General features: G+C 36.9%; 17 protein-coding genes, 1 long non-coding RNA gene, 1 other non-coding gene and 1 pseudogene across 30 annotated transcripts; 8 read left to right on the top strand and 12 right to left on the bottom strand.

Moving 5' to 3' along the window:
* Positions 1-18164: 18164 nt before the first annotated feature.
* LOC110855745 lies at positions 18165-19604 on the bottom strand. The gene is made up of 3 exons (XM_022104150.2): positions 19526-19604; positions 18777-19053; positions 18165-18443 (listed from the first exon to the last, which is right to left on the bottom strand). Exons 1-3 carry the CDS (start codon positions 19583-19585, stop codon positions 18343-18345), a joined length of 438 nt encoding a protein of 145 aa, XP_021959842.1. The 5' UTR covers positions 19586-19604; the 3' UTR covers positions 18165-18342.
* Positions 19605-40150: 20546 nt separating this feature from the next.
* On the top strand, positions 40151-47823 carry LOC110855741. Its single transcript, XM_022104148.2, has 6 exons — positions 40151-40919; positions 41551-41793; positions 42245-42610; positions 44449-44686; positions 45629-45927; positions 46355-47823. Exons 1-6 carry the CDS (start codon positions 40733-40735, stop codon positions 46543-46545), a joined length of 1524 nt encoding a protein of 507 aa, XP_021959840.2. The 5' UTR covers positions 40151-40732; the 3' UTR covers positions 46546-47823.
* Positions 47824-48088: 265 nt separating this feature from the next.
* LOC110855572 (GTP-binding protein Rheb-like) lies at positions 48089-49599 on the bottom strand. The gene is made up of 3 exons (XM_022103978.2): positions 49539-49599; positions 49170-49425; positions 48089-48773 (listed from the first exon to the last, which is right to left on the bottom strand). Exons 2-3 carry the CDS (start codon positions 49361-49363, stop codon positions 48410-48412), a joined length of 558 nt encoding a protein of 185 aa, XP_021959670.1. The 5' UTR covers positions 49364-49425; positions 49539-49599; the 3' UTR covers positions 48089-48409.
* A 1993-nt stretch (positions 49600-51592) lies between these two features.
* On the bottom strand, positions 51593-53919 carry LOC118437303. Its single transcript, XM_035856242.1, has 5 exons — positions 53785-53919; positions 53583-53661; positions 52215-53485; positions 51954-52111; positions 51593-51853 (listed from the first exon to the last, which is right to left on the bottom strand). The coding sequence occupies exons 3-4, from the start codon at positions 53235-53237 to the stop codon at positions 52106-52108; spliced, it is 1029 nt and encodes a 342-aa protein (XP_035712135.1). The 5' UTR covers positions 53238-53485; positions 53583-53661; positions 53785-53919; the 3' UTR covers positions 51593-51853; positions 51954-52105.
* A 2492-nt stretch (positions 53920-56411) lies between these two features.
* LOC110855571 lies at positions 56412-58473 on the top strand. The gene is made up of 3 exons (XM_022103977.1): positions 56412-57013; positions 57080-57135; positions 57200-58473. Exons 1-3 carry the CDS (start codon positions 56412-56414, stop codon positions 58471-58473), a joined length of 1932 nt encoding a protein of 643 aa, XP_021959669.1.
* A 1494-nt stretch (positions 58474-59967) lies between these two features.
* On the top strand, positions 59968-62029 carry LOC110855569. The gene is made up of 3 exons (XM_022103976.1): positions 59968-60569; positions 60636-60691; positions 60756-62029. Exons 1-3 carry the CDS (start codon positions 59968-59970, stop codon positions 62027-62029), a joined length of 1932 nt encoding a protein of 643 aa, XP_021959668.1.
* Positions 62030-63523: 1494 nt separating this feature from the next.
* Positions 63524-65585, top strand: LOC110855568. Its single transcript, XM_022103975.1, has 3 exons — positions 63524-64125; positions 64192-64247; positions 64312-65585. Exons 1-3 carry the CDS (start codon positions 63524-63526, stop codon positions 65583-65585), a joined length of 1932 nt encoding a protein of 643 aa, XP_021959667.1.
* A 2977-nt stretch (positions 65586-68562) lies between these two features.
* Positions 68563-69078, top strand: LOC110855567. The gene is made up of 3 exons (XR_004836083.1): positions 68563-68599; positions 68658-68711; positions 68779-69078. It is a non-coding gene; the product is annotated as an uncharacterized LOC110855567 (transcript).
* An 83-nt stretch (positions 69079-69161) lies between these two features.
* LOC110855566 (probable myosin light chain kinase DDB_G0275057) lies at positions 69162-74271 on the bottom strand. Its single transcript, XM_022103973.2, has 4 exons — positions 73933-74271; positions 73759-73869; positions 73376-73693; positions 69162-72705 (listed from the first exon to the last, which is right to left on the bottom strand). Exons 1-4 carry the CDS (start codon positions 74207-74209, stop codon positions 71963-71965), a joined length of 1449 nt encoding a protein of 482 aa, XP_021959665.1. The 5' UTR covers positions 74210-74271; the 3' UTR covers positions 69162-71962.
* A 7726-nt stretch (positions 74272-81997) lies between these two features.
* LOC118437497 lies at positions 81998-83534 on the bottom strand. Its single transcript, XM_035856529.1, has 3 exons — positions 82523-83534; positions 82289-82425; positions 81998-82213 (listed from the first exon to the last, which is right to left on the bottom strand). The coding sequence occupies exons 1-3, from the start codon at positions 83532-83534 to the stop codon at positions 82106-82108; spliced, it is 1257 nt and encodes a 418-aa protein (XP_035712422.1). The 3' UTR covers positions 81998-82105.
* Positions 83535-83555: 21 nt separating this feature from the next.
* Positions 83556-84605, bottom strand: LOC118437440. The gene is made up of 3 exons (XR_004836111.1): positions 84092-84605; positions 83889-84000; positions 83556-83825 (listed from the first exon to the last, which is right to left on the bottom strand). It is a non-coding gene; the product is annotated as an uncharacterized LOC118437440 (long non-coding RNA).
* Positions 84606-91556: 6951 nt separating this feature from the next.
* Positions 91557-92682, bottom strand: LOC118437462. The gene is made up of 2 exons (XM_035856480.1): positions 92421-92682; positions 91557-91851 (listed from the first exon to the last, which is right to left on the bottom strand). Exons 1-2 carry the CDS (start codon positions 92595-92597, stop codon positions 91618-91620), a joined length of 411 nt encoding a protein of 136 aa, XP_035712373.1. The 5' UTR covers positions 92598-92682; the 3' UTR covers positions 91557-91617.
* Positions 92683-94800: 2118 nt separating this feature from the next.
* Positions 94801-95915, bottom strand: LOC110855646 (platelet-activating factor acetylhydrolase IB subunit gamma). Its single transcript, XM_022104058.2, has 2 exons — positions 95756-95915; positions 94801-95542 (listed from the first exon to the last, which is right to left on the bottom strand). Exons 1-2 carry the CDS (start codon positions 95805-95807, stop codon positions 94956-94958), a joined length of 639 nt encoding a protein of 212 aa, XP_021959750.1. The 5' UTR covers positions 95808-95915; the 3' UTR covers positions 94801-94955.
* A 1641-nt stretch (positions 95916-97556) lies between these two features.
* LOC110855565 (trypsin-7) lies at positions 97557-98980 on the top strand. 2 transcript variants are annotated; one of them, XM_035856567.1, is made up of 6 exons: positions 97557-97712; positions 97790-97946; positions 98148-98250; positions 98468-98619; positions 98685-98763; positions 98864-98980. In XM_035856567.1, the coding sequence occupies exons 1-6, from the start codon at positions 97573-97575 to the stop codon at positions 98944-98946; spliced, it is 714 nt and encodes a 237-aa protein (XP_035712460.1). In that variant the 5' UTR covers positions 97557-97572; the 3' UTR covers positions 98947-98980. The 2 variants fall into 2 exon arrangements, with proteins under 2 accessions (XP_035712460.1, XP_035712459.1); XM_035856566.1 differs by having other exon boundaries at positions 98685-98955.
* LOC118437516 lies at positions 98954-101784 on the bottom strand. Of its 5 annotated transcripts, XR_004836145.1 has the most exons (6): positions 100838-101781; positions 100359-100591; positions 100037-100048; positions 99616-99699; positions 99478-99516; positions 98954-99396 (listed from the first exon to the last, which is right to left on the bottom strand). XR_004836145.1 is itself a non-coding variant. In XM_035856568.1 (5 exons), the coding sequence occupies exons 2-5, from the start codon at positions 100588-100590 to the stop codon at positions 99263-99265; spliced, it is 507 nt and encodes a 168-aa protein (XP_035712461.1). In that variant the 5' UTR covers position 100591; positions 100838-101784; the 3' UTR covers positions 98954-99262. The 5 variants fall into 5 exon arrangements, 2 of the variants coding, with proteins under 2 accessions (XP_035712461.1, XP_035712462.1); XR_004836143.1 differs by having other exon boundaries at positions 99616-100048; positions 100838-101780; XM_035856568.1 differs by lacking the exon at positions 100037-100048 and having other exon boundaries at positions 98954-99414; positions 100838-101784.
* A 2288-nt stretch (positions 101785-104072) lies between these two features.
* LOC110855738 (cytochrome P450 2C13, male-specific-like) lies at positions 104073-111832 on the bottom strand. 6 transcript variants are annotated; one of them, XM_035856400.1, is made up of 9 exons: positions 111558-111832; positions 111337-111471; positions 110767-110984; positions 110177-110485; positions 107382-110033; positions 106662-106779; positions 106240-106411; positions 106027-106158; positions 104073-104362 (listed from the first exon to the last, which is right to left on the bottom strand). In XM_035856400.1, exons 1-5 carry the CDS (start codon positions 111643-111645, stop codon positions 109878-109880), a joined length of 906 nt encoding a protein of 301 aa, XP_035712293.1. In that variant the 5' UTR covers positions 111646-111832; the 3' UTR covers positions 104073-104362; positions 106027-106158; positions 106240-106411; positions 106662-106779; positions 107382-109877. The 6 variants fall into 6 exon arrangements, 4 of the variants coding, with proteins under 4 accessions (XP_035712293.1, XP_035712294.1, XP_035712295.1 ...); XM_035856401.1 differs by having other exon boundaries at positions 106027-106411; positions 107382-107562; positions 107638-110033; XM_035856402.1 differs by having other exon boundaries at positions 106027-106411; positions 107382-107562; positions 109935-110033.
* Positions 111833-112997: 1165 nt separating this feature from the next.
* On the bottom strand, positions 112998-128389 carry LOC110855564 (annotated as a pseudogene).
* A 921-nt stretch (positions 128390-129310) lies between these two features.
* Positions 129311-131573, top strand: LOC118437392. The gene is made up of 2 exons (XM_035856361.1): positions 129311-129654; positions 129737-131573. The coding sequence occupies exons 1-2, from the start codon at positions 129612-129614 to the stop codon at positions 131542-131544; spliced, it is 1851 nt and encodes a 616-aa protein (XP_035712254.1). The 5' UTR covers positions 129311-129611; the 3' UTR covers positions 131545-131573.
* Positions 131525-133396, top strand: LOC110855563. Of its 2 annotated transcripts, none has more exons than XM_035856362.1 (7): positions 131525-131761; positions 131851-132054; positions 132130-132363; positions 132420-132631; positions 132778-132946; positions 133030-133135; positions 133205-133396. In XM_035856362.1, the coding sequence occupies exons 1-7, from the start codon at positions 131554-131556 to the stop codon at positions 133269-133271; spliced, it is 1200 nt and encodes a 399-aa protein (XP_035712255.1). In that variant the 5' UTR covers positions 131525-131553; the 3' UTR covers positions 133272-133396. The 2 variants fall into 2 exon arrangements, with proteins under 2 accessions (XP_035712255.1, XP_021959661.1); XM_022103969.2 differs by having other exon boundaries at positions 131836-132054.
* Positions 133397-133902: 506 nt separating this feature from the next.
* Positions 133903-136725, bottom strand: LOC110855713. The gene is made up of 3 exons (XM_022104122.2): positions 136651-136725; positions 135956-136578; positions 133903-135523 (listed from the first exon to the last, which is right to left on the bottom strand). The coding sequence occupies exons 2-3, from the start codon at positions 136569-136571 to the stop codon at positions 135018-135020; spliced, it is 1122 nt and encodes a 373-aa protein (XP_021959814.1). The 5' UTR covers positions 136572-136578; positions 136651-136725; the 3' UTR covers positions 133903-135017.
* Between the last annotated feature and the right edge of the window lie 4696 nt (positions 136726-141421).

Raw genomic sequence — 141421 nt, 5'->3', positions numbered from 1 at the left:
TGGTTGATTAAAGTTTAGTTTTTATGCTGATTAAACTACAATCTTTAGCCTCTTAAAACGTCCTCTATATTTATTAGAATTTATACTCATTATACATTTTATAAAGTCTGCATTATTAAAACCAATAATTTTAAAGATACCTTGATATATTACTTACGCAAATACTAAATACAGAAAATTATAATTTTTAGACACCTTTCTAGCTACGGTCCTTAATTTAAAGGGTTAAATTTAATGCACCACCGAATAAGCTGAAATCTACCACAAATTTTAGCTGAATTCGCCACCGGATGAATTTTTTCCAACATTAGCCTTTTTAGCCACCGATTTAGATGGTGGTTACCACAAATTTAGATGAGCTGCCATTACCATATTTAATGAGCATAGGATTATAAAAGCAATATAATTTACAATGATATGATTCATTTATTTGTATAATACGTCTATATACACGTCTTTTTTAAAAATACACCTGAAATTAAATAACAATGAGCGCTTTTTTAGCTTTCGAAACCCTATTTCGCAACCCCATTCTTACGCTTTTGACCAAATGGAACGGTTTTGGGTTCCGGTCTAACATCATAAAGCGTATACTGAATTTCTAAACCAATTATTTCCTTGCGTCCCCTTTCAAGGCCCTCCAACAGAAATTTAAAATTGCTAGATGTCTCTCCAGCCGTAACGGCAATACTGATTGGGTGAAAAGTTCGGTTTTTTAAAAGACCCCCAATACTATCACAGGAAACCAGAGTGTAGGCGGATCGATGTTTTTCAAAACATCCGATTCGATTCGACTTGGTTGGATCCTTACAAAATCCAATCCGATCCAATCTGACCTGGTCGGATCCTAAAATAATCCGACCCAATCCGAGTCTATTCTGATTCGGATTGGACTGGATTAATCGGATTAACTACGATATCCTACTGTCTATAGTGTAGTCGGATTGATGTTTTTTCAAATACGATCTGATCTGATCAGACTTGGTCGGATCATAAAAAATCCGATCCGATCCAACTTTATTGGGTCAGAAAAAAATCAAGCCAGTTCTACCCTGTCGGATTCGGATTGGATTAAGGGTTATTTTTAATCCACCAGACTTTTAATTGAAATCACATAACTAAATATATTGAAATCGCATAACTTGAATTTCCAGTGCTTTAATTCAATTTAAAAACTGTAAAATTGAAATCTGCCAGACTTTTCTGAATCATACATTTTATTCAATTTGGAAGATTTGCCTTTAGAAATCTTAGAAAAACATGAGCTATTTCTTTGAATTTTTGTATAAACAAATTCTGTCAACAAGTAGGCGGCCTACCGGCCTTACCAGGGCAGACCCTGAAGGCTCAATATCCCAACAGGAACGGTCACGGCTTCCTCTCTCTCTGACGTTGAAACCATTCCAAATTATTGCAATTCCTAGACCGTAGGAAACAACGGTCCCCAGCACCCCTTCTCACTTTTAAAGGAACTAGTTTCCGGTTAACACTCCAGTTAACCTACATAGTTTGTTTAAAGTTGGAACGAGGTCATATGTCGGTGTAGAGCATTATTTTGGAATCTAACGAGAATCTCATATGCTTGAGGCTTACCATTATGTAGCTCACCAGTGGACTCGTTTTCTAAAAGTATTTTCATTTTTCATTGATTGATTCAACTACATATGTACATTATTTGTACTTGGGAATCCTGGAGCTTAGGCCCCATACTTTTGGTTAACAAATTTTGTTTCGAACATTCTTAGAAATCCAATATCCAAATAAAATCAAGTATTCATTACCAGGCTATCATAAATGTATGATTCTACCAAAGTGGTATTGATAAATAATACGGTGTAACACATAACAGTTCGTTATTAAAGTTTTACCATGTCGGTAGGAAATTATCACAGACCGGTATGATTTTAATACCAAGCGGTAGCAACTTTATAATACCGAGAAATCAATACCAGCACAAGTATACCAGATTTCTGACAGTGAAGTGGTTGCAAAATTCCTTGGTGTCTCCGATTTCTACTACTGTGCACTCCTAGATTATGATTGTATGGTTTACCACTGATTAGAAGAGCAAGGGATACCTGAACAGTAACTATTTTGATAGATTTTTACATATAAATGAATTCATAAGTTATGAAATTCCGTGTCTGATGGATTCAGTTATAGAGGTTGTTTTAAGGCATATAAAGTACTGGAAATTCAAGTTATGGAATTTCAATATATTTAGTTATGTGATTTCAATTAAAAGTCTGGCCCATTAAATGAGACCCTTGGATTAATCCGGTTAAGTTTATATTCTACTACTCTCTAAAAGAATATTAGACGCTTGGGCTTGAGTTTCTAAAATTTGGGAGAATTTCCCTAAGAAGAGAGGAAACGGTAGGTTCCTTAGTTTTCGCTCCTTGGAGGAAAAAGCAAGGAAAAATTTGATCAAAGATTGAACACGTGATTGAACACGTGAAGATTGCACACGTGTCACGTGTGCTAATTTTTGGCCTGATTTTTTGACATTTTTCGCTAGTCAATCCCGGTGTAGCTTGAGAAAAGGTTCCATTGTAAGATATTCCTCCATGTTTGCTCACCTGGTGACGTTCCATCTTTCCCTTTTGGACAAAACTCCTCCCACACGTGGCACAATTGTACGGCTTCTCCGTCGTGTGGGTAGAAATATGGTCTTTAAGGCCACCCGTCGTTTTGCATTCCTTTCCGCAAAGTGTGCACGGAAATCGGACCGGATTCTTCACATGTTCAAGGTTTACATGTTTCCCAAGATCACCCTTGTTTAAGTAGGTTTTCTCACAGCCGGGAAACGTACATGGTAAACGGGGTCGTTCCTTCGTGCTGTGAGCGATGTCGACATGTTTCCCTAAATAGGTAAGATCGAAAAAGAACCGATGACACGTGTCACAACTTGGTCGCTTCCGGTTATTGCTTGGCAAGGTTGGTTCGTGTGGATGGAAAAAAAGGGTTGCATTTTGCAATTCGAGTGACAATCTGGCACATTCCTGGATAAAAATAGCCAACCCTTCCTCGGGGACCTTGCATAAATCATAGGTTAATTTTAAACTTTGTGGCTGGAGTTTGCCACGCGGAAAGATTACATCACGACGTGAATACATATGCAGGGTAATTAATTTTGCGTATAATATATTTGAAAAAATACTAACGGGCACACAATTATGTAGAGGAATTTCTAGGAATACAAATATGTAGAAGTATTTTATTTTTGTCCTATCCATCACCACGACATACACTGGAGAGCAAATGTGAACGCCCAAAACCACACGCACAATTTAAATCATAGTTTCTCAGTAAGTACGGGGAATTTTTGAAAGGTCGTTATCTCATTTTGAAGACAAATTAGTACACAAACATTCACCAAAGAAAATTTGTTGTAAGATTTTTTTCACTCCGTACGGACCCATAGCGTGAAGTTAAGAAATGAGCACCGGTGCAAAAGTCATCGCCACAAACAATTAAAATGATAGCACTTTTAAAATTACTAAAGTAGGATAACAACTTTTTTAATTTTTAAGTACACCTACTATTGATGTATATATAAAATAATTCCACTTCAATTAAAAAAATATATCCCAGAAGAAAATGCCCAATAATGAAACAACAGTCGCTATTCAAGATTTGGTCATTCATCACTACGAAAATGGGGGGAAGACGCAACAAGAAATTGCTGAGTTGGTCAAAAAATCTCGTCAACTGTCCGTGACATGATTTCACGTTACAAATTAACGGGATCAATTGAAAATAGGCGACGAGCAGGACGTCCACCAAGTTTCATCACAGGCGAGTAGAAAATATTTGCTCGAAAAGTGACCAATAATCCAAAACTTTCGTCTCCCAAAATTTCTGGTGAAGTAGAAAATGATGTTAGAAAAGTATCAAGTGGTTGGGCAAGCTGGGGAATATCGAAACTCAGTGCTCAAAAAAATTATAGAGCCAGGAGGAAGCCTACATATCAAAAACGCACCAATAGAAAATATTAAAATTTGCAAGGCAACACACAAATAAAGATTAAAATTTTTGCGAATCACTCTCCTGTGTGTTTAGAGTAAATTTAGTGTTTTATGGTCGGATGGAAGGGTTTGAGTATGGAGAGAAGTCGGAGAATCTGTCAAACTAAAAAATCTCAACACCATCTTAAATTATGGCGGAGGACGCGTCATGATATCTGGGTGTTCAGCTTCGCGGGGGCTGGTACGCACGAATTCATCAATTCTACCAAGCACCAAATTTTGTACCAGAACCTACTAAAGAGAAATGTTTAACAATCAGCAGCAAAACTTCCCTTTGCAGGGTGCTACACCTTTCAGCAGGAGCGCGAACATAAACGGACGGCCAAGTCCACCTGTGAATTCTTGTGACCAACAAGATTAATGTTCTCGAATCGCATCAGGAAAGACTGAATCTCAATCCTACTGAGCAGAGGTGGGGAGCACATATATTTAGACATCCGAAAACGCTCAATTTCGAGCATAGCTGACGTGAAAGCAGAAATCTAAGCCCCCTTGAGTGACGTCGACCCTGATATCCCTCAGACATTGGTTGCGTCCATGTAACGTCGCTGATAGGCTGTCATATTTTCAAATAGAGGTCCAACAACGTACTAAGTGTTAATGCTTTCATTTAAAACTTAAAATTGTAGAAATATTAAATGTTTTATTCGTTTTGGCGATCACTTTTGCACCTGCCGTTTTTACTTTTTATCTAATCTACTCACTTGTGATGAAAACTATAAACTTTTAAGAAGACTCTTTGATACTTAGTTATTGGATATTAAATTGTCTACAAAACGCAGAAAAAAATTCTGGAAAATCTGTTATTTTCAAAAAGTTATGAGAAATCAAACGGCAAACTTTCTCTTGGGCGATGACATCTGCTCTCCAGTGTACATACTGTCGACTTTAACCTTGTCTCATTTTTCAGATGCATATGTATCGTCACTAAATTGTGGCACAAATACAATTAAATTCTACTCAGTTATTGAGCAAGTTACTGATATGCCTACATATTACGTGCATGAGTAGTTTAACTCTTCCATAGTATGAACTCCACAATGTCTAACTAATTCTGCAAAAGTGACGAATTTCTTCCCGCAGAAGTAACACCCATGCTTTATTCCATTGTGGCGCCTTCTATTAGCAGCCAAATTTCCTTTCGAGTGGCTCCTGTACTCGCACGTGTCGCAGGAATGGATCCGCTCTTTATTCGCGGCGTGTCTCGCCTCCACGTGGCGCTTCAAATTTGATGAGGTGGAGAAACTCTTGTCACAAAATGTGCAAGGATTCCTCTGATTTTCATGCATAGTTCGGATGTGGCGTTGCAGCACACGTCTATTGAAGAAGGTCCGAGGACACACATGACACTTGGACACGTGTCGGGTAGATTTGTTCAAATGGGTCGTCTGGAACAAGAATAATCTGTTACCTAGTGTTCTCCCAAACATGATTAAATATTTACCTCGTGACTTTTCATGCCTCCCACATGTAGCACAACGGTACGGTTTTTCCGTCGTATGGGTGGAAATGTGATGCTCAAGATGTTTCGTGGTTTTGAATCACTTTTCGCAAAGTGTGCACGTAAATCGGACCGGGTTCTGGGCATGTTCAGTTTTCACGTGTTTCGCCACGTCGCCCTTGTTCAGGTAGGTTTTCTCACAACCGAGAAACGCATGGAGACGAGGTCGGTCCCTCGTGCTGTGGACGGCGTCAATATGTCTCCTCAAAGCAGCATTGCCTGAAAATATCTGGTGGCACTCGTTGCAACTTGGGCGCTTCCGGTTGCTGTGAAGTCGCCAAGTATGTGCAGATAGGGCGACTTTATTTTTAGAAATTATGCCGCAAATCTAGACAAGACAGAAGTAAGAAAATTCAGATTGTGAAATTTGTCTGACTTTTGCTAGGTTACTCGCTCACCTCGCATTTGACCATGGCGTCGGGATCGTGCGTGACCATGTGTGTCGCCAAGTCGCACTTGGTTTTAAACGGTTTCGAGCACTTTGCACATTCCCATTTCTTCAAGGGTTAAATTTAATGCACCACCGAATTAGTTGAAACTTGCCACAATTTTTAGCCGAATTTGCCACTGGATGAAATTTTTCCAACTTTGGCCTTTTTAGCCACCAACTACAAGGGTTGCAGGTGGTTACCACAAAATTAGATGAGCTGCCATTAAGATATTTGATGACGTTAAATATGGATATAGGATACAAAAACAATGCACAATTTACAGTAATATGATTTACTTATTTATAATTATTTGCCTATATCGTTTAAAAATGCAACTGAAATGACAATGAGCGCTTTTTTAGTTTTACAACTTTTTCCCAATGGAACGGTTTTAGCTTCCGGTCGACCAACATTTGAAGCGTATTCTGGATTGCTAAGCCAATTATATGCCAAAAGGCACGTGTTCTTTTAAATACACGTGGGACGTGAACATGTAGAATTTACTCCATTGATTGATGTGAAATTTAACCATCCATAATCTTGTGACGCTGGCGACGCAGGAATCGAAAATTGTTGAAGACCTGTTCGTATTCACCGCAATTTAATCCGGAATTTGTAAATTTTCTTCTTATACCATACTCTTTCAAAGGAGGTTGGCGTACAACAGAGACAAAATAATGCCTAACGTTTGGTTCATCTTTAGATGTGTTATACCTGGTGCTTGGTTTTGAATGATTCCAATTGATCGCATCGGTCTCAAGTCTGAGGGAAACATTTGGAAATTGTACAAATATTTTGTGGTTTTTATATGCAGAGTTGACACTAGTACACCAAAGCGTTTGTGCTTATAATTAAACATTGAGTAAACTACAGATTTATCAATGATACTTGGGATCTGTGAATTGTTGTTTGCCAGTGCCTGGAGGGCTCCAAGGGAAACAATTGGTGTATGGTCTGTGAGCGATTATAGGCTAAAAGGTTTTTTAGTTGAGTTGTTGAGCTGTTGAGACAATTTTGCGTAACTCGGTCAGAATCATTCTTGTTTTAGTAATCCCCACACCACTAATTTAACAATTTCGTCTTTCATATTTTGGCTGATGCCTAAGATAATATCATAGGTAATATGTACATCAGCTCATATGTATGGGTTGTATATGCTGTGCAAATATATGTACACATATCCCGATAATTAAATTATCATAATTATTTAGAGATTATTGTAAATTGTGCATTGTATTTGTATCCTACATATATCCATATTTAACGTCATCAAATATCTTAATGGCAGCTCATCTAATTTTGTGGTAACCACCATCTAAGTTGGTGGCTAAAAAGGCCAAAGTTGGAAAAATTTCATCCATTGGCAAATTCGGTTAAAAATTGTGGCAAGTTTCAACTAATTCGGTGGTGCATTAAATTTAACCCTTTCTTCAATTGCTTCAGATCCATGTGTTCGATGAGTTTGTAGATTTATTTATGTATAGGTGTATTCGAAAAAAGTAAATACCTATGCTTAACCGAATATATTTCTGAATAGGTAAGTACTTATCTGTATATCTGTTAGAAAAAAATTGCTATATTCACACAATCTTTCAGAAATTTTGTACAAACATATTTTAAAAATGATTGAACAGCATGAAACACATTCCCAGCAATTTGTACCGATAACAATTTTGAGTATAACAAAAAAATTAATTTTGTATTATGTATGTACTTACAATGGAGGCGCAAACCATGTTCAGCCCAGATAATTTTTTGACCTCATTAGCAGGGTTACAAGTGATATATATCACCTAGTGAGATTTAGTGAGATTTAATGATTTATATCATTTATCTCACTTGGGGCTCAGTGAGAAATATGAGAAATAATGAGATAAATATGTAGTTAATGACCCCGTCCGCTAGGTGGCGCTAGTGCATGGCTCATAAATCTCACTAAATCTCATATTTCTCATATCTCACTATTTCTCATTATATCTCAGTGAGATGAGATTTGTGAAGGTGAGATGAGATTTCTGCAACCCTGCCATTAGTTTGAAAGAACAAGTCTTTACACACAACATTTGGTTCACCACTTGCGCAGATGCGCAAAATTCAGCAAGTTATGGGCGCCACAAGTTCGCAAAAATGCATGATTTTTGATGCAAGGTCCAGCGCGAGCTCACTCTCGATCACTTTTTGCGAACTTGTGACGCCCATAAAGTGCTGAATTTTGCGTATCTGCGCAAGTGGTAAAATAAATGTTGTTTCTAGAGACTTGCTCTTCCAAACTAACATGGTCAAAAAATAATCTGGGCTGAACATGGTTTGCGCCTCCATTGTTAGTTAATAATTTACCGTAAATTTTGTAATATTTCGCTTCTTACCGTGCGTGGTTAGGAGAACGTACATACACAAACGAACACGTGAAGGGAATGTTGATTTGAAAAAAAGGTTGCATTTTATCATTCTGTTTGCTATGGTTTTTACATACCCGTGGCAACGGTTGAAAACTTGGCACATTCCTGGATAAAAATAACCAACCATGCCCAGAGCTGGGTGATTATTGGTTTTTTAGGGTGGATTAAGGATTATGGATTAACCACAAAATAATGTGGATTGTGATTAAATTATTTTCGTGAGATTAATTCATGTCAGGATTAATCCGGATTAATCCATAAATTCTGGAAATTTCAGGATTATGGATTATGGATTAATAATCCGGATTAATTTGGTCATTAATGATTTTTACACTATATCTAGCGCAAAAACTTCACTATGTGGTTTCACATAAAATATTTAAAAAGCCAGTTTCAATTGATATATGTAGCATAAGGCAGCGAGAACATGTTGATTCTTCAAATGGTAGCTGACAGAACAAAGTTGTGAGAACTTTAGACTTCAAACTACACACTGGGATGAAATGGAACTATGGGAATTGAACTGAGTAATCCAGATTGAGAATTAATCATGAATAGGTAATCATGATTAGTAATCATGAGTTGGATTAATCTGGATTAATAATCATGATTAGTAATCATGATTGGGATTAAACAGGATTAGTAATCCGTAATCACGATTATGGATTAATGAAATCAAATGGGATTATTCCCGGATTAATTCTAATTCCTGAAAAATCGGGATTATGGATTGGGATTAATCTACAAAAAACTCTCATTGCCGGATTAGGGATTATGGATTAATAATCCATAATCCGGGATTAAAATCCATAATCCTTAATCAGGATTATCCCAGCTCTGACCATGCCTCAGGTACATACCGTACATAAATCATGCGGATAATTGTACTTTTTAAGGGGTGTTTCACCCCCAAGAAAATTCAAGCTCGAGGTGAATATGCTTCCTTATACTTATACATATTTATCTGGAGACCTATCGATATATGTATATGCATAATATGCATAAAGTACGCATATGCACATATGCAATGCATATTTTCGTAAGTATGCGTACTTTAATAATAAATATCCTTAGATACCACAAATCATGATTACTATAGAAATTTTATTAACTCACAATTTATTTTCCTAAATGAACTTTGCAAAACAAAATTGCCAACCAAGTTATTTACACATGTAATCATACATGCATAATTGGTTGTAAATATTTTGTAACGTCAGATGAGTTTTGCACGAAAATACATAAAATGAGAAACATTAAATAAGCACTAATTTTGTAACCAATTGATCTAATAAAAAAATGTAAATTTCCTCCTTGCTGAAAAGACGTGAAGAAATTCTTAACTTTTAGTTTTTCTCGTACATATTTCATACATTTGCATACATACGTTTATTTAAAATAATAAGAGTAAATTGGCCATTTGAATGATGCAAAACTGCTGTAAGACCAGAGGAGTCAAGCCATCCACAAAATTCTGACCGAACCTGAATTTCAACGGGGTCAGAGAGGCTAGCAATTTTCTGTTCACCTTGCAATTTTCTCCCACTTTACAATCCCGCAACCAGGACACGCTGCCCGTGTAAATCTTCCCCGCTCCGGAAAAGAAGACCAACGTGAATCCTGTAACGAGCCCGGTTTCCATCAGTATGAAGGCAACCTCGAAAGAGTTCATGCCCAAGTGAAGACGGACGCAGGCGAATCCTCCCAGAATTTCTACGACGGGGCAGACTGTGACAAAGATGGGGAAGATGCGACCCTGGATGCAGGAATTGAACAGTTTCTCGAACACTTGGAGCTCTCTATAGGACATGTACATGGCGTCACCCAGCTTTGATAAGCCCAGCCACAAGTGGACAATTCCGGCGAATAGGAGACCTATCGGATACACGCCCGCCGCGAGGGTGAAACAGTGTAGCGGGACAAATTCAAATGTTGCTAGACCTATGCGTTCATGTAAGCGGGGAGCTTGGCAGGAAGTCGGCTGGAGTATGATGGACCCAAGGAATGGCTGTTGACACGGGATGAAGAAAACTAGGGCGGCAATGACCGCGGGAAATGCGAAGTATCCAACGTCCAGGGCGAGAAAGAGGAGGCGGGCGATGTTCCGAAGTATTCTATGGGACGAATCTAGACGAGATTTAGGTAATAATATTTTATGAAAGTTTGATTGTCTATTACTCCGCTAAAGTATTAAATAGTGTTGATAGATCCGACAGGACCGGATGTTTTTATAGCTGTCTGCTATATATATATAACTTCGATCCGATTCGTCGGATCGCATATGTCGGATCCATTTTTCGTTAAAGCGCCAGTTAATCCGGTCGGATCGGATAATCCCAGATTACCAACACTAAATTCAAATATTACCTTTTTTCTCTTCGTGGATGGTTCGCTTATTAGTCATGATATTCAGCACTACCGGGATTCCAGGGTCGGCTTTCCAGTACAGCATAACAAATACCGCGGCGACGTGGGGTAAGACGAAAAGAGTAGAATTTAGCTTCGTCACACGAGTTGAACTGCGATTATGCCACAAAATTCCGTACACTTGCGTCACAATGTAGATCACGTATGCGCAGTAAGTAAGACGCTCCAACAACGCGGAACGACCCCTTCTGCAAGTTACCAGTTGCTCATTCTTATCAAAGGTGAACGATAACCAGGAAAATCGATCGGCATGGGAGAAAACTCGTTTTAAAAATGGGAGCAAGATTTCTCGCAACATTTGGAAGATTTTAAGAAATTTATTCTATGCGCGACGGTTCTCCTCCATAAATTATTATGTTGTCCAGTTTATGCATTTATATATGTAAATATGTACATAATAAGTTTCTAGAAATGTGAGAAAATTTTTAAATTTTTAAAATTCTGGTATAAATTATAAATTGTATAAGAAATATAATTTCCACGCAGACCTTTTCGTATGTATCTGGTTTGATAAGCTGAGCATTATATAAATAAATACTTTACCGACTACAATTTATAATTGATCTCAAAATCATGAATGCCTACATAGGTGATTAAATATTTATTTTGCTTATATAATGGCATGAAAAGGGTTGAGAGTTAGGTAAAATTGGCAATCAGTGGGGATAATTATTTATTTAAGAGTTATTCGAACAAGTGAATATGCATTTATTTAATTAAATACATTAGTATATTCCTACTAGTGTAAGTATTGGTACGTATTAACCAATATATATATATATATGTATAATAGCAGGTTGAGCATTTGCATAAGTATATATAGTTTACTACCACGCAGTGATACATTCAACTGTTGGAAATCTGGTATAGTCACGCAGGTATTGATTTCCCGGTATTAAAGTTGCCACCATTTAGTATAGTAAAAATTATACTGGTCCGTAAAAACTTGTTACCGGTTTGCCAAAACTTTAATATCGAGCTATTATTATACGGTGTTACTTATCAATATTATACCATTCTGGTAGATTGTCAGACAGTTTGGCGAAAGCCGATTTGGCGAAAATAAATTTTCGCCAAAGTGGTAAAAAAATTATGATGAAAGTCCCGGATGGCGAAATTTTTGTCACATATGGCGAAAATGAAAAACTCGTAAAAGCACATTTGGCGAAACATAAATTCCGCATGTATTCATGTCAAACGCCTTAAAATTAACACAATTGCATATATAAATTATTAGATAAGGGGACGTTCATAAACTTCATAACGCAAATTTTCGGTTTTTTGGACACCCACCCACCCCGTTTAACATGTGTCACATAGGCACGATATCATTGGGCCCTGACCACCCACCCACCCCCCTTTGCGTTATGAAGTTTGTGAACGTCCCCTAATTCAAATTCCAGAAAATTTGGACTGGAGAGCTTCTGACAAGTTTGGATAACCAAGTTACAAATTTTTCATGATTAGCTCCAGTCCTATACTAACTCATTACTTCGCGAAAAAGTGATTCAATCTCCTATATTTCCTTATTTTGTAACTTGGGTAGGACCGTTATCAATTTTATAAGAATAGGTATTTATTAAGAATATCCTCGATAGCATTTTGATCGCGCTGTATTTAGACAATACATAAATTTCTAGATGGGTGGTTTATGAGAGCTAATTCTTTTTTGGAACTTATTGTGCCAGCCTTCTACAAAATAAGATGTACGAGGAATTCCTGCCTTCGAACGTTCATGGACGTTCCACAAGGCTATTGGAAGAATTGCTTTTTTACATGTAGTACCCATATAAACACACCAAAGTATTCAGCAAGTGGCATCGCATTGGATCTAAGTTTGCAACAACGTGAGAAAATACATTAAGATATTAAAATATGCAAATTCTTGTAGTACCCTTGTAGGTATTATTTTTATTATTTAACAAACTCATAAAATCTTCATTTTCGCCAAATGTGACAATTTTTTCGCCAAAAGGTACTTTGAAACTGTTATTATAAAAATGCAGAAAAGTGGGTGAAATTTTTTTTCGCCAAACGGGACTTTTTTTGGCGATTTTTTTTCGCCAAAAAGGTTTTCGCCAAACTGCCCGACTTCCTTCTGGTAGAGTCATACATGCATGAATACTGCTTGGTATTACTTTAATACTGCATTTCTAAGAGCGTAGCTTTAGTAATAAATATTTAAATTAATCTGTATAACCATGATTCATCCAAAGGCGTTATAATCTGCCCTATGAAAAGCTATCTAGTGAACTTAATTATGTATGTTTGGTAATCACAAATCAAAATATGTAAGCAATATCATTACGCTAATATGTACCTTGGTAGCTCCTTGGCTGGATTTTAACCGTTTAAATGATGTCACCAATACATACTGATAATGTTCACGGTGGGGATAAATATAGTACATACAGTACATATACTAACAAGGGAAACCTCCGAGGTTCCGGTTGAATCCAGGGTTCCCACCTATACCAAAATGACCACAATATGCGATTTATGACGTAAAGTGAAGGAATTTACGTGCAAAAATCATTTTTCGTCAATCTGTGACGATATTTGTGACGAGCGTGTGAGCACAGATAGCATAGAGTTTCGTCCTGAGACATCCGGCGGAGATGCTGGCTGAACACATGATCGTGTTTATAAATATTTCATTTTTATTGCAAACCACAATTTTCATTTATGTAATTTTTAAAATTCTTATTCATAATGGCAAGCTTAATTATAATTTTTGAGACTGTTTGGCAAAATGGTGAATTTTGAATCGACGGTAGACCAACAAATAAATCGTCCCAAATTTAAACATTGCAAAAAGTGTTTTCATGGAATAAATTGTCAAATTCTGGGACCGATTTTGAAACGATAAGCACATTAAAATGTGACATATGTAGATGGTTACTTAAATACATATAAAGATGTACATAAAGATGCATTTTAAAATGTGCACGAATTGTTATTCCTATCAACATATTAAAGTGCGAAATGGATTTATGTATTTCCAATGGAAAGTTTTTGTGCAATTGTAATCTATTTTGTATTTAATTTGCAACTCTGTTTCGACCACTTTTTTGTTGAATACCACCACCACCCACTAACTAATGACGACACTAATTCACGTCCACACGATTTTGTTCACAGTTATTAATAAGATGAGAATTAAAATTATATTAATTGAGAATTTGAATTATGCGAGAACTCTTTGCAATCTCCGAGTCGCACGCTTCGTCCCTTGAATCCACTCTCAACCGTGCTCACACGCCCGTTACAAATATCGTCACAGATTGACGAAAACTGATTTTTGCACGTAAATTCCTTCACTTTACGTCATAAATCGCATATTGTGGTCATTTTGGTATAGGTGGGAACCCTGGATTCAACCGGCACCTCGGAGGTTTCCCTTGTAAGAGTAATTTCTTCATTCTAAAGGCAGGAAATTCCTGCCTTTAGAATAAAGAATGGTTACATTGAATGGACTTGGATAATATGTATCAGCTAAAAAATTGCATGAAAAAATAATAGAGGGTGTCCTAAAAGTTTCTCCCGATGACTTTTCCGCTCGATTTTTGTTGCTAGTTTTTACATCTGTGATTTTTTATCGTGCAATTTTTTTTGCAATACGATACCAAAGGTAAAGTGGTCTCACCGGCATACGGGCTTGGGTATATTAGCATTATTCAGTGCAAGATGTGGTTTTAAGTGAAAATAGGTAAATCTGAAAGAAGCTAGGATTGCGGAGCAATAAAAAATATTTCAAACCCAAATGCAGTTAAAATAGTTCGAGGACACTCTCTCCATAAAAAAATGCTAATCTGCGTATAAAATTGCAAGGAAATCGGTTAGTTCTGCAATAAAAACTAGAGGAGCCTAAATTTTGCATTACGGCATTTTGGGAAGAATTGAAATACTTTGATAATTACTTCGAGCACCATCTCACAGTGACAAAGGAAGGTAGCCCGACATACAGGGGTCAGCATAAAATGCTTTTGAACCCACGTGATATAGGTTAAACTGCGCAAAACCGGTTAAAAACAAGGATTTTCGGCTATTTTGACCCCCTGCGGAAGGCGTCGATAAGTTCATGTACACAGATAAGAGCCTTATTTAATAGCCTTGATAATTCAATCCACAACATTTGAGATCTAGGAAAACAAATTTGAAGGATGCCACATCCATGACAAGACCGAAACATGACTTGGAAGTCTAGGTCACAGGTTGGTTTCGTAAAGCCGACACATTTTGCATCACAGTTTTAAGGCATGAATGCAAGAAATGGTGAATAAGGCCGGATTCGGCACATCATATTACGGTACTTTAAAAAATATAGCAGTTTGAACAATTCGACCTCCTTGTAGTTGTAAGATAATAAAATTCATTATGGTGCATCTTAAAAGTATTGAGCATCGGCCAATGTTAATAAATCCAAAAGGCTAAATGGCCGACCATTCCATAAGATATAACATGTAAAGTTTCGAAATTAATTGCACGGTCATTTCGTGATGGATTTTCAAAATGGCGCCCGTTTTGGACACCCTGGACCTGGGGGAGAAATATACATTTTCAGATTTTTCAAATTCGGCCCCACCCCCTCGAAATCCAGGTCACAAGGTCAAAAAACAAGTAACACTTCTTTATCGGATTTTAAAATTTTACGACTGGATTCGACGGACCTGGGGGTAAATTCTTAACGGCAATGGTCAGGTCATCATACTCAGCGACTAGTAGGCCGCACCCCCTGCTTTGGAGTCATTGTGGGGGTGGTCAAATGTCAAATCACCACACTTAATGTAGTAAAAAATTTCCCCCCCACCGTAGTTTCCGAAATTCAACGTCGATAATACACGTAATCTTACCAAGGCCCCTATGTGAAAGACATTCCATTATCGTAGACCCCATGGCGACAGGGGGTGTGGTTATCGGCGCTTCTGCCAATACCTTACCAGTGCACGCCATGCGACATATCATTTTTCTCAGGCCGGTAAGGAGATTTCAGTGGCATATTTAAAATTTTAATATGCCACACCCCCTGTGGGTGTGGCTATTGGTATCCAATGGATAAATTTAAACCTGGTCATGTGACATACCAATTTTCCCAGCTCGCCAAGGGGATTTCAATGACGTAGTTATAATTTAGTGAACCACGCCCCCTGTGGGTGTGGCCATCGCTATTCAGTGAATCAACCTACACCTGGTCATGCGACATATCAATCTTCTTAGGACGTTAAGCGGGCTTCATTGACGTAGTAAAATTTAAAAAGCCACACCCCGTGTGGGTGTGGTTATAAGTATTCGGTGAATCTAACTAAACCTGGTCATGTGACATATCAATCTTCTCAGCTCGCCGGGGGGAATTCACTGGCATTGTGAAAATTTAGTAAACCACACCCCCTGTGGGTGTGGCCGTTGGTATGAAGTGAATCTAACTAAACCTGGTCATGCGACATATCAATCTTCTTAGGACGTTAGCTAGATGTCATTGACGTAGTTAAAATTAAAAACGCCACACCCTCTATGGGCGTGGCTATCGTTATCCATGGATAACGATAGCCACGCCCAGAGCTTTATGGACGGGGTGACAAATGTGCAAAGACAAATTTGCAAACGACAAATGTGCAAAGACATTTGTGCAAACGATAAATGTGCAGCCCGACAAATGTGCAGCACGATAAATGTGCAAATGACAAATGTGCAACCGATAAATGTGCAGGAAATTTTCTACAAATTATTACAATATATCTCTAATTTAATCAGTCAAATGAAACAATAATATCTCATCAAAAATTCAAAATTCCTCAAAAATTTATCTTGCCGTGACATGTTTGATGTCTGTCGTCTGTTGCAGCTGTAGATGCAATGAACATTGTTAATTTAATATCAATTTAATTAATAATTGACTAAAGTACCTATACATCTCTTGTGCACACATAAATTTCGCCATATATACAGAGAGTGGAGCACTTATACTGAGAAGAATTCAAACGCTCGCGCGAAAAAACTGGCACAACTTAAACAAAAGCGGTTAACAGTGTTTGATAGACAAACCAATTAAGTAAGACTCTGATTTTTTTCTACTCAAAATTCTGAAAAATGACTCCTTCCTGGCCAAATTAAGAGGGGGTACTAGTTACAGAGTTTTCCAGTCAGATTTGTACCAGAATTTTGATAATAAAGGCTTAATTCACGTGGACAAGAAATTTCGTTTGGCTTAATTTATAGAATAATAAATATTGAAGCTGTTAGAACACAAGAAATTAATCAGGGACTACCTCCTCTCCCTAAAAACCACTCTCTATCTGAAGGCTCTAAAAAGCTCAAAACGAAGCTAAACCGTTTGATCAAGCCGGAAATCCCAAACAGCTTCCCAGTATGGCGAAACGACTAAAATCGAATCCCATACCTATTCAAAGCTTCATTAAAAGAGATTTGGACAAATTCAAACGGTTGAAGACAAAACTGCATGCGTTGAACGAGCGTCACATCGCAAATTTTCACTTTTTTGCGAAAAGAGCTGTACGACAACCAACTTGTTGGAGGTATTAACTAACCTGTGGTCACAATCGATGAAGCTTTGTTCAGGGTAGATGACTGTGCCGGGAGAAGTTCAATTTTCTGTGCGTCATGGAGAAAACATGCAAATTAGCTACGACTTAAGATGGACTTTGGAAACGTTTTAAGGGCGAGTGGTTAAAAATAAGCCTTAAAAAGTGTCGGGAAGCGTTTCCAGTAAGGAAAAAGCGTTGCAAACTTGTAGCTGAGAATAAGGGGCATCGCATCAAGCAAGTTAATTACCCGAGAAAAACCGCATGTAGCTAAGAAAAATTGTTGAACTCTTCTCAGTATGAGTGCCCCACTCTCTGTATTGTGTACAGAATTTCAGCTTATGAGTTTTTTGAAAACTAATGTGGGTCGTATTGGTCACCTTGTTGGGTTCTACTGGCAAAAAATCTAATTTACTTTGGACATGTAAATTTAATATAACTCTGAAGCTTTATGCAAAATTTCAGCATTCCACGACCTATGGGGGTCACCCTATTGGGTCCCTGGAATCAAAGGTTTGGTCCTGGTGACATTACTTACCTAGGTATATGTTAGGTTTAGTATACAAAAATGACAAATTTATTAAATTAAATTAAGTGTTAAATTAATTGTTAGAAAATTTCCTGCACATTTGTCGTTTGCACATTTATCGGTTGCACATTTGTCGTTTACACATTTATCGGGCTGCAAGTTTGTCGGGATGCACATTTATCGTTTGCACAAATGTCTTTGCACATTTATCGTTTGCAAATTTGTCTTTGCACATCTGTCGGGCCACCGCATTACTGTATGTAAGCTATATTTATTTATTAAAGTACCTTTCCCACTTAATCATTTGATACAATGTTTTAATCAGTATATTTATTATCATTGTATACACATTACACAAATTACACATCACAAAAGCTGACTACAAAGGAGTCGTACATTAAAATTGTTTTAATTATATTAATCGACGTATAACTCTTGTGATTAGTGAATCAGCATAAATTGTGGATAATAGAATCATGATCCCTTCCTCATTCTATGCACAGCTTATTAAAAAAGGAGTCCCAGCATTCGTAAACTCCATCCCATCCAGCACAAGCTTTCCCAACGGATTCAAACTTGCCGGTTGGAGCTAAATTTTTTTATACAAAATTGCATATTTGAACCATGTTTAAAATGGAATATTCAAATAAATAATTTGTTAGTTTAATACAAAGGATCTCTGCTACTTAGCAACTGTTACCCAAGCGACACACTGCACTCTAAAAAATAATGTTACCCTCTTTGAAAAGTAAATTCAGCGTCAATTCCATATTAAGTAGACTGTAAATCCAGCGTAAACTTTGCTCATTATCAAGTTAACGCTATAGTATTCTGGATTTGGTACAGTTTACTTAATATAGAATACCAAATGCCTTCAAGAGGGTCACCTTATTTTTAAAAGTGTGTTAAAGTTCCGAATTACCCTTTTCCATGCAGCCCGATTTCACTACTTTGTCCTTGATCCCGACATCGTACCAACGATCGGTGAATTCCTTCCAGACGGTCTTATCCAAATGGAAGTTTTTGTCAATCACGCCGACCCCGTGGTACCAGCAAAATCGGGCACACTTGGTATTCTCCGCTTTCGTAAGGTTGCCCCAACATGCGTCCACCTTTTCCCAAATCATATTTGGGTCCTCGGTAGCATTTCCGAGTTGGAATTTCCCTCCGACGCATTTGAATTGTCCGTAATCTCCGTTCTACATAAATTGGAACGGGGTAATGAGACCTGTTGCAATTATTATGCAAAATTATTTCGAATGTAGACTAACTAAATACAAGTTACTTTAAAACCATTCACAATCATTAACGCGTTTCACGTCGATATGTGTAAATTAATAAACTTCGTAATAAGCAGGTAAATAGTAACCGAATTTTCAGCTTAAATTAGTGAGGAATAATTATACATATTTTCGCTTTTTTAATAAAATTTTCTGTACTTCACCAAGTACTTTGTAACCCAGTAACTAAATAATAAACTCAAATGTGTAGCCACTCATGGCATCTGCATCTCAATGTGAAAACATACGGGTAAAATTATACTGGAAACTTGTACTTATTAACGTAAAATAGAGGACTTTATGCATACAAAATTATTTGTAGCAAACTAACCCAGGTCACTACGACCAGCGTGAATTTCTTTATAAATGCAATTTTTCCTTAATAACTTACCACTAGACTTAAAAGTATTCCTGCTAATACGCAAATCCCCAAATATTTAAAATAGTCCATTTTACACCACGAATTAAAGAATTTCGCAAACGATTAAAAAATATATCGAATTACGGAACGAATTTACGTTTTTGTCGTGACATGCTTCAAAAAATTTCAATGTCACGCGTCAACTTATGTGCGACGTTTCAAACACGAAATATGTATGTAATTCTATAATTGTATGGAAAACACCATGTTCAAAAATAGTGGAGTGGAATTTATTTAATAAATACATGACATATCCATTGCATTGTTAGTAAAATAGCGTTGTACTTGTGTCAGACAGATGTCCAGTGTTTACGATGCATTCTAGGTTAATCTTAGGCCACCTTTTAGTGTAATAAATGTCGACAGAATTTATTTCGTGTTCCAAATTCACTAAATGCGAATGATGTAAATTTACATACAAATATTGCGCATTGCACAACTCTATTAATGATTATGTGTGTTATATTACATATTTATTGTTCATATTTGTCCTATTTATCAAATTTTGACTATCTAATTGTGTAAAATGCATGATTTTGTGTCACTTCAAAATTATTCTGTAAGTTCAAAGCTCATGTTCGGCCGTGAACGATTAACAGGTAGACGAATTTTTAAATAATTGTACACCACTAAATACAAATTGAATTAGTAACATTACAAATGTATCTGGTAAATGTTTGGCACAGCTTTCTGGAGGAGAAGGTTTCTACAGTATGAATAAGTGCGTATGAACAAACTTATTTATGTGCAGAAAACGTAATTTTGGAATGATTCCTTTTATTGTGAGTAATTATGTCATGTCAGCCCATTTAATTAAAACTTTGTTCCCAAAGCTATTTAGGGTTCAAGAAATATTTGGTTCGATTAAAACATTTCATAATAAGATTTAGGAAACGAACCTTTTCCTAAAGCAGGATCAGTACAAAATCATACGAACACATTGAATGCACGCTTTTTCATATGTATGTGCATACATGTTCCATGTATTCACTGGGGGCCTTACAAGAATTACATCGTAAAAATGACAAAAATCAGGTTTTTGAGTCCGTATCCTTAATATGCTAGATGCAAAGTTAACAGCGAAAAGCACTTTGGTACATAGCTACTTATGCAAATTCAACACGTCAAACTTGCACGGTCCCATGTGCATTTACATGCAGATCAAGATTTATCAATGCGACCACTTCTTCTCTTCGTCCACTGCAATCAATCTAGATCACTTTTGACTCAACAATGCCAGTAAAGGCACGCCCAACTAAATGTTGTTTATTATTGACTATACAACTTTCGATTTTAAACTCAATCACACTTCTTACATCGTTTAAAGATAAATGTTACTTGTTTGATTAGGCTTATCAAGAAGGGCCCGTAGCTCAGATGGTAGAGCGCTCGCTTAGCATGTGAGAGGTACAGAGATCGATACTCTGCCGGTCCAAAATCACTTTTTGACCACATTATTACTGTATTTTTTTCATCTTTACTGGCAAGATATCGTCACGACAGCGTCAGGTATTGTTAGAAATTGTATTTAATAATTATTTTTACACGATTAAAGCTCTTACATATCTTTCTGAGACATGTAATTATTTCATATTTGATTCCGGACAAATCAAGTCGTGCAAAAACTGAGTTTATTTCTCATATTAGAGACCGTTAATGTGTACATACCGTAAATACTCTATTTATGGCCGGGGCTAAAATCCAAAACTGAGGGTCACGGACCCGGCTACAATTAGAGACCAGCTATAATTAGAGACCCGGCTAAATTTTGTTCCGCCCAAAATTTGCACTTCAAATCTACATCTTTAAACCAAGTTTAGCAGTTTTTTTTAAATTTTCTGTCATTATTACATCCATTATTGACTTGAAATTAATCGGGAAAAATTATCAATTCAGCTTATTTGTTGATTAGCATCGTGTACAACGTTTTCCTTGCATGGGCTATGAACGTGGATACAGTGGACAAGACAGGCCATAATTAGAGACCCGGCTATAATTGGGTACCCGGCTATAATTAGAGACCCGGCTAAAATTTTGAAATCTTGGTCTCTAGACCCGGCTATATTTGGAGACCGGCCATAATTAGAATAGGGCTATAAATAGAGGTTTTACGGTATTTAAATATGAACGTTAATACGGATTTCAGGAAAAATTGTGAAAAATTGAATACAAATTAATTAATGTAAATTAACAGGAATCCAGCAATTACGGGTATTTACATAGAACCATTCTTCCCCATCAATTCGGCGACAATTTTTGTGCACGGTCCCAGTAATGTATCCTTATTATTAAAAATCCGGGCTAAATGGGGACTTGTAATCTGTCTTGCAACCTTTGGAACACTGATGCAAATGTGACATCAGCATTTCAAAGGTCAAGGGATTCAAAATACATAGATTTAGTTTTCATATGTATCTCGCCTCTCATGTGTGTCCAAACCATATTGTGTGCAGGAGGAGATCATGAAGGGGAAGAGAGGATAGGAATGAGGAGCACAGAATGATGCCTACGTCATCATGATCATCATGATCATGAGGGCGTAGTTTGTGCATATGTAGCGTAAGTAAAGGTAGTGATCAAGAAGGCGTGGCTTATGTGATCACGTATATATAGAGTAAGCAGAGAGAAGAAAAAAGAAGAGTGTAGTTTTAGATTCAGGATCAGCAGGTTTAGTTTAGTGATCATCAAGATCAAGTTCAAGGTTTTTAGATCTTCGAAAACTTAATAATAAGTTCCTGTCTAGATAATTAGTTAAAATATAAAGTATAGCATTAGCTCTCCCACGTATTAATAATACGAGCATTTCTGTAAAGTCAATATTTTTCAGTCGGTATTGATGTAAATAAATATATTCATAATTCTTATAAAAAAGTGAGTTTCTACTACAAATTTCTTGCACAACGTCACAAAGAAAAGGGGCATCAGCGAAAGTGGATGTGAATCAGGACACGCAATCCCATAATAGAATAGGGAGCGTTACAGTCTGCATATTTATTTTTTTACATGTATTTCAACCACTTATTTCTATTTCAAAGACTTAAGGGACGTCGTGAATATAAAATATATCTTCCACATATGCACCTGAACCCTTCTTCGAAATCACTCCGTCCACTCCACATCTGCTACGAAAGAAGAAAGATCAGGATTTTCTAGGTTATCTACTCAAGAAAACACAGCACGCACTGACCCATCCAAAATCTTGTCGTTATCATCCATCATCCCATCTTCATGGGGGGACGTGCATAACGTACATAGATATTTCAGAAATATTTTTACTTGGCTGAACCCCTCCAAAAGGTCGAATGTGATGCATATACATGAGTCATGTAACATGATGCCTATTTCCAGATATCTATCAAAATCTTAATGCACGGTCTCTCAGAAAGCAAGAAGATCATTACACACATGTAGTAAAGATAAGATCTGACTTCACTAAAAAAAGGTTGGACTACCCTAACCCGATGTATTTACATATTTTTATTCCACATCCCTTGATTATTCTCACCTCAAGCACTTTTCTTAAACTGGAGTCATCTTTCTCTAGGAGGAAAGAATACAACCCTTTTTCCTCGATCCTATCGTTCCTCCACTTCAAGTCTTTGTTGCCATGGAAACCTAGTGATCTCTGGCAAGAAGTGACGGTTACTTTCTTCACATTTCTATTCCAGTCTGGCGTCTCCTCGGAGACTGCCAGAATTGGACGGAGTCTGAATTTCTTAAATTCATATTTATTTTCACAAAAATTGGTAACTTAATAAAGTCCAGTGCATTCATGAGTGATAAGTGCGAAAATTATGGATTAATTTGCTGGATAAAAATGGATTCGTAGCTGGTAAGTATTTGTCCATATAGGTACATATTTATTTTTTGTCAGAATCCAGGAAAAGCAGGACCAATGTTTAACTAAGAGATGGGCTAAACTTTTCATGTTTTTACGAAAACTTGTACAACCAAACCGTCAGTACATACAGGGTGGTTTAAATGTCACGCAACAATGGAAAATTTTCTAATGGGAAAAACCCCTAAATCTCCATTAGTTACAAGATTTTGGATCAAGATTTTTGTAATTATTATCAAAACTAATGGAACATTGATGACGAAATTTTAAAAATATTGAATTTTAGCGACAAAATTTCGGTAACTAATGGAAATTTACGAATTTTTCCCATCGAAAAAATTTTCCATTGTGGCGTGACATTTTAACCACCCTGTACATATGTATAAATATGTGTGTAAATATTTTCTGTCACGAATTTTCAATTATCTTCAACCGCATTTACAGAAAATTGCCATGCCAAAAGAGACGTCATTAGTCGACCAGAGAGGGATGACATCTTTCCAAAACTTATGGAAATCTGAAAAAATCTTCTCTGCCAATGGGTAAGAAAATTGTAATCTCGCATTTATGTACAAAATAGCGAGTTATTTAGTTCACGCGTTCCTCGACAATATTCGTGAATTCAATAAGCGTATAAGCTTTTACAAAATTTTACAAATATTTCGAAAAAAATAGGGCTTCTGTATGTATTTATGTACATACATGCTGGTGAAGTTGTTCAGATCATTAGCATCTTTAATTTTTTGCATGAAAGTTAACTTTCATGCATAGAACATTATCTATAGATAATGTTCTTTATGCATCTGTATTCTCATACGTCAGTATTTAATAACATCATTTTATATTTGCAGATTGGCTGAAACTTGCTCTTGACGATTACATATGCATCGATGGATAAGAGGAGGCTTTCACTTTGGCAGAATTATACAATTTTTAACTCCTCTTTCTCCAACAGGACCAATACAGCCGATACTTTTAAGACGTAATTTTCAACTTTTATCAAAATTTCGCCCATCCACCTAAAAATTCTCAAGTAACTTAGTTATATAATTCTTAGTTTATTTCGCTTAGGTTACTCACACAATTATTTTAGTTTATTTAACTTACAGAAATCACCCAATCTCGAGCAGAGAATAATTTTGGTTTTTAATTAATTTTAAATCGAATGCATTTAATCATTTCAAACTGTTGTACTCATTTTGAAATTTTTGAAATGTTAATGTTTTCAAAAATTATGGGTTGAATATTAATCTAAACGTTTTCCCGATGGAAATATTACATAATATATAATTATACATAGGAATAATTATGGATTATCCAGTCAAATGGTTTTAATTCGGCTGCATAATTAAGCGCGGTGAGAAATCCGTCCTGAATTTTTTTAGGTTACTGTATACTGGGAAAGAATGCAGCCTATTGATCCTGAGTATAATTTGCCAACAGGAAATATCCTTGTAGAAGATATTAGAGCAACTGATATTTACGGAAAATGATGCTCGCAATTTTGTATGGTAATTCGCGTTAAAGAGATATTTAAAGTGACAAATTTGATTTTTATTAATTTCGTTAAGGTTATAAATATTAGAATACATTTTTAATCCTCATACAACTTGAAAATTTCTTATGGTTGACCATACTTTTATGTTTCGCCTATAGTGACGAAAGGGTAAAGGTAAACGGGCAAACGATGGGACGTATAAAAGGTAATTAATCGTTCCAAAGGTAGGCAAAAGAAATTTATTGGCACGCATAAATTTTGGAAAGGGGGGCGCAGAAGTGCCAGGAAATCGGTTAAGAACAAGGCGAAGCCGTTCGCTAACCATTTCCTGCGTGGCCAGTTCTTCGTTTAAAGAGAAGATGGTCTAGGGGATGGCTGCTGTGTTTTTTCAGGATAGTGGTGAAGATCGTAGATAGACATGAGATCTAAAGCTTAGTTTTCCATTTTGTCTGAAGTCAAATTAAGACTGACGTGTCAGGACTGGACGACGAGAGGAAACGCTTCGAATGAATTCAACGAATTAATAAATGGTTGAATCTCACAATGCGATGACGCCAGCGGTCTCGCTCCGATTTTGATGAAACCATGATAATTATGTAGCCTTACATAAATAATTGAACACATGTTTCGGGATTTTTCATAATGCTTAGTTTAAACAAAGTTATGATGGCATAAGTGGCCGAAAATGCGCATTTTTGTGATGAAGTTTTTCTTTTTTTCTTTTTGATGGAGATACATTATGCAATGCGTCTAACTAGTATAGAATGAAAGATGAGGACACAAAATGGGACGATAAAAATCAATATGCATAGGTATGCATCTCAAAATGCCTCAACCACTTGAGTTTTAACAAGAACCGAATTTATTAAGATCATGTATTTCGCAGCACCACGTATTGCTTACGTAAATTAATAATAGCTTGTTTAAGTATATTAAAATCTCACGCAGATAATGTTTTTAGTCTTTAATTAATTTTAGCGAAATGTGTAGAAAGAATTTAGTTAGCTACACATGTTCTGTCTTACGGGTTAAATATGTAGGTTACACTCTAAGAAACCCAGTAACTAAGTTATTACCAGGCGGAGTATCTATGTGACTTTACGGCATGGTAATTTATTTATTACTGAGTGGTAGACATTTTGTTACCAAACCTGTAATAACCCTGGTCGCAAAATTTGAAAATATTACCAGTTGGTAACTAATTTTCTACCACTCAATAATAAATTAATTACCATGCGGCAGAGTCACATAGATACTCCGCCTGGTAATAACTTAGTTACCGGATTTCTTAGAGTGTAGGTGTTACGCATTAGATGATGATAAATGAAGAAAGCAACGCATTCATTTTATATTTTATGTAGTTGCATTTATTAAAACATTTACCTAGCTCAAGTTCCAGAGGTAGAAACCGTGTGCTAGTAAGTACAAATCTCATCTGCCTCTCACACATATTTTGGAGGCGTATTTATACCTAAAGGCTAGGATCATAAAACTAGGGTATCTCTAATGCCATAAATCAACCTAGATAGGTATAGACGCTATTGTAACAGTAGGTTTTAGTCATCTTGAAATTTTTAATTTAATATTTTCAAAAAAATGAATTTTATTCTTAGAAAATAGTTTGCATACTATGCATGTAGTTAAATACATATACCTACATATGCATTTGGCAAATCACAACTATTACCATTTAGGACACCTTTATTTTATGTAAGCCTGTCATATTAAATATAAAGAGGTCTTGACGTCAACCAACATATTTAAAGAGCGGTGGCAACTATAGAATTTTAATTAGATGTCCTGAGTAATTTACATTAGACGCGAGCCATTACAAAGTTCAACGTGCAGGTTCGTACTGATAAATCAGATGGAGATTTTGGATTTTACGTTAAAATTTTAAGAAAGAATAATTTTGCCCTGATTTGTGTAAATATGAATTCATGCAATTATGTGGTGGTATTGGACGGCGTATGCATGCCGAAATTCCGTTGCACATTATGCAGAATAGCAGGGGTGGGCAAGATACTTTGATTGCAAGATACAAGATACAAAATAAGATACTCTCCCTGGTAAGATATAAGATAGAAGATACAAGATACTTCTGATTCACTTACACAAGATACAAGATACAAGATACTTTCCCACAAATTATTTATTCAAGATACAAGATACAAAATATGTATCTTAAGATACTTTTTATATTAGATAAGATACTTTTTCAACTTTATTTTGCTTTAATTATTACAGTTTTGTATTCAAGACCAATAGTATAAAAAATGATATTCAGCAGTCCAGCTTAATAAATATTTACTTTAAGTAAAGTCGCTTTTTCAAAATTTTCGTCGGTCATTCTTCGACGTTGCAGACACATTACCATTTTAGCATAATTGAACAACCTTTCGGCAGGAGCTGAGGACGGAAGAGGAGTGTTATACTTCATAAAAGCCATTTTTATAGTAGGAAAATTGTGCAGCATTTCAATTTTGTCGGAAGGAGAACGAAAATATGCCTCACATTCTTCTTTTATTTTAGTCTCGTGAGACTTTTCTTCCTCACTGGGACCATCGAATTCTTCGAATTGGAAAAAGTTGTCATCAATTGCGTTTTCCTTCCTAGCATCTTGGATTCTCGTTGGCAAGCCATCTTTTGGAGGGATTTCAGTATTTACAATAGTGTTAGTGGGGGTTTCACTGCACAGTGTTTCAATAAAAAACAATTTTGTCTCATTCATTTTCTCCCGCGGAATCCAACGCAATTTGAAATATGGATGGCAAATAGATGCTAGTATGGCGTCCTTATGTACATCAGAAAACCCCAAGTACATTTGAAACCGCTTTCTGAATTCATCAAGTAGGTATGTAGGAAGACTTTCGCACAAATTTGGCTTGGATTCTAGTTGTTTCAATAATTGTTTCTCAATATTTAACAATGTTGGTAGTAATTCCCCGTAGAAAGTGTTATTTTCGCCTTGAAGTCGATCCAACGCTATTGCGATGGGTGCGACGCACATCTTATACTGTTTAATGAACTCAATTTCTGTACCTTTGAGTTCGGGAATATCAGCTGCTTTACAGATTTCCGTAAGTTTGTCTTCAAATCTCAAAAGACATGAAATGGAATCGTAGAAAGAATTCCACCTTGTGGCAACTGGGGTGACCAGTGATATCCCACAAACCTCCTTTATTTTCTCTGCTGATTGTGTGGATCTCGAGGATTTGTTCCAAATTCCTTGACACTTCCCAAAGGTAGACCGTTGAAGTCTGGACGTATTTTTTGTCATATCCGATGAACATATTAAGTTAAATTGATGACTAGCGCATCTTTGGTGGGGTGGTAATTTGATAGCCTGATCTTTTGAATCTTTGGAAGTTTCTAAAATTGTTGACAAATCTAGAAATTCGCAGGAATTCAAATCACTTGAATTTTCGTCACCATCATTTTCATGGGTTGAATTTTCTTCTGGGTCGTATGCAAATTCTTTGAATGCTTTGAGAAAGTTTGAGCCTCCGTCGGTAACAGCTTTCACAACTATTTCTACTGGAATTTTGTATTCAGCTAAAATATTCCAAATAATATCTGCTATTTTATCATAGGTATGACTTCCTTTAAATCGTCGACACGCAAGTGCGACAGATTGGCGGGTAAGTTTTTCGGTAATCTACGCAATAAATTAAAACGACACCAGTAAATAAAAATAATGACAAAAATCCATATAAATATTCTCTACTGCTTATAATCTTATAAGAATATTCTTATTCAGTGAACCGTCATTCCTAAATAGCTGCGCTTTTTACCTTCACATGACCAAGCGTCTGTTGTTACGCATAAATATTTTATGCCGTCAAGTCTCGATACCACAGATGCTCTCATAAAATTGTATCTGTCGTCGATCCTTCGAATAAGGGTTCGACGCGACATCGGCTTTACTTCAGAATTTAAGCCTATAAAGATAAGTATATATTGTGTGGGGTGAAGCTTCCTTGCAAATTGGTATTATCATTAATTAAATTACCTTGAACTAAATTACGGAACCCTTCTTCCTCTACTGTCGAAAAGGCGTGAAGTCCTTTGACAATAAAGTCGATAATTAACTTTTCGTGCTTAGGTGGGGCTTTCTGAGTGCTGACTGGGAGAATTTTGGTAATTTGTGGCTGAGTTTTATCATCCGGCTTTCTTGGTAAACATCTTTTTTTCTTCACACATTCTTTTACGTCTTCGTCATACTGCCGAGTAAGTTCTTTGTGAGATCGCTAGAAAAAAATGCTGGTAAAATGTTTGCAAATTTTCAATCTATTAATTATTAACATTAATACAAAAAAACTTTATGCATACTTTTAAATGGTTGAGGAAGTTGGTAGTTGATGACAGCCCTCCTTTGAACTCTGCTTTTTTACTTTGCGGGGGACAATTTTTACATTTTGCAACAACAGATTTTCCATCTTTATCTTGACTTATAATTTCAAAATATTTTCCCGACAAGATAAACGGAATATTCGCACTGTCCTCAGCCATTTTACAATTGGAAATACTGTTGCCACAATGAAAAATGAAATGCTTATTACTTGTTAGACTAACGATAATAATTAAATACTAATTCACTAAAACATGCGTAAGTGCGAAAAGGCACGACAATGGGCATAATTTCATTGGCCGCGAGGTGGAATGCTCGATGCTTAAACGGAGTTGCGGAGACAGATGTCAGAATATGTAAAGTATCTTGTATCTTGTGTAAAAGTATCTTAAATACTTTTCACCCGTACACCAGGTAGATAAGATACATGCACAAGATACTACTTGATTGCCTAAAAGATACAAGATACAAGATACTAGATACTCTGCTAGTTAGGTGATGAAGATACAAGATAAAGATACTATCTTGTATCTTTTATCTTTTATCTTGTATCTTAACAAAGTATCTTTCCCACCCCTGCAGAATAGTGTAAATAAGATACATATGCAATTGTATTTTTAATTTGCATGCAAACGCTAGTGAATTCACTTAGGTTCACGAACCTCAATTTCGAAACCTCTGAATCTATCGCATGCATAGAATATTTGTTCATCTTGTTATAGTCGGTTAGTTTCAAAATGAACTTGATTGACAGAATTGCGCATTATTAAAATGGGGAAAATTGTCTGATATTTGGGATAGTGTCCTATATCCTAAATATGTTGACCTTGGCGACAAGTTTTTAGAACATGTGAGAGAAGTGAGCAGAGCTATGAAGGGAATTTATCATAGTAATTCGGAGTGCATTCCGCTCTTTCTGGTTGTGACAAATCATCACAGCGAACTCGTTCATCCTCTACAAATAATTTGAGACGTCATTTGTGCCTAAAAAAATTCAATTATTTACCTAACACGTGATCCTGCAACACATTGAGAATTCCAGAATTTTTTAGTTGCCTTCATATTTTTCATTCGGCTGTTTCTTCATGTCTCACTGCCTACTCACATAGGGTATTAATCTTTGTGATGGCACTCCGCAGCATCACTAATGGGTTTCATATTATATGAGCTGAAATAACAATGATTAGAATATATTAGAAAATTGTGACGGAGTTTTGAGAACTTGCATTTCACAAAATTGTTTGAAATTCACATAAAAATTGACACAACAACGAACAAGGCACCATGTCCCATCAGAGTCACCATTTATTGTAGCAGTTATTTTTTCCTTGTTATCATAAATCAATTGAGAAATACGTGAACTTGATATGTATTTGTGTGGTGAAAATGAGAGCCTATAGTATTAAATAAGAAAGAATTAAATATGAATTATGCGTCAATAAAACTACTTCTTTCCTATCCCTTAAGCAAGTTCCATTAATCATGTCACACTGGTTAATATTGACAAGATAGGGGATTTTTCCCCATCCCGCCCATGTTAAGCGTGACAAGTCCTGTAATTAACAAGTCGTTCATAAAATAATTTTACTGAGCCTGCACACAAAAGGGCAAACGGTTTTACATGTGTAACGAAAAGTTGTGATTCCAGAGCTCTTCACTGCTGAGAATTTGGTTAGTAGTGCGAACTCAGGATAGTTTATGGAAGAATATTTATATTCAGTCTCTAACATTATAAAAATTATGCTTGATCGTTGGTATGATTTAAAGCGACTATTTGCAAACTCATCATCCACCACAGTAGATAGGTCAGTGAATTACGCAGAATAATTTTTACCTAAAACTCTAAAATATAAAAAGTGGATGGATGACCCCGGGAAAGCGAGACAAGGAACCGTGCTAAATCATGCTTAACAGCGTGATAAGCACTCGTACATGCCAGATTTATGGTTGTGATGCTATCATGCAATATTTATATGCGACTTTAGGATATGAAAAAATTATGTCCTTAAATATGCAGGGCCCCTAAAATGATACAAATAAATTGTTTGTGGTTTCTTGTTTTTAGGTATTGTAACCTTGTTATTCAAAAAAATATTCAAATTGAAAAAATAGAAGAATTTGAAATTTTGTTATATAATAAATGTGGGGCAAAATGAGACACATGGTCAACCAGCTCTGGCGAATTTATTGGGAGGGGGAGCGACGCCCAGCTCTAACTATATGTACCTTATCTGGTTCGTATTGGGTGAAATGTTGAACAAATTGTGTTGCAAAGTGCCTCCACCACTTGGATTGCAGCAACGATCCCAAATATTTGAGAAGGTTCATGTATTAAGCTCACACTCCAAACACCGATTGGTGAATCTTTAACAAGTGGAACTAGGTAAGGCTAAAAGATTGATTAATTTAAAGTTACATGGCATGATGAGTATTGATCCCCTCTGTATAAAAACAAACTCTCAATCTAGCAGAAGTATCAGCGGTGGTTGAAATTTCATAACGCTGGTCACACTCACCATTAAAACGATATTCAACCAATGGAAGAGGGACTTGTTTGTCTTATAAAAACAGTTTTAGTTATCTAAAATTGTGGAAGGGTTGTTCCCTAAATCTCTTACAGTTACCCTTCCTTATTTCAAAACTCTGTTTCACAATTGGTGATGTGCGATTCCCATTCTCTCAGATAATCAAAAGTTTGCGGCTCATCCTAATGGTTGAATATTAATATTTCATTATACTAGACTGGAACAATGAGCCTTTATTCTGGAATGGTATCCGGGTAAGGCTAAACATTTTAAATTCCCATAAACTGGGTTTTAAAATTAAGTTGATGATTTTTGTGTCATAAAATTAGTCATGCAAATCTAAGTGCAATTTTAAAAATTTCATGAAATGAAGTTGATTAGAGAGATGAGCTGAGAGAAAGCAAAAAATGTATCATCCAAGGATCTATGTCATTTCTTATTTGAGGTATTGCAACCTTGCTATTTAAATTTATCCAAAATTATCGAACATGCCGAACTAAAAGCAGGGTTCGGAAAAACCCGGGGTTTTACTCTGAAAACAACTACCCCGGGGTTTTACTGGGTTTGGGGTTTTACTGGGTTTGGGGTTTTACTCAATGTTCGGGGTGAAGTAATAAAACTTACAATGTTACGTCAATTCGTTAATTTAATGAATTTTATCAAGATTTCTCAAAAAACTTCAATTCAAAATACCAGTAACACAGGAAAAATACGAATTTGATCGAACTTCAAGTTAAGCTGTAAAATATGTTTTTTAGATAATAAACAAAAATTCGAAATAAATAGAGAAATTTACGAAATATTAATTAGAGTACTTAATTCGAGCTAGATATGCACCTTCAAACTGATTCTATTGATTTATCTATTTGAATTTTAGATAAAACTTAGTAAAACCCGAGTAATACCCAGTAAAACCCCAGTAAAACCCCTTTAACATAGTAAAAACCCGCTGGGTTTTATTAATTTACGACCCAGTAAAACCCAGTAAAACCCTAAAACCCCAACCCAGTAAAACCCGGGGTCGGAATACCCTGGCTAAAAGCAAAACGAGCTACTACAGGAATACGGTTACACTTTGAATAGGTCAAAGTGTAACCATTACTTTGATTTTAGGGAAGGGTTGTTCGTTGGGAGCAATTGTCCCCTCTATAATGCAGCTTAACGACGAAGTCGGTGGCAGTTATAAAATAAGCACGAAATAAATAAAAAATGAATACATAGCTTCCAATTAGGCAAACAATTTACAAAATTAAAAATCATATGCATCTCTCATTACCAATTCAGTCGGGACACAATTGCCTTAACTATGTTTCCTATTTGTTAACTTTGTAAGAAAACTTGCAACAAGGTAACAATTATATGTATGTATTTGCAATTGTACAATGTAAATCCATTTCGATATAGCTTATGATTCTATGGCGTTGTCCGCAGAACCCGATTGCAAACTTCGAAATTTATTTTTGAACAAACTTGAAAACTTCCTACAAGGAAAAGGGAAAGAAGTCAAAGATTATTATTTGTGAGATCTTATCGCACACTTGGTTAGCAGGCATGTACTGGAGGGATAAAAGAGGTTTTATTTTGGGCAAACGCTTATTTGCTAAACTTTAAATTTTTTGACAAGGTGGTATTCAGAACATCGAACAGGTATAGAAAGAATCTCAAATTCCCTGCTCTCGCGGGCACAAATATATATTCAAGGCAATATAGTATATTAAATTATACCAGTAAATTAATAAAAACTTGCCCTTTAAAATTCCTATACGAAATGTCCATGACATCTACGAGTAAAGTAACACGATATGATGAGTATTGACCCCTTCTTCATAAAAACAAAGGCTCAATCTAGTAAAAGTACCTGCGTGGTTCAAATTTCATAAGGCCGGTCATATTCACCATTAAAATACGATATGCAACCAATGGAAGAGTGACTAGCTTGTCTTATGAAAACAGACTTAGTTTTCTAAGATTGTGTAAGGGTTCTTCCCTAAATCTCTTACCGCAATTCATCCTTCTTTCTAATGGAATGGGAAGGGATAAAGTTTCTAATTCTTCCCTTTTTCTTTGGCCCGATCAACCATAGTGGTTGGATGGTATCGAACCCAATGGTCCAGTAAGCATTTTATTAGTTCAATTGGCTGCAAGAATCTTAATTGCGTTTTACGCTTCAGCATTATTGAGCATGTCACGTAATTGTCTTCTTTAAATACTGCCCTACGAATTCCTAACCACTGAGCTATCCTGGCTTATATTGAAAGTATTGGTCAAATAGTCTTACAAATTTAGCTTGGCAAATGTGATGATTCGTGAGAATCGTCGTTAAATAAATTTGGTCACTTGTGCCAACAAAAGTAACCCGCAATATGTGCAAACTTTATAATATGTGCAAACTTTACAATGTGTAACTTTCTTTCTCCTGGTTGAATATGTTGGTTATTTGTGAGATTATATGTATGTATTAACTTAGAAAGTGAATGAGAGAAAGATTGAGCAAAAAAGTGGTTTCGGTAAATGCTTCGTTAGAAAGTAACCCTATAGCAAGGGTCAACTTGTCCAGATTCCATTCTTTTGTCCAGAGAGGTAAATATAGATATTGTTACGACCCATGATGCACTGGTTCGTTCGTGATTGAATTCGGTTGATTTTGGAGAAGTGACGAGGACAATTGCAGCTCCCACATTTGAGGATCAGATTAATTTATTTATTACGGACGAACAAGTATTACGTACACGCTCCAAGTCACGACTAGTCGGGTCATAAGGCCATCCGGCTCTATTAAACTACAACGATTTAATTTTCTAACTAAAGCTGGATTTACATACATCTTACATTATGGTATTGTACGAATTATTACTGGAATAAGGCGTGGGTCAAACGAAGGAGAGCGACATTTGGGCGTCTTAATAAATCTCAACCTTAATCGTGTTACCATAAAGAGCAAGTTTCAGCAATAATGCTTAGTCTGCAGAACAACAGGACGCTGTTATATTTATCTGTGTATTGAAATTGTAAATGAATAGCGTATAAAATGAATGAAATTAGCATTACGCATAAACTTTTTTATCCGTATTTTTAGATTTTTAGTAGTTTAACAGGAAGATGGGAATGGGATACATCTAAGCCTAAGTTATTTTGTTTGTTCATAACTTACTTCTTTTCTCTATATACCCTGACATTACATGCTTGGTGGTGTTGGTGATTACGGGGTGCCTTTCACGGTAATGAAGGTAACGAAGCTAACGAACCAGCAAAACTATTTGTTAAATTCAAATTTGCTTCGATTGGGTCAGCAATTGATCACATAGAATGTTATTTTAGAATCATTTCTAAACCAAATTAAACGTCTTACTACAGTATGTGGAATCGAACTTCTCGTGTGATAAATTTTTTAAATTGTTAGCCAAGCACAGAATAATAAAAACAAATATCTCATCGGAAACGCATTTTTCTCGTACTTAATTTAAATAAACTTCAACATTCTACCTCGTACTCTAATTTAACAAAACTACGCTGATTGTTGGTATGATTTCAAGCCACTGTTTGAAAATTAAACTCATCATCGCACATGGAATTTCGACAAGTAAAATCTGTTTATTGATCACCAGGGCAAATTAAGTCTAAATATGAGGTTTATCTCTAAGTACACAAAGTAAAATAAATCCGCGTTAAATTCCGAATTTCTTCTAAAAGTCTAACTGCCGTAAGCCATTAACTCCGCACAGTTAATGTTACTTTATAATTGGCTACTTAATTCGAAGTATCAATCTATGTGAAATCTTTCTAAACAACCCATAACTTGCACATACATACATACAAGTGTGTACCATTGTACTATACATTTTTTCTGACATCTGAATTACTTATTACTATAATATTTAAATATGTAATTAAAAAAAATATTTCTATTATTAAATAGTTATCCTAACCATTCCAGTTATTCAAGCAATACCATATAGGTTATTTTAAATAAGGCTACAATTTGTTTCGAAAGCTTATACTTCATACAAATAAAATTTTATAGTAAAATAATGTCTTCGTTCAGAACGTTTTGACATATGTATGCTATTTGTTATCTATTTATATTTATGTTTAGTAGTTCCTTAATTGTATCCCTCAGAGAAGGAAGAATATATACTGATAATTTGGCTAAGGAACGTAAATGTACATACATATGTACATAAGGAATAATTAACCCATGTGCATGACATTTTACATAATTTAGTGATGTGTATATATTTACTTTGCACACATGGATATGAACATATTAAATTCATTTTTATCAAATTTTGGCTAATTAATTTGACAAACTAGATAATTAACTCTTTATGTATGCATGTTTTTTTGCATTCGTATGTAAAACTTGAGCAAAATATTGATGTATGTACATCTTGTTATCATGACTTTTATAGCGGGGTAATGCGATTCATATCCTTATTTAGTATACCTATATTTATCCATGTTTTTATTAAGGTTATATTAATTAAGGGCGATGCAATGTAGAATAAATCACAAACGAGATTACTGCATGTGTAGATTTTGCTGCAATTTTGAGTATTTACAATTTTACTATTAAATTTGCAACAAAGCTTTAACCGTGTAATCGATAATGGCCTGATTATATATGCACACAAATTCTTTGCTAATCTTCATCTGAATCTCTCTCCCAAATCCGACATATATTTCGACAGGTCGCATGGCTCTTAACCGTTTCCGGTATATTTTTCCTGCCACGGTCCCCATTTTTGAGTCGACATCGCTCACCCAAAATTTCACCATGCGTTCGCTCAATTCCGTACATTCAGCAACAAAGGTCAAGACACTGTTTAATATTATCGTGATAATCACCATGGCAACGAGAAACATTGGGTAGACATTGAGCGGAAAATGAGACCTCATTGTAATGGTGACCACGTTGCAGAAGATGATTGCTGACCCGCACACGATGAGAAGGAATGCCGCAATGACGGCGAGGTAAGGTCCGAGTCGGGCGAATCCAATGATAATCGTGTTATACAGAATTATGTAAATCCTGGGAAAATTAAGAAATGTAAGTATGTAAATTTGGCTACTCAAGAAATGTGTGAAATAAATATTCTTTGGAACAATAAATTAACAAAACAGTAAATTTGTCTGCAGTTATGTCAACTTAACAAATTGAAATACTTGATCCGAGGGAATTTTGAGAGAAATGTTATATAATATCTTTCTGTATTAAGTAAAAATTTGACTTTGATTTGTACAAAATTTCGCCGGTGTGAATCATGCATGATATTCAAATGCACTCTTACAAATAATATTACCTTTTTTGAAATCAAGTGCACTCAGAACGCCATATGAAATAATCTATACTGAATCCAGAGTAAAGTCTACTGCTTATCAAGTCAACGTTACTGTGGATTTTGTACACTCAAAACAAAAATGTGTCAAATCAACACCGCCGGTGTCAATATATGACTTAACTGCGTTAAAATGTTGATTGGGAGTTATGATGATTTTGACACCGGTAGCTATAATGTTATCACCGGACGGAAAAATTTCATTACTACCCGGAATCACTATTGTAACCAAGGCGGTTAAGTCATATATTGACACCGGCGGTGTTGATTTGACAAATTTTTATTTTCAGTGTATAGTTTACTTCACATAAAATTCAAAGTGCGATTACTTGGGTAACATTATTTTTACTCCAAATTTCTAACTATGTAGAGTACATATGTATGTATGTATATAAGTGCGTAAAACACATCGCAATATAGATAAATCACCGACCTGAACTGCTGTTCCTCCGATTTTCTCATGGCGTCATAATCCTTCCCCAAAAGCCGAATATCATGCCTCAACAACCACGCCGGACACACGAAGATACACCCGGCCGCGAGAAATACCCGCCCCGATGAGAGCGTTGCCAGCGCTACCATGACAACGGAAAAGACCTTAAAGCCCAAGTACCACAGGAGGGAATAGCTCTTCCAGTCCGGTTGTAGGAATCGCTCCACCACAAAAGTTAGTGGATCCATGCCTTCAATTACCCCAAAAATTCCAACCGTTGGCGCCCAGTAGGCCCAAAGTAGGGGGACATAACTGAATATTTTTACCAACCGGGTTTCCCTCGGGGTCAATTTACCCCGATAAATTTCAGCCCGGCTAACGAGCAGCTCTTCCATGTCGAACAAGGAATTTATCGTGGAAACGGCTTCATCCTGACAAATCAGTGCGAAACAGGACAAGCAGATGGCGCCACCGCAGGTCAAAATTGATATCGCCACGGACAACATTTGCATCGGGGTGGCAAAAACGTCTTGATTCGGATAATGGCCGAGTTCCATGTATTTTCTAAAGACATAGTCAAGTTGGGCTAATTTTGGTAGGAGGACGCATATCCCCATGGTAACCAGGCAGTCGAGACCCCATCCTGCCAATTCTTTAGGGTTATGCACGGCAACAACTCGGTGAGACTTTCTACTCCAGATTATGGGAAGTTTGGAGAATTTTTCGATTTTTAGGTAATAGGAATCTAAAATTTGGTAAATTACTTGAGCCATTTCGTACCCCAAGAAAGAGGAGCAATTGATGTGTGTCTGCCCTGTTTTTTACTAGACGGGTTGTCTGGTAAAAAAATAAAGGTAATTCTAATAAATTGGTAAATTTGGTATTTTATATAATGAAGTGGTATATATATTTATGTATATTTCATTGGAAATATATTTCAGACGCATTTTTAACGAGTGTTAAGTACATAGCTCAATTTTTGGTAAAGTCAACTATTTTCATTACATAACAATTTATGTAGTTAAAGAATAAATGTATAATTCGTCATTCAAAATATTTAATGGAGGGCTGGTACGTTTCTACATATGTGTCTTTACATAAAGGTTTATATTGGGGGCACGTGCTTACGTACATAAACCCAAAGGTCGTATGTATGTACATACATACGTATTTAGTTTACACATAAAGTTACATATTATGTAACTTTTCGGTTTAATTTTGGATAAATTTGTATAATGTGTATAATTTGCATACATATATGCATATTACGAATGTTTGCAAATTATGTAAACGATTTAAAAATTGCACTTAATTACAATCCGCTATTAGACTAAAAACACATATTACCTAATTAATAATGAAAATGATTAAGGGTTTCGTTTTTGTAAATTATTGTAATTTTTTAACAAGACAATTAAATATTTACTGATTTGAGGAGTTCATCTCATACAAACCTGCTAATTACATACATATTTACCTGCTTTATAAAATCCGTCGGTTTTTCCGTATATCTGTAACAAACTCATTACCGACCGATCCAATAATTTTTTTAAACTTTGTAATCAACCACATTTAAGGAAATATTTCATAAATAAGACGATACGTGTTTACATAAGTTGAAATTTGTGCCAGGAAATATGTTTACCTACAAAAAAATACATGTGTAAATTACGTCTGATAATACGAGCTAAATTAACTTAATTACTTCAAAAGCAACCAACGAGGATCATCATTTCAATTAATGTTACCCATACAAATATTTTACATAATCATTTTGCATGAAGGTATGCATAAATTATCTTGCATGCATTTAAAAGAGTAATTTTTAAATTCATGCACTAAATACGAGTTCTAACATTTATGTTTATGTAATTTCCTGATGATGATGACGCATCTGCACTGCCTTTCTACGTGTTTACACACACGTACGCACTTGATTTTGCTCTTGATTTTGCAGGTATGCAGTTATCATACCTGCAAAACTTTTAACCCTTTAACGTGTATGATTAACGACAAGAAAATGCATTAAATCGGGGACACTATAAGTATGTTGTGGTCATGGCGCGGGAGGAGAAATTCAGGAGTTTTTAATAAAACTCGAAAAACTGAAAAATCAAAAATTTAACATTGCGTTGTATAGGGAAATATCCAAATTTTTGGGAAGAAAATCTTCAAATTTAGCATTGTGTTGGCATAGGAGAAATCCCTCAAAATTGCAACAAATTTTAGGTCGCGGAGAGAAAATGGTGAAAATCAATGACCTCATAGAAACGACAATTGTCGTCCTTCCGCGCCATGACCACGATTTTTCAGGACGACTTTAGTCGTACTCCCGAATTAAACCATTTATTATAAAACGACAATTGTCGTCGTTACAGTTTAAAGGGTTAAGTACATAAGTACCTGGTCCTCTCAACAAAATAATGAATCAGAAATCCAACCAGAACCAGAACCGGTTACATTCATAATCCATACACTTCTATCCTAAAAGATGAAGGAGGACAAGTTTACTAAACAAGTTTTCAGATCTTTTCCTGAACTGACATGGTCATCACTCGAACTTCATCTTTCAATTCTTATGTAGTTGGACTTGCATAAACACCAGAAGTACCATTAGGATAACTGCGGTGTACTGTACACATACAATCACAACAGACACATACATATTTATCTAAATAAATATCTATGAACAATTTAAAAAATAATGTTATCATTTTGAAATTTCAATTTTATTTGAAGTAAACTATACTAAATCCAGAGTATCGTTAACTTGGCAATGAGCAAAATTTACTCTAGATTTACTTTAGAATTTAAAGTACATTTACATTTTAAAGTGGTGGCATTATTTTTAAGAGTGTTCATATGTATCTAAATCTGCATAAATGTAGATAGGTCAATTTTATTTTTGTCCCATCCAATGCAGGTATACATACACATAGTTAAATATTTAAATAAATTTTTACCCAATGAGTCAATCATGACTGGTATAAGGACATACTTGTTAATTCGCAAATCATAAAAATCTCTCTTTATTGTCCATCTCTAAATAAAACGAGTCTATAAAATCTCTAATGTGAAAATTCAGGTTTTTTTAATTTTCTCGTGTCAATACACAATATTGAAACCAGTCCTCAGTGTATGGATTGATGTCAGTGAGAAACAATCTTCCCAGTACAAGTGTCAATAGTTTTACAAAATGGCACAAGTTTTGCACAGTTTAATTATTTTCGTACAATCCGTCCTCGCATATTTTTTTCTGCCGTTATTCGCACTTTTCATAGGGATAATGATTGTTTGGAGAAAGTGTGTAAATATTGTGGTGCAAATTATCAAAGCACGTGACGAAACGTGGATCATGCTACCGGCGAGTGCGACGGTGATGGGTGAGTTAAAAATTACATACAAATTCATAAGGGACTAATCATAATTTGTTCATAAGAATAATTTTTAATTATTGAAATTTTCGCGAATATTACAACATGTCGGATTTTGTAAATGTTTTTCGGCCGAATAAGTTGTTGGAATTTTACAAATTTTGGAAATTCTAATAATTTGAAAATAAGCAATATTTAGCCTTTAACGTGCTACCGCTGCTGGTGGTTTGCTATTTATTATGTGAGTTATCTGGTCACCCAAAGAAAGGCTTACAATTTCATGCTTGACATTTCATGATTAAGCATTATATTCAAGTTTGTAAAAAATTTTCATGTTGCAATTTTTCAAAATGTGAAAATATGTAAAAGCTTAAAAATTCGAGCACAAAACCAAAATATATTTATATGAAGGTTCGAGAACGTATGGACATTGGGGATTTTGAGTATTATTAATTATGTCTAATTTCAAAAATGTCCTGGAAAACCTGAGAATATTTAAAGTTATTCATTACGAAAAATATTTAAATTAAGAGCTGCAGATTTTTGCGCATGGACAAATTGAAATTATTTTTTTCGATTACACACTGCTGCGGACACAAAAATCACAGAAATTACATAATTGTGTACATACTATTTTCAGTTTCCACCTCGCCATACGGGCCTCATTCATGGTCAGTCTTCGTTACCATGAAGGTTACTCGGGAAGCGGTGAACTTAGAAAAATTACGGACAGATTTTTACCACAATGTTGTACAAAGATTGGCGAGAAATTCGGAATCAAAGCTTTATCCAGAATTAACCTCTTGTCTCACGGAACGGTTCGGGTACTATTTTTGGAAACACTGTCCAACATTTAGTATTGAAGAACAGATACATTATTTAGGTACGTCTTAAGGTTACATTAGCTGACACGGTTTCGTGTGGCATAGATTTTTAATCTCATGCTCCCCCTGTCCTTAAATGCAAATTTCTAAAATGGCGTCAATTTCATGAGTTTTAAAACAAATGAAGTTTTGATACTTTAATGTAAAGTTATTTTTTTGGTACAAAAACCAAAAATTTGGATTAAAAAAATAATTGCACATTGTTTCACAAGGAATTTTTTCGAAAATGAATTTAATTTTTTTTGGAATTGATAGTTTCGAAGTAACCAAAACTTAACTTTACATTAAAGCATCGAAACTTGCATTTGTCTTCAAACTCATGGAAGTGACGCCATTCTAGAAATTTGCATTACAAATATTTAACAGGGGTAGTTTAAGATTTAAAATCTATCATGCAGTTATTCCACCTTAATCTGCATTTTTATGTAAATTTTAAGTTTTGTTCCCCAGATTTCCCGGAAATTCAAAATGTTGAAGATCCCCACGACATGAACAAACTTTCAAACTATTTACTTCGAGGGAGGCGGTGGAAAGAGGGGAAACCGTTGTGGGAAGTGCTCCTCCTGCGAAATAAGGGTGTCAAGAGTCTCGTAATTTTCCGCATTCATCACGTGATCGGGGACGGGCATAGTATTTTGAACATGTGGGACAAAGTATTCACGACGAAGGATGCCCGCCCAGTGTTGCAGGGTGCCCCAGTCCAACAAAAGCGGGATGAGTCGAGCCTGGACAAAATTTGTTCTGTAATTTTGGCACCGTATCATCTTGTCAAGTTGTTCAGGTCATTGAGCATGAATCGTGATAAGCTTCCTTGCAGTAAGTTTTTCATAAATAGTTTCCAAAGGGATATGTATGTAGCATCCAAATTAAATATATTTCTGAAGTTCAATGAGCCCCCAAACCATAAACTAGGGCACACAAAATCGAAAGATTTAAAAAATCAGTTTTCGATTTTTCTAATTTTGGTAAGCCTTCTTAAAATGGTTTTCAATATTTCCTATTTTGGGAACGCATCTTGAAAATGGTTTTACGATTTTCCCAGTTTATTGTTAATTCTCGAAGTAAACGGGATAGATTTGATTTGAATTTCAGCCCTCATCCAATATTAATCCGGCGGGTACGTGATTTCGCCACGTGATTAAAAAATCCATCCCATTTACTTCCAGATATCAGAATAGGCAAACCTTCGTATGAACGGTTTTCGATTTTTCAGATTTTTGAAATTTTAGTAAAACCGGTTTTCAATTCTTTCCCCCTAATCGGTTTTAAACCGGTTTAACCATTACCTATTTACATATCCTGGTAATATTTAAGGTAGAACAGAACGTTGGTGTTAAGCAAAAAAATAAATTAATTCATACATGAAAAACAGGAAATGGCAAATTGCTACCAGCTCCAAAATAATTTTACTTATAGTAATTCGAAAACCGGTTTTATAAAAATATTTCATACTAGCCTATAAGCCCGTCTTAAAGACGGTCCACATCAAGTTTTAAAACAACACAACAAAATCATTCGATGAAACCACCACATAACTGCGGCGATGTACCAATTATGTACAACACAACCAAATTAGAATTTAATAGTAAAACAGCATCCACATATATTAAAACATCGAAAAGGCTGTTCCGTTAAACTTTCCAGGACATTCCTTCATTCTGATTGATTTCAGCTTCCTTAGGAAATTTTTTAACTTTGCTAAGGAATTTTTTCAACGTTACTAAGGCATTCTTTTAACTTTGCTAGGGAATTTGTTTAACGTTGCTAAGGAAATTTTTTAATTTCGCCAAATAATTTGTTTAACATTGCTAGGGGATTTTTTCAACGTTGCTAAGCCAGTTTTTTAACTTTGCTAAGGAAATTTTATAACGTTTCTAAAGCAATTTTTTAACGTTGCCAAAGCAATTCTTTAACGTTGCTAGGGAAATTTTTTAATGCTGCTAAGGAATTTTTTGAGGTTATTAAGCCGAATTTTTGACGTTGCTCAGGAAATTTTTTTATATTGCTAAGGGAATTTTTTAGCGTTAATAAGGAATTTTTTTAACGTTGCTAAGGACTCTTTTTTGACGTTGCTAAGGATTTTGTTAAATTTGTTAAGAATTATTTTCTGGTTGACCATTATCGAAATCATAACCAAAATCATAATCGAAACCATAACCGAAATCATAACTGAAATCATAACCGAAATCATAACCGAAATCATAACCGAAATCATAACCGAAATCATAACCGAAATCATAACCGAAATCATAACCGAAATCATAACCAAAATCATAACCGAAATCATAACCGAAATCATAACCGAAATCATAACTGAAATCATAACCGTAATCATAACCGAAATCATAACCGAAAGCATAACCGAACTCATAACCGAAATCATAACCGAAATCATAACCGAAATGATTACCGTAATCATATCCGTGCTGTGATTGGTGGAGCCAGGAAGCCGGCAACCAATCAGAATGCAGGAATGTCACGGAAAATTTCACGGGACGGACTTTTCGAAATTATAATATAGATGAAACTGGTTTTATCTCAAATTTAAACCAAACCCGGTTTCCAGTTAGATCGAAAACCGTTGTTAAAAAATTGGAAAAACAGGTTTTGAAGGCCCTAATGTAAATTAAATTTACATGTTTTCTTTTTTCAAGTCGAGGCGGACCCTGAGGTCGAAACCGTGTGCGCAGCGTCTACGGAAGGTCTACCGATGACGGAAATGAAAGCAATTCGGGCTAAATTCCACGTCTCATTTTTACCCGTTTTACTCGCCGGTCTGGCCGGTGCGGTTCGTCAATCCTTTGTCACCAAGGGGATCAAAATACCCGAAAAGATACCCGTCTTAAGTATCATTCCGAGGGGAATTCATCCAGAACAAAATCTTAATCATGGGTACGCAATACATAAATGTCGTTATTGAAGGGGGCACAAGAAGACTGATGTTTAACCTTCTAGATAGACCAAAAACATACAGGGTGGTTAAAATGTCACGCTACAATGGAAAATTTTTCAATAGGAGAAATTCGTAAATTTCCATTAGTTATAAAAATTTTGCCTTTAAAATTCATCATTTTAAGAATTTTGTCATCAGTGTTCCATCAGTTTTGTTATAATAGTAATTATAAAAATCTCAATCCAACATCTTGTAACTAATGGAGATTTAGGGGTTTTCCCCATTGGAAATTTATCCACCGTAGTATGACATTTTAACCACCCTGTATGTATTTACTTACATAATTTTGTGTAAAATAATCAGCAAGGTTAAAAATCAATGTTTATCATTTTGGTTCTTAAACGATAGTATTAGATTCAGGATATTCACGTTCACGACAAATTTACAACGTTAAGCAAACAACTGAGCTTCACACATTCGCCCATAAATTATAGCTAAAAATTTTGTTAGCAAACTTATCTACGCATCCTCAAGGTTAGTTCAAATTGTGTTTTCAAAATTTAATTTTCAAAATTTTCAAAATGTTGCGATGCGAACTTACATATTTACGAACTCTTTTATTGAGTACCCCCAATATTTCATATCAAAAGGTATTCCATACCCAATTTATCATCCCAAAATATACTTCCACATAGTCATACTGTCATACATATATAGATATTTATGTATGACATTGAGCAAATTACCATATAACTAATGCCAAACTTAGCATAACTCATTTTTGGAAACGATTAGATTTGCAGGAAAATTTACATGTTAATTAATCATATCACTAGCCAATTTAAGTTTGCAGAAGTCAAATTTTTGCAAAATTAGTTGCAATAAGTTGCAATACATATGAATGTGTTTATCATGCCTAAATTTTTTCAAAATTTTTTCAGCACAATTTGCATAATTCTTCTCCCGGTTGGAGAATCTGATCCAGTTCAGCGTTTGAAGATGATTTCAACCAGTGTGACATCCTACATTAAATCTAGTCTGCCCAATTTCCTTTATCTAATTGGTCTCTGCGAGGGCTCTCTACCAATTCCGTTGGTACGTGCGATCAATAAAAACCCAAAAGATGACGTTCCGCTCGTCCTGACCAATGTGGTGGGCCCTCCGAACCGATGCTTCGTGGCAGGCGAGGAGATCGCCAGGATTCAAATGGGACAAAATATTCCTCTCCAATTTTCATCAGGTTTGAAATTAGACAAATCTATGGCTAAAGTTATACAAAATACACTCTGAAGCAATTCACGTGAATTGCTTCAGTATTTTTAGCTTATTGATCATGTAAACTTACAAACCAAAAAAAATCCGTCTCATTTTCATAAGTTTTTTTAAATTTCGTAAGCTAAATTACCTTCGAGATTTTCGCAATGTTTGTAAGCTTACGTGGTAACGGAGTTACAAACGGTGGCGTGAATTGCCTCATTGTTGCACTTCGAAAATCAAATGCAAATGCATTCTCAATTTTAAATTACGTTATTAAAAGCGTAAAGTTTTCTCTGAATTAGAATTTTTAGTTTACGTAATATCGAGTTCAAACTGCATTTACTTTGCAAAATGGGAACATTATTTTTAAGAGTGCAATATTTGATTTTTGATTTTGCACACCCTGTCAGGATTTGCGTATGGGATTGCTTTCTTGAGCTACGATGGTGACACGACGCTGGGAGCGATCGGTTTGGAGGATTACTTTCCCAACTTGACCATCCCCCAGAAGATTATGGCAGACTGTATCAACGAATGGAAGGTTTTACTGGATGCCAACATCGACAAGCATGAAGGCGTGTCTCGAACATTCGCAGTTTAAGTACAAAGATCGTCTACGTAAATATGTATGCATTCCGAGCTTTTGATGACTGAGGATCAGTGACACATTGTTGTCTTTAGGAAGCTATTTCAAAAAACGGGGACGCAGACCATGTTCAGCCCAGATTATTTTTGACCATGTTTGTTTGCTCTTTGGAAACAACATTTAGTTCGGCACTTGAGAAGATGCGAAAAATTCCGCAAGTTCTTGGCACCAGAAGTTTGCGAATACGCGCAGTTTCCAGCGGAGTCTGCGTTTGTGGCAGCAGTTGGCAATTGCAGGTTTCCGCGACCTTACGGCGCCCAGAACTTGCTTAATTTTTCGCATCTTCTCAAGTGCCGCACTAAATGTTATTTCGAAAGAGTTATTTTTTCAAACTAACATGGCAAAAAAATAATCTGGGCTAAACATGGTTTGCGTTGCGTCCCCATTATTTGAGATTAGGAAATAGGTAAAGTAAATAGTTCAATTTATTACTTTAAAAAATAACAACTTTTAGTGCAACTTTACACAGAAACTGTATGTACAAAGAAACTAATTCCATGAAAATAAATTGCTTAAGCGAAACAATGCAAATTCCAAATATTTTAAAAAGATTTTCTTGAGATGACTACGTCTCATTAGTAATTGACCCTTTTCTCGAAAATGTTAATTTAAAAAATGCGAAACATCAAAAAAGTTGATTTTGTCATTGGATATGATAGAGCAACTATCCGAGATCACAAAAATGTAAAATTTGTCAAAATCTGAGCAAAATTCGATTTTTGACGGTAATTTAAACTCGCAATAAAATGAATTATTTTCGGATTTCTTACAACCTTGAGTTGGTATAGCTGTCGCAATTGGCCCCATGAAGTCTCGAACCCTTCTACATTTTTTTCTACACAGAGCCCCACAACATGTCCAAACTAAAAGACATCAAAATCTGGCGTTGACAATCTCCGACGTTTTGTGGATTGCAGTGCAACAAATAAATGCGGAAGAGGTGCAAGAAATCGACGATTAACGAAGCCATTGGCAAATTGTAAAATCTGTGCGTTTTGTAAATGTTACAAACTTTCACTAAATAAAAAGACGCCCTGATCTGAGCAAGTTTCAAAACTTTGTCAGCTAATTCTCCTTATAAATATTTTTAAAATTCTGTAAAGTGTATAAGATTACTAAACTTTGGGATTTTGCAATGTTACCAATGACTGTCAACTGTGAATTGTTGGAAATTCAGAAAAATGTGAAATATCTTATTCCCTCACCGGTAATAAAAATGAAGGCAAGTACATATCAAGTACTAATTATACTAATAATCAATCAATACTAATAATTACTAATTAAACAGTCAAGTCATCAAATATAATAATGAAGAGCAAGTATCAGGTACTAATAATACTAATAATTAAGAATTAATCAGTCGTCAAAAGTCAATAAAAAATCTTTCCATATTCATATGCATATAAATAAATTTACATACTAAATCAATTCTTCAAAAACACATGCATACTAATAATTAATTAATACTAATAATTATCAATTAATCAGTCATCAGATATCAATAAAAATATATTCCTATGCATACAAATAAATGTACATTCATACTAAATAAATCCTTACAAAAAATAAATGCATGCTAATGCCTAATAAATAACAAGGGTATTCATTTCCAGTTTGAATCGTTAGCACAAAAAAATACCTTAAAATTCATTTGCCAACTTGCCCACCTCAAAGACTAGTAAATATTTAGTTAGCAATTTTTTTCAAAATTATGTTACGATTCGAACACGTAATGAATACTCTTAACAAACATTACAAATAGTTAATTACTCAGTCAATTCATAAATATTGTTGTCATGCCTTCATAAATCCTATTAATTCATGCAATAGCACAATAACTTCCCCACTTTACGGCGCACCTTTCCATATCGACTTGCTCGATGTGCGCCAAAATCGTGTTAAAGATGTCTGTAACTGACTCCTGGTTCTGCGAGGACGCTTCCAGAAACTGAGCCTTCCAAGAATTCGCCAATTTCCTCCCTTGTTCCGGAGTGATCTCTCGTTCGTCCTGGAGATCCTTCTTATTTCCTACCAGGACAATGGGCACGTTCACCGACCCTGTCATATCCAACAGCTTATCGTGGATTATCTGGACGACCTGAAGCGATCTGGGATCTGTGACGGAGTAGACGAGGACATAGCCGTGAATATCCATGGAGTACTGGGTCGGAAAGATGGAGAATCTGCAAGACAAGGGGAAAAAATTTGTTAGAGTTTTTGGAAATTTTGGGTTGATTTAAAAAAAAAATTAATTTGCAAGATTATTTCGCAAATTTATCACAATAAAGCGATAGGAATGCGGAATGATACAAATTATGAAAACTAAATCAAAATATGGCAATTTAAATAGGTTTGTGAAATTTTTGAAATCATATTTTTCGAATCCCTCCAAATTTCTGGTTTGAATTTCCAAGATTATTTCGCAAACTGATCATAAATCTGTGGACATTAAATCATAATAGGATAAGAGGATTGTTTTTGTGGTTTTTTGGGAAATGCGAGAACCTCAAGTTTCACAATAAATTTGCTAATTTTAATCATAATTAATTAAAGTAGTGTACAAATTTGGCAACACTTACTCATCCTGTCCGGCCGTATCGACCAAGGTGACGAGATACTCTTGTCCCCTCAAGTTCAGATTCTTGTTGAACGTATTTTGAATCGTGGGGAGATACGCCTCGAAAAACTCTCCGTTGACGAACTGCGAGCTTATCGAGCTCTTGCCCACACTCCGGAACCCCAAGACAGCAATCCGACGCTGTTTTGTGCGCATCTTGATAAGATTTAAATAAATAATCTTCTTCTAACCGATTTATCCACCACGAGAGACGAGATCTAAAAAGGTAAATAAACAATTAATTATTTAGTTCGTGGTAAATATTTAAATTCATTAATTAAACAATAATTTACAATTAAAATAATAAAAAATAAAAAATCCTACTACTTACCAATGAATTTAAATTCGAAATTTGCTTCGAAGAAGAAACGAAGGCAGCAAGTCCAACGGTTTCTTTTGCCAAATGGGCACTTACCGAAGTAAATACGCATTATGTTGGTGGGCCAACACAACGAACGGTTGGGCGGGCGGATTGAGTAGATGAAGGGGTAAAATAGAAACCCCTTTATAAGATCGTTACGTCTGTCTGTCTGTCTGTACGTTGGTCAGAGAAAAAATGAACGGCTGCGAATTTGGAGATGTGGTTTTTTGTAACGTGTTTCAAATTTTTGTGGGGAGGAGTTCGGAGAGGGTAAGACCAAACCCCTCGAAAAGTTAGTGGTGTGCCCTAGGGTTTTACATTGTCAACTTGTCATGACATTTTGACATGTCATAACTGTCATAAATGTCATAAATGTCAGACATTTATTTTTATTGACAATTATGACATTTATGAAAATTTGTCAAATTCGAAATTGTCAACTTTTCTGTCGACTTGTCATTGACAATTATGACATTTTCATTTTTTTTATCGCATTTTCTCCAAACAAAAAAATTATCGTGGGCGGTATATTTTGTTTCTCAGCTACAAATCTTTCCTCTCATATACTTTTTCACTACGAAAAACACTTAAAATATTATATTGACGACTTCCGTTCGTAAAATTATAACTTATTCCGTTTGTGTCTGATCATCAGTTTTATTCGGAGCATTTATTTGGAAGAGTTGGTTCCTTGCATGTTGCTTCCAATGATATTGACCTGAAGTCTGTCTTTTCTTATAACATAAAATGTTTTTCGTTAAACATGAGAGCAATATGAAGCTTGGACCACTTGTAGTCTACAGAGTTTAGTAAGGTCATACATATATTAATTCACTCGATACATATTTCATCCAGCAGAATATACAGGAAGTTGCAGCCAGCTCGGTGAATATTTTCTAAAAGTTTCTACTTGCGACCAACTAGGTAGAGTTAACTGCAACTAATTGAGGTGACTGCTATCAATGCTACAACGTTTAAATATTTACAATGGTAGACCGGGAGACTGAATCTTACTTGGCAATCAAACAAAGAGAACAATAAATAAAATTCAAGCAGGCGGAAAAGAGGAAATTGCTAACTTAAAAGTTCTTCAATGAAATTGTGAACGGTCGTAATTAAATTTGACGTTATACTAATCCTTAGATATATATTAATACGATTGGATGCCGATTTAACAAGAATATTTGTTGACTCGTTGAATTGCAATGAGAGGAAGAAGAGTTTTAATAGCTGCTACCAAGATTACCTGTTCAAGGGGCATATTGAGATTGACAATTATGACAAATGTCATAAATGTCCGTCATATTTGTCATAAATGTCATACATTTTGAAGCTTTGACATTTATGACAAAAAATTGACAAATTGACATGTCATGACATTTATGACATGACATGACATTTATTCCGTTGACACTGACAATGTAAAACCCTAGTGTGCCCAAAGATAAAATAATAACGAGAAATAAAATAATAAAGAGAAAACACGTGAGACATGTCGATTTTAACAGATTTTCAACGCGAATATGATACCCCTTTTGACTTACGATGTCCCGATGACCGTGTGGACGAGGTCTAAGGTCTCAAATGTCAAAAAGATATCGGGTGTGTCAATTTTAATAGATTTTCTACGAGCAAAAGTAATATCTAGATTCGTTTTGACATACTGGTTTCACCTCTTGGTTACATGCGTTTGTAACGGTATTTTATGGCAGACTTCATTTTTCTAAAATTTGAGGAGATGAATAAATTCTTAATTGATTTCGAAGTAAAGGTAAAGTTTGTATTTTTTACTCTCAAATTTGAAATTCCTTAGGCAATATTTTTGCATGCAAAACCCGAATGAAACGAAATATTTAATAAAAATCAAACAAATTGGTACGGATTGAAAAAATGCTAGAATGCAAAGTAAAAATGAAAGAATTAACTAGTTCATTCCTTGAATCATTTATTCACGCAAAATATTTACATCACAATTTTAATCGACATGAAAAATTATTAATTACTGAAATTAATTCATGGATAAATTAAAATTACGAGAGTAATCACCCTCTTTTCAAAATTTCAAGTTCCCGCATCGATAAAACAAAAATTCCTCATTTTACAAAATTTTACATATTTGAATCACCCAAAAAATTAGTACTTATTAATCCATTTAATTAAAAAGAGACATTTTTAACTGCTTAACTGTCACCATAAAATTCTCCCTCAATCATTCTAAATTTGGACGCGGATATTTTATTCGACGCTATGAAATCCAGTGTAATATTCGTGGATTCCGTGCTTAGCTGGAAACATAATTAGTATTAATTAGTAAACAAAAAAACAAGTTAAGCTTAATAATTAATTAATCAGTTCACAAATTAACTTTTAGCCACATTTACTCACATCCAGGCCAGCAATTGTGACCTCGTCCATCTTATCCATCATGAGAAGCAGCTGCTTAAACAGGGCCATCTCATCCTCGGTAAAGGTTCTGGTAATGGTTGTGGTCGCATATCCGCTTTCTTTCCAACAGCGCGTCTTAATTTCGAACGATGTCAAGCCTAAAAATTAAGTTGAAAGTTGAGAAATATTCACATACATATATTTGATAGGATTTATGCACATGCATTTCCAAAATTTTACACTATTTTCAGTTTAACTCACGTTGGAACAATTCCCCGCCTTGTAACAACCCCTGGAGAAACTCTGTACCGGATACTTGGATAAGGTCAACGTCAAACGTTTTAACGCATTCCAACGCCGACACGCCTCCAGCACGACGTTCACCTCCAATCTATCCAATTTGCAGTCGAACCCCATTTCGGCCCATCGAGCAATCTCCAACCTCTCCACGTTCGGAAACGCCGTCGCCACTCCGTCCAAAAGTTTTGGATCGTACACCTCGATAATCTTCAATTTCCTTACACTTGGCAGAATCATTTGCTTCTTGAAAATACGTCGTAAAATTTCATCCACACCTCTCAACTCTTGCAGGTCTCTTCCAAGCACCAAAGTTTCCAGGAACGGCATCATTTCAATATTCTGCAAAAAGTCGGAACATCGAAACATTTCGACGATACGGTTGGAAAACTTTCGTAATTTTGGCATCCTTCTCGCCAAGTGGAATCCGACAGGAGACGAGTTTCCGAAATCGTAGCCCTCTCGCGGTACTAGCAGAAGAGCGTTTTGAACAGTGCCCAAAGACAGGCCGACCAGTTGGTCGTTGACCTGGTGCAACATGTCAGAGAGTCTGGAATCGTTCTGTATCTCTTCAATTTCATATGGGTCGACTTCATTCAGCGAGATGTGCAAGGATTCGAGACACTTGGAATTTGCCAAATTTGGATAGAATCCCCACGGAATGGTGACCTCTCTCAAATTTGGCGAGGCGTTGACGACCAATTGAATTACATTAGCGAGAGTTTTGACAAACTGGATTTTTGGGTCGTAACTGTAGCAAGTGAGGGTGAACAGGGTCAAATTTGGTTTTAGTGGTAGGATTTGTTCCTCTCCGCGTTGAAAAAGATTCACATCGCATGCATCCGTAAAATCGCCGTCTATTCGCAATTGTTTCAAATTGGGGCAGCGATTTTTCAAAACTTGACAGACTGATGGTAGGCATCGTTCGTCGCAGATGGAAAGGTCCAAAATTTCTACCCGATTACTGAATTTGTCACAAACGTACATCAGCCTCCAGTCAAGGGAAGGTTCGATGGAAGCGTGACGAATTCGTTTCCCAAGTCGGTCATCTAATGCGAAAAATCGTCCGAAAAATTGGACGGTTTCGTCATCGTCACCATCTTCGTCGTCTTTATGGTCCAGATTTAAGGCAAGTCTTGTATTTGGAAGGGAGAGGACGATATCATTCAAAAAATGGCAAACCAGTCGGCAACTTTTCAACGGGCAGAGTGGTGTTTTAATATTTCAGTTAAAATCTGCAAATTTAGGAAATATTGATATCTTTACAACTTGTAAATTACAATATTTTTGAAGAGGTGATTAAAAATTTTAATTTAAAATTAATTGGCTTACGACAGGATTTTGTAGTGCCATGTCCTGCACGCTTCGCCCCCATGGAAGAGAGTCCATTTCACCCGAGTTGAATTGTTATCTAAGGAAATTCCCAAAATTTCGTCAACAAATTTTTATTTCAGAATTTAGAAGTAAATTATGCAACTTGTAATCTTTTAAGTGGATCTAAATTATTAAAATAACATTCTCCACAACGCCTTACCCTTCTTTGAAAGTGATCGATATTCACGCTGTTTATCCAATTAATTTTAATTTTAATGACTGAAAAGAAATGTGCACCTAAAATTACACTTTTCTCTGTGTTTTACCTGTCGTGAACACCTGTTGACTAATTACATTTCCCGGGAAGGTGCAAGTGGTCGTGCATAAAGTATGTCGTCAATTTTTGGCGTGATGTGACCGGATCTTTCCAATGTTCATTATAAAATTGTAGAAAATGAGCCATCATCCGATTTGGTGGGATGTATGATTCTGCTGAAATGCAGCAATTACTTTGTGCACGGTCCACATGTGCATTTCATAAATTACGAGCAGAGTCCAGATAAATATGTTCTTAAAAACCCCGAAATATTTATGTATAATGTTCAATCAAATCGCCAAAATATGTATATAAAACATATTTTTAATTCGCTTTAAATTGCCCCAAATTTAGCTTATTTGACTGCAGAAATGCAAAAACATGCTTTTACATTTTCAAATGACAAACTAAAAACATTTCAGCATGCTCTGGTATTATTTCCACGATGATCGGAATTTTTTATGAGTTGTGAATTTCTGAGGTTTCTCTAAAAGAATATATGTTTTTCGAAAAAATCGCTGAAATATGTAGAAACATATTTATGTGTATAAAGAAATGCACATTTCCGGCAAAATCGTCGAAATATGTTCAAACATATTTATATGTACCAAAACCTGGAAATATGTAAAATATGTGAAAACATTTTTTTGACCGTGTGACCTATGCCTGACCAGGAACAATATCCCAAAGTTTAAACCCGTTCGGGTAATTATTGAAAAAGTTTAAAATACATACATTACCGGACTCTGATTACGAGTCGTAATTTCGTCTTTGTTCATGAAAAATGTTTAGCGTACATTCACATAACCTGTAATTGATATAAATACAACCAACAAGCATATTTTCCTTACCAAGATTTAAATAAATTGTCCAGAATATAACATTCCGTTTTCCATTGCATGCGCGTACGGATTGAAAATGAAATGGTACAGATACCGATATTATAAATAGAATTAAGTAGTTCATTCCCTTATTTATTCACCCAAAATATTTAGCTCATAATTGGCATCAAAAACGTGAAATTGATTTACAGATTAGATTAAATTATTATAAAAATTCATCGTCATACATGTACATACCTCTTCACAAAATTTTATCGATACCGTTTCCCACATAGTTCCATCAAATATGCAATATTTCCCTATTTCACAAAATTTTAGATAATCGTTGAAGCCTCCAAAAAATTAGTAGTATTGAAGTATATTGAAGTTAAAACGGGTAAAAAATGCTGGATACACACATTTACATATTATTAATCCCTAGCACTAGGTATTTCCCCCTCAACCAAAATTTGGACGGCGACATCTTATTCGACGCGATGAAATCCAGTATAACATCCGTAGATTCAGTGCTTAACTGCAACCAAAATTAATAACAAACAAAATGTTAAGCTCAATAATTAATTAGTCTTTTTAAAAATTAACTTTTAGCATATTTATCTCACATCCAGCCCGGCAATCGTGACCCGTTCCATCTTATCTGTTAAATGTAAAATGATGTATTTATGAAATTGTTTTATGTATTTTTGTAAATTGTTGAATATGCGTGTAAGATTGCCCCGTGACGTGGTGGTGGTTGCCATGGTGACGTCAGAGTGGGATTTTGAGTGCGCGTCGTTCTTTGTTATAAGTCGTAGTAAGTAAGTAGGTAGAAGAATTCTACACAGTCGAGTTTTAGTCGTTGTCAAAGTCAGACATTTTGGATTTTAGTCGTCGTGGTAGGAAATCAAGAGTAAGAATTGTTAATTCTTTGTAATTGATGTCCACGATTAATTTGTTAATAGTAAGTCACCAATCAACTCGTGTTAGTGCAGAGCTCTGAATTGTGTTGACAATTTGATAATTTGTTGAAAATAAAATCCAGTTTAAGTAGATAAAATAATCGTATATTCACTCAAGTCACTTTCTTTAATTCCATCGAGCAAAGCACAATTAAATATACGTAAAGACACTATACTCCGGGTAGGTGATAGCTTGGTTTTTACATTAGTGGTGACCTCGACGTGATTGCTCGTTGGGTCAGTTTTAGTTGGAAGTGGACTAGTTATAGTGGTCAGTGAGTTGTGACCTTTTGAGTGAATTAGTGTACGTGCAAAGACTGTTCCGTGGAAATCCTGTGCAAGTGTTGCTGTCTGGACGAGGAGCAGATCGAATTGGTGTACGTGCAAAAAGTGTTCCGTGGAAATCCTGGGCGATTGTTGCTGTCTGGACGAGGAGCAGATTCGAAGGAGAGGATTCACATCAAGCCTTGCCTCATTGAGGACCCGACCCTGAGTATTCGGGGGCTGTTCAGGTGATACCTTTCAAGTTTTATTTTGTTGCTGTGAAGTAGTCCGTGAGGAAGGAGTGACCGACCAGATTGACATCGGCGTGTCCGACCGAGAGGAACTTCAACTTTATTCGTCTATTAATCAATTACTGTCTTGCCCCATCCTGAGCGTTCGGGAGCCATAGAGGTCGGCATTGTTGCTGATTGAGTTAATAAGCGTGTACTGTTCTAATTGTTTTGTTTGTTGGATTTGAGATAACAGCATGGATCGACTGAAGAAGGCGAGGGCTCCAGCTCGAGCTTCCATTACCAAGACGGTGGATGGTGTAGTTGCTGAGTTGGCGAAAGATCCAAAGGACTCGAGAGAACTTACCATCAAGTTAAGGAAGTTGGAATCCCTGCAGACGTCGATCAGAGAACATGATGAAAAGGTGCTTACCCAGATGTTTGATGACAATTGCACGGCGGAGTCTTATGGGGAGGAGAGTGCAGTGAATGAAGAATATTCAGATAGAATCAGAGTTTCTATCATGGATATTGAGAAGATTCTTAATGCAGAAATCCGTCCACCAAGTCCGAGTGCAAGTAGCAGCTATGTCACCGTGAATGGGGAGCGTATCAAGAAGAATAGAAACTTCAAACTGCCCAAGATCGAGCTACAGAAATTCGATGGGAGTTGGAAGAGCTGGTTGGGGTGGTGGGCTCAATACCGTCAGATTCACGAAGATGATGAATTGCAAGTAAACGTGAAGTTTCAGTATTTGATTCAAGCCATCGTCCCCGGATCAGAAGCAGAAAAAGTGATCAAGATTTATCCACGGTCGGATCAGAATTATCCTTTGGTGGTTGAGAAGCTGAAGTCCCGGTTTGGTGATGAGAAGATTTTACGCCAAATTTATATCTGAGAATTGTTGGGCCTGGCTATCAATAGCGCCGCGGATTCAAGAGAAGATGCCGACGTGGAAGAATTGCATGACCAGTTGGAAGGTCATTTGAAGAGTCTCGAGTCTTTGGGGAAAGTTAGTAATAAGTGAACTCATTTATCCATTAGTGGAATCCAGTCTGCCACAGCAAGTGTTACTCAGGTGGCAGAATAGTAATTTGAGGGTACGCGAGAAGAAATCAGACTTGTCTTCTGCTACCAATTTAGAAAACCTGATGGAGTTTTTGCGGCTGGAGGCACAGAATGCCAAAGAAAGGAAATTTGTGCTGTCAACCTTCAGGCAAAGTCCAGTCAAGAATAGAGAGAAAGTAAACGTGTATGCAGAGAGTGAATGTGAAGATTTCTCTACTGCTGCCGGTCTCTATTCAAGTCATCAAGCTGAGCAGCGATGTGTCTTTTGTGGAAAGTCGAATCACAAAAGTCAGATGTGCTATAAGGCTCAGACATTACCTCTCGAGGAGAAGAAGATCCTGGTGAAGGAGAATCGGGGATGCTTCATCTGCCTGGGAAGAGGACATTATGCAAATGACTGTACCAAGGAGGTCAGTTGCCAAATATGTGGACGGAAACACTACTCTGTGATGTGTCCTGGTCAGGTCCGAGATGAGGAAGTGACGTCAATTAATGAAGATGAATCAAGTAGCAGTTCGGTGGAAGAAACCACCACTAACTTCAGTCAGGGATGCCCAAGCAAAGTGGTACTGATGAAGACGCTCCGTGTTATGGTAAACGGAGCAAGTGGAGTCAAGAAAGAAGTCCGACTACTTTTCGACGAGGGAAGTCAGAGGTCATACATAAGGACGAAGACGGCCCAGGAGTTGAAATGTCAAGTAGTGGACAAGTTGACTCTTCAGAATAGCTTATTCGGTGGACATGTGACTAGCACCGAAGAAAAGAATTGTTACCGGGTCACTACCAGCGGTATCGATAGGAAGGATTGTGCGAGGATGAATCTCCAGTTAGTCAACGAGGACTTTATTTGTGGAGCATGCCCAGAAATCCCACCTGGCCCTTGGTGTAAAGAGTTGGCTCGGAAAAAGATCCACACGACAGACACTTCAGCGTCGGAAGTCGACATATTGATAGGAAGCGATCTGTGGGGAAGTTTGATGACCGGAAGAATGGTCAAACTTGGTTGTGGATTTATCGCCGTGGAATCCGTGTTTGGATGGACTATCAGCGGAGTGGTTCTAGGTGTCAACAATTGCAAGTTGAATTACGCTGGTGTCGTAATTAGTTCAAGTAGAAGGAAGAGCTTTGTAGAGAAAAGAACTCAAGAGGAGCAACAACGAGTCGAGAAGACTACTCAAGATAAACGTGTAAAGGTCGACGAGTTGAGACGGTGGGAGCGAAGTGTTGTGGGGGTTCCCAGAATCGGCTAGCCTGCCATGAGGGGGTGCGGATTGGGAAACGGCAACAGCCACACTCCAAAGACGTCAAGATTACTCTCGACAGCAAGGGTACCTGGTCTAGTCAGTGACAAGTACCGAAATAAAGTGTCGTGTGGGAAGATGGAAGCTTGTAACCCCATCGGATTCAATCGTCCAGCCATTATTAAGCCGAAGATGCTGGTGCAGAAAGTGGTGGAGAAGAATGCCGAATGGTGGGAGCGACCGAATACAAGGATTCCAAGAAGATGTCAAGAGAAGAAGCAAGTCCAGAAGGAGCCGGAAGTTGGTGGTAAAGATCAAGATAGGATCTCGAAGAAACCAGGGCGGTATCCGAAGTGGAATTTGTAATTTAATTGTATAGTATAATTTGAATTTGATATTGCATAATGTGTTTTAGAATAGTTCTTTTGCTCTCACAAAAGAAGGTGGGAGTATGTTAAATGTAAAATGATGTATTTATGAAATTGTTTTATGTATTTTTGTAAATTGTTGAATATGCGTGTAAGATTGCCCCGTGACGTGGTGGTGGTTGCCATGGTGACGTCAGAGTGGGATTTTGAGTGCGCGTCGTTCTTTGTTATAAGTCGTAGTAAGTAAGTAGGTAGAAGAATTCTACACAGTCGAGTTTTAGTCGTTGTCAAAGTCAGACATTTTGGATTTTAGTCGTCGTGGTAGGAAATCAAGAGTAAGAATTGTTAATTCTTTGTAATTGATGTCCACGATTAATTTGTTAATAGTAAGTCACCAATCAACTCGTGTTAGTGCAGAGCTCTGAATTGTGTTGACAATTTGATAATTTGTTGAAAATAAAATCCAGTTTAAGTAGATAAAATAATCGTATATTCACTCAAGTCACTTTCTTTAATTCCATCGAGCAAAGCACAATTAAATATACGTAAAGACACTATACTCCGGGTAGGTGATAGCTTGGTTTTTACATTAGTGGTGACCTCGACGTGATTGCTCGTTGGGTCAGTTTTAGTTGGAAGTGGACTAGTTATAGTGGTCAGTGAGTTGTGACCTTTTGAGTGAATTAGTGTACGTGCAAAGACTGTTCCGTGGAAATCCTGTGCAAGTGTTGCTGTCTGGACGAGGAGCAGATCGAATTGGTGTACGTGCAAAAAGTGTTCCGTGGAAATCCTGGGCGATTGTTGCTGTCTGGACGAGGAGCAGATTCGAAGGAGAGGATTCACATCAAGCCTTGCCTCATTGAGGACCCGACCCTGAGTATTCGGGGGCTGTTCAGGTGATACCTTTCAAGTTTTATTTTGTTGCTGTGAAGTAGTCCGTGAGGAAGGAGTGACCGACCAGATTGACATCGGCGTGTCCGACCGAGAGGAACTTCAACTTTATTCGTCTATTAATCAATTACTGTCTTGCCCCATCCTGAGCGTTCGGGAGCCATAGAGGTCGGCATTGTTGCTGATTGAGTTAATAAGCGTGTACTGTTCTAATTGTTTTGTTTGTTGGATTTGAGATAACAGCATGGATCGACTGAAGAAGGCGAGGGCTCCAGCTCGAGCTTCCATTACCAAGACGGTGGATGGTGTAGTTGCTGAGTTGGCGAAAGATCCAAAGGACTCGAGAGAACTTACCATCAAGTTAAGGAAGTTGGAATCCCTGCAGACGTCGATCAGAGAACATGATGAAAAGGTGCTTACCCAGATGTTTGATGACAATTGCACGGCGGAGTCTTATGGGGAGGAGAGTGCAGTGAATGAAGAATATTCAGATAGAATCAGAGTTTCTATCATGGATATTGAGAAGATTCTTAATGCAGAAATCCGTCCACCAAGTCCGAGTGCAAGTAGCAGCTATGTCACCGTGAATGGGGAGCGTATCAAGAAGAATAGAAACTTCAAACTGCCCAAGATCGAGCTACAGAAATTCGATGGGAGTTGGAAGAGCTGGTTGGGGTGGTGGGCTCAATACCGTCAGATTCACGAAGATGATGAATTGCAAGTAAACGTGAAGTTTCAGTATTTGATTCAAGCCATCGTCCCCGGATCAGAAGCAGAAAAAGTGATCAAGATTTATCCACGGTCGGATCAGAATTATCCTTTGGTGGTTGAGAAGCTGAAGTCCCGGTTTGGTGATGAGAAGATTTTACGCCAAATTTATATCTGAGAATTGTTGGGCCTGGCTATCAATAGCGCCGCGGATTCAAGAGAAGATGCCGACGTGGAAGAATTGCATGACCAGTTGGAAGGTCATTTGAAGAGTCTCGAGTCTTTGGGGAAAGTTAGTAATAAGTGAACTCATTTATCCATTAGTGGAATCCAGTCTGCCACAGCAAGTGTTACTCAGGTGGCAGAATAGTAATTTGAGGGTACGCGAGAAGAAATCAGACTTGTCTTCTGCTACCAATTTAGAAAACCTGATGGAGTTTTTGCGGCTGGAGGCACAGAATGCCAAAGAAAGGAAATTTGTGCTGTCAACCTTCAGGCAAAGTCCAGTCAAGAATAGAGAGAAAGTAAACGTGTATGCAGAGAGTGAATGTGAAGATTTCTCTACTGCTGCCGGTCTCTATTCAAGTCATCAAGCTGAGCAGCGATGTGTCTTTTGTGGAAAGTCGAATCACAAAAGTCAGATGTGCTATAAGGCTCAGACATTACCTCTCGAGGAGAAGAAGATCCTGGTGAAGGAGAATCGGGGATGCTTCATCTGCCTGGGAAGAGGACATTATGCAAATGACTGTACCAAGGAGGTCAGTTGCCAAATATGTGGACGGAAACACTACTCTGTGATGTGTCCTGGTCAGGTCCGAGATGAGGAAGTGACGTCAATTAATGAAGATGAATCAAGTAGCAGTTCGGTGGAAGAAACCACCACTAACTTCAGTCAGGGATGCCCAAGCAAAGTGGTACTGATGAAGACGCTCCGTGTTATGGTAAACGGAGCAAGTGGAGTCAAGAAAGAAGTCCGACTACTTTTCGACGAGGGAAGTCAGAGGTCATACATAAGGACGAAGACGGCCCAGGAGTTGAAATGTCAAGTAGTGGACAAGTTGACTCTTCAGAATAGCTTATTCGGTGGACATGTGACTAGCACCGAAGAAAAGAATTGTTACCGGGTCACTACCAGCGGTATCGATAGGAAGGATTGTGCGAGGATGAATCTCCAGTTAGTCAACGAGGACTTTATTTGTGGAGCATGCCCAGAAATCCCACCTGGCCCTTGGTGTAAAGAGTTGGCTCGGAAAAAGATCCACACGACAGACACTTCAGCGTCGGAAGTCGACATATTGATAGGAAGCGATCTGTGGGGAAGTTTGATGACCGGAAGAATGGTCAAACTTGGTTGTGGATTTATCGCCGTGGAATCCGTGTTTGGATGGACTATCAGCGGAGTGGTTCTAGGTGTCAACAATTGCAAGTTGAATTACGCTGGTGTCGTAATTAGTTCAAGTAGAAGGAAGAGCTTTGTAGAGAAAAGAACTCAAGAGGAGCAACAACGAGTCGAGAAGACTACTCAAGATAAACGTGTAAAGGTCGACGAGTTGAGACGGTGGGAGCGAAGTGTTGTGGGGGTTCCCAGAATCGGCTAGCCTGCCATGAGGGGGTGCGGATTGGGAAACGGCAACAGCCACACTCCAAAGACGTCAAGATTACTCTCGACAGCAAGGGTACCTGGTCTAGTCAGTGACAAGTACCGAAATAAAGTGTCGTGTGGGAAGATGGAAGCTTGTAACCCCATCGGATTCAATCGTCCAGCCATTATTAAGCCGAAGATGCTGGTGCAGAAAGTGGTGGAGAAGAATGCCGAATGGTGGGAGCGACCGAATACAAGGATTCCAAGAAGATGTCAAGAGAAGAAGCAAGTCCAGAAGGAGCCGGAAGTTGGTGGTAAAGATCAAGATAGGATCTCGAAGAAACCAGGGCGGTATCCGAAGTGGAATTTGTAATTTAATTGTATAGTATAATTTGAATTTGATATTGCATAATGTGTTTTAGAATAGTTCTTTTGCTCTCACAAAAGAAGGTGGGAGTATGTTAAATGTAAAATGATGTATTTATGAAATTGTTTTATGTATTTTTGTAAATTGTTGAATATGCGTGTAAGATTGCCCCGTGACGTGGTGGTGGTTGCCATGGTGACGTCAGAGTGGGATTTTGAGTGCGCGTCGTTCTTTGTTATAAGTCGTAGTAAGTAAGTAGGTAGAAGAATTCTACACAGTCGAGTTTTAGTCGTTGTCAAAGTCAGACATTTTGGATTTTAGTCGTCGTGGTAGGAAATCAAGAGTAAGAATTGTTAATTCTTTGTAATTGATGTCCACGATTAATTTGTTAATAGTAAGTCACCAATCAACTCGTGTTAGTGCAGAGCTCTGAATTGTGTTGACAATTTGATAATTTGTTGAAAATAAAATCCAGTTTAAGTAGATAAAATAATCGTATATTCACTCAAGTCACTTTCTTTAATTCCATCGAGCAAAGCACAATTAAATATACGTAAAGACACTATACTCCGGGTAGGTGATAGCTTGGTTTTTACATTAGTGGTGACCTCGACGTGATTGCTCGTTGGGTCAGTTTTAGTTGGAAGTGGACTAGTTATAGTGGTCAGTGAGTTGTGACCTTTTGAGTGAATTAGTGTACGTGCAAAGACTGTTCCGTGGAAATCCTGTGCAAGTGTTGCTGTCTGGACGAGGAGCAGATCGAATTGGTGTACGTGCAAAAAGTGTTCCGTGGAAATCCTGGGCGATTGTTGCTGTCTGGACGAGGAGCAGATTCGAAGGAGAGGATTCACATCAAGCCTTGCCTCATTGAGGACCCGACCCTGAGTATTCGGGGGCTGTTCAGGTGATACCTTTCAAGTTTTATTTTGTTGCTGTGAAGTAGTCCGTGAGGAAGGAGTGACCGACCAGATTGACATCGGCGTGTCCGACCGAGAGGAACTTCAACTTTATTCGTCTATTAATCAATTACTGTCTTGCCCCATCCTGAGCGTTCGGGAGCCATAGAGGTCGGCATTGTTGCTGATTGAGTTAATAAGCGTGTACTGTTCTAATTGTTTTGTTTGTTGGATTTGAGATAACAGCATGGATCGACTGAAGAAGGCGAGGGCTCCAGCTCGAGCTTCCATTACCAAGACGGTGGATGGTGTAGTTGCTGAGTTGGCGAAAGATCCAAAGGACTCGAGAGAACTTACCATCAAGTTAAGGAAGTTGGAATCCCTGCAGACGTCGATCAGAGAACATGATGAAAAGGTGCTTACCCAGATGTTTGATGACAATTGCACGGCGGAGTCTTATGGGGAGGAGAGTGCAGTGAATGAAGAATATTCAGATAGAATCAGAGTTTCTATCATGGATATTGAGAAGATTCTTAATGCAGAAATCCGTCCACCAAGTCCGAGTGCAAGTAGCAGCTATGTCACCGTGAATGGGGAGCGTATCAAGAAGAATAGAAACTTCAAACTGCCCAAGATCGAGCTACAGAAATTCGATGGGAGTTGGAAGAGCTGGTTGGGGTGGTGGGCTCAATACCGTCAGATTCACGAAGATGATGAATTGCAAGTAAACGTGAAGTTTCAGTATTTGATTCAAGCCATCGTCCCCGGATCAGAAGCAGAAAAAGTGATCAAGATTTATCCACGGTCGGATCAGAATTATCCTTTGGTGGTTGAGAAGCTGAAGTCCCGGTTTGGTGATGAGAAGATTTTACGCCAAATTTATATCTGAGAATTGTTGGGCCTGGCTATCAATAGCGCCGCGGATTCAAGAGAAGATGCCGACGTGGAAGAATTGCATGACCAGTTGGAAGGTCATTTGAAGAGTCTCGAGTCTTTGGGGAAAGTTAGTAATAAGTGAACTCATTTATCCATTAGTGGAATCCAGTCTGCCACAGCAAGTGTTACTCAGGTGGCAGAATAGTAATTTGAGGGTACGCGAGAAGAAATCAGACTTGTCTTCTGCTACCAATTTAGAAAACCTGATGGAGTTTTTGCGGCTGGAGGCACAGAATGCCAAAGAAAGGAAATTTGTGCTGTCAACCTTCAGGCAAAGTCCAGTCAAGAATAGAGAGAAAGTAAACGTGTATGCAGAGAGTGAATGTGAAGATTTCTCTACTGCTGCCGGTCTCTATTCAAGTCATCAAGCTGAGCAGCGATGTGTCTTTTGTGGAAAGTCGAATCACAAAAGTCAGATGTGCTATAAGGCTCAGACATTACCTCTCGAGGAGAAGAAGATCCTGGTGAAGGAGAATCGGGGATGCTTCATCTGCCTGGGAAGAGGACATTATGCAAATGACTGTACCAAGGAGGTCAGTTGCCAAATATGTGGACGGAAACACTACTCTGTGATGTGTCCTGGTCAGGTCCGAGATGAGGAAGTGACGTCAATTAATGAAGATGAATCAAGTAGCAGTTCGGTGGAAGAAACCACCACTAACTTCAGTCAGGGATGCCCAAGCAAAGTGGTACTGATGAAGACGCTCCGTGTTATGGTAAACGGAGCAAGTGGAGTCAAGAAAGAAGTCCGACTACTTTTCGACGAGGGAAGTCAGAGGTCATACATAAGGACGAAGACGGCCCAGGAGTTGAAATGTCAAGTAGTGGACAAGTTGACTCTTCAGAATAGCTTATTCGGTGGACATGTGACTAGCACCGAAGAAAAGAATTGTTACCGGGTCACTACCAGCGGTATCGATAGGAAGGATTGTGCGAGGATGAATCTCCAGTTAGTCAACGAGGACTTTATTTGTGGAGCATGCCCAGAAATCCCACCTGGCCCTTGGTGTAAAGAGTTGGCTCGGAAAAAGATCCACACGACAGACACTTCAGCGTCGGAAGTCGACATATTGATAGGAAGCGATCTGTGGGGAAGTTTGATGACCGGAAGAATGGTCAAACTTGGTTGTGGATTTATCGCCGTGGAATCCGTGTTTGGATGGACTATCAGCGGAGTGGTTCTAGGTGTCAACAATTGCAAGTTGAATTACGCTGGTGTCGTAATTAGTTCAAGTAGAAGGAAGAGCTTTGTAGAGAAAAGAACTCAAGAGGAGCAACAACGAGTCGAGAAGACTACTCAAGATAAACGTGTAAAGGTCGACGAGTTGAGACGGTGGGAGCGAAGTGTTGTGGGGGTTCCCAGAATCGGCTAGCCTGCCATGAGGGGGTGCGGATTGGGAAACGGCAACAGCCACACTCCAAAGACGTCAAGATTACTCTCGACAGCAAGGGTACCTGGTCTAGTCAGTGACAAGTACCGAAATAAAGTGTCGTGTGGGAAGATGGAAGCTTGTAACCCCATCGGATTCAATCGTCCAGCCATTATTAAGCCGAAGATGCTGGTGCAGAAAGTGGTGGAGAAGAATGCCGAATGGTGGGAGCGACCGAATACAAGGATTCCAAGAAGATGTCAAGAGAAGAAGCAAGTCCAGAAGGAGCCGGAAGTTGGTGGTAAAGATCAAGATAGGATCTCGAAGAAACCAGGGCGGTATCCGAAGTGGAATTTGTAATTTAATTGTATAGTATAATTTGAATTTGATATTGCATAATGTGTTTTAGAATAGTTCTTTTGCTCTCACAAAAGAAGGTGGGAGTATGTTAAATGTAAAATGATGTATTTATGAAATTGTTTTATGTATTTTTGTAAATTGTTGAATATGCGTGTAAGATTGCCCCGTGACGTGGTGGTGGTTGCCATGGTGACGTCAGAGTGGGATTTTGAGTGCGCGTCGTTCTTTGTTATAAGTCGTAGTAAGTAAGTAGGTAGAAGAATTCTACACAGTCGAGTTTTAGTCGTTGTCAAAGTCAGACATTTTGGATTTTAGTCGTCGTGGTAGGAAATCAAGAGTAAGAATTGTTAATTCTTTGTAATTGATGTCCACGATTAATTTGTTAATAGTAAGTCACCAATCAACTCGTGTTAGTGCAGAGCTCTGAATTGTGTTGACAATTTGATAATTTGTTGAAAATAAAATCCAGTTTAAGTAGATAAAATAATCGTATATTCACTCAAGTCACTTTCTTTAATTCCATCGAGCAAAGCACAATTAAATATACGTAAAGACACTATCAAAAGTTTATCAAAGATGTGGTCGTATTTAAGCAAAGGAATTTTGCGTTGTACATGTTTTTAATAGTCACTTGAAGGAAATGACTTTATATATTTTGTTAAATCAGTACTGATACACACAATTTCAACGAAACAAAAACCAAATTCTCGTATTGACTTGAATTTCACATACTATCTTGAAAATAAGGATTCTAAAACACAGCAAATTTGTACAATTGCCGGCCCATTCGTCGTTACTCAATTTTTGCGTGTTCCACTATATACCTGATTGGGGACAAATTTGAGCAATATGCTTGTGTAAATGGGGCAATATGTATCATCCATGACAATATATTTAGTTTACAATTTTCGGGATTCGGCATGCCATCACGTGGCCGGTCACGTGGTGAAAATTGAGTAATGAAGAATTGTCCTTCTATTGTACAAATTAACTGCGTTTTAATGCCTCAATCTTTAAAACATGAAATTAGGCTTAGGTACCACGTGCGCTAGGTTGTGGTTGCGCTGAAATCGTGCATATTGCATATCAGGACTGATTAAACTGAATATTTATGTATTAGGTCATTTCCTTCTGCTCGTTGTATAAACTAGGATAACTGTTAGTTACTTGATAGGACGGCGTACATTCCAGCTACATGCATTTAGCTTATCAAATCCAGCTAAAAGAAAGAAGTAGACGTAACGAAAATAATTTCTGAAATTCCCATCTTCGGCAAATTAAATTTGTTAGGAAAAAAATGCCAAAATGTTTGTATCTAACACAAGCATGCATACACTCTACCTGCTGCTTTTTGATTTACAGATGCGATCATGGTATCGTTATGCGTCTTATTGTTTGTTTTGGTAGCATTTTTCCACCATCATACTTTGGGGATCTCGGCTGTTCAGCTAAACCGGAAAATAAAAACCCTTTCCTACTAAATAAGTAGTGCACTCAAAATAAAAATTTGTCGAATCGACACCGCCGGTGTCAATATATGACTTAACCGCCTTGGTTACAATGTTGAATCCGAGTTATGATGATTTTGATACCGGTAGTATAATGTTATGACCGGACGGAAAAAATTCATTACTACTCGGAATCACAATTATAACCAAGGCGGTTAAGTCATATATTGACACCGTTTTGTTTTGAGTGTAGATAAGCTGAGCAACTATTCCAGAGTCAAGTAAATTAATCGGAACTTATCAGTACTAGACATGTTAGAGCTGGGTTTCGTTGAAATTGTAAATATCCGTACTGATTAAACAGAAATGTATAAGGTCATTTCCTTCCATTGGTTATCAAAAATGAGTACAAAATTAATTTATCAAAATTCAACTTGCTTAAATATAACCCGATGTTTGAGGAAAATTTAGCACTTAAACATATATAGTCAAAAATTATTCCTAACTGAGAAAATTTCGAATATTCCCATCTACATAAATATACGTAGCAAGTTAAATTTCTTTGAAAAAACTTATAAAAAATATTAGCACCACCAAAACCTGTATCTATTTATAGCTTATCGATCAATAAGTGTAATCATGATATCGTTACGCGTCCTATTTTTTGTGGTAGCCATAATCCACCTTCATATTCTGGGAATCTCGGCTTCTTCAGTTAAGCCGGAAAATAATCACCCCGTCCAACCAGAAGATAAGCTGAGAAATTTTGTCAAGGACGAGTCAGTTAATCAGGACCAAAGTCAACGTGCAGAATTAAAACACGTTCCTGCTAATGTCTCCTCCCTAGCGATTGAGGAACGCGTAGACCAACTCGCACTTGCAGTGATCGAGCTCAAACGTATATTTTTATACTTGCTAATTTTTCTGGTAGTCTCAAATTAAATCAAGGATTATATAGAATTAGCGGAAACTGCAGCAAATAGGAAGAAGGAAGCGGTAAGAATGAATCCAAAAAATTTCACAAACTTTCCACAATTTCGGTGTTAATATAAATATAATGAGTAGATTATGTGCCCGATCTGTCCCACGGGAGCGAAGGGACACCCGGGTGAGTGCTACACGTCAACTAAAAAATTCTCCTCGATCTGATCTATGTATATGTAAATCATGTAGGAATTCCTGGCGAAAATGGAGTTCCTGGAATACCAGGTAAATCTGAATAATAACACCGTCATAAAAAAATTTCTACCCGAATTTTGCATATTAGGGTCTCCAGGTCGTCTGAGCACACTAGGGGAAAGGGGTGAAACAGGGCTCCCAGGTAATCACATGATTTTCTAGTACGGGCTATGTATTATGTAAGTTATTAAGTGAAATTGACCTTCCAGGATTTCATGGAATGACCGGAATGAAGGGAGAAAGAGGTTCCCAAGGGAAGAAAGGAGAGCAGGGAGACCCTATCGAAGGACTCATGTCACCATCGGCAATGTCCAGCTGTCCGGAGGGATTTCACTTCTCGAGACGTTGGGCTGTTTGCGCCCCTTCAGTAAAACTACGTGGAAGTGTGGTTGGCTAATTTAAACTTGTTGGTCATTTTAACAAAATTAACATACACGGTAGCAAATTTATGTAATAAATTAGCAAAAGTTACAAAATTTTCTCTACCAAAACAGGCCAATGTGCAAGTGAGCCCACAAATTCGTGTACTTTGCGAAATTATTGCGAACTCGTTTTCGTGCATACTAAAATTACGGACAGATTTTGTCAAGTGTTCAGGAGGGTGAAATAAGAAATTTATTCACAAAAAGGGAAGAACTAAATTGGATATAAGGCTTTTTTTAATTTTGTGAAATATTGTAGGCATCATTAAGAATTATTGGTATTTAATGCTACGTACATATACATAAATATATTACCCAGATATATGTAAATACTCAGGGCCCGTGAGAGGGGCCGGCAAGCCGGGCACTTGCCCGGGGCGCCGAGGCGCCGAGGGGCGCTGGAGGGCGCCAAAGATTAAATGATATGTTAAGTAATTTATTGGCATAATTGTAGCGAATAAATTACAATGAAACTGATTAAAGTTAAGTTTATCTTTTGAATATTCAACAGCGATGAGTGGTATTTTTCAATTGTCTTTGAGGAGGGTCTGCCACTTCTGGTTTTTATGGGCTCAACTTTTTGTGGTTGTTGTAATCTAATCCCTGAAAACCTCACTATTAATCAATACTAGTCAAGTTATCTGACTCAGCGTGGAATTTCGAGGATTTTCACAGGTGAATTTAATTTCTAATAGCACCGGCATGTACATAAATCCAATCTTGAATAAATTGGATGTTTGAATAAATTACATTTGTTCAAGAACCCTCAAAAATCCCCGGAAAAGCCCTTATATGTATGTATGTGTTTTCTAGAAAATCACCGTTTCTTCGAACGCCACCTTTGGCTTTAAAAGTAATATTTGCTACACAAAAACGAACCCATTTGTACAAAATCACGGGTACCAAAATTAAAATTATTTTTCTCATTTACAATGACTATTTAGCATGTAAAATTCAGGTTAACATGAGGCTAATTGCACAGATATTTTGTCGAGGCGCGAATTTTAAACCTTTTTCCAGTCATAACCTCTGGTTTTCAAAAATCTTCAACTTTTCGAAGTTGACAGCGACTTACAAAATTGAAAAACATGTTTTTTCAGAAGAAATATTATTGTTGATTTATTCAAATTCAATTTTGGAGTCATTTTAACTTGAAGATTTTTTGTTACTTTCTTAAATTCCTGATAGCAAGTTCTGGCCAAATTTAAATTGCATTTAATATTGAGGATGAATTTTTATAACCCAAGTAAGTCCTGCTAATGAATATGTATTCGAATTTTTCGAATTTTAACGTTTTGTTTAGAATTTAAGAAATCAAAGGTTTTGGCTGTAAAAAAAATAAAATACAAGTATCGGGCTCGAATTATAGCATTCTGGAAAAAATTATGGGTGCCTTTATTTTTTTTGGCAAAAAAAAATAAAATTGGTTTCAAGTAAATCAGAACAGCTCCACGCCGTTGCAAAATCGGCGGCGGCGGCTGCGGGCCGTTTGGAGGCTCGGCGGCGGCGTGCCGATATTTTGCCTCTAATTTTCAGTCAGTGATCATATCTGACCTCTTTATTCAGCTTTCTCTCAGTTTCTCTCAGACAGTCATATATTTCGCGTACTAATTTTGGTTCAAGGAAAACATTTTTTGAATTGGTATTAGATAATTCGAGTTTTCTAGAATTTTAAAAATATTTCTCGACTAAACCCATCGGCCTTAATAGCCTTGTATGTAACTCGATTCTTCACGGAACTTGAAAAAATTAAAAGTTTGCTTAATTTTTCATAAAATAAAATTTTTGAAATTTATCTAATTGATAGTTTTAAGAAACCGCAGGCACAATGTAAGGTTCTAAAAAAACAGCAACAGTAATTTCGATAAGTCAAGTATTTTAGTATGTACTCAATTTGTATCTACCCAAAATATATTTTAAATATGTACATTATCGATTCTTTAAATGGCGTCAAAATTTGAACTGTTCGAAATTATCTCTGATTAAGAATGCGTAAAATATTTAGGGACAAAATATTCTCTCAATGTCAATCACAAATGAAACCGTTAAAACCAAAATCTGGACATTTTTGCTCGTTTTAACTTGTTTTAGATGTATGATACATAGATCTTTTTTCTCGGCAGCGCGCTGGCTGTTTTGCGGCGTCGGCGCGTCAAATCCGGACGCCGACGTAAAATCGGCGGCGTGGAGCACAGAATTTTAAATGCGAAAGACCCATATTTGGAGCCTATTAATTTCTTTCTAGATTTTATCATTAAAATATCGAATAACTAATTTCTAAACAAGTCGAGGATATTATTATGGCCTTTTTTTACACCTCGAAAAAATCATTTATGTAGAAATAGAAATAAGAAGGCGAAATTAGGGGCGCTCAAATATGTTTTGCCCGGGTAAATTTTTGTGGTCGCACGGGCACTGTAAATACTTAATAAAACATATCTTTTAAACCGTCGGAAGCAGTGGCTTTTAAACATTCTGCTAGTATTTCTTGCAGCTAGTGTGCAGAATCACATTTTTCTAGGGAACCGATTGCAAGAACTAATCAAACCCAGGTCACGGCTTTAAATAGTTTGAAAACAGGATACGACTTATGCATATACATAATAATATGTTTTACGGCCTGGATATGTATTCTCAATTAATTTCGTTTACGTAAGTTAGAAGAATTAAACTAAAACTATTCATAACATTGAATTATATCACCTATTTAAATTTATCCTTTTAAATAGAGAAATATTTTAATATTTACTTCTCGACCTACTGTAATTATTTTAAAATTTGGACCAAATATTCGAGCCACTTGTTACGGCCGAGTTATTCTTCCATATCTATCAATTTCTAATATTTGTGAAGTTTAATTCACCCATCCCGTACTGGTATCCTTACCATACTATTAGTATGGAAGGGATACGAAAGCGGGAATAAAATTTTGGGTAAAGTTAAACTACGATGATATTATTAGAAGTGATTACTAACGTAACAAGCTTGTCACAGAATCACTCTCGCTCCCATATGATTGATCTATAAAATACAATTTCACATCGTGAATACTCTGCGTTCTTTCTTCCAACTTTCGATTTGTAAGGCCAATAATTGTATCCTTTAAATTAGGAATTTTGTCGTTTCCTTTAACAACACTGAAGTCCTGATCGATAGATAATTGCTCGACTCTGTACCTCAGAGCATCAAAGTTCATTGGCACGATCTCAAAAATTTCCCATAGGACGATACCCAAAGAAAACAAATCCGCTTTCTGACCATATTTTCCCGAATATACTTCCGGAGCTCGGTAAATTTCAGTTCCTCTCGGCTTAGTTTGGGTGACGCTGGCATTACCCGACATCTGACGGGTGAGCCCAAAATCCCCGATTTTTACTGGAAGCACAAATCCATCACGAGCAAAGTAAATGTTTTCTGGTTTAAGGTCCCGGTGTATCATGTCCTTTTGATGAATGTGTTTTAATCCAGCAATAATTCCTTGTGCTATGTTCATCTGCTCCTCAAGAAAGGCAGGATTCGAACTCGGGTCCTTATATTTTTTCCAGGTTTCCTCCAAACTAAGCCATTCTCGTAGTGTGGGGCCACATAGCTCCATTTCTAGGACGAAGGTGTTTTTCGTGTTGGACAGATTATTGCACGAATTATATAATCCGACCAACTTTGCGTCTTTTAAATTTGTTATGTTTACCGCGTCACCATAAGTTTGAAAAACACCTGTAAATTAAAAATTGATCATCCATGATTCATATAAATTGTGTTCACAAAATATTTCTTTATTAAATCTCCACTCGATTTAAAAATTGGAAAATTCTTGAATCAAGACTTCAAGACTTTAAGACTTTAAATTGAATAATTTACTATAGGTAATTTTTTATGCAGTTTATCTCAAATTAGCTTCCTTGTGTCGATGGATTCTTCATTGTACCCCATGTATTTATTATGCATAGCATAAGGTGAAATGAATAATGAATAAATTTATTCATTCATTCTAAATGAATATTAGTGAAATAAATTTTTTCAGAATTCATTCATTCAAAAATTTCGAACAAATTATTCACTCATTGTTCACGTATTCATTGAATAATGAATGACTACATTCCTCCTTGTCTATTGAATGTAAGAATGTAAACAGGTATGGCTGGGAATATAAATATTTCTGAAAGGTTTTGTGGCGCACGTACATACCTTAAGTGATATTTGATTTAAGTCACACAGAAAAAAAAACACAGCGCTGTGCTTCATTCATATATAGTTCGCAATAAATCTGTTCATGGTCCACAGATGTGGACCATTTTTTTGTCCAGTGGACCATGGTCCATTGCGAGCTATGGACTCATTTAACAGGATAAATCCTGTCTATTTATCTAGTCCATCTAAATCTTACCTGAGATTGAGGCGTCATCTAGTGGCAAGAGGACATCATAACTTACTAGCCGGACCACGTTTTCGTGCCTGGTTAGCTCCGTCATGACCTTGAGTTCGGTATTTGTCGCTTCAATATCGTCAGACCCCATAGCAGTGTCGACATGGTGAAATTCGTCCAGCACGATTTTAACCGCTGTTTCTTCTGAAGTTCCGGTTTTGCGGATTTTGAACACAAATCCGAAAGAACCCGCCCCGAGGAAGGAGAGTACTTGGTATGATTTCCATTTACGGAGACGTTCCAGGTGCTCAGTTTTTTTAGACTGGGCGCCCGAGTTTGCTGTAAAGAAAGTGGAACTTTATGTAATCAGAGTAGGGATAAAATAGAAAAATATGGCGAATTACATGACAAGTAGATCGGCGGCCTTTGTGATGGCAACGCAACAGGTAGGATGAAATTATCTAGCTGGTCAGGCGGTGGTGCCATTCGAGAACCAAATTCATGCTTTAACTCGTCTAAAAATAACGTTGCATAGTACACTTGGAATTATTATGCATGTTTAATTATCTTTCTGCCACCTGCACAAGCCAGGAACATGTTTTCCTCGAGAATTTCCGTTAATTTTAGAAATGTGGCATTGTTCCCGTTCCTACTGATCCATTTTTTTAAAATGTGACTTAGCAAGGTATAGCCGGTATCCATTCCCATCGTGAAGCGATTTCTCAATGAGTTTTGGTCAGGAAAAGGTATTTCTAGGAAACCCATGACCCTAACAATATCCTCAAAAATTATCGGATCCTTCTCCAAGATTTTTACCACTGGTCGCACATCACCAAAGCTGATTACTGGATCCATCTCAAATTAAGAAAGATCTCACACTATTTTTTTCTACTTTACTGCCTACTGCAGATTGGGTGTGATCTGTACTGCGAATGGGATGATTAATCCGAATTGCTTCGCATCGCAGCACGCAATCAATGGTTCGTTATCAGGGAATGATTACATGCATGATCAAATGGTGAAATTTGGAACCTTATCGTGGGATAGGGCTCAGAATGGATTTTTTTCCACAGAGATATGTAAATATGCGAATGTAAATATATTTCATAAGCACATACGCATTTAGTTTAAATAAAACTCTTATCTTTTGATTTGAACTGGTTGTCATGATAATGTTCCATTCGAGCTCGTCTCCGGTCACTTTGCATAATCCCTTTTCAATAAGGGTTATTGCAGAATTTTTATTCTATAAAAGTCACATGGCATAAACGACCAGTTTCCATAATACGTTTACTCATAATTGCAAAAAATTAATGAGAACTAAAATCGCATAGACAATATATACGTAATTGGTTGCAAATATTGCAGCGTATCACGCACTGTCATCATTCTTACGATGATAAATTAATCGAAGATGTAAAAAAATATGTGGTCTACCTAATATACAGAATTTTAAAATAAATTCCGGGATCCGAGAAATGGTTAAAAATGTCTCAATTTTGGTGATAAATAAGTCATGCGGTAAAAATGATGTTATTTTTTTGAAAAGTAAATGCACTCTGAATTCAAGATTAGGTAAGTAAACGTTACGTCAGCGAGAAAGCTGTTTAAAGAAAAGTGAAGTGAAATGAAATGAATTTGAACAAAAATGAGTCACTATGAATGAAAATCTTCACTCATAAATTGGGAGGACTAACTTTATATTGAGTATTGAATGAAAACTAATTTTTTGAGCAGGTACCACTCCAACGTCGAGCTGCAGGCGCACGTGCGACAAGTCCACACAGGCGAGCGGCCCTTCACCTGCGACCAGGCGGGGTGTGGAAGCGCCTAGGTCGCTCACCCTGCATTCGAGGAACACGCATAAAATAGGCGAGCGGAAGAGCGGGTTCAAACTGCCGAGTCGGAAAAGATCGGATGTGGTGGTCTTAGTAGGTGGAGATGAATAAAGTGGAGGAATTTTTTGTCAGAAATTTATTAAGTTAACCGGGAACATATTTTTTTACGTGTATTTAATTTAATTTAAATTTAAAAGATGATCTACATATGTCCATTGCTCAGATTGATGAAATAAATTATTTTTAATCAAGAAATACAAATGTGCAGTGCAACATGACCTTGGCGTTTCGACGTGAAGCTCAATTTAGCTGTATTGAAAATCGATGAGTCGGATATCCGTCTTTTGATAACCTGATCGGATATTTTTTGACACTGAATCTGTAATTGTTCAACTTTTTTTACTTTATATGAATCTACCACCAGCACTCTCTTTAACCAATAATCTAATTATGCTCATCAAAAACGATAATTTTTTTAAAACTTGTTACAATTTTATTTACATAAATGAAAAACCTCATGTCATACATATGTATGTTTGTCCCCTTCAGCCGTCGTTACGCGCAGTTTTCGTCTGGTGATCAGAAATGGAGCTCGGGTTTCCACCCGGGTTATTCTTTTTGGGAGAGGTCACCTCTCAAATTTTGTCGTCGTTTGAGCCATTACAAAAAATGTGAAATTGAAAATCACAATGCCGTCTTTGTTAAATTACAGTGACGTCGAAGCTATTGTCTCGAGGGCGATATGATTTCGTAAAGTTAGGGGTCGTTCACAAATTATGTGATGCAAAAAATCACGATTTTGTTGCCTCCCCCGAAACACGTGTCACATATCACATTTGAGCTTTAGATCTCCTCTCATCCCTGCCGCGTTACATAATTTATGAACGGCCCTCAAATGTACATATGCATTAATAATGGCCAATTATTTGCTACCAGTGTTCGACAAAAAACAAAAGCGTTATTGCGTCTTACATTTTTTGGCATATTTTATTGTTTTTACATTTTGCAAATTTTTTTTAGCTTCGTACGTATATTTAAATGATTTTTATCTATCCGGTTCATCATTAAAGGACGGGGGTCCTTCGTGTTGTCTTCGCCAAAGTCGTTCGGTCCTCCGGGGCGAATGTGATTATTTAAATGGCGAGAATATAAAGCACAAGTCGGATTTTGGGATAAGAATCATCTCTTTCGTAAGCATTGGCTGACAGGACCCGGAGTCTCTCAGAAACCCGGTTTTATCCTAGTGTTCACTTTCTCTCGGGGAGAAAGTGCCCATAAGTCTGCATACACATTTATGTATATTAGTCAACATCCGTCCACTGTTTCGTTTCCTCTACTACAAAGCAATCACTGCAAGGAACTCGGGACATCCAGTCCATACCTGGTCAAAAATATAGTTTTCATTCTAAAGTCAGTCTGACTTTAGACTTTCATTCATATTCAGTCATTTTATTTGAAATTTATTTCATTTCTTACTCGACTTCACTTCTTAATAAATTGATTATTTAATTAGTTATTAAGCCTTTTTGACAAATAATTTTTGTCCAAAAGCACTGAATAAGTAGATTTTTATTCTATTTGACTCAAGCAATAAATACTCTGCATGGTCAAGACATCTTTTGATCGATACAAACGGATAATTTCCTAAGGGATCGTGCTATTTAAGGGCTGTAATGTGGGCAAAAAATCGCTCCAATTTATCAAACCATTTGTAAATATAACCTATTTTTTGCATACATAAATTAGAAAAATACCAAGATTATAATTAAATAGACGATATTACATATAATTTAAAGCTTATAAAAAAAATTGTAACCATTTATATTTATCTTTACCAAATGTTTACATATTTAACATCAAGTAGTGGCAAATCTGTGCCCTGTCTTACAATTCTAATTCACCATTCTCTTACTTTGTCATCCATTTATTGGAGGTGATGAGTTTATCACACGTGTCATCATCTTACACCTGTCATCGTACAACGCGTGGTTGACAACACTTCCAAATCGTAAAATGATACATACATATATGAGATGCGAAGTTTCACTGAATTCGCCAGCCACGGGTACGGATTCACGTTTTGGTTTGATTGTTTTGTGATTACACAGATCTACATCCTTTACCCAGGAGAAATCCTGCCAAGATCTGCGATCTGTGCTTGACTTCTAACTCGGGGCTCTAAGCACGCTACGCTCTTATAAGACGCGCAGGTATGTAAGTATTTATTGGTACAAAGTGGGGAACAATATTGTTACCATTTGTCGAATTGGGGACAATTCAAAGCTGATATAAATTCCGTGAAGATTTTCACTTTCTCCAGATCACTTGGTGACCTATTTATTTCGTAATTTCTCCCTTCAAATTTCAATTTTTGAATGAATTTAGTTCAAATAGAAAATATTTGTGTCAAATCTATTAATAAATAATAAATAATTTATTTATTGCATCATAGCCAACAGCCTTTGCACATTCATGAATGGTTACATATTATTGATAATCATAAAATAGATAAAATAAAGTATTGGTCATAACATAGGTCAAAATATTTGGCGACTTTGTGCCAAAAAAGAAATACATTATTCAGTACTTTATCATTACAAATCTATATGTCAAATCTATTAAGGCCCACTGACCGTGGGGGGGACATGGTCGCACGACAAATTTTCCGTCTTTATCCCCTCACGCGTCCGCGGCCACTGCAAATAATTACTTCCAGCCGAACTGATTTAAATATGTACAAATATCCATAATAAGGGGCTGTTTATTTATTATTTAATGTAAAAAATTTACACCGCACTTCCCCCCCCCCTTCTGACTCCCCCATTTAAGGACATGACTAACAAAAACATCCGTTTTGCAACAACGCACTTTTTAGCCTTGATCAAACCCTGTTTTTACGTAACGAAAAGTGCCATAATCAAGGTTTACTTATATAATCGATTATAAAAAAACAATGCAAAATTAATTTCATCCTTTCTGCCATTCTCAAATTATGAAACGACTTTGAAACCAATTATTACTTTCGGATAAAAACTCAACCATTGAAACTTTTCCATATTACTTCAGCGAATACAGATCACTATAGGATACCATGATCGTTGAGTCAACTCTGGTCTCGCAAAATCTTCATACCACGTAATAATCTCCAAAGTTCTCAGCCCTGAAATTTTAATTGACATTTAAACAAACAAAGGAAATTGAAATTTTACTCAGTATGCAAATGATCTTATGTTTTCAATTTTTTCTCCACGAGAAGATGGTACTTACGTTGAAACAATTCCCACCCTTGAAAAAGCGCGTGGAGAAACGCCACCATTTCTACTGGATACCCCCTCAGGGTCACCTTCAAATGTTTTAATCCCCCCCAACACCGACACGCCTCCAGCACGACGCCCACCTCCAATCTATTCACTTCCAGCTCAAACCTCGTCTCATACAAGCGAACCATCTCCAACGTCTCCACGTTCGGAAACGCGGTCGCCACTTCGTCCAAAAGTCTGGGATCGTACAGCTCGATAAGCTTCAACTTCCTCACACTTGGAAAAATCTTTTTCGCATAGTAAATCCGTCGCAAAATTGTGTCCACACAATATTCCTCCCGTTCTCTCCCAATCACCAAAGTTTCCAGAAACGGCATCATTTCAATATTTTGCAAAAAGTCGGCACACCGAAACATTTCGACGAAACGGTTCGAAAACTTTCGTAATTTCGGCATCCTTTTTGTCAAGACGAATCTGATTGGAGGTGGCAATTCGGAATCGTTGTCTTGATATGGTAGTTGAAGAAGCGGTTTCGGCTCGTTATAACCGTCAATTACACAAAGAGTGCCTAAAGACAGGCTGACCAGCTGGTCATTGACTTGACCCAACATTTCCGAGATTTGGAAATGTTCCCGATGTCCGCGATTTGAATTGGGTCGACATGATTCAGCGATATGTTTAAGGAGTCGAGACACTTGGAATTTGCAAAATCTGGGTAGAATCCCCACGGAATGGTGACCTCTTTTAAATTTGACGAGGCGTTGACGACCAGCTGGATGAAATTGGCGAGAACCTTGTGAAACTGGATTTCCGGGCTGAAATCCCAGCAATTCAGGGAGAACAAGGTCAAATTCGGTTTTACGGGGAGAATTTGTTCGTCTCCGGATAGAAAAAGGTTGACATTGTTTGGCTCGTCAAATAAACCTTCAATTCGCAATTGTTTCAAATTGGGGCAGCAATTTTTCAAAACTTGATACACGGATTTTAGGCAGTTTTCTTCGTAAATGGAAACTTCTAAAATTTCGACACGATCACTGAATTTGTCGCAAACGTGGAGCAGTTTGCAGTCCGAGAGGTCATCGATTATCGCATTAATCCGTTTTGTGAGTCGGTCATCTAAGGTAAAACATAGCGAGAAGAATTGGAAGGAATGGTTCCGAGATGCGCTGTTATCGTCCAGCTTTAAAGCAAGTCTTGTATTTGGAAGGGACAGGACAGTTTCGTTCCAAAGGTGAGAAACCAGGCGACAATTTTTTAACGGAGTGGATGCACATTTGAATATTTCCGTTAAAATCTGCAAGTTGGCAAAATAGTTAAAAAAAATCTTTAAACTCTTTTTTGATTGGTTTAAAATAATTTAGACTAACGATGGGATTATTTAATGCGATCTCTTCCACGGTCCTTTCCTCTCGATAAGGTTCCATTCAGGCCCCGAAATTGGGGGGGGGCAACCGGGGCAATTGCCCAGGGCGCCAAATTCTGAGGGCGCCGACAGGCGCCCTCGGAATTTTCGTAGGTTTCTTGTACTTCACAAATGCACCAGAAGAATATTAAGATGCTATTTACGAACAGTGCAGTTGTTACATAACAATATGTAAACAAACTATTGAGATGCTCAAGTATGGCAAAAATCGAATCGCGCTTGTATGTAGCTGAGCCTCAAGACCCAATGTCGCGCGCCACTTATTTACTTCTAACTGATCCCATTTCGTTGGCCTGTTTTATGACAATTTTTTAAGGAAAGCTGTAAATATTTAAGCTGAGTGGATGGACAGGGCACAGAAAGCCGATCTGGGACAAGACATTTTTAATTTATTATTATTATTTAATTTTAATTTTATTTTTTTTGGAAGATTATTATGGTATAAGAATAAATCCGTATCCTAGACTTGAAAAAAATTTCCTCTGACAACTTTCGTAGGCCAAAAACTGAAAATTTCGAAACGTCAATTTGTGTTTACTGTTTAATGAAGTTTATTAAGATGTCGCAAGTCATCAGAAAAAAATCTGCATTTCAGATAGACACGTACAATAAAGAATTTTAACTAATCTACACTAATTTGAAACCTTAAAGGGCCATTATCTCCAATCCGTCCACAGATCTCTGAAGACAATCAATTTTAAGTACACGAAACTGAACAAATATAAGATATCACCACAGGTAATGTAACATGTTTTTGGGGGTTTTCTGATCCTTGACAAATTTGTTAAAAAGTCGTTAATTCCAAAACTTATTTAGTATCCGAAATTAAATTAAGGATTCTAAACTCTTCGAAAGTTTGCGCGATTAAGCAATTGAAAACATGTTACCGCAGAATATTAATATAAACATGTATGTATTTTATCAGTAATTTGACTTTGAAAACTTGTCGGTTTTAAATCATTGATGTTAATGAAATTGCCCCAATTTTAGAAATTATAGAACCAAATCAATTAGCTCGGAAACATGCATTTTTCAACTCAAAAACGGTTCTGGACACATAACTATGGAATATTTGTCAAAATTCGACAAGTGACACTAGACTAAAACAAGACACATGGATTTATTTTTGTACATATTCTAATTTTTAGATCTACATAAGCATGCAATTTTCTATGCAACCAGGAGTTTTACGGCTGCTATTTATCTAGTTAATTCGTTATAGTTTGACTTGACCGAAAGAAGCAATGACTGGTAGATATCTAGAAAGGCACCCTCATTTTTATAATGATAGCAATATAAGAATCGTTTCAAAAAATTAACTCTGAATTAGCGTGGAAAACTTAAATCGCATTAAAAAAGTGTTGGCGAAAAATGCATTCAAAGTAGATACCGCGTGAAAAATTCCACCATAGGGGCGCCGTCGCGATCTTGCCCCGGGCGCAAATTTCGAAGATCGGGCGCTGGTTCCATTCCAGCGTTGGCTCGAGCAGAAATTCTTTAAAATTTTGAATGTTTTTCAAATTATTTTTTCTTACTCATTTTTGAAATATTTTAAATTCTTGGAATGACAAAGTGCAAAGGGTCAGTAGACTTACTCTTTCCTTAGACATTGACCAATCTTCACAATCGATTTAATTTTAATAACTGAAATGAAAAGTGAAAAGCAATCCGCAAAATATTTGCCGTTTTCTCTCGTCTCCGAACTGCTGACTGACTGCATCCCATACCCGGCAGCCGAGTTTGCAAATTTATCATGCATAAAGTATGTCATCAATATTTGACTAGATGTGACCGGATCATTTCAATGCTCATTATAAGATGGGAACAAATCAGCTATCCAATTTTCAAGGGTGTAACTCTCAGAGAATTAATCTCCACAAATCAACCACATGTTTTATGCACGGTCTCCAGCGTCTCAATCCACGTCTTTGTTCATGAAAAAAAGTGCAATGTAGTGTATATATTTTTATTTATAATCTGTGATTGATGCATATTTTTCCTTTACAAGTAGATGTAGATAATCATGACAAATAAAAAATAATAATCAAACTAAAACCCTCCCAAAAATAAAGCGGAGTAAAGAAAATTTATTTACGAATTTTCAAGAAATGCATATGAAGTTTAATTAATTAATTGCTAGACAAACTTTGTAAAATTTATAAATTGTTTGTTTACAAGGAAGGGATGACCATAGATAAATAGTCTAGACCAAAATTAAGTTTATTGTCAACTAATCCCCAACACGGTACGGTGATCCGTCGTACAGCCTAAATTTCCCCACATCCAGGTTGTTTGACTCCATGAAAGTCAATATATTTTCGACGAGGTCCTCACCGAACTAGAAACAAAATATGTAATTACAAATAAATTTGGGTCAATAACAATATTAAAAAACAATTAATAAATAGCTTACAGAAATTTTATGAATGGTGACCCTGTCCATTCCATCCATTTCGAGCAGGAGTTGTTTAAACATATCCATCTCAACCTCGGACAACTCGTACGTCCCAAAATCTCCATCGTACGTATTAATTTCTAAAGTTGCAAGACCTGAAATTGAAGTACATGATATTAGAAAATTCATACTCAGCAATTCAGCATGCAAATTATGTAAGTAGCTTATTTTTTCCGAAAATTGCACACTAACGTTGAAACAATTCCCTCCCTTGTAAAAGCGCCTGGATAAAGGCCCCCATTTCCGTGGGATACTTGGGCAGCGTCACCTTCAAACGTTTCAACCTCCCCCAACCCCGACACCCCTCCAGGATGACGTCCACCTCCAATCTGGTCACTTCCGCTTCGAAGTCCGTCACCCACAAGCGATTCATCTCCAACGCCTCCACGTTCGGAAATGCGGTTGCCACTCCGTCCAGCAGTCTGGGATCGTACAGCTCGATAAGCTCCAACTTCCGTACACCTGCCAGGATCATTTTCTTGTCGCAAATTCCTCTCAAAATTTCATCCACACTTCGCAACTCTTTCAGTTCTCTGCCAATCAGCAAAGTTTCCACGGAGGGCATCATTTCAATATTTTGCAAAAAGTCGGCACACTGAAACATTTCGACGATACGGTTGGAAAACTTTCGTAATTTCGGCATCCTTCTCGACAAGCGGAATCTAAACTTTTTGAAATCGTAGTTTTCGGAGGGTACCAGCATATATTGGTTTTGATCTGTGCCGAAGCACAGGTTGACGAGATGGTTATCGACTTGGCGCAACATTTCCAACAGTTTTGAAACGTTTTGGGTGTCCGCGACGTCACTTGGGTAGACGTTATCCAGCGCAATGGTTAAGGATTCGAGATGCTTGGATTTTGGCAAGTTTGGATAGAACCCCCACGGAATGGTGACCACCTTTAAGTTTGGTGAAGCCTTGACGACCAGCTGGATGAAATTGGCGAGGGCCGTGACAAACTCGATTTCCGGGTAGAAATTCCAACAAGTGAGGGAGAACAGGGTCAAGTTCGGTTTTTTTGGCAGCTCTCCGGGTGAAAATAGATCCAGATCCTTGGCTTGGATAAATTTACCTTCAATTCGCAATTGTTTCAAATTGGGACAACAATTTTTCAAAACTTGAAAAATAGGTTTTAGCGAATTTCCACCCTCTATGCAAAGCTTTAAAATTTGTATGCGATCACTGAATTTGTCGCAAATGTGCATCAGCTTCCAGTCAAAGGAAAGGAGGTCACTTGCTGCGCTGATCCGTTTCGCGAGTCGGCCATCCACTAAGGTGCAACACATTCCGAAATATTGGAAAGCTTCGGAATCTTCGATAGTAGATTCATCTTGGTCTGAATCTTGGGACGAATTTTCGCCAGAATCTTCTTTACGGGTCAGCTTTAAGGCAAGTCTGGTATTTGGAAGGGAGAGAACAGTTTCGTTCCAAAATTTCGAAACCAGGCGACAATTTTTTAAAGGAGTTGATGCCCATTTGAATATTTCCGTTAAAATCTGCAAGTTCGCGAAATAGTTTAACATCTTTTTTTAATGAGGATAAAATTATTTTAGACTTACAATCTGATTGTTCAGTGGGTTCTCTTTCACGGTCATTTCCTCTCGAACGGACTCCATGTCACCCAAGATGAATCCTTATCTAACGAAACTCTCAAAATTTCAGCAAATGTTTCTATTTCATATTTGATAAATAAATCTGGTTAGTATTAATTTTTCAAACAATTTTAAGTTCTTAAAATTACAAATGCTCTGCAAGGACTTACCCTTTCGTTGAAACTGATCAATATTCACAAGGTGGACTTAATTACTGTTAATTTGAAAAATTGTTGGGCGCCAACTGCTCAGTTTCACAGAGTACGTTGGTAGGATTTCTGCGTTGAGAACCAAAGGCAAAAATTGTCAAATTCTGTCCTAGATCCTAGTGTAACGCTGCGCTCCGCTCCACCACCACTCCATCACGCATACTCAAATAGTGCACTGTTTACATGAAACGCACGTGCACTCATGTTTCTCGTCAAAACTTCTGTCCACTTTAATAAATATTTAATCCAAAAATAAATAAAACACCCCTCTTCCACGAGACCTTTTAAAGTAAATTCTTCGCAACAGCACTTATTTTCCATAATTAGTGTCCACGGTTAGAAATTTGGCATGGTCAGGCAGATATTGATTTCTCGTATTAAATTTGCTACCGCTTAGTATTAAACTTATACCGGTCCGTAAAAATTTGCTACCGATATGGTAAACAGCAAGAAAATGATACACTTTTTAGCCCGAGTCAGGGCTTATAGAACCGTCATGTCCGTCCGTCTGTCCGGCACGATAGAGCCAAATTGACCGACTGAACCGATTGACTTGACATTTCTACTACCATATGCATATTGGACAAAGTTAGGAAACGAGTTCGAAGATGGGCGAAATCAGTCAAGTGGATGACCGGTGGGGGTCATCGGAGTGGGTGGGATATTATGCACCAAAATTTCAAAATTGTGCTAGAAAGCTGTAATTTGGTATAGAGCTTGCTGAATGCTAATGACTCTTAGTGGAAGAATATAAATTCAAATTAGAAAAATTATCGTCTGAAGGGATACGAGGAGGTGACCCAGACCGATTTTTAAAAATCATTATATCGAGTCTAAATTTGGCATTTAGGTTGCTGATTGCTTGGAAGAGAATACATTAGAATTTAAAAAAAATCATCTGGAAGGATCCTATCGGGGGACCCGCCGATTTTCCGAAATTAACATGGAAAGCTGAAACTTGGACCAAGAGATCCTTGCTGCTTTCTTATGAAATAATATGAAGTTAAATATGAACAAAAATTGGCCAGAGGGGCATTAGAGGGTGACCCCTACCGATTTCTAAAAGTTGATATAATCAGTTGAAATTTAGAATGGAGTCAAGAATTAGTGCAAAATAGGAGCACATAATTTTATAGAAAATTAGTAAACATGGGTTTACTAAGCAATGCTGGTTCGAGCTATGCAAAGCTGTACTGATAGGTTATTAAAAGTTTCCATCTGAAATTTGGTATGGGGGATAAAAACCACTTTTAGATAGCACACACAGGTTTGGAAGTTCAAGATGTTAAAGTATTTGATACCAAATAGTAGAAAATCGAACAAACATTTAACTATGAACTTCACGGAGTTCTGTAATATTATGTTGGTCAATTCGGAGAAAAATTTAGAACTCAGACTCACCGAGTCAGGGACTCTGCCCCTGACTCGGGCTGTAGTATGCACTGTGTAGGTTTTCATTGTGTCTATGTACAATCATACAATATAATTATTTTATGTACAGGCATTGACGCAGTAATAAAACCATGAAAGTATCAATGCAAACGAAACCATGCAGCAGCCAGCATTGGTTTCATGAAATGCGAAACAACGTGAGCTGGATGTGAGACAAAGTGTGAAACAAAGTGAGACGTAGTGGTGGTGGTTTCATTCCCGGCAACCAAAATTTTGCCTTTGGGTCTGCAGGCCTAAAACTGACCATCCCACTATGAGAATCATGTGGAATGGAAACCATCAATTTGAAAAACTGAATAGGAATGTAGAAAATATTTGCACATTCCTGTCGCGAAATAATTCGTTTCCATTTCCCGGGAGTGGCAAGTGACTGTGCATAAAGTACGTCATCAACTTTGGGTGAAATGTCACCAGATCCTTCCAATAATGTTCATTATAAAATCGTACCCGATTTTGAAGAGTTCATAATTCTTCCAGAATTCAGCATGTACTTTACGCACGGTCCCTAGCGTCTCAATTCGCGTCTTGGTTCATGAAAAATTCTTGACGTAGACTTGCAATTGATGAACGGCATGCATATTTTTCCTGATTAGTTATTTTGAAGAATATGTACTCAGCTTGGATCTGCAAGGACATCTGAGGACATTAGCCTTGCATGAAGCAGGGGTATTTATATTGACCCTTTGGCCTCTGTCTCTGCGTTTCCGCGGCTAGCTGGTTTTGATTGTAGACTTAGAAATGAAAATTTTCAGGGAGATGACAATTTATGAAGTCCTCTTTCTTTCCTGAATTATTTGATGCAAGTTAAGTAGAAGAATGCTAGCTCGCTCTGTAAAATCTGCCCATTTTGGATGCTTTTTCCCATCGGTGAGGCGCTGTTCGTAAACTTCGTAACGCTGGCTAACCATGGGAAGATAGGGAAAAACTTGCATTTGTCGCAGGAATGAATTTTCTCCTTGGTCGTGGGGTGTATCACACCCACGTGCCTTCTAATGTCCCAGGCTGTGCGGAATTTTTTCTCACAAAGAGCACACGGATAATTCCCCTGATTTTCATTTCCGTTGAGATGGGTGCCCTGTAAAATAATTATGCAAGTGAATGGGGACACAAGAAAGCAGATAATTTTTGTATTCCAGTTTTCCTCTATTGTAATGCTAAACCCATCATTTAATTTGGAAAACTGGAAATTTTGATATTTTAATGATGATAAAAAGTTATCTAGTTGGGTTTAGCAAAAAGATAAAGGATGACTCAAAGAAATCTAAAATAATGATATGTTTTTTAAACAGGTATAGGTATGTATTTATCTATTATCTAGTATGTGTAAAGCTTTTGCAAGTATTTGCCTCTACGGTGGATTATGCACATACCTCGTGACGGTTCAGGCTATTCTTTCGGGGGAAACCCATCCCACAAGTGGAACACTGGTATGGCTTCTCGGTGGTGTGGGTATGAATGTGAGTCTCAAGATAGACCCGGGCTTTAAATTCTTTGCTACAAAGTGTGCACCGAAATCGGACCGGATTCTCGGCATGTTCGATTTTCACGTGTTTCGAAACACTTTCCTTGTATTTGTAAGTTTTCTCACAGCCGGGAAACGTGCATGGGAAACGGGGGCGTTTTATCCTTCTGTGAACGATGTCAATATGTTGACGTAAACCGGAGGACGTGGCAAACACCCGGTGACAAATATCGCAACTTGGGTGGTCTTGGTGGTTGGTGTGAAGTCTTCCGATATGAGCAGACAAACTGGCTGGATTTTTCAAAATTTTCCTACAGATCTGAACAAACCAAATTAGATAAATTATGAATTATCATACAAATTTGTAATTTCAAATTCAAGACTCACCTCACATTTCACCTCGGGCTCGTGCGTGCCCATGTGTCCAGCGAACTTGCTGTTGGTTTTGAATGTTTTTGAGCATTCGGGACATTTAAAATTCTTTTTCCCTTGCTTTTGCTTAGGATCCATCTGGATTCGGTTTTTAGGAACATGCATAATTTTAAATGTATCGCTAAAAATGAAATTATACCAATTTTTAATTATAACACTAATTACGGTTTGGGAAGACGGAGTCTCCTCCGACTTTGCTCCGGAATCTATGGATGCATCACAATCTTGTTAAATTTATTACTTAACTAATTGCTATTTAAGTATTAACGAATTACCGAAATCCAAATCCGTACCGCGGTTATTACGAGGGTCCAATTCCAATTGGTTGCTCAATAATCCCAAAGTCTTCGTCATCGTCCACATTGCAAAATTGTTCGTCGTCGTCTTCTGGACTTGGTGACGAGCGCATTTCTTCGTCCACCTCGACTCCATCGTCAACCGAGTCATGGTCACCGTCGTCGACATGCGACTCGTTTGTCGGACTGCTACCCAGTTGAAGTTGAAGTTGAAGTTGGTCCTCCGAAGTGGCGACGGTCAAGACGTCAGTAAACGGCAAAGCCAAAATGTCATCAAGCAGCTGTAGCAGATTTGTGATGCCGTCTGTATATAAAATTTATCGAAAATATTAAAATAAACTGCCACTTTCTGCTCTCAAGATTAATTTTGAGCAGTTAATTTAATATTAAATTACCAAATTTATCTAGTACTGAAATGCTGTCAGAAATTTTGCAAATCCTTTGTCGACTCCGACCTACAAATTTTTTCAGGAATTCGACTTCTTCCAACAACTCGGTCGCCAAGTCGGGCTCCATCTCGTGTCGTCCTCCTATAATTTGGTGAGGTTAATATTGAAAAAAAAGCCGGAAGGAGAAATCAATGAATAAGATATTTTTATTTATCAATTCAAAAGATTTCTCTAAGAAATGAATCCAAATCCTTAAATTTACCTCGTAAGTGGCGTGGCACTGGTAAGATCTCCGCACTTTGCAGATGTTGACTTTGAAAATGTATGGTCTATAAACAAAAATTAAGACTTTAACAAACGATTTGAAATGATTTGAATACGTAGTAAAACATGGATTGTAATTTAATTAAATAAAATTTGAAAATATTACCAGCCAAGCCTATTGTATGTTGGTTGAGTTCACTGCAGATTTCGTCACATGACTGTCAGGGATGCAGTGCCGTAAGTGTTAATTACCGGGCCCGAACGGGGCCCCCAAATTGAAACCTGAAAGTTGAATGTTTTTTTGTTTGCATAATGTGCGTCGAAATATGTCACCATGAAATATAGTTGGTTACCATTCGAATTGCTATAAATTTTGGCGGGAAAAATCAAAATTTATAGCAATTCGAATGGTAACCAACTATATTTCATGGTGACATATTTCGACGCACATTATGCAAACAAACAAACATTCAATTTTCAGGTTTCAGTATGGGCGTAAATTCATAGCTTCGGCACTGCATCCCTGGCAGTCATGTGACGAAATCTGCAGTGAACTCAACCAACATACAATAGGCTTGTTACCAGCTGTTGAAGTTCCTGTATTGTTATCGACGAGTACTTAAAATTCAGATTTTTAACCAGCGGTGATACTGGGGCAGAGTGTGACTAATTCTTCGCAGTAATCTGAATTTTCCTTGAGAACGTCCATATATTGCGTCGTTACGTCATCAAGAAGGTGGAATTGGGTCGCTTTAAGCGACTCGCTTATCTTACTCTTATTAAGCTTAGCATGAGTACTAGGATAGGGAAGGGGTGGTTTCAAAATCGCTGCTGCTGTTTCGAACTAATTTGGAGGGATGTTTCTATTACTAAATTTAAATAGGATGTGAGTATAAAGTCGTTTCTAAAATTCTGGCCGATTTAAGTATTGATAAATTTAGTATGCATCTCACAATGCGTCAGTTTAAACGACATTATGATGGAATCCGTATGCGAAAATTTATATTCATCTCCCTCGCGAGAAAAATTTCACGATAAAACTGGAAATACTCACTAATGGATTCCGTCATAATTTCGTTTAAACTGAGCATTATGAAAAATCCTAAAACACGTGTTTAATTATTTATGTGAGGCTAGATAATTATCGTGGTTTCGTCAAAATCGGAGCGAGACCGCTGGCATCATCGTTTGCCGGACTGCGACCCGACGGATCCGTGATAGTTTGAAGTTGGCCCTCCGAAGTGGCGACGATCAAGTCGTCAGTAAACGGCAAAGCCAAAATGTCATCAAGCAGCTGTAGCAGTTCTGTAATAACTCTGCGTTTACCATCTGGATTTAAAATGTATCGAAAACATTAAAATCAAGTAGGTACTTCCTGCTCTAAAGATCAATTTATAAATGAGTCAATTAATATTAAATTACCAAGGTTATCATGTTCGGAAATGGTTTCAGAAATTTTGCAAATCCTTTGTCGACTCCGAGCTACAAATTTTTTCAGGAATTCGACCTCTTCCAACAACTCGGTCGCCAAGGCCTAAGGCCTCCATCTCGTTCTCGTGTCGTCCCTCTGTAATTTGGTGACGTTAATATTTAAAAAAAGCCCGAAGGGTAAATAAATAATATATTTTTATTATCGTCGTTCGAGAAAAATTTCCTTGAAGAATGAATACTTAGATTTACCTCGTGGCACCGATAAGATATCTGCACTTTGAAAATCGATGGTCTATAAACAAAAGTTAAGACTTTTACATATGACTAGGGATTTTAATACGTAATTGAATAATGTTATGGATTGGAATATAATTAAATAAAGTTTGAAATTATTACCAGCTGTTAAAATTCCGGTGTTGTTGTCGCCAAGTGCTTAAAATTCAGATTTGCCACCACAATGGTGAAACAGGGGCAGGCTGAGACTCTTTGTTCTCACACTTTTGCATTGTTTTTTATTCAGGGGTGAAAACCCCTTTATGGAAATGTCTTGTCCGTCCGTCCGTCCGTATCCACGATAACTGCAGAACCAGTGTGTGCAGAGCAAAAACGCAGGCAGTGCCTTTTTGCCTGCCTCTTTGCCTTTTTGCCCTTTTGCTAATTTGGGGCGACATGAGACGAGAGTCCCGTGATAAAATTAAAGTGAAAGTTATTCATTGCGTTTTTAATACTTTTCGAAAATATGAGCTCAAAATTTGTCAAAATTTGTTTAATTAAGCTGATGGCGATGTAGAAACAACGCTGAAGATATTTGGGGAAAAGTATTCAACTAATTTGAAGTATTGATGAAAGTCAGAACCCTCCAATACAATTTTAAAAACATATTGCAGATTCCGCAATTTCTTTAATACGTTATAAACGACAATAAATCGGGTTCAATCTCAAAAGTCGAGCAAAAAGGCATCAAACAGGCAAAAAGGCATCAAAAAGGCAAAAAGGCACGCAAAAAGGCAAAAAGGCATTGAAAAAGGCAAAAAGGCATGTAGAAAAAGCAAAAAGGCTGCCTTTTTGCACACACTGTGCAGAACGAATTCGAATTTCGACATCCGGTTTTCGCAAGCGTGTTTCTAATTTTTGGGGATGGGATGAGTTCGAAGGTGGGCGTTGTAGGTCGTAAGGTCACGGCGCCACGGTGATGACGCCAACGGTCAAACGTGTCGAATTTTTTGTTTCCATCGTTTTAGACGTGCCATCACTTCGACGTGCGACGACCTCTTGACCGTGTTTATCTATAAATTTATTACGCATGCAGCTGCTTACTATTTTTGTTTATGCATGAATATTTCCAAAACTTCTGCGAATTTAACTCTATGTATTAAGGGGCATATGCCATCTATATATTCTAGATATTTATATCCATAAATAATGCAACGCAAAAATCGCAATGTGAGCATATTGTATCTGCATTTATTTAGGTTATTCTTAATTACTGAGGGTATTCACAATTGTCTTTGCTTCCTTACCACCCAAAAATAGTTCAAGAAAAGAGAAAACAAGGGTTCAAAATCTTACAAATCTTAACAAACCTTAGAACTAATTTTACGATACCAAGAATACAACGGAATCATGAATACCGCCAACATTAATTAATTAAATAAGAACATACATAATCATATCTCAATAAAAGTCATGTCGTGTTTCATATGTAAATTTCCATGCATCATGAAACAAAACAAATCATTCTAGTAAAATGATGTTACATATTTATCTATCAATCTTTTTGACCGATTCGTTTTCCAAGATGATAAAATCACTGATCGAGCCGTCAGGGTACACCGTCCCTGCTTCGTAAACGACCTGAAGCGATAAATCAGGAGCGGCTAATTTCATATAGCAAAATTCTTCCACCGATTCGGCCTCGAAGAGGGTCCCCATTCCCCACAAAGTCCACAATTCATCCGCATTCTGAATGTAGTTCATGTCGTAACCGTAGAAAATCTGAAAACGAAAATTTGATTTAATTACTCTGAAATAATTGATCAATTTTTTTTTTTAAATAAGGAGTGATTAATTTTTTGTGGATTGGCTAGATTTTTTTTGCTCTGCAAAGCAAAGGAAGCCCAAAGCAAAGGAAACCCAAGAAATGCAAGGTACAAAGAAATGAGAAAAAATGCCAGAAATAGGCGCCACATATTTAGTGGCGTCATCCCTTTAATTACTTATAGTAAAACAGTGTGAGCCGCTAGGTGGCGCATGTCCTACATTTTTTTTTAGATTTTTCGAATTTCTTTGCAAGAATGCCCGAAAATCTTCAAAAAATCAATTTGGTTTAAAAAATCCAACAGAAATACACCTACGATCTTGGTCTCAAATTAATTTAACACATAAAGGTAATAGACGAATTTCAAATTTGGGTGAACCAAACTTTGTAATAGAACTAAAAAATCCTTTGTAAATTTCTACAAATACTGTCATAAACCAAATTAACTTTCATAGAATCATAATTTTCTTTGAACTAAAACACAAAATTCCTTTTGTAAGTTTCCACAAAAATTGTCCATCCATACCCCAATCATCCTTCGAAAGTCGAGCTCCTTCAAATTGTGTAACCCGTAACGATCAAACAGTTTTCCGTCCTCGTTGTCGATTAAGGCGTCCAAGACGACGGACTTTCCGTACACGAGGCGGGTCAGGAGAGTGACCTGGTACTTTAAAGAATCGCCAGATGGAAGAGTTTCCGACATGGTGAACTTAAAGTCAATCGACTCCCCGGGATTTCTAAAGGTCAATTTGGCATCACGAAGGTGAAATGATGCAGCACTTGGTCGGTCTTTGGGCTGAAAATGCGGAAGGCATGTAATTAATTAATATGCAAATTCTGGTACAATGTCAAAAATATCGACGCCATGTATGTAAATATACAAGCCATTAATATTTAATATTCTAAATTCCAAAATTGCTTGCATATTTGCATAAAAACAAGTTAAAAATGCAACTTCAGTTCAACTCTTTTATGTACTCACCCAGTTTTTCGATGTATAAATTTTTTCCGGTCTTTGAGCCATATTGGTTGAAATCTTAAAAAAACGATTCTTCAGACGTGTTTAGTCTCAGAACGATATTGCGATTGCAGAAGTTGATAAGTTTGTTGCAAATGTGTGTGTAGAAAGACTTTAAAGCGAGTCGCTTTTCTGATTCTAAGTTTGTATATTTCCAGAAATATATGTATTAACCCCTTCCTCTTCGGTTCGCTGGCCACGTTAAGCAACTGAAACGCCTAAAGGCCTCCAGTGACGGTGCATGCATACATACATACATATACAAATGCATACATATTGTGAAACATGGGACAAAAATATGTAAGCGTACTTAACCCTTTATACATATCCGCTTTTCGTGGAATTCAAATTGGGAAAATATGCATTATTATAAATAGATGCATACATATGTACATACATACACTGTATCGTCACTTACATATGATAATTTCCAACCCTTTAAAATAGTCTGGAATGTGATTAGGCCTTTTTAATCCACGCTGCACATTTTTACGAAGTTAAACATATATTTCCTTTGGCTGAGCCAAACTGGTCTAAATTTCTTACCTCGTACATATGCCTCAGATCTGTTATTTTATACACAACTATTAATAATAAACCCTTACAAACGAATATAAAAATGTAGCGTCAGAACGATCGAAATTTCCTTAAAAATGACATCATATCTGACAATTATATATTTTTGACCCCTGACCTCGTCTTCATGGTCATGAGGTCAAAAATATTAACGTCCTTGAAATCGGGGTCAAATTTCCTTTAAACTGACACCCCATATGACAATTAAGTATCTTTTTGACCTGTGACCTCGTCCACAAGGTCATGAGGTCAAAAATATTAACGTCCTTGAAATCGCGATCAAATTTCCTTTAAAATGACACCCCATATGAAAATTAACGTGAATTTAATTTTGGACCACACCCCCTGGCGCTGTGGGGGGTGGTCCGATTGCCCCATTTTCGAACTCGACCGAGAACTAAAAATTAGAAGCACAATGGCGAAAACCGCTTCTAATTATGTTGAGGCATTCTAAAGATATCCTGCTTACGGACGGACGGTCGGACGGACGGACGGACGGACGGACAGACAGACAGACAGACAGACGGACAAAGTGATCACAATAAGTAGCTGACGCTACTTAATAAAGCGTATTGATTTATGTACATCAGTGAGATGCACATGCATATGTAGGTAGGTACATATTTTGGGCATGAAATTAAATGCTTAGTGGGGAAAACAGTGTGCATCCAGAGTACATAAGTACATACATTGGCATGCAAATTATGTATGTCTCATCTTATGTATGTGCATGTGTATGTACATATGTCCAATAAGTAAGGCATTGATATATGTATGCACCTAGATGCATACATGACGAGAATATGACTGTATAATTTCATCGCATGCACACATATATAGTGGAATACTTAACCAATAACTATTATTATTATTATTAATTACATAATCATGCATCATGGAAGTATGTATTTGGTATAACTTTTGAAAGTTTTTTTTAGCTTAATGTTAATGTTTAATTCATAATTACCAAATAAATTTGGAAGGCTTCACACAATCAAGCTTTAATTCACATTCTAAATTAAATTCCGAAAATTAACTCGAATTTGAGTTGGATCACGAAACAATTGTGTAAAAATTGTCCCACTTTGCGTAAAATTTTATACAACTTTGGACAATTTTTACCAAATTGTTGTATCATGATTCTCTATTTTTTCTAGCTTGGAAATTTTGTTTATGTAGAGTGTGTAACCCACATTTAAATAATAGACTGTACAGAAAAATAGCGTATGTACACATGCATGCAAATATGTACATATGTACAAAGTATGCGTAAGCCACATGGTGACAAATATGTAAATACAAGAAATTTATATAACTGGCTCTTAATTTAGGTTTCTTTAATCTCATTTCGTTTTAGCATGGATTAGATTGCTTTATACAATCCCCAGTACAAATAAAATTGTACATATAAATATTCAGAAATCAAGAATATGTACGAATTTCGAAATTTTTTGTATGTATAATTTTCTATGGACAAAGTGGGTTATTGACCAAATTGAAAAACTGGTTATTCATCGTCTCCGCCCAGACCTCATAACCCCTCAGCGTAAGATGTAACCCATCATAAAACAAATCCGTGGGCACCGTTCCGATCGCATCGCCTTGAAACTGGGTTTCCATATCGAGAAAGAAAACGCTCAAATTATCCGCATAACCTCGAATGATAGCGTTCACGTTTCTAATCCTGTTGTGAATGTCGACCCCGTTTCTCGGCAGGATTCCGAGCAGGAGGATTTTGACGCCACGATTCTTGTCCTTAATCAGGTTGAGGATCTGGCCAATATTTTGGGCCACCGTGGTCTCTGGAACGCCACCGGAGAGATCGTTCGTCCCGATTTTGAGGACGGCGACGTGAGCCCCGAGCCCATCGATGATGCCCTGATTGTTAATCCGGTCAATAATCGTGGTCGTCCTGTCGCCCGAAACGCCCGTGTTGACGGCGCCCAGCGGAGCGTAAAATTGTTGCCAGACGGGGGCCCCGTTTCCGTTGTCGAACGCGTCGGTGATGGAGTCTCCGAGGAAGACGGCGTTCGTGCAACGGTCTTGTTTCGGGGCTAGATGAGACAAATAATTAAATGTCGGTTAAATGTTATTGTTGAGAAAGGGACGTCCATGTATTACGTCATCAGAAAGGTGGGTGGGTACATATGGGGTGTCTATCTTAGGATTAGTCATGTGCAGAACAGGGAAAGGGTGGGTGGGTGGTAAAAAAAATGCGTTTCTTGACGACGTAATATATGAACGCTCTCTAAAGCAAAATTGCAAACCTGGAACAGCCAATGCGGACCCGCAGAGGACAAGGAGGACCAGTAACTTCATGGTTGAAACGTTGAAATTGATTGAGCTGTGAGAATTATGATGTCGTCGAATCCAATTAATTTTAAATTGTGCAAACCACTGGTATTTATACTGACCACTTTTATCAATAATGTCAACCACAGAGATAAGTAAATGATGTTTATACGGTGGCATGTCCTATTGTGTGCAGTATTTTATGTAATTTGTTTATCTTGGAATGCAAAATTAATTAATTATTGAGATAAAGGTGTTGTCAATCGATCACTCCAAATTCATATGGTCTCGTCCAGAGAAGAATAATACTGCATAATTTATCCAGCTCAAGTGAAATGACAATATTGCATTCCAATCTTGACGTGTTGACGTATGTAAAACTTCCCCTTGAGATAATTTATTTATGTAAGGGTCGTGTGCAACGTGGGACAAATTTAGCCATACAGGTGTGTATCCCATCCTCAGTTTCGTGTAGTATAATTGTGTCAAACATTTTTTAATTGTATTGATTACGGTTACGATAAGTAGGTTGTGGCTGGAGCATGATTTTCAATTACAATTATGACGAGTTATCAACAGGTGCTGGAGATGCAATAGTGGGCAATATGTGTAGTATTTCAATTGATAAATGTCGCATAAATATGTTGATTTATATCAGATGATATATGCATGTATGTATGTAAATATGTATGCAAGATAGCTACAATTTCATAATGCTTATGTTATTATTGTGGTAGTATAAATTAACAACAGCATAGTGTCGAGTCCAGTGGCCGCAGAAGCAAGTAATAATATCCCCATCATCTGCGCATGTTGTAAAAACCCGTCCTCTTCCTATCCTACAATGTTAATATCCCCAGATGCCCACACTTCTCCCGTGGCCACTGATAATGCCGATGTAGATTGTTTTGTTGTTGATTTTAAATACAAATGCGAATCTTAGTGCAACAAAGTACACATGTACTCAAGTGCATACTTGCATGTGAACATATACATTTGCGTGCCATGCAATGCTAACTAAGTAAACATCAATTTTTGTAATTTGAAAAAAATATAGGTATATACATATTGGCTTTAAATCAGTACGTCACAATGTTGTTCATTGTCACGAGTGATTTCTACGTGTGGGCAAAATACATGCTTAATCAGGCCTAGTTATTTTCTGTTCCAATATTGGATACGGATTTCCATTCAACTTATTACATCCTTGATTGCGATTGCATTTGTATGTATGTCGTTGCATGCGTAGTAAAGAGAAGGTGAATATGTTGACGATAATGTAGCATTACGCATTATTCGTACCTATGTATGTACAAACAATTATGCATTCAGACTTAATTACATCGTCGGGCCATTATTGTACGCACTTTCTTTCCGTATCTTGCAAATACTTGCAATACGAGCAACCGGGGGTTCAATAACCTTGAAATGTAATAGCGAAGAGAATGGGGACAGAGGAACGTTGGTCACAATTTAGTCACTTCCCGAGAAAACTGAGGTGAATTTCTGCATGCGTACTTACATATGCACAGCAACAAGTAATCACTTACTAAATACAAGAAAATTGCAAATGAAAAGTTTTTAAACCTCAGTTATATATCTCAAATAACACCCCACTTATTGTGACCATGTTGCAAAGTGTAGTTCCCATTGTCCTAATAACTATTCCATTATTCCTCACCACAAATGGAGCAACTTTTGAGTGTAGGATTATACATTTGCCAAATCGTAGATATGTAGCAGACATTACTTTTCTCAAGGGAAATTATTCTTTTCAGATCGTGGAAGGAATATGACCCTGCCAACCTCACGAATAGTTGGGGGACGTCCAGTATCAATAGAACAATTTCCATACCAGGTTTCCATTCAATATGGTGCATCACACTACTGCGGGGGATCACTTATATCGGAAAGTCACGTGCTCACTGCGGCGTAAGAAATTATTAATTTGATGTGTCGCTCAAATATTTAATAGGATTAAAATTAAAATTCATTACAAATATATGTAGTCAATGCACAGACGGATTGAACATTGGGGACCTAACAGTCATAGCTGGAACTTCAACCTTACATCGTGGTGGGGAGCGAAGGAGGGTAATCGGGGTTAATCAGCATCCACGCTATGGGGAACGGGGTCAAGGTGATTACGATGTTTCAATCTTGACGGTAAGGGACCACTATATATGAAATCGTACCTTATTGAGCAGCTTCATCACAATTTTTCTAAACTTTTAACCAAGTTACGTGATGATACGCGCAAAACTGCATTTCAATATATTCGCAAGTATTAGATTAAAAATTTCTGTTAAATTAGAGTTGACCAGAAATTTTCAACTGTTACCTTGAAATGATAATTCGTCTTCTTAGCTAAGACGCCCGTTCGTGCTTGGACCGCTCGTGCAATATATCTCATTAGCTGGTCCATATTCCACCCCTTTCCCAGGAACAATTTGTTACGTGGCTGGATGGGGTAAGAAATTTAATAGATAACTTCCCCATGAAGAAAAAATTCGTCAAAAATGTATATATTTACATATTTAATACTTAACCCCTTAATACGTATATATGTACAATAACTTATTTTCACATGTCTTATTTTCTTTGCTTCGACTACTTTGAGCTGACTAGAAATTTAAAATTTCTGCAAAATACCATAATGAAAGACTTAAAAAACTTGACATATTTAGGAACTACCCGATTTGATGGACCTTTATCGCATCAGCTACAACTTGTCGAAGTTCCCATAATTAGCCCGGCCGAGTGCAGGGGTGACTATGGCCCCGGTTCTCTTACGGATACGATGCTATGTGCTGGACATATTGGACAAGATACTTGTCAAGTGGGTGGATTTGAAATTAAACTATGACATTTAATTAATGGTAATCTAGGCTTAAATTTTGGTAGGGAGATGTCGGAAATCCTTTGGTATGTGGCTCGACCCAAGTTGGGATTGCAAGCCGGGCAACTGGCTGTGGTCTCCCACGTATGCAAATAATTAATACATTTAACGCGAATAAGTGGCTAATCTATGGAAAATATATGTGGCAATTTTTGCTTTATGCAACGCAATTCTATTTTGACAGGTCGTCCCGGGATTTATACGGATGTCGGGAGAGTTTTTAGTGAAGTTTCGTCAGCATTTGTTCGAAGGATCGTAAAGGCTTAATAGGTAATCGTTCTGAAGTGTTTTAATATTCCTGATAACTGTATAATTTATTTAGTGTCGTAATCCTTTGCGAAATAAATCGATTTGTTAAAATTTAAGATGATTGTAATCATCAATGGTAACCTAATGGAGTTGTTAAATAGTTGAAATTAGCATAATTACATTTTGTATTAAACATAAACTTATGTAACAAGTAAATGGATAACGGGACGAATTTGATCAATCTTGGATGAGATTACACCGTTTCAATATCCTACTCATTCATGTTAATCTTAAAATGAGTAGCTAATCTCCTCCCCCCACTTTAGTCCCCTCCTTAATCATCCTCATAGTTAACTTCGCAATCTCCTCTACCTTCGGGCTCTCCCTCTTCTTCCCTTCCAACAACTTTCACCCTTTTTTCTCTACATTCTTTTCCTCCCCCACCCTCCTTAAGAACCTGAAGTTGAACTGAAAAAATTATATAATCTAAAAGCTTCATATTGGCACGAATCAGACTTAGCATAATTGAATGGTTGATATCATACTTACTCTCCTTTAATATGCGGTTAGCATTACCAGCAGTATTACCTGTAAAAGATTAAATTCAGAATTCTTGCACTTACAACTTTGTTTATTAAAACGCCCCGTCAGAAATCAGAAACACTTTTTGATAAAAAAACAGCTCACCAATCTGGTCAACCCTAAACACGCAAAAACGCGCGACGAGGCACCCCACCGCGAGAAGTATGGCAAAAAGAGCGATTGCCATACCTGAAATTTCCAATGTATACATTGACTTTGAGCCACCACGTCGAATTTCACATTAATATATATGAATTTTTGGTTCAGGGGCCGAGAATAAATTAAGTAACGCGAAAATTTTCTGGACCCTATATGTCACATAGACATGATATCCTTCGAGCCTTAGACCCTCCCCTCCCCATTTCGCATCACAAATTTATGAACGGCACTTTTCTCTCAAATATTCTCAAAATTGTCAAATTTTGCTAGCTTAAGCCTCTATGGTATGACGCGTTCCCGCCTCGTCTCATATTCCCCCTTAAAAAATGTACGTCATGCTTCCTTATGGAGACCTTAAAATCCATACCTCTCCGTTAATCTGGAATGAAATTTAAATGTGACTACTTTAAAAAATTCTATATTTTCAACTTTACAAATCTCAGCCAGCCGATTGTTGTAAAAAAATTCCTTAACTGTAAAATGCAGCAAACTTTGAAGGAAGGAAATTTTTTTTAACAATCGGGACCATTATGCGATAAAAATTTCGCCAAAATTGATCAACATTTTCAAAATGCATCCGTCCCCATTTAAATTACCCCAGAATATGGCATTCTGGAGTTGTCGAATGCGTACAGATGGACCTGACAAATAGGTATGTAGATAAGCCATTACTCGGGCTAAAAACTTACCGAGAAATATCCAGCAAACCGGGCTACTTTCCGTTTCTGGACGAATAGTTGTTGTTGTTGGAATAGAGGGGCACGCGTCCTCCGCAAGAGGCGGCACAATCGTCCGCCACAACTGCCCAACCAAAGACACCTTCGTAGGGACACAAAGAGTTGACCCAGAAACTGGCTGCCCCCAATAACATCCACTTGCAACACATGGCATACACGACGTAACGTTTGACAAGCACGTCATGCTAATAAAAAAATATCTATTGGGGGTAGTCATTACGAGTTCGCATATTGTTAGCGGCATTCGCCAAAAATAAAGTACGTAAGTGCGCAAAAAGATGAACTTGCGAATTGGCGCATCTTTAAGGTTAGTATTTAGTTCGCAATTTTTTTCAAAGTTATGTTCCGATGCGAACTCGCAATGAATACCAGCATTATTTGGTTATGATCACTACTCATATCCTTCACGTAAACATTAGCTTTTAACATACCTGGTCGATCGAGGCCCTCTTTTTGATCAAAGAAAAAATGATATCGGTTGCAAAACCCAATGGACTATCTTGTTCAACACTCAACAGCGAAATCTTCCTTCTTTCCAGTCTTGTCAATCAGAGAAAATGACTTGGAAAAAATTCTGGCATAGTGAACGGTTGCATTGAGAAAGAGAGTTATACATACATATGTAGATCATGTATTTTTAGCAGATAGCACAACTCATTCCTTTGTTAACAAAGTAAGGAGGATGTCAGTTTCTAGAGCGTCAAAATATACAAATGATGTGACAGACATGCACAAATAATTTCCCTGTATATACATATCTACTATTTAGTATGTACTTGGTTTCCAGGACATAAGTATTCTTTCTGTGCAAGAAAATTATCTGCGGAAGAACAGTAAGATACGCAGTGGTTTCCTGCCTGACCCTAAGTTTTTTTCACTCCCAAACATTGCTTAAAATACATTCATATGTTCATATTTACACATTGTGAGTATTTCATCTTTAATTGGTGTTATTTTTAAGCGTGTTGTGTAAGAAATTCGAGTAAACAATAGCTGAGACAGTTTGGGATCTTCATTTACCAACTACATAAATAAAACATTTTGCATGTGTGTATGTACGTATCTCCCTTTACAGGGAACTCTTATGTATTAGGGTTGCCGCGGGTAGCGAAAATGCTGCCCGTTACCCGACCCGCTACCCGTAGCACAACTACCCGTACCCGCTACCCGTTATGAGAATTTAGCTAAACCCTAACCAGCCTTAAGAATAAATTCGAATTAATTAATTATTGGCTCATTTGGGTTGATATGTAGTTTCAGATAATGCTGCATGCCATACTTTGATATGGGAAAGTCACTAGTTGTTTCTGAAACTAAACCTTTGGGCTTACAATGGAATGTTTTTCAAACTACATCGGCATTTCTTAGCGAATTATATCAAAATATTAAGCCACAAATTAGGAATTTTCAATTATCTTTCCCTTGAATAGCCCGTTTAAAGAAAACTATTGGGGCACAGTTCAAAGTCCACCGTGGTTTCCATCCAGTGGAAGAAAAAGATGCAGAACCTTTAATTAAAAATTGATCTTTGTCGCCAATATTTTTCTTCAAAGTAGACATTCAACGGAAAGTATCACGCGATTCCTAATGTTTGGCCAGGCTTTTTAATATACCCCGCTAGACGATCTTGGTTTAGTTTGAAAAAAGGTTCAATCTAAATACTGAGGGTTAGGCGAGATTACAGAACGTGTCGAAAATTATTAATTTTTGGGCGAAATATCCATCGCTAGATATTTTGAATGATCTCATCGTATTCTTCATCCTTTTCTCATGAGGAATGAAGTTATTATTTCCAAAAAGCCGGGCTTTTAAAGCCGGCAGCAGATTTTCTTTGAACCACTATTCATCTAAAAGTTTGCAAAATGCGTAAAAATTTTTTTTATGTCCATTTGAAAAAAGTGTCGATCTGAAGTTTCAAATCAGAATTAAAGCACTGGAGGCGCATAACCGGACGTAAGTAGTTTATCTTTATGCAAAATAATTTAAATTCCGAGTACTACAAAAAGAATGGCTGCGAACTGGGTGGTAATCCGAGCGTTGTCAGAGAAAAAGTTTCGCGTCGACCTCATATCTTCTGATCCTTGCTGAAGTTGTGCATATCTTGGTGAATAATTCAGTTCAGTGTACGCCCAGGGACCTGACACTTCGTGGCCAGTTGATTTTGGATTGATAAAATAATTCTTGCCTTGTCTATATCAATTTTTCTCGCGTGCGTCGGGCTTCTTACAGTCCGGGGAACATGCGTTCGACGGATGTGATGTGGCACCATCAAATTTCTTGCCTGGTTCCTTTTTTCAACTGAATCCTTTATATTAGGCATTGGGCCATTAGAAATGACAGTTTTTTCATCATGGAGTTTGTTTAGTATTTTTTTGTACGTCATTATTGCTTGGCAAACTGTTTTATCAGCATGGAGCTCTTTGGGGTCCATTTCTGGACCCGTTTTCAAACTTTCGAAATTGAGCTTTTGGGTCACGGCGGAGCTTGAACCAAGCTTCGAGAAAAGTTTCGAATATTCGGAAATAGCGCAATTGTTTAATTTATATGGGCAAATTGCTACACGTTCTGTAATCTCGCCTAACCCTCTGTACAGTCTGATTTTTGAAATTTTGGTATACATGAAGTTTTCATTACAAAATTGTCTACAAATAACATTATTGCTTTCAATCGGATTCAGGTTTTTCACCTTTAAAGTATAAATTAAAATCTCATCAGTCTTCTTACACAGAAATACAAGTCACATTATTACTGATATTTATGAGCAGGAAAATTATACTTGAGTAACAATAATTTCTCCGCATTTTCGGGACGTGAAAAGTATTTGAGACCGCCGTAGGCTTCTGTGGCTTCCGAAAAGACACGCTCGCTATAAACCCTAGTTGCTGTAAAATGACAAATTTTGAAATGAATAAATAATAAATTGACGCTTTTGTTGGGAAATGGGCTAACTTGTTGCTAACTTTCTTTGTGAACTGATTTATGTCGAAAATTAAATAAAAGCCGAACTACCCGTTACCCGTGCGGGTAGCTCTCGCTACCCGCAGAGAACGGGTACCCGCAGGAATTGTGCGGGTATGCGGGTAACGGGTACCCGACCCGTTACCCGCGGCAACCCTAGTATTCTGTACTCATTTTTTCACGACATGCCGAGATTGAATAATCTCTGTCAAACATTTTCTTCTCCATCGTCACTGATGCATGCACGTACGTTATAAGTAATGTGTATTTACATACATAACATGCTACATATTCTTTATACATTGTCCCTGCCAGATTGGTAGTAGTTTGTTCCCGAGTGGCAATTTTTTCATTATCACAAAACGGTACATATATAATAAGGGTTGATTAGTGACAGAAAACTAAATATTACCGAGGTAGATACATTTTGAGCATGGCTGCTTTATTTATTGCCAACGATGTATAATCGCAAATCCGTGTGCAGGACGGAGTCAAATTCTGGAGAGAAATCCTTCTCTCTAGTTGTATTTCTTTGAGCTTTCTCATCGAATCAGATGGTAAGTGGCTCGAGACACCTGGCTATAATCAATCACATCCGCTTTGCATAGGCTCTAACAAATGTTATATGTATATAGATAGTCAATATAGTTAAATATTCATATGACTATTTTGAAACAAATATGACGCATATGCACATACATACACCAGTACACATTACCCACCAAATAAATTTTTATTCAATTAAAACCCATGTCACGTATTTTTTGATTAAATCATAAAAATATTACTGCGGTTTGTATCTAGCAAAACCCAAGAAGTCTATCGTTTTACAAATTTCGCGTTAAATGGGTGTGGCTTAAGTAGCATTCCAGCCATCATGTCCAATCTGGGGATCGGTTCGCCATCAAGGACGCAAACCTTGTATTTTTGCACGAGGGAGGTAAGCGTCAGAAATGTGACAATATTTGCAAACTTAACACCAGGACAGTTTCGTTTCCCTGTGACAATAAATAAGCAGATGTTAAATATCGGTAAATAATTGTCATTTTTCTTAGGTGAGGCATAGTAACCATGACCACATGAAAAAGTGCATGGTTACGGCGAAGCCTAAGAATGCAAACAGACCCCCCCTCCAAATATTCCGCTCAAGTTTGTGACAAAACGGCTAATCGTATCAAAATGGTGTAAAAGGCAATCGTGCAGACCTTACTGAGAAGATTATGCCCGTCAATTCGAGGGAGATGACAATCTAATTTTAACGCATTTAAAATCGATTTTAAACTTTCAAACGACTGGCAAATTCACTTTTACCATGCAATGATAGTGCGAGACCCTGATTTTCATGTGCAGAAATCTATAACGCGCCATTCAAAGCAAACCCGAGCGAAATCGGATAAAAAATGAAAAACTTTTCTTGGTGGTATCTGCAACCAGTTACGTTACTTATAACAGTCCTCCATTACTTATCATGCATACCTAAATACGAGGTTTCCATTAGTAACCAGCATAAGAGAAACAATTGAGACATGTACTGGCGTATGGAAATGTGTGCATCTACATATGTGTATATCTAATATTTATCCACGTTCTTAACTGTGAGTCCACACCCACAGGAGAAACTATTTCGTACACTCTTAGAAATTCAATATTAAAATAATAACAGGTATTCAAGCACGATTCTATAAAAATGGTATTGATAAGTAATACCATGTAGTACACTCTTAAACCCGGTGTTAATCGTCACCAAACGGTGTACACATGCGACGTAGCCAAACGGTGATAATGTTTTCACCGCTTGGTGATAAATCTTGCCTGCATGGGGACAAATTGTCACTGGCTGGTGTTAATTTTACCACCATTTGGTTACGTCGCATGTGTACATGTTATTACCGCACGGTGTAGTCACATATACACACCGTTTGGTGACGATTAACACCGGGTTTTAAAGAGTTTAATGGCTCGGTACTAAAGTTTTGCCATATCGGTAGCAAATTTTTACGGTTCGGTATAATTTTGATACCGCGCGGTAGCAACTTTAATACTGAGCAAACAATACCTGCCTGACCATACCAGATTTCTACAGTTTACATATAAGGGAATTAATCTAATATGCAGCGCATATTAGACTTGACCCACATGTTATAATTAATTTGGTATTTAATGTAATGCATCTATACCCTAGCGGGATAGTTAATTTGGGAGGGACTCTTATTTGCAGGCTTAAAAACAAAAAATAAATAAATTCTTTAAAAAAAGCTTAGATGAGGCTTGCTTAAAAGGGGAAAACAAGCTGTTATCATCGTGTACTAAAATAATGTGGTGCATCAGTGTTTATCCTTGGATTTATCATTTTCGGTAAATATCCCAACAACATATTATGCACTAGGGACCATTTGCCTCACCGTGGGCCGTTTTATGATACTAAGAATGTAAATAAATTTTAAATTTTATCAATTTTAACCTCGGTGAGAATATGCGATAAATATGAAATGATACTGGATCTACGAAATTCCAAAGTTTTGGAGATTTGTAAAGTTGGATACATAGGTAGCTTATACATACGTACCAATGCAAATGATGAGTTGCTATTAACAAGTTAGCGATGTAGTGCAAAAAAATATTTAGAAATAAAGCCAAATCTACGCTAAATAAAATTACGCACCAGGATTTTAACAAAGCTGTTCCTGAGATTTTCTTCAATATGATGAAAATTTACTCAATCGAAAAAGAAAACCTAGTGATTGGGGTTGAGTAATCCAATTTGGTTGCTTCTTTCATATATTGCTGTGCGTTCCTAATTTTGAGTATTTGTTCTGATCATTTAGTAAGATTCATCGAATATCGTTATCTGTAATCGATTAATGATCAAACTTACATATGATCCACATTTAAGAACACTGAATTTTAAAAACATAAATAAATTTTTGAAATAGATATTCGAAATAGCCATTTTCGCCAATAAATCGCTCCGGTCGGAATTCTTCAGGATCGCCCCATCTCTCCTTGTCCTCGTAGTAGAGTCTTGTATCGCAAAGTAGGATGGTACCCTGAGTCCCCACAAGAAATTTGCATGCAGACATTTATCAGATTATTTTTATCCTTAAATATATACGCCTACTCTTAAAAGCAATGCAACCCTTTTTGAAAAGTAAAATTATAAATTACTTAAGCGAACTGTACTCTTTATCAAGTTAATGTTACTCTGAATTTCGTATGATTTATTTAATATTGAACTGAGGGGACATTTACTTTTCAAAACCGTAAGCTTATTTTTAAGTGTGCATGCCAAAATTATACCTTTTTGATAATGTAATTTTTATACGGAATATCACTTTGGGCGAGTCTTGGCAATAAGTTCTGGACCATTCTCGCTTTCCGGTGTATTTCCAAAAGGTAGGCTTGGGTATATGGCATACTAAATATTTAAGAAAATATAATTTTAAAAAGTTAATAGAACAATTAACACGGTCCTAAGATTGTGAAATTCTGCAAATTTTCAAGCTTCTACAAAATTTTTAAAATATATCTGAACATCATTAGCGTAAAAATTGTGTTAACTTACGTCTCCCAGCGTGTGCCCTCAGATTTAAATTAGTGTCAATCAAGTAAAACTTTAATTAGTATCAAAATTTGCAAACGACACGATCTACCAATGCAGCCGAGGCACATATTTGCATTCAAGGAAAAAACCCGGCCAACGGTTAACAAATTGCACACTTTCCAAATTTACTAGGAGTTTAATCCTCTTCGGATAAAAAATATCTCTACCAAACCTGCACATTGGCAAATCGTTCCATTTGCAAATATGATAAAAATTGAAGACAATACTATCGATTGCTACTAATTTGGTAAAAATCGGGGAGCCTACACTGGGAGACCTTAACGGTCCGTTGAACGGCGTCTTTTGCATAAGTTTGTGCAGTTATTTTTCAAAATTTACAGATCTCGCAAGTTATTACAACCCAGGGTTGTATAAATATGTTGCAAATAATTTGCAAATATTATTTAAGTTCCTACTTGTTCCGATCCGAGTAACTGATATACATTCCGTTCCGGGCAACGCTTACAATTTCTTGATAGATTTTCTCCTGAACGGCCGGATAAGCAACCAGGAAGAGGACGATGGTTTCCATGAATGTCGCTGATGAGTCAACACTAGCAAAGAAGAGGTCTTGAAATATTAATTGAAAGTTTTCACCTACATAAAAGTATGCATATGTAAAAAGAATTGTTAAAAAAAATTATTTTTGAAATGTGTAGTAATAATCCATACAATTAACCAGTTGCCTCCCAAGCACATGAATGTCATGTGGCGCACAAGCCGTCGCCAAGGGCCCAAGTACATCAAAGTCATGTACTCCTTGAACGGTAACCATGCGCCCAAATACATCAATGTCGTGTACTCCGACTGCGGTAACCATGCGCCCAAGTACATCAATGTCATGTAATTCCAAAAACACAATTTTCCGCCCGAGCACATCAACGTCGTGTATTTAAAAAAAAAATCCGTAAAAATTTCTAAATAGCTTTAGTTTGTTTGGAGCTTGTATATTACAATTGCTTAGATCTTCAAGCATGTCAGGTAAGTATTTATCATCAACAAGCATATATATAAATATATATCCTATATTCTCACACTTGAAAATACGTGCAGACAGTGAAGACGTCGAATTTTCTCTCGGCCAGTTCTCAGATTGCGACTCCGATGAGGAATTCTTGCGACACGAACACAACGACGATGATGACGAGAACCTGGTAACCTTTCCGGAAGATGAAGATGAAGAAGGCGCGGATGTGGATTCTGAAACCGAGTTGGGTGACCCCAATGAATACCCCGATGTACGTATATTATTTGTACATATGTATATTACTAAATAATTGTATTTTCCCCTCATTGATTCGTATTTCAGACCAATGTTATACGCTATCGTAAAAATGTCCCATTTACACCACAAGTTAGTGATTATGAGGATCCAGGGGAATTTCTAAAGCCGGATTTTGGAGTCACGATGGAATCTACTGCTCTAGAGATTCTACAAAAATTCTTGGACCCCGAAATTTTGGATGAAATCGTCCTTCAGACAAACATGTATGTTCAATACCTAAAATGCGCGGATCGGAACACAATGAAGGATTGGACTGTGGTGAATGGTGAAGAAATGCGATTGAAGCAACTTGGTACATACATTCTTGGGACGGTGCAGAAAAGAAGAAAACTGATGCCGAGATGGACGGACAAATTAGCAAAGGGACAAGTTGCTACTAATTCTTCCTCTGACATTTTAGTGGAACGGTAAGCTTGTGCAGAGTTTACCAATAAACACAATACAATAATATGAACGTCAAATTTCAACAGAATGACATGAATAATTTCATTTTATGATTTTTAGGTGGTCGGACCGGAGAGAAGTGATTATGTTGAACACATTTATGGGACACCGAATGGAAGAAATCACTACCACAAACCCCAACAACAACCGAGAGAAACCATCAACTGTTCTCGTTTATAATGCGACAATGGGCGCTGTGGATAACGTCGACAGAGTCACTAAGCCCTTCACATCTGTCCGCAAATCCTTCAAATGGTACAAGAAAATATTCTTCTACTTCTTGGACATAGCAATTTACAATTCGCACATCATTCACTCTTCTTTCCGGCCAACGAAGGAACACTCAAGTTATAAGGATTTTGTACGAATTATAATCAAACAAATATTAGAAAAATATCCACCACAACGTCGATCATTGGGGAGGAAGTCGAACACCCAGTTAGAGCGGCGAATCGGCACCCACCTTCCAGAAAAGATTCTAAAAGACGATGTCTCGGTCTTCCGGGACTGTCACCTCTGCGGTTTGGAAGGAAGAAGGTGCACCACAGCTTTCAGGTGTGAAAAATGTCTGAAATTTTTCTGCATCAAGAGCCAAGACTCGTGTTTCAAGAGATTCCATACACTTCCGAAACTACCTGTTAAAAGGAAACATGCTTCCGCTACTGCATCTTCAACAACGACCAGTCAAAGCCTCATGGACCAATCAGTACCTAGGTCAACTAACTCTGAAATTGGATCAGGATTCGGTGAAGCGAATGAAGTGAGATTTCAGGAAGCGAATTTTGAATCAAATGTTGAAGGAATGGAGGAAGAAGAACTGTTTTGTATTTAAAATGTGAAATTAATTGTGATTGTGTAAAAATATTTTGCCGAACTATGAATAAGTTTGTGAAATTTTATAATTCGTGATTTATAGTTGTTTTCCCGAGTTTTTCCGGCCTATATTCGAATTGACTATCATGATGTTGTATGGTGTTTTATTGTGAAAAAAATTGCTTCGCGGCATAAGTAATGATAATTAAAACGATTTCCACTTATCATATTATCAGTATCACCCTTGCATTAATTTGGGCTATAGCGTACTTGTCAGCATTTCATATCTTGGGTCGCAGTGAAAATGCTTCTCCAAGAAAAGTGGTACAAAACTCACGAAATTCAAAGGCTTATCTTGGGGGCTTAGCAACTATTTTATGGCTTCAAATGTGGCAGGCAACTGGTTAAACAACTCGGGATCACTTGCTGCAAAATAATTTTGGACGAAAGTTTCCAATAAAGAAGAAGAAGAATGTGACGTCATTTTGGAAGACTTTAATTGGCTTTCCGTCTCAAGGAAAAGGTGCTGAAAAAGAAATTTAATATTTGGTTTTAAAAGTTACCACGATTAAATATCCGATTAAATAAAAATTATTTACAAAAGTTGCAAAATTATTAAATTATTTTGTAGTAATTATACCCATGTTTATTTTCAAATATAAATCTCACCTTACTGATCCCGTTACACGTCGTAAAATAATCCGTTTGTACATTATAATCCAAGGTTTCGGGGAAAATGCGTCTAAAAAATGGATAAGCCATGACGACTGCAATTCCATAGAAGCCAGTCTGCATTAGTGCATGTCCTTTATCCGATATAGCTTCCATGTTTGTCTCATCCTCCGGGGTAATACGACCCACAATGATTTTCCACATTATGGCAAGAATGGATGAGTTAAAGTACCGTTCTATTGGAATGACGCCACCTTGCGTGTCAATTTTATTATCGATGTCGGCAAACCAGGATTGCGATTCGATCTGGAAATTTGTATGTAGAGGTGAGTCGGATCAGGACGAGGCGGGTTCATAAATTAGCCGGATCCGGGTCGGGTTTTCAAAATGTTCGACCCGACTCATCCGTAAGAGGTGAGTCGGGTTACGGGTAAACCCTGCTCAACCCGACCTGTCCGTAACCAGATTGGGTTGGGACGGGTCGGGTTTATAGATTACCCGTTTCCATCTTTCAAAATGTTTGATCCGATTCAGCTCTAATGTAAATAAATTAAATTTGCAATTTGCAAATGACAAAAAATTCTAACTTTAGTGAAACGTTGCATGTCCAAAGATTTTCCGAAGCCGAAGTGTTTTAACGTTTTAAACGTCCACGTTTTCGTCTTCTCCCACATATTCCCATGTGATGCCGCAATGCCAAGGTTTTTATTAAAAACTCTATCTCCACTCGGTCCAGAAGTATCACGTGCCAAAGCGGCCTCATTTATGAAAATGGTTTCCATGGCTTCCTTCGATGTGAGAATGACTAAAGGAAATGGAAGTTTAAAAACTAATTCTAACGTTTTTGCTAAATTCTACAGGTAAGAAGAGCCATGACGAGGGAAAACTTAGCATAGATTATTTATTATGATTTCTTTCATGTACTGACCCCAGTCGGAAATTTTTCTGCATATTAATTTACAACACGTGCAAAATTTTTAACTTTGCTTCAAATATGTACGTTATTGACGTATATCTGCTGCATATGAAATTTAACATAGTTTTTATGCTAAATTGGTAAAAAAACAAGTTGACGTGAATAGTTGTCATGAAAATATGTATATATATGTATTTACATACGTTTGAACATATTAAGATTTGGGCTAAAAATTACCAACCCATTTTTCTGAATCCAATCCTTAAGGAATATATTTCTCCATACTTTTCTGCCAGTATTCCCAACGATAAAGTCGTATTATCTGACACGGTCGCCAAATGGAATAAATTTCCAATAATTGGCCACGGTTTTGGACCTGGAAATTGTAAATTGGAATATTTCCTAACTAAATTTTTCAGTTTTTTAAGCATATTCGTGTATGTATATATATTCTTACCATACCTGGAGGTTCGTTGGAATTGTCTTCCCAGGAAATAAAATAATAGACGCTGAGGCCCAAAAATATGCATACGGCGCACAGGGTGAACATTTTTCAGTTAAATGACACTTCGCTTATTGTGTTTCACTAAATATGTATGTAACTTTTAAGAGATTAAAATTCAAACTCTTTAAAGTTGCAAAATTCCAATAAACACTTTAATTTAAAAAGTTGGAGCTAATTAAGTAGAAATGCTCGCAATATGTTCACACTGAAGTTATTAAACTGGTTGTGAAATCATACCGTGATATATATCTCTGCATACTGCATTATACTGGAATAAGAACCACTTTCTGGTTGGTGAGATATTTTTACGGGGTACCTCAGTTTTATCGACATTCATAATAAACCTGCAAACCGAACACAATAAAGTGGCGTCATACAGCAAAATGTAAAAGCCTCAGGATTAAAATCACATCATTTAGGACCTTTCAGTTCATCGTCACTGTCACGTGTTGATCGGAAGCCTAAAATTTAAAAATTTGAGTAATTTTAAATTTTTTATTGAAATGGTCTTTAAATAATAATCGCCGTGTTGACGTCGATGATTTCGTGCCCGTTCAAAATTATGTACATATACATACACCCAATATAAAGATTAAGACAAAATTTAATTTTAGGCCGCACCCCCTCACGCGGGGGATGTCCCGATTTACCCCATTATCTAACTTGACTGACTATGAGAACTAAGAATTAGAGGCACAATGGGGAAAATGGTGTCGCATTATGTTGATGCGTTCTACAGATGTTCTGCTTACGGACGGACAGAAGGGCAAAACGATCTCATGAAGCGGCTGACGCCACAACACGATGCTGATACACAATGTATCATACATACAATGTATAAGTCAGTTTTCCAACACAAATCTTTGTTTATCAATTGAAACTTATCCAAAATTTTGGGTACCGTGAGAATAATACATAGTGCACTTTGGACCAGGGTTTAAATCTAGGCCGAACCGGGGTATACTGATTTCGGACAAGATGTCATAAGACTAACGTTAACTCAGCATTCTCCGATTCGACCTAGACTTACATAAAGCCTGCTTTGGACTTTCCCAGTTTTCTCGTCGGCACCTGTTTACAAGTTTGACCTGCAAGCTAAGTTCAAGTACCTGACTGAAGTTTGGCATGTAATAATTATGAATATTTCGCAGCCATATGCATAACTTGACAGACTACAAAACTATGTACATAGATTTAAATATATCGCACTGTATGTATGTATTTACATATAGAATTATCTACATATGTACATATGTGATATTCATATAAGCTAAAAATGTAACTTGATCACATAGTTTTACTTACACTAAAGGTTTGAACAACGGACAATACGCCGCCAATCTGTAATTTACCAATGAATTTAACTACAGAACGAGAGGAAATTTTATCACTTTTTTTAAAATTTTTATTATCTATTTTAGGGTGTATGAAAATTTATAATTTTTTCAAATTTTTTAACTGCATTCCGTATCATTTTTTCAAGTGACGAGATTATTTTTGACCAGGGTTAAGATTCTATAGAAGGTTTTCTACTGGTCCTCTTTGATGGGTGGGTGGGGCTCGAAGGAGGAAGAGGGCTGGGGCGTACGCTAAGCTGATGATGGCTATGGCGACAAGCATCCATTCGAAGCCGATGTTCTTGACGAGTATTCCGCTCAAAATGGGACCTGTGAGGAGAGAAAATATACAAATAAATTTGTTTAACTAGCGTAAGAGTGAAATGTGAAAAAAAGTTGAGAAAATACTTAAGGTTCCTATGGATGACATCTTTAAATGCAATTTCTAAAATTGAATCAACTCCATGAGTTTCGCCATAAATGCAACTTTTGATATTGCAATGTAAAGCCAACTTTTGATACTACAAAAAACTCGATTTGGAAAAAATAGCGAATTCATTTGTGAGGAAATTTAGTGTGAAAAATTGCAAACAAATTGGCTGAAGGTCTGACAATTGAGGTCTCCCAACGTATGCTCACAGATTTGGAAAATAATTCCACACCCTCGTTTCACTCACCAATTGCAAATCCAAGATTAAAAGCGACATCGCCAATCGCATAAACTGATCCGTACACTTCGCCCGTGTGCCTGATGTCGACCAACCGTCCCAGCTCGGGCATCATGGAAGAGACCACCATTCCAATAGCGAATCCTATTCCGACATTTGGTGCGATTAGTTGATTGAAACTGGTGGCGAGTGGAATCTGCCGAAAATAAAGATTTGTATCAAATTGGGCTTAATTTCTGAATGGGGAGAGAAATTGGTGTAAAATCTGACCCGGTCAGATTGACCCATTCAAACTCACACAAAGTAAGCAGATCCCAGCAACAATTAGTCCGATCATGGCTGCTAACCATCTATACAATAATTATGTCAAATACAGAATCGTTATTTGTGCAGGTTGGTTTTCAGGGAATATGGCTCCAAGAAAACTGCTAGTTTTAAAGTTAAGCGAATTATTTTACCAGTAATATCGTAATAATTGTTAATAATTTGGGGTAAAGTTTGTGTATTTGGGGGACACTTTTCTGCAACTTTCTGGGAAACGGATTTAGGGTAAAGTTTCATTTGCAAAGATTTAACCAAACAAACAGAATATGTATTGCACTCTTAAAAATAATGTTGCCCTTTTGAAAAGTAAATGCACTCTCAGTTCTGTATTAAATAATTAAATAAACTTTATTCAGTATTACTTAATCCAGAGCCTACTCTGGATTAAGTAATTCGGAATTGTTCAAGAAGGTAATATTAAATCTAAGAATGTGGAGGAAAAGGTAATTTTTTGACAAAAAAGACTCTTTTCTCACATTGATGACTTTACTTACCTCCCAATTCGGTAACCTAATCGTCCAAATAGTTTGATTCCGACGAAAAATGAGATAGAAGCCGGGAGGAAGACGGCCCCCAACTACCATTTAGGCGCGTTCAACGTGTCCATCATGTGAATTGGGAGGGACGGCTCTAACATTGTGATTCCCATGTTGACGAATGCGATAGCTCCTGGAGAAAGATAATATTTAGATACATTGAAACACAATAAATACTCTCCATTCGCGCACAGTTGAACTTTTGCAAAAATTGAGAACTTTGAAAAACTACGTCACTGTCAGTCTCAAATTGCCTCAAGTTGTTAGGACAGGAGACATTGAGACTGGCAGTGGCGTAGTTTATCAGAATTCTCAATTTCCGTAAAAGTTCAATCTTGCGTGGATGGAGAGTACATCGTCCGTGGCATCTTTCACATTATTAACACGCCGGTAGTGAATATGGAAAATGGTGGGATTCATACTCTTATAAAAATCCAGTATTAAAATAAGATGTGCCAAGCGGTACTCATACATACGTATACTTATATGAATATCAAAGTCGTATTGATAAGTAATCCCGTGTACTTTTGAGATATCGGCACATATGTACATAAGTGCAGAGTTGGTTATTTTTACTCTTTCAAAAATATGGAAAACACAAATACCTGCCGCCACCATGATGTATGGATCCGTGAGGAGTGCTATGAGGGATGGAGCCTCCAAACTTCGACTAAAAAAATGAAGAAAACTAATGTCAAGGTCAAAGGAGAAAAAAGTTAAGGTCATCAAGGCAGAAAGTATCGCCGTCTAATGATGAGAGGATTACAGTAACACCATGCAGTATTAATAATACCAAACTACTACTGCATTACTTATCAATACCGCTTTAGTAGTCATATACATACATATGAATACCGCTTGGTATTGTTTTACTACTGGATTTCTAATAGTGCATGGTTTTAACTAACCGAACAATTTCTGGCTGGACGACCAACAGTTGGAGAACTAGGGTAATATGAGATTTTTTGAAAAATTAAAAATGCGCTAATGACATTTATGAAATATATATATTTCTTACATCCAACCCCCAACGCGAGAGCAGCCAGGTACAAGAAGGGCTCCCTTTTCCCTACGAATTGATACATAAGTCCGCCAAACGGTGGTCCCACCAGGACGCCGAGTGCCAGCCCACCTAACGCTACCGCCATGGCGTTGCCACGCTCCTTATCGCCCGGATATCGTTCGGCCACCATGCCCATTCCTGTTTAGGTGGGTTGATGGATGGGAGGTTCAAAAATGAGACATGCTTAAGGCCCCATATCATCGTCATAGAGTTTTAGTCTCACTCGACCCTTGTTCACTATCTTTAAATGTAATTTCTAAAATTGAATCAACTCCATAAGTTTTGAGATAAATACAACTTTTGATATTTTAATCCAAGGCTAATTTTCGGTACTACAAACAAGTGGATTTGAAAAAAATTAAAAATTCAGTTTTTAAGGAAACTTAGACTGAACAAAAGGCAAAAGAATTTGCTATTTTTTTCAGATCTAGTTATTTATAGTACCAAAAATTATCTTTAGATTAAAATATCAAGACGTGTATCAAAACTCATGGAGTTGATTCAATTTTAGAAATTGGATTTAAATATATTGGATAGGGGTAGAGTGAGATTAACGCGCTAATGCGTCATCCACAGTAGCCTTAACAAAATGCACTTTCAGGTCTCGTTTTACAGGCTTGGAAACCTGACGCTAATCATACTAATTGTGTGGGAAGTAAAGCGCACTCTAAATAATCTTGTATAACATTTACTCAAGGTTCAGTAAAATAGTGGAGGACACATGCAACCATTGAGTACGATTTGTCCAACCTTGTCTAAAATGTTGTACATATTTACAACGATAGATAAAAATTAAAAAATTGGAAGAGATTTGTGAAATTTTCTTTTCATACAAACCTGACATTTGGGTACGGAGTTGTAGAAACTTTGAAAAGTGAAATTGGTAAAACTAAACTCTTAATTTGCTTTTAGGTTTCTGAGATTTTTACAAATTTTCGAAAATAGAAATTCAATTCGTTCGGTAAATCGTTTTATTTTATGAAAAATAATCTTCCCCCTTACCTGCCACACTCAAGCATGACGAAGCGATCCCATGTAACGCTCTGGCGAGAAACAAGACGCTGAATGAACGTCCGTACGCAAAAACTAGAAAGTGCAGGGAAATGTAATTTTAATTTAATTGATCTCCGCAAATAAAACAAAACTCTTACTGGTTGAGGAGACAAAGATTATAACAAGTCCGGTGAACATTGGAATAGAGTAGCCAATTCTGTGAAGAAAATATTTTGGTTTCTTAATTATTGACATGTATTTAAGAACGGATTTTTTTCTACCTTTGCCAAAGTTTTGGGATAATGCAATTTTGGTGGTATGCAATTAATATAAATAGGGTTTCAGCTTTGCCGTGTGCTAAACCTGTTTGAAGCATTGAACGATAAAATTGATTGAAAATGCTCGAATCTGGGTGGAAATAAGACGTTTGGGTACCCCATTAGAAATCTGGTACCCAGAGGTCTTACATTTTCCAATTGTTTCGGTACCTGGTAAAATCTGCAAACTAATTGTTGTGTCATCCTCTTTTTTTACTCAGGCTTGGGTAAATTCAGCACAACTCTTATTTAGAGTGCATTTGTTTTAATGCATATACATACTTTGGTCAAATATATATCTAGACTTAGACAATAATATTTCCACCTTTGGCAGTAAATACCCAGTGTTTTTTTTAGCCAAGAGAATATCTCCAAGTCATAATTTGAAGAAGGTGTGAGATATCGGGACCGTAAATCTTGCATACAATATAGACCACTTCATATATAAATATAGTTTCGGTACGAAATGTAACCCCACCTGTTCGTCAATGGTCCGACAAATGGGTTTGCTAAAAGTTGCACGACCACCTTTGATGCGAGCATAAAACCAATTTCGTACGTCTCATCAACGAGTTCGTCATGCTTCAAGCGCCTCGGCGCTTTCGTGGTCATCGCGGCGTCTAATAGGTTTCCAATGGTGACAAATGAATATATTAAGACAATATAGAACCCTTGTTTTTTAACAAAAGATAGATACATAGATAGACTTACCCATATTTGCCGGAATACTCGTCACGAACGGGGTTTCTGTGGTAGAGAGTTTTGCAGCTTCGAACCTGATGCCCTCATCAGGTTCTCTGTGACGAATGTTGTACAGAAATTCCGGAATTATTGGAACTGTGGTGAGGATAGAGTGACAATATTGATTGGGAAATGATTAAGCGTGATGAGTTTGATTTGAATTTCAGGCCGCTCGCTATATTAATCAGGTGGGCACGTGTTATTGGCGGACAGAAATTCAGACGGTCACGCAATACCTTTGACGTCACACCCACCTCCTTCAGTCGTGATATAATTTATGAACATGATCGCCTAATCACCTTGGATTTGTACATATGTACTTACCGATCGTGGCGAGTAGCATGCTGTCCAAGAGGAGGGCAGTAGAGACGACGATGATGACCAATCTTCGCGACTTCCTGCACCCCTCGAACCGGGCGCCGCACGACCATCCAGAAACCTCAGTCATCACAACGGCTCAATCTTAAATATATCGTTAAAAATGAGGGCTAGAATTAAGATGACACAAAAATCGTTTATCTGCGCATAATTTTTGTAATTCGATTTTTGCTAATTGAAATATGATTCATTTCTTCTATTTCCATATTTCGTACATAGTGCAAAATTATACAATCAGATATTTTTTTGCGCTTTATCGACTTTGCTATATGATACAGATATATAATGCAATGAGTGCGGGTCATAAACATCTGAATACTTGGTTATTTATCTATTGTATGATCTGATTAGAAGGGATTTGAAGTTTTGTTCAAAGCCCAAAAATATAGGTTCCTATTATTGTTTACCATTTGAATTATGACTTATTGTATATATTCTATATGTACATAAGTTTCCTTAGTTTACCAAATACACGTAATAATGCATACAATGTTCTTTGGAAGTTTTTTAATTATAAGATTCTCCTCTGAATCAAGTTATCTTGATGACAACCTGACTTAAATGGATATTCTAATGAATAGTTAAATTGCCAGCTAAATCAACACACCGTAATCTTAATAATTATTCCACCCATGCTAAGTAGGTTTATTTGCTTAAAGTTAACGTCATATTTACCCTTTATATATTAAATTTTGTGTGACACATAACGGCTGACGTTAGGTCAGACTTTGATCTGTTTTTCACCTTAGTATATCATGATTCGATAAATTGAATACCGACGTTACCTAAATGAGTTCTTGGCATGTTGTATATTCATTATATTAATTATTGATACACTTTTAGCTATTTCCATCCTTTAATTCATTTCCTACCCAGTTCTGAAAACTCCTTGCCTAGAAATCTTGAAAAATCGGGCCTAAAAACTTCTAAATTTCACCATAGCACGAAAAAATCAGTCTTTGATATAATAATTAATATGTATTCAACGCAGTTTCTCCCCATCATCATAGAACACTACCATCGTTGCCAGAAAATATTTAAGTATTACCCATTCCAATTCAACCCTAAACTGGAACGATTCGTTTCAATTAGTAGCCCCCGTGGGCGAAGGATGTTCAAACTACTCAATCTAGTCATGCTCACTTACTTCCTAGCCGTGTCAAGCCACGTATATTTCGGATTAATGCCATTAGCTAAAAAGCTTCAAGGGTTCGTCTTTTGTCTGATTTACTTTATGTTAATGGGGTCTTCTTGGAACTACGACTTGGACAAGGCGCAGATACAAATGATCAATACCTGCTTGGATTTCGAAGCAAAAATATTACAAGGTGCACAGCTTTTTAAATCCATTTGGATAAATGTACAAAAGTATTAATGAAAATACGTGTTTACTGATTTGTTCAAAGGTGAAAAAATGCTGAAAACTCCCCAACAGGCTAAGGCAATAATCATGTTTTTCTACATGCTTAAACATAATTACTATTTAATCCCGTTAGCAGTTCTTGGCCTGATTCTGCTTGAGCCTTGTACCCCTCCGTTCCATCTCTCTATGTCATTGAGCTGCTCGGCAATACAGTGGAAAGGATTAATCATACTAATCCCATTTTTGGAAACATATATCTGCGCTTGCTTCTGCTACATTGGATCGGCAGGAATCGTATACAATCTTTTTGCCGGAATTAGCTCGCTTTTAAATTACTTTCAGCTTTTGGAGAGGTAAAATCAATTTGAACCTACGAAAAAATCACAAAGAAAAACTTTTGAACAATTCTTTCTCCAAAACCCCTTACTAAATATGCACTCCTCTGAGTTACGACTGCCAATGAGTTCGAGTCAACTCATTTGACTCATTGAGTTAGTGAGTTGAGTTGAGTATTAGTCGAGAGTTTAACTCGACTCACTTTGAAATGAGTGAGTCGAAAAATAATGAGTTTGAGTTGAGTTACGGAAAATGAGTTCGAGTTGACTTACGAGTCAACTCATTAAGGATTTTTTACTGCCAGTTTGTCCATCTCGAGATTTTCACCTTGATGAAAGCAAGTTGCTAAATCTCTAGCCAGCGATTTGTGATAAAATTATTCACATTTTTGTGTTTTTCACATTCGGATCCTCGTGAATCACTTTCTCTCCAAATATCTCAAGATTAAATTCACTGGGGTGAGTGAAATAAAAAAATGAAAAAATTTGCAATTGGCAAAAAAATTAATGAAAAATTACACTATTAAATACACATACACATACGTCGTAATCATATACCGATTTGTTGATTAGCTTATCGAAATTAACAGCAATTTTATAGTTGTATTTAGATTTTAAATTAAAATTTTTAATCTTCTGTAGGAAACCATGAAAATTGTAATTGGTGAATGTGAATACCAATATCGTTCTCAACGGAAGTTTTATTTAAAAATCTTATGGTTAACGAGATTTTTAACCCCTTTTGAACGTATTTATTTAAATAAATATTTTACTCTAAAAAAGGTGAGTCGACTCATATGATATGAGTTGAGTTCAGTGTGTGCAAAAAGGCAGCCTTTTTGCTTTTTCTGCATGCCTTTTTGCCGTTTTGCCTTTTTCAATGCCCTTTTGCCTTTTTGCGTGCCTTTTTGCCCTTTTGATGCCTTTTTGCCTGTTTGATGCCTTTTTGCTCGATTTTTGACGATTGAACCCGATTTATTGTCGTTTATAACGTATTAAAGAAATTGCAGAATCTGCAATATGCTTTTAAAATTGTATTGGAGGGTTCTGACTTTCATCAATACTTCAAATTAGTTGAATACTTTTCCCCAAATATCTTCAGCGTTGTTTGTACATCGCCATCAGCTTAATTAATCACATTTTGACACTAGAGCTCATATTTGCGAAAAGTATTAAAAACGCAATGAATAACTTTCACTTTAATTTTATCACGGGACTCTCGTCTCATCTCGCCCCAAAATAGCAAAAGGGCAAAACGGCAAAAAGGCACAGATTTTTGTGGGGCAAAAAGGCAAAGAGGCAGGCAAAAAGGCACTGCCTGCCTTTTTGCTCTGCACACACTGGTTGAGTTTGACTCGTCAACATTTGAGTTGAGTAGAGTTTGAGTTGAGACTAATTTGAGTCGAGTTGAGTTTGAGTCGGTGATTTTTCTTATTGAGTTGAGTTGAGTTAACCCTCAACTCAACTCATTGGCAATCCTACTCAAGGCAAGGCAAGGCAAGGCAAGGCAAGAGTTATACTACTGCTGCTTAATAATTTTTCTATTTTTAACCGGTTATGACAAACTAAATGTAACTTTTGTACTTATGTATATTGATTCTCAGAAAAATATTGGAAGCTGTTACTTCAACCAGTGCCGTATCTCACCTTGGTCCGGCCTGGAGAGTAAAACTCTCGTCCGGCCTTTCATGTGCAAAATTACTAAAGTTAACATAGCGGATTTCTTTCGCTTATTTCTTATCTACAGCTATGGTTACGTTACAAATATGTATATAGTGATTTATGTGCTAAAAATTAGTTAGGCATGCATTCATTAGGCTTATGAGTATTTCATATGCTTTGATACCGGTAACTGCGCCACGATTAGTTCGTGTTTGCACATTGCACAAACAGGTTTTGATCTGGCGTATGTATCTTGAAACTATGTACGTATGACATAAATCGTAAATTATTGAGTACATAGGTGAAGCCTAGAATATTTATGGTTAGGGATAGCCCATTTTGGAAAAAAATATTGTCATTCTCAAAGATGACAACTTTTTACCTCGGACCCCAAAGCTTAGCTACTCCGACGATTTCTTGTTCGTTTTATTTTGGTACGGTTGGCTAAACTCAATCTGAGCATTTTGATATATGGAAATCTTGGTGCAATTTCAGATATTTTACACACAAATACAGATGTACATAGACAATATATTCGGACACAAGTCCAGAGGTGAGGGCGTCCCCCTGATAACGTTTTTGACCATTAATATCTTTGGCGAAATTCTAAATTTTGAATTGAAATTTTTGCAATTTGTTGACCCTATAGTGAACATTATGGGTGCAAAATTTCAATTCGCTAGTGTAAGTGGCGCCAGAGATACATGCATCCGAAAAAATGTTTCTGTTCCAAAGCGTTTCCAAAACTGCATAAATTTTAGGCTTCAGAATATATTTAAAACACTCTAGAATTGTAATTATTCATAGAATTTTATGTTGTTGGCATCAAAATTTTTGTCATCTATCTAGCTTTCATAAACAGGTCAAAATCTCCCAAAATTTTGTTAACTAACAAGGGAACCACTTCTACTGTCCCATCTCGATTGCCTTCGGAATAGTCTTAATCGACAGATAATTTAGTGAAACTAAAACTTTGTCATAGAACATGCGGTGCAAAATCACGTTTTCGCGAAATATTTGGCGAGAGCTGCACCAAAACCTGCCATTTTCCCATGCTTTTAACATAGCCACCAGCTTTTCGAACGATGAAATGAACTTTATGGAATATTGAAAAATTATATATGTGCATATCCGCGTAATTTCAGCCCGATCATGAATACGCAAAAAGTGATCCAAACTTTTGTCAATTTTTTGCAAATTGCGAAAATCTGAAAAAATTGGCAAATTTGAATTCTTCGCTCCTTTAAATTCCACAAAATTTACAAAGTCTGACCAATATAAAATACATACATTTGCAAAAAATTTGCAAAAATTTGCAAAAATTTTAATTCGCAATTTTTCATGAAAATTAGATAAAATAACCAAATCTAGTCTATCTTTACGCATTTTTCGAAATTATTTGCGATATTTATTTTTGCAAGTTGCAAAAAATTGCAATATATGTCATGATTTTTTAGTTTTTCTACAAATTAGCTTTACCTTCATTCAAACATTTGTAGGTAAATGATACTTTTTTAGTTTCTATAAAATGATAATGAAGAATTGAAAAATTGCGAACTTCAATTTTGCAAATTTTTGCAAATTTTTGGCAATTAGAAAATTGTATTTTACATTAGCTAAACTTGTAAATTTTGTTGAATTTAAACGAACGAAGAATTCAAATTTGCGAATTTTTTCAGATTTTCGCAATTTGAAAAAAAAATCGCAAAAGCTTGCATCACTTTTTGCATATTCGTGATCGGGCTGAAATTACGAGGATATGCACATATATAATTTTTCAATATTCCATAAAGTTCATTTCATCATTCGAAAGGCTGGTGGCTATGTTAAAAGCATTGGGAAAATGGCAGGTTTTGGAGCAGTTCTCGCCAAATATTTCGCGAAAACGTGATTTTGCACCGCATGTTCTATGACAAAGTTTTAGTTTCACTAAATTATCTGTCGATTAAGGCTATTCCGAAGGAAATCGAGATGGGACAGTAGAAGTGGTTCCCTTGTAAGTCCATACCAGGTGGATTTGTACAAAAAAACGTGAGTAACGTATTTTTTGTGTTAAATGGAATTTTATAAATCTCAATAGTTGAAATATTTTCATGTTTATTATTTTTGCAGTTAGAGGAGACATTACTGATGGTAACGCAAACAGATTTTGGACTAGAAATATTTAATTTCGTGTGATGGAGTTAGTTAGGAAAAATTAGCGACATTTTGACAATTTAGGGGCTATTATACTTTTACTCTGAAACTCTACACAGTTATGCTTTTATCAAAGTTTAAACAGCATTGTGTACTACACAAACGGGGTCACATAATTTGATATTTCCTGACATTTTTAGCTTATCAACAAATGCCCCATGTGGTTCCATCGGGTAAGTTATGTGTGGAACACAACAAATCATCATTGTTTTACTTAGCGATTAGCTGAAGGTCTGCTTTTTACACTAGAGAATTGAAATTTTGCACATACAATACCAACAATAGTGCCTATTAATTCACAAAATTTCGAGTAGAAATTACTACCAGTGACAAAGATATCAAAGGTCAAAATCGTTATCACGGAGATGCCTTACCCTCTGTATATCTAGATCTAAAAAATAATATCTGTATAAATATCTGCAGATATTAAGAAGTTAAAGGGCATCCCAAAAGTAAGGTGCAGCTCGGTCAAGCATTGATTTTAAGGGTACGGGCGGGAAAAAATTGATCAGAGATAAGTCATATTTTAGGTAATGTCATGAAGATTAAGACAACTGATTTCAGATTTCATCAACAAATCTTGTCTATGCATTACACGAGCCGGAATCCAAAAACTCGGAAGTGTCGATTTTCACACGCACGAAAATTCATATCGGTGTGATTAGAAAAAACCGATTGATTACTTCGCCAGGCAAGAAAAACGTAGATTCGTTGTCGACCTAATAATTACAAGATGTGAGCTTGCCGGTGACATGAATTGCAAAAAAATATCAGGTCAGACGGTTATCCAGTTGACGAAAAGAAATGTCGAGAAAATTAGGATGTTCTCAAAGAAGCGTCCCGCAATTCCATGATTGCCGTATCCACAACACAAAAGATATCGAACTCAACGATATGTCGAATTAAACTTCACGTCTTAGGCATGAAAGGGTGTGTAAAGCAATCGGCAAAAAAAAATGTATGGACCCAGAACCATCAAGCGAAAACAGCATGCAGAAAAATTTCCAAAAAAGGGTTGAGCAAACTCGTGGTTATTTATGATGAAATCTAAGTGAGCATTGACCCTGATCATGTTCCCGATCGTACATATTTTCAAGCAACTACTCCACTAGATGCAAAATGCGAAGATAGACTAAAGCCAAAGACAATGTTTCAAAAGAAAACCTTGGTTATTCATGCCCCCGAACACATTGGATGAGATACACAAAAACCAAACAACGCTAAAAATGTACCTCAAACACGTGGTATCGAGAACTTCTGGGCCAATTGTCGAAGACAATGTTCTAAACGAAAGAAAAAGTTTGCAATCGTTCGTAGATTTCGAAAGTTTGGAGCAGAATCACAAAGGACATTTAGGAAAAACCGTGAAAACGACCCTTCGGCGGAGCTCGGAAGAACCTAATATCTCTAAGTTACAATGGGATAGGAAATTGGTTTAACGATAAAACTAACACATGCAGATCCTAAGCTTTTGTGTAAATTTAGTTTCTTCGAACAAAATTGAATTACAACAAAATGAGGGCCGTTTTCCCATCTGCACTTTACATATGGGATGCCCTTTATAACAGTACGCATATATGGAGCAAAATTTTGAGATTGTGCTTTACAGGGTTACGCGTTCTTAAGGGATGGGGTGAAAAAATTGTGACCTTAGATTTTGACCACATTTTTTTCAAAATTGAAGATCTATCTAACCATAAATATTCTTAATGTCTGGACAAATTTAATTTTGATTTTGGATTAAATTATAGCTTGTTACTATATTTGCAAACCTTTTTTTAAATTCACACTAATACCGGAGTTTTCAGCAACGGTGTAAAACCATTCTGCATAGTATAGAAAACCGGGTTACTAAAATTTGCCAAAAATCTGATTTAGCACAAACCGGCTTTTCAAAATGTCCCGAGTTTGGGTGTCACAGTCGGTAGAAATTAGACTTGATTTACAAATTCCACGAAACAGAAATTATCGAATGAGTTGCATTAAGATAATTTTGGCAGAGTTGGGAAATAATCCGGCTTAATCAATGTGCTTAAATGGTCAGTCCCAGTCCATAACCCATCCCTCTATCTTTAACATTGGGTAATCCGGATTATTTCCAGTTCTGAATTTTGGTTATTGTTGAAATCAAAATCCAATTTCTATGTGCCTATTTCTTATCAAGATAGATGCGAATTAGCATTTATAACACACCACTTTCGTGCATTACAGCTCCTAGAAAACAGGGAAAACATGCGTCTCAGTGTGTTCGAGCGGAAATGTTAGAACGCATTCATAGGTTTTTACGAAATTGGAGAAAACAATGTATCTGGGCATTGCTATAAAAGGTTGGTTATACCAAAAAAATTTTGGTGAAGGATCATGTATTTAATGATATGGGTTAAGTGCTTAATATACAATATTCTAAGTAGTCATGGCAGACTGTAATTTATGTGTCATGATCGGACCCACATAGATAGGCTGTTCAATTTCTTGATGCTCGATTGATAGGGCCATGCATGGCGGTTATAAGCATATCTAGGAGTAGTTATTTGATAGATTCATTAAGTCAAACTTAAAATTTTTTCAACTGACAGGAATGTATTCTGCTACCTCAACCGATTTGCAGAAATTGTCCCAGAAGGCTTAAATTTGAATATTGTATCCTATTGTGAGATAATTGAAGCTTTTCAGAAATAAAATAAAATCGAGTTACCAATATTCTATTTATAAGTATGTTAACGTTGGTTGGGAGCATTATGTATAAGTAATAGGGCTTGTACTTCGAGATCAATTATATCTAGTGTCTGCCTCACCCGGCCGGTACGGCCCTTCAGGCCGTCCGGCCTGGAGAGTGCTCTCCACCTAAAACCAGTGCTCCTACGGCCCTGGCCGTTACTGCAAATAGTTGTGCAATATGTAAGCATTACTTTGCATGACGAAATTTCGATGCCAGTCTTTGTCATATTCCCCATGATCATGGCCGACGCCACAGTAGGGAATATACTCATATTCACACTGGCATCGTGGGTCTTTAATTCGTCTGCCAAGGTTCTTAAGAAACTAGACATGACGACATTGCAGAATGGGAAACGATCCATGATACGCAAGCAATTGAAATCATGTGGAATGTTAAAGATCAAATTTGGCCCAAATTTTATCGACAGAGGGACCCCGTTGGTAATTCAGAATTTTTGTTTGGATCAGACCATGTCGCTAATTTTGATAAAGGAACGAAACCATATGTAATGTGCGCATGTAGGCCTTTGTACATCATACATTTAGAAAAATCAAACCAAATAGGTGCAAACAGGAGACATAAGTTCGTTTACTCGTCATGGTTTTAAAGTAATTTTCCTTCCCCCTAATGTATGTAGCATGGAAGGGTAGGAAAATTATCGAGAAATCGTGAAGTATAAATGTGACCATCCAGTGCCCATATTTTTGCAAATGAATATTAAAACAGAAAATTCATATTTATTTGTGTGTCATGATGTCGATTAGTTGGATGTAAATTCGGCAGGTAGAGCAAATCTTATATGAACTCGATCACTTGGAAAATCGGCCTCAAAATTGCCAAAAATTATTCTTCAAATCTCAAATTTTGGTATAATATGCTAAATATATCTGACGTCACATATCCGCGAACAAATAGGACTTCAATCCATTATCCACCTCGTATTTAGTGTTTTTCGTCGCGCCCGCCATTAATGCTTTTCCGGAAGACTTCGCAACTTCATTGTTAATTTTCTCCCTCCGTAACCAAAATTTTCTCTAAGTATTGATTGTTTCATAGAGCTAGTGGTATGCCTTCTTACACACAGCCTGCGTGTCTTTATTCAGGGAAGATGAGTGATGTATGTGGGGTTTCCATTCTTCGACGTCAAACTGATTTTTTTTCGATTTCTCCCTTGATAGTTGTTGCACTGTGGATTGGGCCAAGGTCGGGTCAAAAAATTGCATTCTGTAGTTTTTGATACTCCTTTTAGTTGATGGACATATTTTCCATGAAAAAATTGCCTTCCCGGAGATTCTGTCACGTTTTTGAAAACGTACGACACATCGCCAATTACCAACTGTTTTGGTAAAATTTTGGTGCAAAGCTAGGGAGGTCTTGTGTTTACCATTTTTCTTGACTTCCCAAATATTATGGTGCAGACATTTTTGCATACACTTTGACCTACAAGTTATGGGCTTTAATGTGATACAAGTAGTTTGTATTGATCTTTGACTTCATGGTCGCATCAGCCACGGACGTGGAGCGACAGTTTCCAAAAATAAATTTAATCGTTTTTAACGTTCGTGGGTCGATATGATGGTTGTTTCACACGGTGCTTTTTTGAAGTTGTCATTTTCGGATTCTCCATACTTTTTTATGTAAGTCCTGATTTTTGCACGCCCACACCTTTGTAAGTTGAAATGTAATCAACCTTCTAGGAGGCCTATTCGCTCAGATTTTGGTACTTACAAAAACGCGTTTCCCGATTTCCTCATTTTGAAGTGGGATAGGAAATTTATTTGCCCATGAAAACTTATGAAATTTTGTGGAGACGTGGTCAGATATATTTGGCATATTTTTCATGAATTTCAGATTTCTAAACCTATTGTTGACGACTCCGCTATTAAACGCCCTAGTGATCGGGTTCATATAAGATTTGCTCTATGTACTATATGATGGTGAAAAATTGAGTACGCTACTTTCTTCAGAATACATACGAAGGTGCTTACCGTTATGCCCCTGCACACTTAATCAATTAACACTGATCCAAGGAGCGCACCCGTTTATATTTAAAACTTGCACTTAATCTGCAGTACACTTTCTTTCATGTCGCACTTTATTGACTAAATATGCATATCAACCACGTGTAATTCGCTACTTAAACTTAATATCTGCCCCATTATACGATTAAGAAATATGTATGAACATATTTAGACATGTGTATTTATATGAGTTGAAACTGGGTATCGTAACACATCAGCAACCAAATCAAACCATTCAGTTGCCTATCCAGGTTGTCATGCCATTCAGTCATCATTTGATGGTATGTATGTAATTATTTACAGCATACATATGTTAATGTGGGGTTGGAGAGTATACACATGTAAATTAATAGCTACGCAGTGTTTACTGTGCTCAACTGGTCAGACAAATTTTCCGATGTTGAATCTTAATCGGGTTTACGATGTTTATAATATCTTTGAGCATGTGTTCTCCACACTGTATTATCCAGTAGGGAATAACTGGTTCGACAGAAATATAGAAACTATCAAAACTATCGACTTTCAATGTGGAGATGCATACATAGATGAAATTGTTGCACATATGTACACTCTTAGAAACGGGGTTACGATTATAACCAAAAAGTAAATGTATGTGACTCACCCGCCGTGGTTATAAATTTATCATCGAGTGATTACAATTGTCACAGAGTAATTATAAAGTCTCAGCTACTTGGTATGAAATTGTCACCAGAGCTAATTAACTTAAATCAGTTGGTGACAAATTCATCACCACGGGGGTAGAGTCACATACGTTTACTTTTTGGTTACACATAATAGTAATCCCATTTCTAAGAGTGTACAGTTATAATGTACACAAAATATTAGCATATGTAATATGTAGTGCGGATGTAGGTTACATTAATATTCGGTACATGCATATGTACGAGGACATCTCATTCATACATGTACATACTCTTCTTCACTTTGTGGAATGAGACAAACTGAAGATGAGATGTGAATGGGTTGATTTGCTTAGGCAATATTTGGCATTTAATAATGAGCATATATTATATGCTTAATACATCCCAGGCTGCACCAACCGAGAAAATCACATGTATTATTGGTGTCCCCGGTGTCAATTTCGTGTTTGGGGCATTATTCGTGTAAATATTTTTTTAAACACGTTCGTAACACGTATTACAAAAACGACTTTCAAACGGATTCTTTATCACCAATTTTCTCGTTCATAACACATGTACAACCCGAGAATTACAACAACCCGAAACTCGTGTTTTCGAACACCAGAAATTCACGAGAATTTCTAGTGTTGTTGGTCACAGAAACCTAAATGCTGCTCTCTCCGTTGTAAAGAAAGAGGGACAATTCTTTAGTTCGAGATGAGTAATGGAGAAAGCACGATCAAGAAAAATATTCCGAAAAGTAAGGCAAGGAAATTCGGATTTTGCATTAATTTCAGAAAGTGCAGAAAAAATAATACCGCTGCCCTCGTCATCCTTGCCAGAGGCACACACACAGAGTTCACCATCACCCGAATATTTGATTTTTGAAGCAGATGACATCTCGGATTATTCTGACAATAATTTATCCACGCAGTCAAATCTAAGTGATAGTGATTCTGAACAGTCTAATACGGAAAGTAGTGCAAGTGATTTAAGGGGGTGGGCACTAAAGCATAACATTACATTCTCTGCTTTAGGAGATCTGCTGGAAATTTTGAATCGACATCCTAATTTTGATTTACCGAAAGATCCTAGAACACTTTTATGCACTCCAAGATCGACTACAATTGAAAAGGTGGAGCCTGGCGAATACGTACATTTTGAGTGGATTTCATCCGTCGAAAAGTTAATTCAAGTTCCAACAGCAGACTATATTAAAATTCAAATTAATATTGACGGAATCCCCCTCTATAAAAGCAGCACAAGACAATTCTGGCCCATTTTAGCGAAAATTGTAGAATATAATCAGGTCGTTGTAATTGGAATTTATTCTGGTTTTGGAAAACCTACAAATATTAATAATTTTTTGAGACAGTTTGTCAACGAATTCAACACCATAGAGCAATCTTCGAATTTAAAACTTAAAATATCTGCAATTGTGTGTGACGTCCCAGCAAGATCATTTATTTTGGGGACAAAGTGTCATAATGGTTATAGTTCTTGTGGAAAGTGTGACATAAAGGGTGAATATTTGGATAATAGAGTTACCTTTCCACCAGGAAATTATAATTTAAGAAATAACGAAAATTTCCGATCAAAATTAGATACAGCACATCATAATCAAGCCTCAATAATAGAATTACTACCCATTGATTTAGTAGAAGATGTGCCAGTCGATTTTATGCATCTTGTGTGCCTGGGAGTGACCAGAAAATTACTATTTTTATGGGTGAAAGGAAAAAAATGTCCAGGTCGTCTGCGTCCTTACCAAGTTGACCAATTATCCACTAATTTGCTAAAAATCAAAACCTCAATACCAAAAGAATTTTCAAGAAAACCACGTCCAATTAGAGATCTCGAACACTGGAAAGCAACTGAATACAGACAGTTTATCTTATATACTGGCCCCACAGTTTTGAAGAAAATCCTTGCTCCTCAATTTTACCAGCATTTTTTGTGTTTCCACGTAGCCATCACGATTCTTGCAAATCCTAACACTTATCTGAATAAAAATAATTATGCACAAGAGCTACTAATATATTTCGTTAATAACTTTGGTGAATTATATGGGAAAAAGTATAACAGTCATAATCTTCATAATTTACTACATTTATCCCGGGATTGCATTCGACACGGTCCCCTTGACCAATTTAGTGCTTTCCCGTTTGAAAATAAGTTACAACAAATAAAGAGATTGGTGAGATCTCCATCTCTCCCCTTGCAACAAGTTTACCGGCGGTTAGTTGAAAGAGAAAAAATAGACCTGTCCTCTTTCAAGCAGCCAGTTTGTCAAGTATCGTTTTTCCAAGTCGACATTAATTCACCCGAGTGTTTCAAAGTGTGTAAGTTTGCAAATTTCGAATTATCCAACAAATTAGGGAACAATTTTTGCAAACTAAAAGATGGAACTATAATTAAAATTCACCATTTTGTTAGAGGATCACCTTCAGAATTATTTGGACAGAAGTTTAAAAAACGTGAAGATTTTTTTCAATCTCCTTGTCCTTCTTCTTTAATTGGTGTTCAACTTATCTCCGACTTGAGTGCAGTACGAAGATTTAATATTAATTTAATCGAATCAAAATGTGTAGTACTTCCATTTGAGACTGAATTTATATGCTATCCCTTGATTCACAGTGAAATTCAGTGACTTTTTACAATGCCGTACTCTATAGTTCATTTTGTTGAAACTGACGAGGTAGAAATTATCCCAATCAATTGGCTGTCAGCAAGTAAAAATAAATGTTGGTGGCCGCCGTACAAATCTTCAGAACGCCAATCGAAGGCCGTCATGAATGGGGACACGCCAAATCAGCAAGTTTGGTTATCGTTTGACGTAAAAGTTTTAGGCGGAGGCAAAATATTTGGTGAGTCTTTTTTATTGCATACATTGATAAAGTTATTTATAAGAAAGAAAAATGCTGTTTATTTGTTTGTTAAGGTTCTTATAATCAAGCAAAAAATAATGTTGGAAAAGCATTGGAAGAAACTGATTCGGAATTTGAGAGCGACTTGGAAGTAACTGGTCGAGGGCAACGACACAAGAAAACTGTTCATCTACCACCGCCCGGCGACTCCGATAGTGAAGAAGAACCGCCCAAAATGAAGCAAAATCGTTCTATTCCCACGAAGACAATACCGCCACCACCACAATATTTTAGTAAGTTAAAATCGCGCATTTTTTATATTCCATTGCACCAAAAAAGTAGTATAATAAATAATACTGTTTATCCAGGTTTAGTGGGAGAGGGCTTGCAATCAGAAAAGGAAGACGGCCACGAATCAAGTTTACCAGGACCGAGTGACCCCCCATCGCCAACTAATTCACAGCAATACCAAGGCACACTCTCTAGCGAGCAAGTTTTATCTAGCTCTCACGAATTGGAAAGCCGTTCGATTCCTCAGGCAGAGGACATTGATACAACTTTCGGCAGAGATAATGGCACGTCACCAAACGCAGGAAATTTAGGTAGGTGTGTGACAATTTATGTAATGTCTCAGTAATAAATAACTTGTATTTTACAGAATTCCAAAAGTGGATGGTACGTCAAATGAATGTGATGAAAGCCCAACTGCGACAACTACAGGAAAGCGTAGACGTTTTAGTGAGCAATTACAATTGGGGGACCAAGACGGGTGGTCGAAACGAAAAGTTTCCAGTGGGTTTATTACCAGTGGATGATGAGTCTGACTTGAAGAAACTCGAGGATTTCGCCAAGGCATCAAGAATCACATTGGTAAAATATTTATCAAATAATATTGCGAATTACCATGTGGCGTAATATAAGTATTATAATATAAGTAATAATATAAGTATTTATATAAGTATTATTCATGTTGCTATTTTTAACTATGCATATATTAATTGTTGCAACTTTGACAGAATACAGAACTGCAGAAAGGCATACGTGCGACCAAGGATGTAAAGATTGCTACACAGCGGATACTAGCCAAGTTGCTGACAGATAAGTATGCATCGTCATACAACTGGATTGGTTCAAGAGGACCGAAGTCACCTTTTTCAAAATCATGGATGAAGCACATTATATATGGTAAATTAGTTGTATGTGAATTAATTAAATATATAATGCGCTCCTTTAAATTAAATTCACCAATGAAATTGCTGTGTTTTCAGAGGCAATTCAAGGACTGGAAAACTTGGGCAACGCTGACGACGACGAGATTTGGGAAGCAATTAAAAATTGGCTCAAAAATTCCAACAAGCGTATTGAATCGGATAGGTAGGACAAAATGCAATATTATTTGTACCTATTTATAAAACTTTCATAATTTTTACTTTATTTAATTAGGAAAAAGTTGGAGAAGTCCAATGCAGCTCTTCCATTAAGAAATACTGGACCAGAATCAGACAATTGATTTTTTTCACAATTTTTTATTGTTATTTGGATTTAAACCTTTATGTAATGTTAATGGTCAGTAATAAATCATAATTCCCGCATCTAATTTGCAAATAAATCTCGTGTTCTGAACGTATAATTTCACTTTTTAATACGTGTTTTTTTGGGGTTATTCTCGTGATTTGGTCGCGAAACTCGTTCCTTCAACACGTGTTTAGAACGAATAAGATACGTTAAAAATCGCGACACTTGCACCCAGTTGAGCACCAAATCTATACCATTCTCCCACGTTGCTAACACGAAAACTGGGGTCGCCAGATTCGTTAAAAATTGGTGATAATCTCGTGATTGTGCAGCCTGGGATGTATGTACATATGAGGCGATCTGCAAATTTTAAGGAGATAATTGATTAAACTGCATAATTACATATGTCGATATGTACGTACACCTCAAATTGTAGCAAATTTAGAATTCTCTTGAGCTCATAAGAAGAGAGTAAGGGAATGCAAAAAGCATATTTTTGGGCAAAGACTTGTGAAGTTCCGTTTATGGGGGGGGTTCACTGCATTGATGGTGGTGGTGAGGCAGATGAGACGATCGTCGTCGTTGTTGTACATGGAAATAAATTGCGTCTTGGAGGCAAGGTGAGATTTGGTGAGACAAAGTCAGGACAGGTTTTATTGCACGTATCAAGATACAGGCAGTCGACTCGCTGTCGATGGTCACTCTTGTTCTTACTTATATACCATACGTATACCTATTTAGTCTACTTATATGTCTAACCGGTTATTGGGTGATAAGAGTTGTAAGAATTATAAGAGTTGCCTTTTTGACATAGTGATCATTGATCACTAACACAACTACGAAAAGGAGATAGTGAGAGTTGCAGATCTAAAGAACCAGTTTTTCAATAAGGATTTGGTATAGATTTGGTAATAATTCCTTACCGGATTGGTTATAAATACATGGCTTGATTCTAAGTGATAAATATTTCTTTACCACCACATTACTACGCCGATATCGTATCGATGGTATCGATCCTATCCGGTCGTAGTAGATTTTTAAAATCTACTAGGACCCAAGATGAAAGATTCATTTATATTTCCGTGTCAAACTCATATTTGGAGTGACGTGGGGCCACATTCGCCAACTTTTAATGTGATTACTTTTTAACCGCGATAACTTTTGAAATCCTGGGCAGATTTTCAAAATTTTTGACAAAGATTATGACAAAGAGTTCAACTTTCATATGTCAAGCAATTCTTCAAAAAATTTCCGTTTTTAAGTTTTTCCAAAATTTCGTAATTTTCTTAGAAATTGGTCGAAAAATTTCTCAAAAATAATAATTTTTTCCCTAAATTTTCCACTTTTGTGATCATTTTAAGCATACAATTTCCATAATGTGACGTAAACAGCAAAACTTATAGAAGTTTGAAATTCGGCGAAAATCTAAATTTTTAAGTTTGGCGCCACGGCGCGGCGCTGAATATGCGTTTTACAGGGAAATATGAATGAATTCTTCATCTATATAGCGTCCTAGTTGATTCTTAAAAAAACATGCGTACCGTGGACACGACAAGCAGTTGGGCTAAGCGATAAGCCTATGTACATATTTACGTGCAAATATGTACTTACAAATTAAAAAAATAATAATTTGAATGTCGAATATGATTTATTTAGACCAAATTTTATCCATCGACAATTTGTGGGATAACAGTTTCATAGTTCAAACATGAACCCTCCCCCCCCCATCCATGCAGATAAGTTATTTCCTCTTATTTTCCTTAAAGAATAGCTTAATATAAACAATTGACACACCCCAAAGTAAATAATTAAATGAAATCCTCACCAAGCTGAATCTCAAACAATAAATCCAAAATTTGCTATTATAGTAAGTCGCCTTATCATGCCAATTCATCATCCCCCAGACTTTCTCCCCCTTAAAATCTGACAATTCCATGGCCTGATAAATCATTGACTTTGCCGTTAAACAGTACGGGACCGTATTGTTTATAACACCTTCCATCATTTTTTCAGCGCAAAAAATTACAGATTCATCCGCCATTTTCAAACTTGCAATTATTAATTTCATAAAAACTTCCGAATACAAATCTCGATCGGGGTGAAGAGCTAAGTTGTACCGGTCCTCAACTCCTAACATTTTACCGATCACTGCCCAAATGTGGATGTACCCTCGAAGTCCCTCGTCTTCCTCGAACGTGGTGTAAAGTCCGATCTTGTTTGGGTACACGATGAACGGTGCAAACATACCTGTTCGAAAATTTAGTTTTTATTCATTTCAAAATTTTGCAGTCATCCCAATTTATGACTTAAGATTTTTATCACATTCAATCATTTTCTTTCATTTCACTTCATCGGAATTCATTTCTTACTTCGCCTAGCACATATGAAGCACAAGGTGAAACATGAAAAGAGTCAAAAATCCTTTTATTCAAAGTATGTAATTCTAAAATGACTGAATCCTTTGGTCATTTTTACTACAATGACTGAAAATTCCTTCTCATTGAAATAACTGGAAATTCATTTTAATTCAAATAACTGGAAATTCATTTTCATTCAAATAACTGAAAATCAATTTTAATTAAAATCACTAGAAACTCACTTTCATTCACAATACATAATTCACCATAATAATCAATGGATTGATTGAAAGAGTGAACAGGTGTGGGTGAAAACACATACCAAAAGCGACCATGGTCATGTCCAGCTGGGTAAAATACATTGATGGCGTCCAAGATATCAGGTGACCTGGGTAGTCCTTGGTGTCCACAGATTTTAAGTCTTCTCTGATACACGCAAGAAGTTCCGTATACTCTGCCGGGTACTTGATCCCATCAGGTGGCACCGTCGGTTTTTTCAAGGAGGAGTGGTGACCCACCATCTTGTGCATCTTCCGGACACGTCGAATGGCCTGGACAAATTCGGAATTAGTAGCTCCGCTCATTAAATCGGACGAAAGCCAGTGGCACATCGTGGTTCGAAAGGTAGAAAGGAATCTCGCTCCGCAGGTATTGTTGGGATAAAAGGTCTTGAAAACGGTGGATGCCGCTTGTTTTAAGACGAACCCTGTCGTCGTCGTGAACATAATTGTGGTCGCGACCACGGCATAGTTTCGTTTCACGAAGGCCCTTCCCTTTTCTAGGAGGTCGTAATCTATCCATGGAATTTCGTGTATTGCCATTAAAGCCGAGTTGAGTCCATCCGTTACCGAACCTTGTTGGAGCAATTCCTGGAAATATTGGCTTCCAGTTTTTTTCGAAGAGGACTGAATATCTTCAGAGGGGATTTTGGGAGCCATTTTTGCTCTAAAAGTTGGAAATTTTTCAATAGTTTTAAAGGAAATCTGCATTATTACAAACTGCTTACTGTAATTATACCTTTGGTGAAATCAACCTGAAATATGTATGATGCGAATTGAATGGTCAAGCACAAACTGCGGGTTATATACATATGTAATACGAAATCTTATGAATTATAAAGCATGAAATATTGTGGAAATTCATAAGGTTAAGGATTTCCCATTTGATAGGGTTTGATCTTATTTTTAAAATGTAATCGTTTGGATTAATTCGAACGAATAAATCCTCCTCATTATTATTATTATTATATATGTGTGTCTACATATATATGTAAGGAAGGAGGAAAACAAAATTGTTCAGATATTCAGGTACCGAAGGTATCGGTTAGATAATTGTGCTCTTATTATGTTGTATAATTACTTTAATTATATTTCAGAATGAAATCTTTATGATTGTAAAGGCCGAGGCCACATCAATCGAACTTAATAAATACCTATATACATATCTACATATGTAACAATGTACTATTTAATATTATGTTGGCTTATCATAATGGATATCTCATAATACATTTCCGTGAGATATTTTCCCATTGAATGGGATAAGCAAAAAAACTGGCATAAGTATGCTGGACGAGAGCTACTTACATACTTAAGATAAGATAAGACCTGAAATTAATAAGCACAGCGTCCTAACTTCACACGTACTCATTGACGTGTATGTAAATATGTATGTAGCATACATACTTGGAATTTCTTACCTGAATTTGGAAATGTTCTCCCACTAATTTTTAAAATGTTCGCTGAAACCAGGGAAAATCCCATTTTTTTGCTACAGGTTATCAATATTGAAGTCACTTATTTCATTATTTGGTTTCTATGACTACCATGTATAAAAAATTATGATTGTAACTTGCGAAGGTCGATATGAAGTAAATTTATTGATATTATTAATATTTCCCTTCATTTCTAATATTTCAATGGTAATAATTTTTATATTACTTTCCTTCCTACTTTCTGCCCCTATCGAAACCTTTTCTGTATTTTTTCAAAGTATTCTCCTCAAATTGCCGTTTGGTGGGGAAATAAATTCCAGGCATAGTATGTACCGTCCCTGATGAAATTGCATATTTTTTGCATAACACCATTATTGTCTAATGGCATTTTGAATCATGTCGAATTAAATATGTGAACAGAAAGTTTAGATACATAATCCTACTTAACATAATTTTTCTACTTCTCAGTAGGAAACTTCCATACTTGCCAACAATGGACTTCGATGAGGTATGTACGCCCTTAACAATCTGGTAGAGTTACATATACATATGTATGGTATATGTGTGTACACGCTCCGTACTGGTTTCGATTAAATAATAACATCCTATCAGTTTTGTGCAGTTTGTTTCTGAGTAGTGAACATTTCACTAGCATAAGATTACCAAACCCTAATATTCGTTATTAATGTGCCGGTCAGGTTATATGTACATGTTATATTTTATTGCTTTAGGAGTATCTAGGAGTCTTTAGGAGTATCTAGGAGTATGTATTTGCAGAGCATTTGCAGAGTATGCATAATTACATCTTATATTTCTTTGAAACGGTACCTGAATCTCTTTTCACTCGGTAAAAAACGAAATGAATGAAGTTCTTGGATAAGTGCAATGCTTTATTAATCAATTAACTAGCAAACATCAGGATGGAGACTGATGAAGATTTCTGAAATTTTGAGTTTACAGATTTTTGTAAGCGAAATATAGTTTCTGATACAGAAATATCACAATTAAGGAAATGTTTTTTCTCTCAAGCTTCATTCAATTTTAAATGTCACTTAAAATATTTTGTTTAAATTTCCATGGGCTAAGTAACTCAGTTAAGAGAAATGCCCTAATTCGAACGAATTTTAATCATCCGCAAGAATCTGCAAGAGACAAACATTTACCCCGCTAGACATGATTCGTTTGTAATTGACACGATAAAACATTTCATAATCCTTCTAAGGCATGTCCCAGGTTTGGTTAGACAGTTGGATCATATATTACACTGCGCAATTAGTGGAGATTATTGCTTAGCTATCTTAGTTTTTTGAAACGCAATTTCAAGGGCTTCCAGCAGGTGTAAAGCATTTTTTATTAAAAAGGCGAAATTCAATAGAAATCGGGGTCAAAGTGAAAAAACTCGTGAATCGAGTTTTTCACAACAACTAAATTGTCGCTTGACGTGCTCGAACAAGACGTGGCAGTACTTCAACGCGGAAAGATGTCACAAAACGGCAACTAACCTTTATATTTCGAGCTATGAGGATGCCAAAAAGTGCACTTTTTAAAAATTTACAGGCCACCTCTTTTCATATCCACCGGTCAAAACTCAAAAGACGTAAAAACACTTTTCAGCACTAACGCTTCCACGTAAATTCGTGGCGCTGCTCTGGTAGTGTTATTTTCAAAATCTTTGTTCCACAACATTTAAGTTCATAAACTGAGGATTATGAAAAAAAATAAGCAAAGTCTCCCAAAGAACGTTAAGGACCAAAAAACCCAGTAAACAATTCGATGGTCGAAATCTCTGCGAACACAGCGAATTGAGATCGAATTCGCTGCATCGAAGATTCGCCACGATTTCGAGGACTACTTCACGTAGAACTCTGCCCGAAATCGCAGCGAAATAAGTAACAGCGAAAGACCTACGAACTTTCGCTACGAATTCGTGAAGAAAAATTCGCTGTATTTTCGATGAGAGAAAAAGCTCCTCGAATTCGGAGCGAATTCTCAGCGACTTCCGAGCAACAATTAAGTCAACCAATCGAGCTGCGATTTCTTAGCGAAATCACAACGACTTCGCTTCGCCTCCAGCATCAGAATTATACGGGCGAGAGAACGTGTCTTACAATGTATACGGATTAATTCTGGCGGCAGACGTAAAAAATCACGGATCGTTAGGCCAGTTCAGCGCATTTAGTTTTGAGAATTACATCGGGCAAATTAAAGTTTAATTAAAAGTTCAAAGTTTCCTCTCCATCATAAAAGACTATCCGAACAAAATTTTATTTTAGAAACTTCAAATTCCGCGAGTAACATTTCTGCAAGTTTAAATTACCATGCTAAAGAAATTAACTTAAAAAATGCAAAATCAGTGTAAAGTTAACCAATAATATTGTGCTCCTTAAATGTGAAAAAATCTTGGTCGTTAGCAAAATTGTGAACGAATCAGATGCAATATATCTTACTGGAAATTGTGCCCTCTCCCAGAAAATATTTTGAGTATCCTTATGACTCCAATTATGTTTTAGTTTTCAGAGTGAACTTAAAGAAATTAGACGCCATTGAACTTTGCGTCCCAATTTCCGAAGTGGCCCATAAATGTGTATGTGTTCCCCTCAGTAAAATTCGGAGATTTGTAGTATTCCCATTAATTCACTCGGATTGAAAATGGACCAGTCAAATTCAACCCATGCCATTGTCCACTTTCCTTCCGACGACACGGTGGAAATTGTTCCAACGAGCTGGCTGAACTACCAGGCGACACATTGCCAGTTTCCACCAACAGGAGAGAAAGGGGTGAAGAAAATAAAAAAGAGAAGCGGTGCACCATTAAATCACTGGGCAGTATATGAAGCAGCGGTACTGAAATATTTTGGCAAGTATAGCTTAAACTTAATTTTACACGCTAGTTTGGTAATTACTCTCCTCGATTAAAACACGAATACGTTGCAGAGTCCTACGAGGCAACAGCAGCGGAGAAACTTCCAAGGGCGATAACTGGCAACAAGTTAAGTGATTCTGAGATCCACAGCGGCACTAGAAGTAAAATGTCCTCGTCCACGCTGCCAGCTATTTTATCAGTTCCCCCAACTACTAATCCTCCATAAATTATTTCGGCGTTGGGACAAGACAATGATAACGAAGGGACGACCTACTTTATTCTATCTGGATATGATGGCAATTTAATCTTGGTGTCGCCAGAAGGACAGACCCAAGGCATCACACCGAGTACTACAAATAGTATCCCTGGTAGTAATAATAGTATTAAATACTGCACGGCTAAGAATTTTAAGCTTTATGATTGATAATCAAGGCTTTTGTAATATATATTCTATGCACTATTGTAGAAATTATGAGAGAAATTTTGGCTCAACGGTGACCCCAAATGAACACGGACGTCGGCTGAATAACATCCTTAATTTGCTGAACACTCGCGGCAACGACCTCCCTGAAATAGAAGATCTATTATTTTCATTCCCTGAGCAATTTTTTCCTCTTCGGACCCTGGCTACCCAGGATAGTTTGGTATTTACTTGAACTATGTATTTGTTATTTCTTTAATCTCCAAAAGTTCAAAGTTGTAATTTTTTATTTCCATACAGAATAATGTGTTTTTGGGATGTGGAGGAGATAACTTAGAAGAGTGCTTGGAATTAATGGCAAGATACTTATGTTCGGATGAATTACTTTCGCGACCCAGTTACCAGGGACGAAGTGGGAAAAATCATTTTTAATTTATCCTCAACTTAATCAAGCTATATTTGGTAAATCCTTGTTTCAGTATTTATGTTCATGTATGTAAGAAACCTTAATCGGGACAATTGTGTATTTCAGAAAGTCTATCAACTAAAGCTTGTGCCTTTTACAAGAAAATCTATTGATGAAGCCTTCCCAAAAATTTTGAAGAGGGCAGCTGATAGATATATGAAGAAAATGTAAGTGATTCTCATTAAGCAGAGAGCATGGTGAAAAATGTGTTGATAAATTATACTAAATGTGTTTTTTCCTATTAATAGGAAAGCTGCGCCCAGCTTCACACCTTCACAGCCCGAGAATACAACAGTTGGACAGTGACACTCCTTAAAAATAACT

Source organism: Folsomia candida, unplaced genomic scaffold (assembly GCF_002217175.1).
Source record: "Folsomia candida strain VU population unplaced genomic scaffold, ASM221717v1 Fcan01_Sc013, whole genome shotgun sequence".
In the NCBI taxonomy this organism is placed as follows: Eukaryota; Metazoa; Arthropoda; class Collembola; order Entomobryomorpha; family Isotomidae; genus Folsomia; species Folsomia candida.
This window is presented reverse-complemented; position numbering and strand designations above follow the sequence as displayed.

Coding starts and splice junctions, on each gene's coding strand:
- LOC110855569 (XM_022103976.1), top strand. CDS start 59,968: ATGGATCGACTGAAGAAGGCGAGGGCTCCAGCTCGAGCTTCCATTACC. Junction 60,570..60,635: donor GTTGAGAAGCTGAAGTCCCG/GTTTGGTGATGA, acceptor GGCTATCAATAG/CGCCGCGGATTCAAGAGAAG. Junction 60,692..60,755: donor ATTGCATGACCAGTTGGAAG/GTCATTTGAAGA, acceptor TTTATCCATTAG/TGGAATCCAGTCTGCCACAG.
- LOC110855572 (XM_022103978.2), bottom strand. CDS start 49,363: ATGCGCACAAAACAGCGTCGGATTGCTGTCTTGGGGTTCCGGAGTGTG. Junction 48,774..49,169: donor GATACGGCCGGACAGGATGA/GTAAGTGTTGCC, acceptor CTTGTCTTGCAG/ATTCTCCATCTTTCCGACCC.
- LOC110855565 (XM_035856566.1), top strand. CDS start 97,573: ATGACCCTGCCAACCTCACGAATAGTTGGGGGACGTCCAGTATCAATA. Junction 97,713..97,789: donor AGTCACGTGCTCACTGCGGC/GTAAGAAATTAT, acceptor AAATATATGTAG/TCAATGCACAGACGGATTGA. Junction 98,251..98,467: donor TTGTTACGTGGCTGGATGGG/GTAAGAAATTTA, acceptor TGACATATTTAG/GAACTACCCGATTTGATGGA.
- LOC118437497 (XM_035856529.1), bottom strand. CDS start 83,534: ATGCACATTTGCGACAAATTCAGTGATCGCATACAAATTTTAAAGCTT. Junction 82,426..82,522: donor AGGGAGGGAATTGTTTCAAC/GTTAGTGTGCAA, acceptor CTTCAATTTCAG/GTCTTGCAACTTTAGAAATT. Junction 82,214..82,288: donor TCACCATTCATAAAATTTCT/GTAAGCTATTTA, acceptor TTTTGTTTCTAG/TTCGGTGAGGACCTCGTCGA.
- LOC110855741 (XM_022104148.2), top strand. CDS start 40,733: ATGGCACAAGTTTTGCACAGTTTAATTATTTTCGTACAATCCGTCCTC. Junction 40,920..41,550: donor GGCGAGTGCGACGGTGATGG/GTGAGTTAAAAA, acceptor TACTATTTTCAG/TTTCCACCTCGCCATACGGG. Junction 42,611..44,448: donor TCGTGATAAGCTTCCTTGCA/GTAAGTTTTTCA, acceptor TCTTTTTTCAAG/TCGAGGCGGACCCTGAGGTC.
- LOC110855713 (XM_022104122.2), bottom strand. CDS start 136,571: ATGGCTCCCAAAATCCCCTCTGAAGATATTCAGTCCTCTTCGAAAAAA. Junction 135,524..135,955: donor CATGACCATGGTCGCTTTTG/GTATGTGTTTTC, acceptor ATTTTCGAACAG/GTATGTTTGCACCGTTCATC.
- LOC118437303 (XM_035856242.1), bottom strand. CDS start 53,237: ATGTACGTTTGTGACAAATTCAGTAATCGGGTAGAAATTTTGGACCTT.
- LOC110855571 (XM_022103977.1), top strand. CDS start 56,412: ATGGATCGACTGAAGAAGGCGAGGGCTCCAGCTCGAGCTTCCATTACC. Junction 57,014..57,079: donor GTTGAGAAGCTGAAGTCCCG/GTTTGGTGATGA, acceptor GGCTATCAATAG/CGCCGCGGATTCAAGAGAAG. Junction 57,136..57,199: donor ATTGCATGACCAGTTGGAAG/GTCATTTGAAGA, acceptor TTTATCCATTAG/TGGAATCCAGTCTGCCACAG.
- LOC110855566 (XM_022103973.2), bottom strand. CDS start 74,209: ATGGATCCAGTAATCAGCTTTGGTGATGTGCGACCAGTGGTAAAAATC. Junction 73,694..73,758: donor GCCGCCGATCTACTTGTCAT/GTAATTCGCCAT, acceptor CTTTCTTTACAG/CAAACTCGGGCGCCCAGTCT. Junction 72,706..73,375: donor AGATGACGCCTCAATCTCAG/GTAAGATTTAGA, acceptor TTTAATTTACAG/GTGTTTTTCAAACTTATGGT.
- LOC118437392 (XM_035856361.1), top strand. CDS start 129,612: ATGAGTAATGGAGAAAGCACGATCAAGAAAAATATTCCGAAAA. Junction 129,655..129,736: donor CAAGAAAAATATTCCGAAAA/GTAAGGCAAGGA, acceptor CATCCTTGCCAG/AGGCACACACACAGAGTTCA.
- LOC110855563 (XM_022103969.2), top strand. CDS start 131,554: ATGCCGTACTCTATAGTTCATTTTGTTGAAACTGACGAGGTAGAAATT. Junction 132,364..132,419: donor ACCAAACGCAGGAAATTTAG/GTAGGTGTGTGA, acceptor TGTATTTTACAG/AATTCCAAAAGTGGATGGTA. Junction 133,136..133,204: donor AAGCGTATTGAATCGGATAG/GTAGGACAAAAT, acceptor TTATTTAATTAG/GAAAAAGTTGGAGAAGTCCA.
- LOC110855568 (XM_022103975.1), top strand. CDS start 63,524: ATGGATCGACTGAAGAAGGCGAGGGCTCCAGCTCGAGCTTCCATTACC. Junction 64,126..64,191: donor GTTGAGAAGCTGAAGTCCCG/GTTTGGTGATGA, acceptor GGCTATCAATAG/CGCCGCGGATTCAAGAGAAG. Junction 64,248..64,311: donor ATTGCATGACCAGTTGGAAG/GTCATTTGAAGA, acceptor TTTATCCATTAG/TGGAATCCAGTCTGCCACAG.
- LOC110855745 (XM_022104150.2), bottom strand. CDS start 19,585: ATGGACTATTTTAAATATTTGGGGATTTGCGTATTAGCAGGAATACTT. Junction 19,054..19,525: donor GAATACTTTTAAGTCTAGTG/GTAAGTTATTAA, acceptor CAATTTATGTAG/AACGGAGATTACGGACAATT. Junction 18,444..18,776: donor ATCGGGCTGCATGGAAAAGG/GTAATTCGGAAC, acceptor AAAAAAATTTAG/CTCCAACCGGCAAGTTTGAA.
- LOC110855738 (XM_035856399.1), bottom strand. CDS start 111,645: ATGTTCACCCTGTGCGCCGTATGCATATTTTTGGGCCTCAGCGTCTAT. Junction 110,486..110,766: donor ACATGCAACGTTTCACTAAA/GTTAGAATTTTT, acceptor ACAAATTTCCAG/ATCGAATCGCAATCCTGGTT. Junction 110,034..110,176: donor CGTGTAACGGGATCAGTAAG/GTGAGATTTATA, acceptor TTTCTTTTTCAG/CACCTTTTCCTTGAGACGGA.
- LOC118437462 (XM_035856480.1), bottom strand. CDS start 92,597: ATGTCGGAAACTCTTCCATCTGGCGATTCTTTAAAGTACCAGGTCACT. Junction 91,852..92,420: donor ACTTTCGAAGGATGATTGGG/GTATGGATGGAC, acceptor TTTCGTTTTCAG/ATTTTCTACGGTTACGACAT.
- LOC118437516 (XM_035856568.1), bottom strand. CDS start 100,590: ATGACGTGCTTGTCAAACGTTACGTCGTGTATGCCATGTGTTGCAAGT. Junction 99,517..99,615: donor GTTTAGGGTTGACCAGATTG/GTGAGCTGTTTT, acceptor AATCTTTTACAG/GTAATACTGCTGGTAATGCT. Junction 99,415..99,477: donor TAACCGCATATTAAAGGAGA/GTAAGTATGATA, acceptor TGAAGCTTTTAG/ATTATATAATTTTTTCAGTT.
- LOC110855646 (XM_022104058.2), bottom strand. CDS start 95,807: ATGAAGTTACTGGTCCTCCTTGTCCTCTGCGGGTCCGCATTGGCTGTT. Junction 95,543..95,755: donor GTCCGCATTGGCTGTTCCAG/GTTTGCAATTTT, acceptor TGTCTCATCTAG/CCCCGAAACAAGACCGTTGC.